Source organism: Balaenoptera borealis (assembly GCF_965194805.1).
Source record: "Balaenoptera borealis genome assembly, chromosome: 10".
Lineage (NCBI taxonomy): Eukaryota > Metazoa > Chordata > Mammalia > Artiodactyla > Balaenopteridae > Balaenoptera > Balaenoptera borealis.
The window spans coordinates 34,834,177-34,978,355 of record NC_138874.1 but is presented as its reverse complement, the minus strand read 5'-3'; positions in this window follow the sequence as shown (position 1 = coordinate 34,978,355).

Genomic DNA, 144,179 nt, shown 5'->3' with positions numbered 1-144,179 from the left:
TCCCAATTTATACGCCCATGAGTGGAAGTGCCCTATGCTCTCTAAGCTGAGTTTTTTAGATGTTTCAGGACACACCGTACACTTCTCCAGAGTGGCTGTTGGCAATTTACAGCCCGCCCATCAGCGTAGCAAGGCTCCCATTTCTCCATGGCCTGTCCTGCATTTCTGGTTTTGACACTTTATTCAGCATGGCCCTTTTGACCGATGGGAAGCGAGACTTCTTTGTAGCACTGATTTGCCTTTCCAGGTTGCTTGGTTGGCCAAAAAGGGCGTATGCGTTTTTTCCTGAATATATTCAGGAAAAAACGCATACGCCCTTTTTGGCCAAGGGCACCATTGTCGAGGTTTTGCCGCTTTTCCTGTGCTTTAAAGGCGATTCGAATCTACCCCCTGAAATCGGTTTCCTGCAATTCTGCCTTGCTTTCAAATCCTCTTCGTAGCCTTCCCTCCATATATTTGTGGACGAGAGTTATCATTTCTAACTCTGCAGGTTTGTGAATTGCAGTGCCCCTGAGCTCCATTTTTCAACTCGCTTTCTTGGGAGCTGGCCGCAAAAGCGCAGGATTGCTTCAGGCCCTATTCTGGCTCCGGGCGGCAGGCTGAGCCTGTGGTTAATTCTGCTACCTGATGGGAAAATAGAGTGACCTGTGCCTGTCCCAACACCTAGAGCTAGTCTCTCATTGGTTCCCCCTCTTCCCGTTCATCATCAGGACAAATTGCAACGTGTACGGAACAGGAGGTTAAAGGCGCTGATTCTCCAAAGAGGGAGATTGCTAGTAAAGCGGCTGGAATGGCGAACCAGAGCACAAGGAGATGAGAAATGAGGTGCGTTTTAGAAACCTTTCCCGGTCACACGGTGTACCATCTTCTGGGTTTCTCGTGCATGTTTTCGACGTAGGAAGATGCCCTTGACCCTGGAGATTTGGGACCCATGGGATGGGTACCACGCCGTATTACTTTACAGGGTCTGCGTTAGCTCACCCAACCTCACCAAACCTCTCAGCCCCAAGAGTGTCCACCCTTATGTCTCAATCAGCTGTGGGTCTAGATATGGTCAATCCAGGTGGCATCGCAGCCCCTGAACGAATTTTGTAAGAATTTCTCTCTCTTTCACTGTCTTTGTTTCACGGGTTTTTAAAAGTAATTGATTTTTATAATAGGGTTTAGCTGCTTTGCACTGCTGTGTTTATGCCGCTTTTCACCCACTTGACTCACTTACAGAGAGATATCAATACATAGGTTTTAAGATTCTTTCTAGTCAGATATATTCTTGGGCGGTGAATAGGGGGCGTTGAGTCCAGTTCACTGAGCAAGGAGTAGGTCTTGTCTATTACATATTGGGTTTATGGAACGGTATCTGAGCTAATTTGAAACCCTTGTTTTATGCATCACCCCACCTCACCTTTCCCGTTAAGCAGCCATAGTGTGTTTTCTAAACGTGCGACTCTGTTCTGTTTTGTAATTCAGTTCAAGGGTAGCGGTTTTTACATTCTCTCTGTAAGTGATATCTTATGATCAGTGTCTTTTTCTGTGTGACTTATTTCACTTAGAATCGTCGTACCTAAATCCACTCATCATGCTGCTCCTAGCCTTATGACGTTGATTTCATGGCTGAGTGATATTCCATTGTACCTAAGGACCACAACTTCTTTATCCATTCTTCTCTTTCCTGGGATGTTTAAGGTGTAACGAAGTGGAGGTTCTTGTCAACAGAGCAGCCCTAAACTTTGGGGTGCCTGTGTCTTGCTGATTTTTAGTTTTCCCAATTTATACGCCCATGAGTGGAAGTGCCCTATGCTCTCTAAGCTGAGTTTTTTAGATGTTTCAGGACACACCGTACACTTCTCCAGAGTGGCTGTTGGCAATTTACAGCCCGCCCATCAGCGTAGCAAGGCTCCCATTTCTCCATGGCCTGTCCTGCATTTCTGGTTTTGACACTTTATTCAGCATGGCCCTTTTGACCGATGGGAAGCGAGACTTCTTTGTAGCGCTGATTTGCCTTTCCAGGTTGCTTGGTTGGCCAAAAAGGGCGTATGCGTTTTTTCCTGAATATATTCAGGAAAAAACGCATACGCCCTTTTTGGCCAAGGGCATCATTGTGGAGGTTTTGCCGCTTTTCCTGTGCTTTAAAGGCGATTCGAATCTACCTCCTGAAATCTGTTTCCTGCAATTCTACCTTGCTTTCAAATCCTCTTCGTAGCCTTCCCTCCATATATTTGTGGACGAGAGTTATCATTTCTACCTCTGCAGGTTTGTGAATTGCAGTGCCCCTGAGCTCCATTTTTCAACTCGCTTTCTTGGGAGCTGGCTGCAAAAGCGCAGGATTGCTTCAGGCCCTATTCTGGCTCCGGGCGGCAGGCTGAGCCTGTGGTTCATTGTTCTTCCTGATGGGAAAATAGAGTGACCTGTGCCTGTCCCAACACCTAGAGCTAGTCTCTCATTGGTTCCCCCTCTTCCCGTTCATCCTCAGGAGAAATTGCAACCTGTACGGAACAGGAGGTTAAAGGTGCTGATTCTCCAAGGAGGGAGATTGCTAGTAAAGCGGCTGGAATGGCGAACCGGAGCACAAGGAGATGAGAAATGAGGTGCGTTTTAGAAACCTTTCCCGGTCACACGGTGTACCATCTTCTAGGTTGCTCGTGCATGTTTTCGACGTAGGAAGATGCCCTTGAACCTGGAGATTTGGGACCCATGGGATGGGTACCACGCCGTATTACTTTAAAGGGTCTGCGTTAGCTCACCCAACCTCACCAAACCTCTCAGCCCCAAGAGTGTCCACCCTTATGTCTCAATCAGCTGTGGGTCTAGATATGGTCAATCCAGGTGGCATCGCAGCCCCTGAACGAATTTTGTAAGAATTTCTCTCTCTTTCACTGTCTTTGTTTCACGGGTTTTTAAAAGTAATTTATTTTTATAATAGGGTTTAGCTGCTTTGCACTGCTGTGTTTATGCCGCTTTAAACCTACTTGACTCACTTACAGAGAGATATCAATACATAGATTTTAAGATTCTTACTAGTCAGATATATTCTTGGGCGGTGAATAGGGGGCGTTGAGTCCAGTTCACTGAGCAAGGAGTAGGTCTTGTCTATTACATATTGGGTTTATGGAACGGTATCTGAGCTAATTTGAAACCCTTGTTTTATGCATCACCCCACCTCACCTTTCCCGTTAAGCAGCCATAGTGTGTTTTCTAAACGTGCGACTCTGTTCTGTTTTGTAATTCAGTTCAAGGGTAGCGGTTTTTACATACCCTCTGTAAGTGATATCTTATGATAAGTGTCTTTTTCTGTGTGACTTATTTCACTTAGAATCGTCATACCTAAATCCACTCATCATGCTGCTCCTAGCCTTATGACGTTGATTTCATGGCTGAGTGATATTCCATTGTACATAAGGACCACAACTTCTTTATCCATTCTTCTCTTTCCTGGGATGTTTAAGGTGTAACGAAGTGGAGGTTCTTGTCAACAGAGCAGCCCTAAACTTTGGGGTGCCTGTGTCTTGCTGATTTTTAGTTTTCCCAATTTATACGCCCATGAGTGGAAGTGCCCTATGCTCTCTAAGCTGAGTTTTTTAGATGTTTCAGGACACACCGTACACTTCTCCAGAGTGGCTGTTGGCAATTTACAGCCCGCCCATCAGCGTAGCAAGGCTCCCATTTCTCCATGGCCTGTCCTGCATTTCTGGTTTTGACACTTTATTCAGCATGGCCCTTTTGACCGATGGGAAGCGAGACTTCTTTGTAGCACTGATTTGCCTTTCCAGGTTGCTTGGTTGGCCAAAAAGGGCGTATGCGTTTTTTCCTGAATATATTCAGGAAAAAACGCATACGCCCTTTTTGGCCAAGGGCACCATTGTCGAGGTTTTGCCGCTTTTCCTGTGCTTTAAAGGCGATTCGAATCTACCCCCTGAAATCGGTTTCCTGCAATTCTGCCTTGCTTTCAAATCCTCTTCGTAGCCTTCCCTCCATATATTTGTGGACGAGAGTTATCATTTCTAACTCTGCAGGTTTGTGAATTGCAGTGCCCCTGAGCTCCATTTTTCAACTCGCTTTCTTGGGAGCTGGCCGCAAAAGCGCAGGATTGCTTCAGGCCCTATTCTGGCTCCGGGCGGCAGGCTGAGCCTGTGGTTAATTCTGCTACCTGATGGGAAAATAGAGTGACCTGTGCCTGTCCCAACACCTAGAGCTAGTCTCTCATTGGTTCCCCCTCTTCCCGTTCATCATCAGGACAAATTGCAACGTGTACGGAACAGGAGGTTAAAGGCGCTGATTCTCCAAAGAGGGAGATTGCTAGTAAAGCGGCTGGAATGGCGAACCGGAGCACAAGGAGATGAGAAATGACGTGCGTTTTAGAAACCTTTCCCGGTCACACGGTGTACCATCTTCTGGGTTTCTCGTGCATGTTTTCGACGTAGGAAGATGCCCTTGACCCTGGAGATTTGGGACCCATGGGATGGGTACCACGCCCTATTACTTTACAGGGTCTGCGTTAGCTCACCCAACCTCACCAAACCTCTCAGCCCCAAGAGTGTCCACCCTTATGTCTCAATCAGCTGTGGGTCTAGATATGGTCAATCCAGGTGGCATCGCAGCCCCTGAACGAATTTTGTAAGAATTTCTCTCTCTTTCACTGTCTTTGTTTCACGCGTTTTTAAAAGTAATTGATTTTTATAATAGGGTTTAGCTGCTTTGCACTGCTGTGTTTATGCCGCTTTTCACCCACTTGACTCACTTACAGAGAGATATCAATACATAGATTTTAAGATTCTTTCTAGTCAGATATATTCTTGGGCGGTGAATAGGGGGCGTTGAGTCCAGTTCACTGAGCAAGGAGTAGGTCTTGTCTATTACATATTGGGTTTATGGAACGGTATCTGAGCTAATTTGAAACCCTTGTTTTATGCATCACCCCACCTCACCTTTCCCGTTAAGCAGCCATAGTGTGTTTTCTAAACGTGCGACTCTGTTCTGTTTTGTAATTCAGTTCAAGGGTAGCGGTTTTTACATACCCTCTGTAAGTGATATCTTATGATAAGTGTCTTTTTCTGTGTGACTTATTTCACTTAGAATCGTCGTACCTAAATCCACTCATCATGCTGCTCCTAGCCTTATGACGTTGATTTCATGGCTGAGTGATATTCCATTGTACATAAGGACCACAACTTCTTTATCCATTCTTCTCTTTCCTGGGATGTTTAAGGTGTAACGAAGTGGAGGTTCTTGTCAACAGAGCAGCCCTAAACTTTGGGGTGCCTGTGTCTTGCTGATTTTTAGTTTTCCCAATTTATACGCCCATGAGTGGAAGTGCCCTATGCTCTCTAAGCTGAGTTTTTTAGATGTTTCAGGACACACCGTACACTTCTCCAGAGTGGCTGTTGGCAATTTACAGCCCGCCCATCAGCGTAGCAAGGCTCCCATTTCTCCATGGCCTGTCCTGCATTTCTGGTTTTGACACTTTATTCAGCATGGCCCTTTTGACCGATGGGAAGCGAGACTTCTTTGTAGCACTGATTTGCCTTTCCAGGTTGCTTGGTTGGCCAAAAAGGGCGTATGCGTTTTTTCCTGAATATATTCAGGAAAAAACGCATACGCCCTTTTTGGCCAAGGGCACCATTGTCGAGGTTTTGCCGCTTTTCCTGTGCTTTAAAGGCGATTCGAATCTACCCCCTGAAATCGGTTTCCTGCAATTCTGCCTTGCTTTCAAATCCTCTTCGTAGCCTTCCCTCCATATATTTGTGGACGAGAGTTATCATTTCTAACTCTGCAGGTTTGTGAATTGCAGTGCCCCTGAGCTCCATTTTTCAACTCGCTTTCTTGGGAGCTGGCCGCAAAAGCGCAGGATTGCTTCAGGCCCTATTCTGGCTCCGGGCGGCAGGCTGAGCCTGTGGTTAATTCTGCTACCTGATGGGAAAATAGAGTGACCTGTGCCTGTCCCAACACCTAGAGCTAGTCTCTCATTGGTTCCCCCTCTTCCCGTTCATCATCAGGACAAATTGCAACGTGTACGGAACAGGAGGTTAAAGGCGCTGATTCTCCAAAGAGGGAGATTGCTAGTAAAGCGGCTGGAATGGCGAACCGGAGCACAAGGAGATGAGAAATGAGGTGCGTTTTAGAAACCTTTCCCGGTCACACGGTGTACCATCTTCTGGGTTTCTCGTGCATGTTTTCGACGTAGGAAGATGCCCTTGACCCTGGAGATTTGGGACCCATGGGATGGGTACCACGCCGTATTACTTTACAGGGTCTGCGTTAGCTCACCCAACCTCACCAAACCTCTCAGCCCCAAGAGTGTCCACCCTTATGTCTCAATCAGCTGTGGGTCTAGATATGGTCAATCCAGGTGGCATCGCAGCCCCTGAACGAATTTTGTAAGAATTTCTCTCTCTTTCACTGTCTTTGTTTCACGGGTTTTTAAAAGTAATTGATTTTTATAATAGGGTTTAGCTGCTTTGCACTGCTGTGTTTATGCCGCTTTTCACCCACTTGACTCACTTACAGAGAGATATCAATACATAGATTTTAAGATTCTTTCTAGTCAGATATATTCTTGGGCGGTGAATAGGGGGCGTTGAGTCCAGTTCACTGAGCAAGGAGTAGGTCTTGTCTATTACATATTGGGTTTATGGAACGGTATCTGAACTAATTTGAAACCCTTGTTTTATGCATCACCCCACCTCACCTTTCCCGTTAAGCAGCCATAGTGTGTTTTCTAAACGTGCGACTCTGTTCTGTTTTGTAATTCAGTTCAAGGGTAGCGGTTTTTACATACCCTCTGTAAGTGATATCTTATGATAAGTGTCTTTTTCTGTGTGACTTATTTCACTTAGAATCGTCGTACCTAAATCCACTCATCATGCTGCTCCTAGCCTTATGACGTTGATTTCATGGCTGAGTGATATTCCATTGTACATAAGGACCACAACTTCTTTATCCATTCTTCTCTTTCCTGGGATGTTTAAGGTGTAACGAAGTGGAGGTTCTTGTCAACAGAGCAGCCCTAAACTTTGGGGTGCCTGTGTCTTGCTGATTTTTAGTTTTCCCTATTTATACGCCCATGAGTGGAAGTGCCCTATGCTCTCTAAGCTGAGTTTTTTAGATGTTTCAGGACACACCGTACACTTCTCCAGAGTGGCTGTTGGCAATTTACAGCCCGCCCATCAGCGTAGCAAGGCTCCCATTTCTCCATGGCCTGTCCTGCATTTCTGGTTTTGACACTTTATTCAGCATGGCCCTTTTGACCGATGGGAAGCGAGACTTCTTTGTAGCACTGATTTGCCTTTCCAGGTTGCTTGGTTGGCCAAAAAGGGCGTATGCGTTTTTTCCTGAATATATTCAGGAAAAAACGCATACGCCCTTTTTGGCCAAGGGCACCATTGTCGAGGTTTTGCCGCTTTTCCTGTGCTTTAAAGGCGATTCGAATCTACCCCCTGAAATCGGTTTCCTGCAATTCTGCCTTGCTTTCAAATCCTCTTCGTAGCCTTCCCTCCATATATTTGTGGACGAGAGTTATCATTTCTAACTCTGCAGGTTTGTGAATTGCAGTGCCCCTGAGCTCCATTTTTCAACTCGCTTTCTTGGGAGCTGGCCGCAAAAGCGCAGGATTGCTTCAGGCCCTATTCTGGCTCCGGGCGGCAGGCTGAGCCTGTGGTTAATTCTGCTACCTGATGGGAAAATAGAGTGACCTGTGCCTGTCCCAACACCTAGAGCTAGTCTCTCATTGGTTCCCCCTCTTCCCGTTCATCATCAGGACAAATTGCAACGTGTACGGAACAGGAGGTTAAAGGCGCTGATTCTCCAAAGAGGGAGATTGCTAGTAAAGCGGCTGGAATGGCGAACCGGAGCACAAGGAGATGAGAAATGACGTGCGTTTTAGAAACCTTTCCCGGTCACACGGTGTACCATCTTCTGGGTTTCTCGTGCATGTTTTCGACGTAGGAAGATGCCCTTGACCCTGGAGATTTGGGACCCATGGGATGGGTACCACGCCCTATTACTTTACAGGGTCTGCGTTAGCTCACCCAACCTCACCAAACCTCTCAGCCCCAAGAGTGTCCACCCTTATGTCTCAATCAGCTGTGGGTCTAGATATGGTCAATCCAGGTGGCATCGCAGCCCCTGAACGAATTTTGTAAGAATTTCTCTCTCTTTCACTGTCTTTGTTTCACGCGTTTTTAAAAGTAATTGATTTTTATAATAGGGTTTAGCTGCTTTGCACTGCTGTGTTTATGCCGCTTTTCACCCACTTGACTCACTTACAGAGAGATATCAATACATAGATTTTAAGATTCTTTCTAGTCAGATATATTCTTGGGCGGTGAATAGGGGGCGTTGAGTCCAGTTCACTGAGCAAGGAGTAGGTCTTGTCTATTACATATTGGGTTTATGGAACGGTATCTGAGCTAATTTGAAACCCTTGTTTTATGCATCACCCCACCTCACCTTTCCCGTTAAGCAGCCATAGTGTGTTTTCTAAACGTGCGACTCTGTTCTGTTTTGTAATTCAGTTCAAGGGTAGCGGTTTTTACATTCTCTCTGTAAGTGATATCTTATGATCAGTGTCTTTTTCTGTGTGACTTATTTCACTTAGAATCGTCGTTCCTAAATCCACTCATCATGCTGCTCCTAGCCTTATGACATTGATTTCATGGCTGAGTGATATTCCATTGTACCTAAGGACCACAACTTCTTTATCCATTCTTCTCTTTCCTGGGATGTTTAAGGTGTAACGAAGTGGAGGTTCTTGTCAACAGAGCAGCCCTAAACTTTGGGGTGCCTGTGTCTTGCTGATTTTTAGTTTTCCCAATTTATACGCCCATGAGTGGAAGTGCCCTATGCTCTCTAAGCTGAGTTTTTTAGATGTTTCAGGACACACCGTACACTTCTCCAGAGTGGCTGTTGGCAATTTACAGCCCGCCCATCAGCGTAGCAAGGCTCCCATTTCTCCATGGCCTGTCCTGCATTTCTGGTTTTGACACTTTATTCAGCATGGCCCTTTTGACCGATGGGAAGCGAGACTTCTTTGTAGCGCTGATTTGCCTTTCCAGGTTGCTTGGTTGGCCAAAAAGGGCGTAGGCGTTTTTTCCTGAATCTATTCAGGAAAAAACGCCTACGCCCTTTTTGGCCAAGGGCATCATTGTCGAGGTTTTGCCGCTTTTCCTGTGCTTTAAAGGCGATTCGAATCTACCTCCTGAAATCGGTTTCCTGCAATTCTGCCTTGCTTTCAAATCCTCTTCGTAGCCTTCCCTCCATATATTTGTGGACGAGAGTTATCATTTCTAACTCTGCAGGTTTGTGAATTGCAGTGCCCCTGAGCTCCATTTTTCAACTCGCTTTCTTGGGAGCTGGCCGCAAAAGCGCAGGATTGCTTCAGGCCCTATTCTGGCTCCGGGCGGCAGGCTGAGCCTGTGGTTAATTCTGCTACCTGATGGGAAAATAGAGTGACCTGTGCCTGTCCCAACACCTAGAGCTAGTCTCTCAATGGTTCCCCCTCTTCCCGTTCATCCTCAGGAGAAATTACAACGTGTACGGAACAGGAGGTTAAAGGTGCTGATTCTCCAAGGAGGGAGATTGCTAGTAAAGCGGCTGGAATGGCGAACCGGAGCACAAGGAGATGAGAAATGAGGTGCGTTTTAGAAACCTTTCCCGGTCACACGGTGTACCATCTTCTGGGTTTCTCGTGCATGTTTTCGACGTAGGAAGATGCCCTTGACCCTGGAGATTTGGGACCCATGGGATGGGTACCACGCCGTATTACTTTAAAGGGTCTGCGTTTGCTCACCCAACCTCACCAAACCTCTCAGCCCCAAGAGTGTCCACCCTTATGTCTCAGTCATCTGTGGGTCTAGATATGGTCAATCCAGCTGGCATCGCAGCCGCTGAACGAATTTTGTAAGAATTTCTCTCTCTTTCACTGTCTTTGTTTCACGGGTTTTTAAAAGTAATTGATTTTTATAATGGGGTTTAGCTGCTTTGCACTGCTGTGTTTATGCCGCTTTAAACCTACTTGACTCACTTACAGAGAGATATCAATACATAGGTTTTAAGATTCTTACTAGTCAGATATATTCTTGGGCGGTGAATAGGGGTTGTTGAGTCCAGTTCACTGAGCAAGGAGTAGGTCTTGTCTATTACATATTGGGTTTATGGAACGGTATCTGAACTAATTTGAAACCCTTGTTTTATGCATCACCCCACCTCACCTTTCCCGTTAAGCAGCCATAGTGTGTTTTCTAAACGTGCGACTCTGTTCTGTTTTGTAATTCAGTTCAAGGGTAGCGGTTTTTACATTCCCTCTGTAAGTGATATCTTATGATAAGTGTCTTTTTCTGTGTGACTTATTTCACTTAGAATCGTCGTACCTAAATCCACTCATCATGCTGCTCCTAGCCTTATGACGTTGATTTCATGGCTGAGTGATATTCCATTGTACATAAGGACCACAACTTCTTTATCCATTCTTCTCTTTCCTGGGATGTTTCAGGTGTAACGAAGTGGAGGTTCTTGTCAACAGAGCAGCCCTAAACTTTGGGGTGCCTGTGTCTTGCTGATTTTTAGTTTTCCCAATTTATACGCCCATGAGTGGAAGTGCCCTATGCTCTCTAAGCTGAGTTTTTTAGATGTTTCAGGACACACCGTACACTTCTCCAGAGTGGCTGTTGGCAATTTACAGCCCGCCCATCAGCGTAGCAAGGCTCCCATTTCTCCATGGCCTGTCCTGCATTTCTGGTTTTGACACTTTATTCAGCATGGCCCTTTTGACCGATGGGAAGCGAGACTTCTTTGTAGCGCTGATTTGCCTTTCCAGGTTGCTTGGTTGGCCAAAAAGGGCGTATGCGTTTTTTCCTGAATATATTCAGGAAAAAACGCATACGCCCTTTTTGGCCAAGGGCATCATTGTCGAGGTTTTGCCGCTTTTCCTGTGCTTTAAAGGCGATTCGAATCTACCTCCTGAAATCTGTTTCCTGCAATTCTGCCTTGCTTTCAAATCCTCTTCGTAGCCTTCCCTCCATATATTTGTGGACGAGAGTTATCATTTCTAACTCTGCAGGTTTGTGAATTGCAGTGCCCCTGAGCTCCATTTTTCAACTCGCTTTCTTGGGAGCTGGCCGCAAAAGCGCAGGATTGCTTCAGGCCCTATTCTGGCTCCGGGCGGCAGGCTGAGCCTGTGGTTAATTCTTCTTCCTGATGGGAAAATAGAGTGACCTGTGCCTGTCCCAACACCTAGAGCTAGTCTCTCATTGGTTCCCCCTCTTCCCGTTCATCCTCAGGACAAATTGCAACGTGTACGGAACAGGAGGTTAAAGGTGCTGATTCTCCAAGGAGGGAGATTGCTAGTAAAGTGGCTGGAATGGCAAACCGGAGCACAAGGAGATGAGAAATGAGGTGCGTTTTAGAAACCTTTCCCGGTCACACGGTGTACCATCTTCTGGGTTGCTCGTGCATGTTTTCGACGTAGGAAGATGCCCTGGAACCTGGAGATTTGGGACCCATGGGATGGGTACCACGCCGTATTACTTTAAAGGGTCTGCGTTAGCTCAAACAACCTCACCAAACCTCTCAGCCCCAAGAGTGTCCACCCTTATGTCTCAATCAGCTGTGGTTCTAGATATGGTCATTCCAGGTGGCATCGCAGCCCCTGAACGAATTTTGTAAGAATTTATCTCTCTTTCACTGTCTTTGTTTGACGGGTTTTTAAAAGTAATTGATTTTTATAATGGGGTTTAGCTGCTTTGCACTGCTGTGTTTATGCCGCTTTACACCCACTTGACTCACTTACAGAGAGATATCAATACATAGATTTTAAGATTCTTACTAGTCAGATATATTCTTGGGCGGTGAATAGGGGGCGTTGAGTCCAGTTCACGGAGCAAGGAGTAGGTCTTGTCTATTACATATTGGGTTTATGGAACGGTATCTGAGCTAATTTGAAACCCTTGTTTTATGCATCACCCCACCTCACCTTTCCCGTTAAGCAGCCATAGTGTGTTTTCTAAACGTGCGACTCTGTTCTGTTTTGTAATTCAGTTCAAGGGTAGCGGTTTTTACATTCTCTCTGTAAGTGATATCTTATGATCAGTGTCTTTTTCTGTGTGACTTATTTCACTTAGAATCGTCGTACCTAAATCCACTCATCATGCTGCTCCTAGCCTTATGACGTTGATTTCATGGCTGAGTGATATTCCATTGTACATAAGGACCACAACTTCTTTATCCATTCTTCTCTTTCCTGGGATGTTTAAGGTGTAACGAAGTGGAGGTTCTTGTCAACAGAGCAGCCCTAAACTTTGGGGTGCCTGTGTCTTGCTGATTTTTAGTTTTCCCAATTTATACGCCCATGAGTGGAAGTGCCCTATGCTCTCTAAGCTGAGTTTTTTAGATGTTTCAGGACACACCGTACACTTCTCCAGAGTGGCTGTTGGCAATTTACAGCCCGCCCATCAGCGTAGCAAGGCTCCCATTTCTCCATGGCCTGTCCTGCATTTCTGGTTTTGACACTTTATTCAGCATGGCCCTTTTGACCGATGGGAAGCGAGACTTCTTTGTAGCGCTGATTTGCCTTTCCAGGTTGCTTGCTTGGCCAAAAAGGGCGTATGCGTTTTTTCCTGAATATATTCAGGAAAAAACGCATACGCCCTTTTTGGCCAAGGGCATCATTGTCGAGGTTTTGCCGCTTTTCCTGTGCTTTAAAGGCGATTCGAATCTACCTCCTGAAATTTGTTTCCTGCAATTCTGCCTTGCTTTCAAATCCTCATCGTTGCCTTCCTTCCATATATTTGTGGACGAGAGTTATCATTTCTACCTCTGCAGGTTTGTGAATTGCAGTGCCCCTGAGCTCCATTTTTTAACTAGCTTTCTTGGGAGCTGGCCGCAAAAGCACAGGATTGCTTCAGGCCCTATTCTGGCTCCGGGCGGCAGGCTGAGCCTGTGGTTAATTCTTCTTCCTGATGGGAAAATAGAGTGACCTGTGCCTGTCCCAACACCTAGAGCTAGTCTCTCATTGGTTCCCCCTCTTCCCGTTCATCCTCAGGACAAATTGCAACGTGTACGGAACAGGAGGTTAAAGGTGCTGATTCTCCAAGGAGGGAGATTGCTAGTAAAGCGGCTGGAATGGCGAACCGGAGCACAAGGAGATGAGAAATGAGGTGCGTTTTAGAAACCTTTCCCGGTAACACGGTGTACCATCTTCTGGGTTGCTCGTGCATGTTTTCGACGTAGGAAGATGCCCTGGAACCTGGAGATTTGGGACCCATGGGATGGGTACCACGCCGTATTACTTTAAAGGGTCTGCGTTAGCTCACCCAACCTCACCAAACCTCTCAGCCCCAAGAGTGTCCACCCTTATGTCTCAATCAGCTGTGGGTCTAGATATGGTCAATCCAGGTGGCATCGCAGCCCCTGAACGAATTTTGTAAGAATTTATCTCTCTTTCACTGTCTTTGTTTGACGGGTTTTTAAAAGTAATTGATTTTTATAATGGGGTTTAGCTGCTTTGCACTGCTGTGTTTATGCCGCTTTACACCCACTTGACTCACTTACAGAGAGATATCAATACATAGGTTTTAAGATTCTTACTAGTCAGATATATTCTTGGGCGGTGAATAGGGGGCGTTGAGTCCAGTTCACTGAGCAAGGAGTAGGTCTTGTCTATTACATATTGGGTTTATGGAACGGTATCTGAGCTAATTTGAAACCCTTGTTTTATGCATCACCCCACCTCACCTTTCCCGTTAAGCAGCCATAGTGTGTTTTCTAAACGTGCGACTCTGTTCTGTTTTGTAATTCAGTTCAAGGGTAGCGGTTTTTACATTCTCTCTGTAAGTGATATCTTATGATCAGTGTCTTTTTCTGTGTGACTTATTTCACTTAGAATCGTCGTACCTAAATCCACTCATCATGCTGCTCCTAGCCTTATGACGTTGATTTCATGGCTGAGTGATATTCCATTGTACATAAGGACCACAACTTCTTTATCCATTCTTCTCTTTCCTGGGATGTTTAAGGTGTAACGAAGTGGAGGTTCTTGTCAACAGAGCAGCCCTAAACTTTGGGGTGCCTGTGTCTTGCTGATTTTTAGTTTTCCCAATTTATACGCCCATGAGTGGAAGTGCCCTATGCTCTCTAAGCTGAGTTTTTTAGATGTTTCAGGACACACCGTACACTTCTCCAGAGTGGCTGTTGGCAATTTACAGCCCGCCCATCAGCGTAGCAAGGCTCCCATTTCTCCATGGCCTGTCCTGCATTTCTGGTTTTGACACTTTATTCAGCATGGCCCTTTTGACCGATGGGAAGCGAGACTTCTTTGTAGCGCTGATTTGCCTTTCCAGGTTGCTTGCTTGGCCAAAAAGGGCGTATGCGTTTTTTCCTGAATATATTCAGGAAAAAACGCATACGCCCTTTTTGGCCAAGGGCATCATTGTCGAGGTTTTGCCGCTTTTCCTGTGCTTTAAAGGCGATTCGAATCTACCTCCTGAAATTTGTTTCCTGCAATTCTGCCTTGCTTTCAAATCCTCATCGTTGCCTTCCTTCCATATATTTGTGGACGAGAGTTATCATTTCTACCTCTGCAGGTTTGTGAATTGCAGTGCCCCTGAGCTCCATTTTTTAACTCGCTTTCTTGGGAGCTGGCCGCAAAAGCGCAGGATTGCTTCAGGCCCTATTCTGGCTCCGGGCGGCAGGCTGAGCCTGTGGTTAATTCTTCTTCCTGATGGGAAAATAGAGTGACTTGTGCCTGTCCCAACACCTAGAGCTAGTCTCTCATTGGTTCCCCCTCTTCCCGTTCATCCTCAGGACAAATTGCAACGTGTACGGAACAGGAGGTTAAAGGTGTTGATTCTCCCAGGAGGGAGATTGCTAGTAAAGCGGCTGGAATGGCGAACCGGAGCACAAGGAGATGAGAAATGAGGTGCGTTTTAGAAACCTTTCCCGGTCACACGGTGTACCATCTTCTGGGTTTCTCGTGCATGTTTTCGATGTAGGAAGATGCCCTTGAACCTGGAGATTTGGGACCCATTGGATGGGTACCACGCCGTATTACTTTAAAGGGTCTGCGTTTGCTCACCCAACCTCACCAAACCTCTCAGCCCCAAGAGTGTCCACCCTTATGTCTCAGTCATCTGTGGGTCTAGATATGGTCAATCCAGGTGGCATCGCAGCCCCTGAACGAATTTTGTAAGAATTTCTCTCTCTTTCACTGTCTTTGTTTCACGGGTCTTTAAAAGTAATTGATTTTTATAATGGGGTTTAGCTGCTTTGCACTGCTGTGTTTATGCCGCTTTACACCCACTTGACTCACTTACAGAGAGATATCAATACATAGGTTTTAAGATTCTTACTAGTCAGATATATTCTTGGGCGGTGAATAGGGGGCGTTGAGTCCAGTTCACTGAGCAAGGAGTAGGTCTTGTCTATTACATATTGGGTTTATGGAACGGTATCTGAGCTAATTTGAAACCCTTGTTTTATGCATCACCCCACCTCACCTTTCCCGTTAAGCAGCCATAGTGTGTTTTCTAAACGTGCGACTCTGTTCTGTTTTGTAATTCAGTTCAAGGGTAGCGGTTTTTACATTCCCTCTGTAAGTGATATCTTATGATAAGTGTCTTTTTCTGTGTGACTTATTTCACTTAGAATCGTCGTACCTAAATCCACTCATCATGCTGCTCCTAGCCTTATGACGTTGATTTCATGGCTGAGTGATATTCCATTGTACATAAGGACCACAACTTCTTTATCCATTCTTCTCTTTCCTGGGATGTTTAAGGTGTAACGAAGTGGAGGTTCTTGTCAACAGAGCAGCCCTAAACTTTGGGGTGCCTGTGTCTTGCTGATTTTTAGTTTTCCCAATTTATACGCCCATGAGTGGAAGTGCCCTATGCTCTCTAAGCTGAGATTTTTAGATGTTTCAGGACACACCGTACACTTCTCCAGAGTGGCTGTTGGCAATTTACAGCCCGCCCATCAGCGTAGCAAGGCTCCCATTTCTCCATGGCCTGTCCTGCATTTCTGGTTTTGACACTTTATTCAGCATGGCCCTTTTGACCGATGGGAAGCGAGACTTCTTTGTAGCGCTGATTTGCCTTTCCAGGTTGCTTGGTTGGCCAAAAAGGGCGTATGCGTTTTTTCCTGAATATATTCAGGAAAAAACGCATACGCCCTTTTTGGCCAAGGGCATCATTGTCGAGGTTTTGCCGCTTTTCCTGTGCTTTAAAGGCGATTCGAATCTACCTCCTGAAATCGGTTTCCTGCAATTCTGCCTTGCTTTCAAATCGTCTTCGTTGCCTTCCCTCCATATATTTGTGGACGAGAGTTATCATTTCTAACTCTGCAGGTTTGTGAATTGCAGTGCCCCTGAGCTCCATTTTTCAACTCGCTTTCTTGGGAGCTGGCCGCAAAAGCGCAGGATTGCTTCAGGCCCTATTCTGGCTCCGGGTGGCAGGCTGAGCCTGTGGTTAATTCTGCTTCCTGATGGGAAAATAGAGTGACCTGTGCCTGTCCCAACACCTAGAGCTAGTCTCTCATTGGTTCCCCCTCTTCCCGTTCATCCTCAGGACAAATTGCAACGTGTTCGGAACAGGAGGTTAAAGGTGCTGATTCTCCAAGGAGGGAGATTGCTAGTAAAGCGGCTGGAATGGCGAACCGGAGCACAAGGAGATGAGAAATGAGGTGCGTTTTAGAAACCTTTCCCGGTCACACGGTGTACCATCTTCTGGGTTTCTCGTGCATGTTTTCGACGTAGGACGATGCCCTTGAACCTGGAGATTTGGGACCCATGGGATGGGTACCACGCCGTATTACTTTAAAGGGTCTGCGTTAGCTCACCCAACCTCACCAAACCTCTCAGCCCCAAGAGTGTCCTCCCTTATGTCTCAATCAGCTGTGGGTCTAGATATGGTCAATCCAGGTGGCATCGCAGCCCCTGAACGAATTTTGTAAGAATTTCTCTCTCTTTCACTGTCTTTGTTTCACGGGTTTTTAAAAGTAATTGATTTTTATAATAGGGTTTAGCTGCTTTGCACTGCTGTGTTTATGCCGCTTTACACCCACTTGACTCACTTACAGAGAGATATCAATACATAGGTTTTAAGATTCTTACTAGTCAGATATATTCTTGGGCGGTGAATAGGGGGCGTTGAGTCCAGTTCACTGAGCAAGGAGTAGGTCTTGTCTATTACATATTGGGTTTATGGAACGGTATCTGAGCTAATTTGAAACCCTTGTTTTATGCATCACCCCACCTCACCTTTCCCGTTAAGCAGCCATAGTGTGTTTTGTAAACGTGCGACTCTGTTCTGTTTTGTAATTCAGTTCAAGGGTAGCGGTTTTTACATTCCCTCTGTAAGTGATATCTTATGATAAGTGTCTTTTTCTGTGTGACTTATTTCACTTAGAATCGTCGTACCTAAATCCACTCATCATGATGCTCCTAGCCTTATGACGTTGATTTCATGGCTGAGTGATATTCCATTGTACATAAGGACCACAACTTCTTTATCCATTCTTCTCTTTCCTGGGATGTTTAAGGTGTAACGAAGTGGAGGTTCTTGTCAACAGAGCAGCCCTAAACTTTGGGGTGCCTGTGTCTTGCTGATTTTTAGTTTTCCCAATTTATACGCCCATGAGTGGAAGTGCCCTATGCTCTCTAAGCTGAGTTTTTTAGATGTTTCAGGACACACCGTACACTTCTCCAGAGTGGCTGTTGGCAATTTACAGCCCGCCCATCAGCGTAGCAAGGCTCCCATTTCTCCATGGCCTGTCCTGCATTTCTGGTTTTGACACTTTATTCAGCATGGCCCTTTTGACCGATGGGAAGCGAGACTTCTTTGTAGCGCTTATTTGCCTTTCCAGGTTGCTTGGTTGGCCAAAAAGGGCGTATGCGTTTTTTCCTGAATATATTCAGGAAAAAACGCATACGCCCTTTTTGGCCAAGGGCATCATTGTCGAGGTTTTGCCGCTTTTCCTGTGCTTTAAAGGCGATTCGAATCTACCTCCTGAAATCGGTTTCCTGCAATTCTGCCTTGCTTTCAAATCCTCTTCGTTGCCTTCCCTCCATATATTTGTGGACGAGAGTTATCATTTCTAACTCTGCAGGTTTGTGAATTGCAGTGCCCCTGAGCTCCATTTTTCAACTCGCTTTCTTGGGAGCTGGCCGCAAAAGCGCAGGATTGCTTCAGGCCCTATTCTGGCTCCGGGCGGAGGCTGAGCCTGTGGTTAATTCTGCTTCCTGATGGGAAAATAGAGTGACCTGTGCCTGTCCCAACACCTAGAGCTAGTCTCTCATTGGTTCCCCCTCTTCCCGTTCATCCTCAGGACAAATTGCAACGTGTTCGGAACAGGAGGTTAAAGGTGCTGATTCTCCAAGGAGGGAGATTGCTAGTAAAGCGGCTGGAATGGCGAACCGGAGCACAAGGAGATGAGAAATGAGGTGCGTTTTAGAAACCTTTCCCGGTCACACGGTGTACCATCTTCTGGGTTTCTCGTGCATGTTTTCGACGTAGGACGATGCCCTTGAACCTGGAGATTTGGGACCCATGGGATGGGTACCACGCCGTATTACTTTACAGGGTCTGCGTTAGCTCACCCAACCTCACCAAACCTCTCAGCCCCAAGAGTGTCCTCCCTTATGTCTCAATCAGCTGTGGGTCTAGATATGGTCAATCCAGGTGGCATCGCAGCCCCTGAACGAATTTTGTAAGAATTTCTCTCTCTTTCACTGTCTTTGTTTCACGGGTTTTTAAAAGTAATTGATTTTTATAATAGGGTTTAGCTGCTTTGCACTGCTGTGTTTATGCCGCTTTACACCCACTTGACTCACTTACAGAGAGATATCAATACATAGGTTTTAAGATTCTTACTAGTCAGATATATTCTTGGGCGGTGAATAGGGGTTGTTGAGTCCAGTTCACTGAGCAAGGAGTAGGTCTTGTCTATTACATATTGGGTTTATGGAACGGTATCTGAGCTAATTTGAAACCCTTGTTTTATGCATCACCCCACCTCACCTTTCCCGTTAAGCAGCCATAGTGTGTTTTCTAAACGTGCGACTCTGTTCTGTTTTGTAATTCAGTTCAAGGGTAGCGGTTTTTACATTCCCTCTGTCAGTGATATCTTATGATAAGTGTCTTTTTCTGTGTGACTTATTTCACTTAGAATCGTCGTACCTAAATCCACTCATCATGCTGCTCCTAGCCTTATGACGTTGATTTCATGGCTGAGTGATATTCCATTGTACATAAGGACCACAACTTCTTTATCCATTCTTCTCTTTCCTGGGATGTTTAAGGTGTAACGAAGTGGAGGTTCTTGTCAACAGAGCAGCCCTAAACTTTGGGGTGCCTGTGTCTTGCTGATTTTTAGTTTTCCCAATTTATACGCCCATGAGTGGAAGTGCCCTATGCTCTCTAAGCTGAGTTTTTTAGATGTTTCAGGACACACCGTACACTTCTCCAGAGTGGCTGTTGGCCATTTACAGCCCGCCCATCAGCGTAGCAAGGCTCCCATTTCTCCATGGCCTGTCCTGCATTTCTGGTTTTGACACTTTATTCAGCATGGCCCTTTTGACCGATGGGAAGCGAGACTTCTTTGTAGCGCTGATTTGCCTTTCCAGGTTGCTTGGTTGGCCAAAAAGGGCGTATGCGTTTTTTCCTGAATATATTCAGGAAAAAACGCATACGCCCTTTTTGGCCAAGGGCATCATTGTCGAGGTTTTGCCGCTTTTCCTGTGCTTTAAAGGCGATTCGAATCTACCTCCTGAAATCGGTTTCCTGCAATTCTGCCTTGCTTTCAAATCGTCTTCGTTGCCTTCCCTACATATATTTGTGGACGAGAGTTATCATTTCTAACTCTGCAGGTTTGTGAATTGCAGTGCCCCTGAGCTCCATTTTTCAACTCGCTTTCTTGGGAGCTGGCCGCAAAAGCGCAGGATTGCTTCAGGCCCTATTCTGGCTCCGGGCGGCAGGCTGAGCCTGTGGTTAATTCTTCTTCCTGATGGGAAAATAGAGTGACTTGTGCCTGTCCCAACACCTAGAGCTAGTCTCTCATTGGTTCCCCCTCTTCCCGTTCATCCTCAGGACAAATTGCAACGTGTACGGAACAGGAGGTTAAAGGTGTTGATTCTCCCAGGAGGGAGATTGCTAGTAAAGCGGCTGGAATGGCGAACCGGAGCACAAGGAGATGAGAAATGAGGTGCGTTTTAGAAACCTTTCCCGGTCACACGGTGTACCATCTTCTGGGTTTCTCGTGCATGTTTTCGATGTAGGAAGATGCCCTTGAACCTGGAGATTTGGGACCCATTGGATGGGTACCACGCCGTATTACTTTAAAGGGTCTGCGTTTGCTCACCCAACCTCACCAAACCTCTCAGCCCCAAGAGTGTCCACCCTTATGTCTCAGTCATCTGTGGGTCTAGATATGGTCAATCCAGGTGGCATCGCAGCCCCTGAACGAATTTTGTAAGAATTTCTCTCTCTTTCACTGTCTTTGTTTCACGGGTCTTTAAAAGTAATTGATTTTTATAATGGGGTTTAGCTGCTTTGCACTGCTGTGTTTATGCCGCTTTACACCCACTTGACTCACTTACAGAGAGATATCAATACATAGGTTTTAAGATTCTTACTAGTCAGATATATTCTTGGGCGGTGAATAGGGGGCGTTGAGTCCAGTTCACTGAGCAAGGAGTAGGTCTTGTCTATTACATATTGGGTTTATGGAACGGTATCTGAGCTAATTTGAAACCCTTGTTTTATGCATCACCCCACCTCACCTTTCCCGTTAAGCAGCCATAGTGTGTTTTCTAAACGTGCGACTCTGTTCTGTTTTGTAATTCAGTTCAAGGGTAGCGGTTTTTACATTCCCTCTGTAAGTGATATCTTATGATAAGTGTCTTTTTCTGTGTGACTTATTTCACTTAGAATCGTCGTACCTAAATCCACTCATCATGCTGCTCCTAGCCTTATGACGTTGATTTCATGGCTGAGTGATATTCCATTGTACATAAGGACCACAACTTCTTTATCCATTCTTCTCTTTCCTGGGATGTTTAAGGTGTAACGAAGTGGAGGTTCTTGTCAACAGAGCAGCCCTAAACTTTGGGGTGCCTGTGTCTTGCTGATTTTTAGTTTTCCCAATTTATACGCCCATGAGTGGAAGTGCCCTATGCTCTCTAAGCTGAGATTTTTAGATGTTTCAGGACACACCGTACACTTCTCCAGAGTGGCTGTTGGCAATTTACAGCCCGCCCATCAGCGTAGCAAGGCTCCCATTTCTCCATGGCCTGTCCTGCATTTCTGGTTTTGACACTTTATTCAGCATGGCCCTTTTGACCGATGGGAAGCGAGACTTCTTTGTAGCGCTGATTTGCCTTTCCAGGTTGCTTGGTTGGCCAAAAAGGGCGTATGCGTTTTTTCCTGAATATATTCAGGAAAAAACGCATACGCCCTTTTTGGCCAAGGGCATCATTGTCGAGGTTTTGCCGCTTTTCCTGTGCTTTAAAGGCGATTCGAATCTACCTCCTGAAATCGGTTTCCTGCAATTCTGCCTTGCTTTCAAATCCTCTTCGTTGCCTTCCCTCCATATATTTGTGGACGAGAGTTATCATTTCTAACTCTGCAGGTTTGTGAATTGCAGTGCCCCTGAGCTCCATTTTGCAACTCGCTTTCTTGGGAGCTGGCCGCAAAAGCGCAGGATTGCTTCAGGCCCTATTCTGGCTCCGGGTGGCAGGCTGAGCCTGTGGTTAATTCTGCTTCCTGATGGGAAAATAGAGTGACCTGTGCCTGTCCCAACACCTAGAGCTAGTCTCTCATTGGTTCCCCCTCTTCCCGTTCATCCTCAGGACAAATTGCAACGTGTTCGGAACAGGAGGTTAAAGGTGCTGATTCTCCAAGGAGGGAGATTGCTAGTAAAGCGGCTGGAATGGCGAACCGGAGCACAAGGAGATGAGAAATGAGGTGCGTTTTAGAAACCTTTCCCGGTCACACGGTGTACCATCTTCTGGGTTTCTCGTGCATGTTTTCGACGTAGGACGATGCCCTTGAACCTGGAGATTTGGGACCCATGGGATGGGTACCACGCCGTATTACTTTAAAGGGTCTGCGTTAGCTCACCCAACCTCACCAAACCTCTCAGCCCCAAGAGTGTCCACCCTTATGTCTCAATCAGCTGTGGTTCTAGATATGGTCATTCCAGGTGGCATCGCAGCCCCTGAACGAATTTTGTAAGAATTTATCTCTCTTTCACTGTCTTTGTTTGACGGGTTTTTAAAAGTAATTGATTTTTATAATGGGGTTTAGCTGCTTTGCACTGCTGTGTTTATGCCGCTTTACACCCACTTGACTCACTTACAGAGAGATATCAATACATAGGTTTTAAGATTCTTACTAGTCAGATATATTCTTGGGCGGTGAATAGGGGGCGTTGAGTCCAGTTCACGGAGCAAGGAGTAGGTCTTGTCTATTACATATTGGGTTTATGGAACGGTATCTGAGCTAATTTGAAACCCTTGTTTTATGCATCACCCCACCTCACCTTTCCCGTTAAGCAGCCATAGTGTGTTTTCTAAACGTGCGACTCTGTTCTGTTTTGTAATTCAGTTCAAGGGTAGCGGTTTTTACATTCTCTCTGTAAGTGATATCTTATGATCAGTGTCTTTTTCTGTGTGACTTATTTCACTTAGAATCGTCGTACCTAAATCCACTCATCATGCTGCTCCTAGCCTTATGACGTTGATTTCATGGCTGAGTGATATTCCATTGTACATAAGGACCACAACTTCTTTATCCATTCTTCTCTTTCCTGGGATGTTTAAGGTGTAACGAAGTGGAGGTTCTTGTCAACAGAGCAGCCCTAAACTTTGGGGTGCCTGTGTCTTGCTGATTTTTAGTTTTCCCAATTTATACGCCCATGAGTGGAAGTGCCCTATGCTCTCTAAGCTGAGTTTTTTAGATGTTTCAGGACACACCGTACACTTCTCCAGAGTGGCTGTTGGCAATTTACAGCCCGCCCATCAGCGTAGCAAGGCTCCCATTTCTCCATGGCCTGTCCTGCATTTCTGGTTTTGACACTTTATTCAGCATGGCCCTTTTGACCGATGGGAAGCGAGACTTCTTTGTAGCGCTGATTTGCCTTTCCAGGTTGCTTGGTTGGCCAAAAAGGGCGTATGCGTTTTTTCCTGAATATATTCAGGAAAAAACGCATACGCCCTTTTTGGCCAAGGGCATCATTGTCGAGGTTTTGCCGCTTTTCCTGTGCTTTAAAGGCGATTCGAATCTACCTCCTGAAATTTGTTTCCTGCAATTCTGCCTTGCTTTCAAATCCTCATCGTTGCCTTCCTTCCATATATTTGTGGACGAGAGTTATCATTTCTACCTCTGCAGGTTTGTGAATTGCAGTGCCCCTGAGCTCCATTTTTTAACTCGCTTTCTTGGGAGCTGGCCGCAAAAGCGCAGGATTGCTTCAGGCCCTATTCTGGCTCCGGGCGGCAGGCTGAGCCTGTGGTTAATTCTTCTTCCTGATGGGAAAATAGAGTGACCTGTGCCTGTCCCAACACCTAGAGCTAGTCTCTCATTGGTTCCCCCTCTTCCCGTTCATCCTCAGGACAAATTGCAACGTGTACGGAACAGGAGGTTAAAGGTGCTGATTCTCCAAGGAGGGAGATTGCTAGTAAAGCGGCTGGAATGGCGAACCGGAGCACAAGGAGATGAGAAATGAGGTGCGTTTTAGAAACCTTTCCCGGTAACACGGTGTACCATCTTCTGGGTTGCTCGTGCATGTTTTCGACGTAGGAAGATGCCCTGGAACCTGGAGATTTGGGACCCATGGGATGGGTACCACGCCGTATTACTTTAAAGGGTCTGCGTTAGCTCACCCAACCTCACCAAACCTCTCAGCCCCAAGAGTGTCCACCCTTATGTCTCAATCAGCTGTGGGTCTAGATATGGTCAATCCAGGTGGCATCGCAGCCCCTGAACGAATTTTGTAAGAATTTATCTCTCTTTCACTGTCTTTGTTTGACGGGTTTTTAAAAGTAATTGATTTTTATAATGGGGTTTAGCTGCTTTGCACTGCTGTGTTTATGCCGCTTTACACCCACTTGACTCACTTACAGAGAGATATCAATACATAGGTTTTAAGATTCTTACTAGTCAGATATATTCTTGGGCGGTGAATAGGGGGCGTTGAGTCCAGTTCACTGAGCAAGGAGTAGGTCTTGTCTATTACATATTGGGTTTATGGAACGGTATCTGAGCTAATTTGAAACCCTTGTTTTATGCATCACCCCACCTCACCTTTCCCGTTAAGCAGCCATAGTGTGTTTTCTAAACGTGCGACTCTGTTCTGTTTTGTAATTCAGTTCAAGGGTAGCGGTTTTTACATTCTCTCTGTAAGTGATATCTTATGATCAGTGTCTTTTTCTGTGTGACTTATTTCACTTAGAATCGTCGTACCTAAATCCACTCATCATGCTGCTCCTAGCCTTATGACGTTGATTTCATGGCTGAGTGATATTCCATTGTACCTAAGGACCACAACTTCTTTATCCATTCTTCTCTTTCCTGGGATGTTTAAGGTGTAACGAAGTGGAGGTTCTTGTCAACAGAGCAGCCCTAAACTTTGGGGTGCCTGTGTCTTGCTGATTTTTAGTTTTCCCAATTTATACGCCCATGAGTGGAAGTGCCCTATGCTCTCTAAGCTGAGTTTTTTAGATGTTTCAGGACACACCGTACACTTCTCCAGAGTGGCTGTTGGCAATTTACAGCCCGCCCATCAGCGTAGCAAGGCTCCCATTTCTCCATGGCCTGTCCTGCATTTCTGGTTTTGACACTTTATTCAGCATGGCCCTTTTGACCGATGGGAAGCGAGACTTCTTTGTAGCGCTGATTTGCCTTTCCAGGTTGCTTGGTTGGCCAAAAAGGGCGTATGCGTTTTTTCCTGAATATATTCAGGAAAAAACGCATACGCCCTTTTTGGCCAAGGGCATCATTGTCGAGGTTTTGCCGCTTTTCCTGTGCTTTAAAGGCGATTCGAATCTACCTCCTGAAATTTGTTTCCTGCAATTCTGCCTTGCTTTCAAATCCTCATCGTTGCCTTCCTTCCATATATTTGTGGACGAGAGTTATCATTTCTACCTCTGCAGGTTTGTGAATTGCAGTGCCCCTGAGCTCCATTTTTTAACTCGCTTTCTTGGGAGCTGGCCGCAAAAGCGCAGGATTGCTTCAGGCCCTATTCTGGCTCCGGGCGGCAGGCTGAGCCTGTGGTTAATTCTTCTTCCTGATGGGAAAATAGAGTGACTTGTGCCTGTCCCAACACCTAGAGCTAGTCTCTCATTGGTTCCCCCTCTTCCCGTTCATCCTCAGGACAAATTGCAACGTGTACGGAACAGGAGGTTAAAGGTGTTGATTCTCCCAGGAGGGAGATTGCTAGTAAAGCGGCTGGAATGGCGAACCGGAGCACAAGGAGATGAGAAATGAGGTGCGTTTTAGAAACCTTTCCCGGTCACACGGTGTACCATCTTCTGGGTTTCTCGTGCATGTTTTCGATGTAGGAAGATGCCCTTGAACCTGGAGATTTGGGACCCATTGGATGGGTACCACGCCGTATTACTTTAAAGGGTCTGCGTTTGCTCACCCAACCTCACCAAACCTCTCAGCCCCAAGAGTGTCCACCCTTATGTCTCAGTCATCTGTGGGTCTAGATATGGTCAATCCAGGTGGCATCGCAGCCCCTGAACGAATTTTGTAAGAATTTCTCTCTCTTTCACTGTCTTTGTTTCACGGGTCTTTAAAAGTAATTGATTTTTATAATGGGGTTTAGCTGCTTTGCACTGCTGTGTTTATGCCGCTTTACACCCACTTGACTCACTTACAGAGAGATATCAATACATAGGTTTTAAGATTCTTACTAGTCAGATATATTCTTGGGCGGTGAATAGGGGGCGTTGAGTCCAGTTCACTGAGCAAGGAGTAGGTCTTGTCTATTACATATTGGGTTTATGGAACGGTATCTGAGCTAATTTGAAACCCTTGTTTTATGCATCACCCCACCTCACCTTTCCCGTTAAGCAGCCATAGTGTGTTTTCTAAACGTGCGACTCTGTTCTGTTTTGTAATTCAGTTCAAGGGTAGCGGTTTTTACATTCCCTCTGTAAGTGATATCTTATGATAAGTGTCTTTTTCTGTGTGACTTATTTCACTTAGAATCGTCGTACCTAAATCCACTCATCATGCTGCTCCTAGCCTTATGACGTTGATTTCATGGCTGAGTGATATTCCATTGTACATAAGGACCACAACTTCTTTATCCATTCTTCTCTTTCCTGGGATGTTTAAGGTGTAACGAAGTGGAGGTTCTTGTCAACAGAGCAGCCCTAAACTTTGGGGTGCCTGTGTCTTGCTGATTTTTAGTTTTCCCAATTTATACGCCCATGAGTGGAAGTGCCCTATGCTCTCTAAGCTGAGATTTTTAGATGTTTCAGGACACACCGTACACTTCTCCAGAGTGGCTGTTGGCAATTTACAGCCCGCCCATCAGCGTAGCAAGGCTCCCATTTCTCCATGGCCTGTCCTGCATTTCTGGTTTTGACACTTTATTCAGCATGGCCCTTTTGACCGATGGGAAGCGAGACTTCTTTGTAGCGCTGATTTGCCTTTCCAGGTTGCTTGGTTGGCCAAAAAGGGCGTATGCGTTTTTTCCTGAATATATTCAGGAAAAAACGCATACGCCCTTTTTGGCCAAGGGCATCATTGTCGAGGTTTTGCCGCTTTTCCTGTGCTTTAAAGGCGATTCGAATCTACCTCCTGAAATCGGTTTCCTGCAATTCTGCCTTGCTTTCAAATCCTCTTCGTAGCCTTCCCTCCATATATTTGTGGACGAGAGTTATCATTTCTAACTCTGCAGGTTTGTGAATTGCAGTGCCCCTGAGCTCCATTTTTCAACTCGCTTTCTTGGGAGCTGGCCGCAAAAGCGCAGGATTGCTTCAGGCCCTATTCTGGCTCCGGGCGGCAGGCTGAGCCTGTGGTTAATTCTGCTACCTGATGGGAAAATAGAGTGACCTGTGCCTGTCCCAACACCTAGAGCTTGTCTGTCAATGGTTCCCCCTCTTCCCGTTCATCCTCAGGACAAATTGCAACGTGTACGGAACAGGAGGTTAAAGGTGCTGATTCTCCAAGGAGGGAGATTGCTAGTAAAGCGGCTGGAATGGCGAAACGGAGCACAAGGAGATGAGAAATGAGGTGCGTTTTAGAAACCTTTCCCGGTCACACGGTGTACCATCTTCTGTGTTTCTCGTGCGTGTTTTCGACGTAGGAAGATGCCCTTGACCCTGGAGATTTGGGACCCATGGGATGGGTACCACGCCGTATTACTTTAAAGGGTCTGCGTTTGCTCACCCAACCTCACCAAACCTCTCAGCCCCAAGAGTGTCCGCCCTTATGTCTCAGTCATCTGTGGGTCTAGATATGGTCAATCCAGCTGGCATCGCAGCACCTGAACGAATTTTGTAAGAATTTCTCTCTCTTTCACTGTCTTTGTTTCACGGGTTTTTAAAAGTAATTGATATTTATAATGGGGTTTAGCTGCTTTGCACTGCTGTGTTTATGCCGCTTTACACCTACTTGACTCACTTACAGAGAGATATCACTACATAGGTTTTAAGATTCTTACTAGTCAGATATATTCTTGGGCGGTGAATAGGGGTTGTTGAGTCCAGTTCACTGAGCAAGGAGTAGGTCTTGTCTATTACATATTGGGTTTATGGAACGGTATCTGAGCTAATTTGAAACCCTTGTTTTATGCATCACCCCACCTCACCTTTCCCGTTAAGCAGCCATAGTGTGTTTTCTAAACGTGCGACTCTGTTCTGTTTTGTAATTCAGTTCAAGGGTAGCGGTTTTTACATTCTCTCTGTAAGTGATATCTTATGATAAGTGTCTTTTTCTGTGTGACTTATTTCACTTAGAATCATCGTACCTAAATCCACTCATCATGCTGCTCCTAGCCTTATGACGTTGATTTCATGGCTGAGTGATATTCCATTGTACATAAGGACCACAACTTCTTTATCCATTCTTCTCTTTCCTGGGATGTTTAAGGTGTAACGAAGTGGAGGTTCTTGTCAACAGAGCAGCCCTAAACTTTGGGGTGCCTGTGTCTTGCTGGTTTTTAGTTTTCCCAATTTATACGCCCATGAGTGGAAGTGCCCTATGCTCTCTAAGCTGAGTTTTTTAGATGTTTCAGGACACACCGTACACTTCTCCAGAGTGGCTGTTGGCAATTTACAGCCCGCCCATCAGCGTAGCAAGGCTCCCATTTCTCCATGGCCTGTCCTGCATTTCTGGTTTTGACACTTTATTCAGCATGGCCCTTTTGACCGATGGGAAGCGAGACTTCTTTGTAGCGCTGATTTGCCTTTCCAGGTTGCTTGGTTGGCCAAAAAGGGCGTAGGCGTTTTTTCCTGAATATATTCAGGAAAAAACGCATACGCCCTTTTTGGCCAAGGGCATCATTGTCGAGGTTTTGCCGCTTTTCCTGTGCTTTAAAGGCGATTCGAATCTACCTCCTGAAATTTGTTTCCTGCAATTCTGCCTTGCTTTCAAATCCTCATCGTTGCCTTCCTTCCATATATTTGTGGACGAGAGTTATCATTTCTACCTCTGCAGGTTTGTGAATTGCAGTGCCCCTGAGCTCCATTTTTTAACTCGCTTTCTTGGGAGCTGGCCGCAAAAGCGCAGGATTGCTTCAGGCCCTATTCTGGCTCCGGGCGGCAGGCTGAGCCTGTGGTTAATTCTTCTTCCTGATGGGAAAATAGAGTGACTTGTGCCTGTCCCAACACCTAGAGCTAGTCTCTCATTGGTTCCCCCTCTTCCCGTTCATCCTCAGGACAAATTGCAACGTGTACGGAACAGGAGGTTAAAGGTGTTGATTCTCCCAGGAGGGAGATTGCTAGTAAAGCGGCTGGAATGGCGAACCGGAGCACAAGGAGATGAGAAATGAGGTGCGTTTTAGAAACCTTTCCCGGTCACACGGTGTACCATCTTCTGGGTTTCTCGTGCATGTTTTCGATGTAGGAAGATGCCCTTGAACCTGGAGATTTGGGACCCATTGGATGGGTACCACGCCGTATTACTTTAAAGGGTCTGCGTTTGCTCACCCAACCTCACCAAACCTCTCAGCCCCAAGAGTGTCCACCCTTATGTCTCAGTCATCTGTGGGTCTAGATATGGTCAATCCAGGTGGCATCGCAGCCCCTGAACGAATTTTGTAAGAATTTCTCTCTCTTTCACTGTCTTTGTTTCACGGGTCTTTAAAAGTAATTGATTTTTATAATGGGGTTTAGCTGCTTTGCACTGCTGTGTTTATGCCGCTTTACACCCACTTGAATCACTTACAGAGAGATATCAATACATAGGTTTTAAGATTCTTACTAGTCAGATATATTCTTGGGCGGTGAATAGGGGGCGTTGAGTCCAGTTCACTGAGCAAGGAGTAGGTCTTGTCTATTACATATTGGGTTTATGGAACGGTATCTGAGCTAATTTGAAACCCTTGTTTTATGCATCACCCCACCTCACCTTTCCCGTTAAGCAGCCATAGTGTGTTTTCTAAACGTGCGACTCTGTTCTGTTTTGTAATTCAGTTCAAGGGTAGCGGTTTTTACATTCCCTCTGTAAGTGATATCTTATGATAAGTGTCTTTTTCTGTGTGACTTATTTCACTTAGAATCGTCGTACCTAAATCCACTCATCATGCTGCTCCTAGCCTTATGACGTTGATTTCATGGCTGAGTGATATTCCATTGTACATAAGGACCACAACTTCTTTATCCATTCTTCTCTTTCCTGGGATGTTTAAGGTGTAACGAAGTGGAGGTTCTTGTCAACAGAGCAGCCCTAAACTTTGGGGTGCCTGTGTCTTGCTGATTTTTAGTTTTCCCAATTTATACGCCCATGAGTGGAAGTGCCCTATGCTCTCTAAGCTGAGATTTTTAGATGTTTCAGGACACACCGTACACTTCTCCAGAGTGGCTGTTGGCAATTTACAGCCCGCCCATCAGCGTAGCAAGGCTCCCATTTCTCCATGGCCTGTCCTGCATTTCTGGTTTTGACACTTTATTCAGCATGGCCCTTTTGACCGATGGGAAGCGAGACTTCTTTGTAGCGCTGATTTGCCTTTCCAGGTTGCTTGGTTGGCCAAAAAGGGCGTATGCGTTTTTTCCTGAATATATTCAGGAAAAAACGCATACGCCCTTTTTGGCCAAGGGCATCATTGTCGAGGTTTTGCCGCTTTTCCTGTGCTTTAAAGGCGATTCGAATCTACCTCCTGAAATCGGTTTCCTGCAATTCTGCCTTGCTTTCAAATCCTCTTCGTAGCCTTCCCTCCATATATTTGTGGACGAGAGTTATCATTTCTAACTCTGCAGGTTTGTGAATTGCAGTGCCCCTGAGCTCCATTTTTCAACTCGCTTTCTTGGGAGCTGGCCGCAAAAGCGCAGGATTGCTTCAGGCCCTATTCTGGCTCCGGGCGGCAGGCTGAGCCTGTGGTTAATTCTGCTACCTGATGGGAAAATAGAGTGACCTGTGCCTGTCCCAACACCTAGAGCTTGTCTGTCAATGGTTCCCCCTCTTCCCGTTCATCCTCAGGACAAATTGCAACGTGTACGGAACAGGAGGTTAAAGGTGCTGATTCTCCAAGGAGGGAGATTGCTAGTAAAGCGGCTGGAATGGCGAAACGGAGCACAAGGAGATGAGAAATGAGGTGCGTTTTAGAAACCTTTCCCGGTCACACGGTGTACCATCTTCTGTGTTTCTCGTGCGTGTTTTCGACGTAGGAAGATGCCCTTGACCCTGGAGATTTGGGACCCATGGGATGGGTACCACGCCGTATTACTTTAAAGGGTCTGCGTTTGCTCACCCAACCTCACCAAACCTCTCAGCCCCAAGAGTGTCCGCCCTTATGTCTCAGTCATCTGTGGGTCTAGATATGGTCAATCCAGCTGGCATCGCAGCACCTGAACGAATTTTGTAAGAATTTCTCTCTCTTTCACTGTCTTTGTTTCACGGGTTTTTAAAAGTAATTGATATTTATAATGGGGTTTAGCTGCTTTGCACTGCTGTGTTTATGCCGCTTTACACCTACTTGACTCACTTACAGAGAGATATCACTACATAGGTTTTAAGATTCTTACTAGTCAGATATATTCTTGGGCGGTGAATAGGGGTTGTTGAGTCCAGTTCACTGAGCAAGGAGTAGGTCTTGTCTATTACATATTGGGTTTATGGAACGGTATCTGAGCTAATTTGAAACCCTTGTTTTATGCATCACCCCACCTCACCTTTCCCGTTAAGCAGCCATAGTGTGTTTTCTAAACGTGCGACTCTGTTCTGTTTTGTAATTCAGTTCAAGGGTAGCGGTTTTTACATTCTCTCTGTAAGTGATATCTTATGATAAGTGTCTTTTTCTGTGTGACTTATTTCACTTAGAATCGTCGTACCTAAATCCACTCATCATGCTGCTCCTAGCCTTATGACGTTGATTTCATGGCTGAGTGATATTCCATTGTACATAAGGACCACAACTTCTTTATCCATTCTTCTCTTTCCTGGGATGTTTAAGGTGTAACGAAGTGGAGGTTCTTGTCAACAGAGCAGCCCTAAACTTTGGGGTGCCTGTGTCTTGCTGGTTTTTAGTTTTCCCAATTTATACGCCCATGAGTGGAAGTGCCCTATGCTCTCTAAGCTGAGTTTTTTAGATGTTTCAGGACACACCGTACACTTCTCCAGAGTGGCTGTTGGCAATTTACAGCCCGCCCATCAGCGTAGCAAGGCTCCCATTTCTCCATGGCCTGTCCTGCATTTCTGGTTTTGACACTTTATTCAGCATGGCCCTTTTGACCGATGGGAAGCGAGACTTCTTTGTAGCGCTGATTTGCCTTTCCAGGTTGCTTGGTTGGCCAAAAAGGGCGTAGGCGTTTTTTCCTGAATATATTCAGGAAAAAACGCCTACGCCCTTTTTGGCCAAGGGCATCATTGTCGAGGTTTTGCCGCTTTTCCTGTGCTTTAAAGGCGATTCGAATCTACCTCCTGAAATCTGTTTCCTGCAATTCTGCTTTGCTTTCAAATCCTCATCGTTGCCTTCCTTCCATATATTTGTGGACGAGAGTTATCATTTCTACCTCTGCAGGTTTGTGAATTGCAGTGCCCCTAAGCTCCATTTTTTAACTCGCTTTCTTGGGAGCTGGCCGCAAAAGCGCAGGATTGCTTCAGGCCCTATTCTGGCTCCGGGCGGCAGGCTGAGCCTGTGGTTAATTCTTCTTCCTGATGGGAAAATAGAGTGACCTGTGCCTGTCCCAACACCTAGAGCTAGTCTCTCATTGGTTCCCCCTCTTCCCGTTCATCCTCAGGACAAATTGCAACGTGTACGGAACAGGAGGTTAAAGGTGCTGATTCTCCAAGGAGGGAGATTGCTAGTAAAGCGGCTGGAATGGCGAACCGGAGCACAAGGAGATGAGAAATGAGGTGCGTTTTAGAAACCTTTCCCGGTCACACGGTGTACCATCTTCTGGGTTTCTCGTGCATGTTTTCGACGTAGGAAGATGCCCTTGACCCTGGAGATTTGGGACCCATGGGATGGGTACCACGCCGTATTACTTTACAGGGTCTGCGTTAGCTCACCCAACCTCACCAAACCTCTCAGCCCCAAGAGTGTCCACCCTTATGTCTCAATCAGCTGTGGGTCTAGATATGGTCAATCCAGGTGGCATCGCAGCCCCTGAACGAATTTTGTAAGAATTTCTCTCTCTTTCACTGTCTTTGTTTCACGGGTTTTTAAAAGTAATTGATTTTTATAATAGGGTTTAGCTGCTTTGCACTGCTGTGTTTATGCCGCTTTTCACCCACTTGACTCACTTACAGAGAGATATCAATACATAGGTTTTAAGATTCTTACTAGTCAGATATATTCTTGGGTGGTGAATAGGGGGCGTTGAGTCCAGTTCACTGAGCAAGGAGTAGGTCTTGTCTATTACATATTGGCTTTATGGAACGGTATCTGAGCTAATTTGAAACCCTTGTTTTATGCATCACCCCACCTCACCTTTCCCGTTAAGCAGCCATAGTGTGTTTTCTAAACGTGCGACTCTGTTCTGTTTTGTAATTCAGTTCAAGGGTAGCGGTTTTTACATTCTCTCTGTAAGTGATATCTTATGATAAGTGTCTTTTTCTGTGTGACTTATTTCACTTAGAATCGTCGTACCTAAATCCACTCATCATGCTGCTCCTAGCCTTATGACGTTGATTTCATGGCTGAGTGATATTCCATTGTACATAAGGACCACAACTTCTTTATCCATTCTTCTCTTTCCTGGGATGTTTAAGGTGTAACGAAGTGGAGGTTCTTGTCAACAGAGCAGCCCTAAACTTTGGGGTGCCTGTGTCTTGCTGGTTTTTAGTTTTCCCAATTTATACGCCCATGAGTGGAAGTGCCCTATGCTCTCTAAGCTGAGTTTTTTAGATGTTTCAGGACACACCGTACACTTCTCCAGAGTGGCTGTTGGCAATTTACAGCCCGCCCATCAGCGTAGCAAGGCTCCCATTTCTCCATGGCCTGTCCTGCATTTCTGGTTTTGACACTTTATTCAGCATGGCCCTTTTGACCGATGGGAAGCGAGACTTCTTTGTAGCGCTGATTTGCCTTTCCAGGTTGCTTGGTTGGCCAAAAAGGGCGTAGGCGTTTTTTCCTGAATATATTCAGGAAAAAACGCCTACGCCCTTTTTGGCCAAGGGCATCATTGTCGAGGTTTTGCCGCTTTTCCTGTGCTTTAAAGGCGATTCGAATCTACCTCCTGAAATCTGTTTCCTGCAATTCTGCTTTGCTTTCAAATCCTCATCGTTGCCTTCCTTCCATATATTTGTGGACGAGAGTTATCATTTCTACCTCTGCAGGTTTGTGAATTGCAGTGCCCCTAAGCTCCATTTTTTAACTCGCTTTCTTGGGAGCTGGCCGCAAAAGCGCAGGATTGCTTCAGGCCCTATTCTGGCTCCGGGCGGCAGGCTGAGCCTGTGGTTAATTCTTCTTCCTGATGGGAAAATAGAGTGACCTGTGCCTGTCCCAACACCTAGAGCTAGTCTCTCATTGGTTCCCCCTCTTCCCGTTCATCCTCAGGACAAATTGCAACGTGTACGGAACAGGAGGTTAAAGGTGCTGATTCTCCAAGGAGGGAGATTGCTAGTAAAGCGGCTGGAATGGCGAACCGGAGCACAAGGAGATGAGAAATGAGGTGCGTTTTAGAAACCTTTCCCGGTCACACGGTGTACCATCTTCTGGGTTTCTCGTGCATGTTTTCGACGTAGGAAGATGCCCTTGACCCTGGAGATTTGGGACCCATGGGATGGGTACCACGCCGTATTACTTTACAGGGTCTGCGTTAGCTCACCCAACCTCACCAAACCTCTCAGCCCCAAGAGTGTCCACCCTTATGTCTCAATCAGCTGTGGGTCTAGATATGGTCAATCCAGGTGGCATCGCAGCCCCTGAACGAATTTTGTAAGAATTTCTCTCTCTTTCACTGTCTTTGTTTCACGGGTTTTTAAAAGTAATTGATTTTTATAATAGGGTTTAGCTGCTTTGCACTGCTGTGTTTATGCCGCTTTTCACCCACTTGACTCACTTACAGAGAGATATCAATACATAGGTTTTAAGATTCTTACTAGTCAGATATATTCTTGGGTGGTGAATAGGGGGCGTTGAGTCCAGTTCACTGAGCAAGGAGTAGGTCTTGTCTATTACATATTGGCTTTATGGAACGGTATCTGAGCTAATTTGAAACCCTTGTTTTATGCATCACCCCACCTCACCTTTCCCGTTAAGCAGCCATAGTGTGTTTTCTAAACGTGCGACTCTGTTCTGTTTTGTAATTCAGTTCAAGGGTAGCGGTTTTTACATTCCCTCTGTAAGTGATATCTTATGATAAGTGTCTTTTTCTGTGTGACTTATTTCACTTAGAATCGTCGTACCTAAATCCACTCATCATGCTGCTCCTAGCCTTATGACGTTGATTTCATGGCTGAGTGATATTCCATTGTACATAAGGACCACAACTTCTTTATCCATTCTTCTCTTTCCTGGGATGTTTCAGGTGTAACGAAGTGGAGGTTCTTGTCAACAGAGCAGCCCTAAACTTTGGGGTGCCTGTGTCTTGCTGATTTTTAGTTTTCCCAATTTATACGCCCATGAGTGGAAGTGCCCTATGCTCTCTAAGCTGAGTTTTTTAGATGTTTCAGGACACACCGTACACTTCTCCAGAGTGGCTGTTGGCAATTTACAGCCCGCCCATCAGCGTAGCAAGGCTCCCATTTCTCCATGGCCTGTCCTGCATTTCTGGTTTTGACACTTTATTCAGCATGGCCCTTTTGACCGATGGGAAGCGAGACTTCTTTGTAGCGCTGATTTGCCTTTCCAGGTTGCTTGGTTGGCCAAAAAGGGCGTATGCGTTTTTTCCTGAATATATTCAGGAAAAAACGCCTACGCCCTTTTTGGCCAAGGGCATCATTGTCGAGGTTTTGCCGCTTTTCCTGTGCTTTAAAGGCGATTCGAATCTACCTCCTGAAATCTGTTTCCTGCAATTCTGCCTTGCTTTCAAATCCTCATCATTGCCTTCCTTCCATATATTTGTGGACGAGAGTTATCATTTCTAACTCTGCAGGTTTGTGAATTGCAGTGCCCCTGAGCTCCATTTTTTAACTCGCTTTCTTGGGAGCTGGCCGCAAAAGCGCAGGATTGCTTCAGGCCCTATTCTGGCTCCGGGCGGCAGGCTGAGCCTGTGGTTAATTCTTCTTCCTGATGGGAAAATAGAGTGACTTGTGCCTGTCCCAACACCTAGAGCTAGTCTCTCATTGGTTCCCCCTCTTCCCGTTCATCCTCAGGACAAATTGCAACGTGTACGGAACAGGAGGTTAAAGGTGCTGATTCTCCCAGGAGGGAGATTGCTAGTAAAGCGGCTGGAATGGCGAACCGGAGCACAAGGAGAGGAGAAATGAGGTGCGTTTTAGAAACCTTTCCCGGTCACACGGTGTACCATCTTCTGGGATTCTCGTGCATGTTTTCGATGTAGGAAGATGCCCTTGAACCTGGAGATTTGGGACCCATGGGATGGGTACCACGCCGTATTACTTTAAAGGGTCTGCGTTTGCTCACCCAACCTCACCAAACCTCTCAGCCCCAAGAGTGTCCACCCTTATGTCTCAGTCATCTGTGGGTCTAGATATAGTCAATCCAGGTGGCATCGCAGCCCCTGAACGAATTTTGTAAGAATTTCTCTCTCTTTCACTGTCTTTGTTTCACGGGTTTTTAAAAGTAATTGATTTTTATAATGGGGTTTAGCTGCTTTGCACTGCTGTGTTTATGCCGCTTTACACCTACTTGACTCACTTACAGAGAGATATCAATACATAGGTTTTAAGATTCTTACTAGTCAGATATATTCTTGGGCGGTGAATAGGGGTTGTTGAGTCCAGTTCACTGAGCAAGGAGTAGGTCTTGTCTATTACATATTGGGTATATGGAACGGTATCTGAGCTAATTTGAAACCCTTGTTTTATGCATCACCCCACCTCACCTTTCCCGTTAAGCAGCCATAGTGTGTTTTCTAAACGTTCGACTCTGTTCTGTTTTGTAATTCAGTTCAAGGGTAGCGGTTTTTACATTCCCTGTGTAAGTGATATCTTATGATAAGTGTCTTTTTTTGTGTGACTTATTTCACTTAGAATCGTCGTACCTAAATCCACTCATCATGCTGCTCCTAGCCTTATGACGTTGATTTCATGGCTGAGTGATATTCCATTGTACATAAGGACCACAACTTCTTTATCCATTCTTCTCTTTCCTGGGATGTTTAAGGTGTAACGAAGTGGAGGTTCTTGTCAACAGAGCAGCCCTAAACTTTGGGGTGCCTGTGTCTTGCTGATTTTTAGTTTTCCCAATTTATACGCCCATGAGTGGAAGTGCCCTATGCTCTCTAAGCTGAGTTTTTTAGATGTTTCAGGACACACCGTACACTTCTCCAGAGTGGCTGTTGGCAATTTACAGCCCACCCATCAGCGTAGCAAGGCTCCCATTTCTCCATGGCCTGTCCTGCATTTCTGGTTTTGACACTTTATTCAGCATGGCCCTTTTGACCGATGGGAAGCGAGACTTCTTTGTAGCGCTGATTTGCCTTTCCAGGTTGCTTGGTTGGCCAAAAAGGGCGTATGCCTTTTTTCCTGAATCTATTCAGGAAAAAACGCATACGCCCTTTTTGGCCAAGGGCATCATTGTCGAGGTTTTGCCGCTTTTCCTGTGCTTTAAAGGCGATTCGAATCTACCTCCTGAAATCGGTTTCCTGCAATTCTGCCTTGCTTTCAAATCCTCTTCGTAGCCTTCCCTCCATATATTTGTGGACGAGAGTTATCATTTCTAACTCTGCAGGTTTGTGAATTGCAGTGCCCCTGAGCTCCATTTTTCAACTCGCTTTCTTGGGAGCTGGCCGCAAAAGCGCAGGATTGCTTCAGGCCCTATTCTGGCTCCGGGCGGCAGGCTGAGCCTGTGGTTAATTCTTCTTCCTGATGGGAAAATAGAGTGACTTGTGCCTGTCCCAACACCTAGAGCTAGTCTCTCATTGGTTCCCCCTCTTCCCGTTCATCCTCAGGACAAATTGCAACGTGTACGGAACAGGAGGTTAAAGGTGTTGATTCTCCCAGGAGGGAGATTGCTAGTAAAGCGGCTGGAATGGCGAACCGGAGCACAAGGAGATGAGAAATGAGGTGCGTTTTAGAAACCTTTCCCGGTCACACGGTGTACCATCTTCTGGGTTTCTCGTGCATGTTTTCGATGTAGGAAGATGCCCTTGAACCTGGAGATTTGGGACCCATTGGATGGGTACCACGCCGTATTACTTTAAAGGGTCTGCGTTTGCTCACCCAACCTCACCAAACCTCTCAGCCCCAAGAGTGTCCACCCTTATGTCTCAGTCATCTGTGGGTCTAGATATGGTCAATCCAGGTGGCATCGCAGCCCCTGAACGAATTTTGTAAGAATTTCTCTCTCTTTCACTGTCTTTGTTTCACGGGTCTTTAAAAGTAATTGATTTTTATAATGGGGTTTAGCTGCTTTGCACTGCTGTGTTTATGCCGCTTTACACCCACTTGACTCACTTACAGAGAGATATCAATACATAGGTTTTAAGATTCTTACTAGTCAGATATATTCTTGGGCGGTGAATAGGGGGCGTTGAGTCCAGTTCACTGAGCAAGGAGTAGGTCTTGTCTATTACATATTGGGTTTATGGAACGGTATCTGAGCTAATTTGAAACCCTTGTTTTATGCATCACCCCACCTCACCTTTCCCGTTAAGCAGCCATAGTGTGTTTTCTAAACGTGCGACTCTGTTCTGTTTTGTAATTCAGTTCAAGGGTAGCGGTTTTTACATTCCCTCTGTAAGTGATATCTTATGATAAGTGTCTTTTTCTGTGTGACTTATTTCACTTAGAATCGTCGTACCTAAATCCACTCATCATGCTGCTCCTAGCCTTATGACGTTGATTTCATGGCTGAGTGATATTCCATTGTACATAAGGACCACAACTTCTTTATCCATTCTTCTCTTTCCTGGGATGTTTAAGGTGTAACGAAGTGGAGGTTCTTGTCAACAGAGCAGCCCTAAACTTTGGGGTGCCTGTGTCTTGCTGATTTTTAGTTTTCCCAATTTATACGCCCATGAGTGGAAGTGCCCTATGCTCTCTAAGCTGAGATTTTTAGATGTTTCAGGACACACCGTACACTTCTCCAGAGTGGCTGTTGGCAATTTACAGCCCGCCCATCAGCGTAGCAAGGCTCCCATTTCTCCATGGCCTGTCCTGCATTTCTGGTTTTGACACTTTATTCAGCATGGCCCTTTTGACCGATGGGAAGCGAGACTTCTTTGTAGCGCTGATTTGCCTTTCCAGGTTGCTTGGTTGGCCAAAAAGGGCGTATGCGTTTTTTCCTGAATATATTCAGGAAAAAACGCATACGCCCTTTTTGGCCAAGGGCATCATTGTCGAGGTTTTGCCGCTTTTCCTGTGCTTTAAAGGCGATTCGAATCTACCTCCTGAAATCGGTTTCCTGCAATTCTGCCTTGCTTTCAAATCCTCTTCGTTGCCTTCCCTCCATATATTTGTGGACGAGAGTTATCATTTCTAACTCTGCAGGTTTGTGAATTGCAGTGCCCCTGAGCTCCATTTTTCAACTCGCTTTCTTGGGAGCTGGCCGCAAAAGCGCAGGATTGCTTCAGGCCCTATTCTGGCTCCGGGTGGCAGGCTGAGCCTGTGGTTAATTCTGCTTCCTGATGGGAAAATAGAGTGACCTGTGCCTGTCCCAACACCTAGAGCTAGTCTCTCATTGGTTCCCCCTCTTCCCGTTCATCCTCAGGACAAATTGCAACGTGTTCGGAACAGGAGGTTAAAGGTGCTGATTCTCCAAGGAGGGAGATTGCTAGTAAAGCGGCTGGAATGGCGAACCGGAGCACAAGGAGATGAGAAATGAGGTGCGTTTTAGAAACCTTTCCCGGTCACACGGTGTACCATCTTCTGGGTTTCTCGTGCATGTTTTCGACGTAGGACGATGCCCTTGAACCTGGAGATTTGGGACCCATGGGATGGGTACCACGCCGTATTACTTTACAGGGTCTGCGTTAGCTCACCCAACCTCACCAAACCTCTCAGCCCCAAGAGTGTCCTCCCTTATGTCTCAATCAGCTGTGGGTCTAGATATGGTCAATCCAGGTGGCATCGCAGCCCCTGAACGAATTTTGTAAGAATTTCTCTCTCTTTCACTGTCTTTGTTTCACGGGTTTTTAAAAGTAATTGATTTTTATAATAGGGTTTAGCTGCTTTGCACTGCTGTGTTTATGCCGCTTTACACCCACTTGACTCACTTACAGAGAGATATCAATACATAGGTTTTAAGATTCTTACTAGTCAGATATATTCTTGGGCGGTGAATAGGGGGCGTTGAGTCCAGTTCACTGAGCAAGGAGTAGGTCTTGTCTATTACATATTGGGTTTATGGAACGGTATCTGAGCTAATTTGAAACCCTTGTTTTATGCATCACCCCACCTCACCTTTCCCGTTAAGCAGCCATAGTGTGTTTTGTAAACGTGCGACTCTGTTCTGTTTTGTAATTCAGTTCAAGGGTAGCGGTTTTTACATTCCCTCTGTAAGTGATATCTTATGATAAGTGTCTTTTTCTGTGTGACTTATTTCACTTAGAATCGTCGTACCTAAATCCACTCATCATGATGCTCCTAGCCTTATGACGTTGATTTCATGGCTGAGTGATATTCCATTGTACATAAGGACCACAACTTCTTTATCCATTCTTCTCTTTCCTGGGATGTTTAAGGTGTAACGAAGTGGAGGTTCTTGTCAACAGAGCAGCCCTAAACTTTGGGGTGCCTGTGTCTTGCTGATTTTTAGTTTTCCCAATTTATACGCCCATGAGTGGAAGTGCCCTATGCTCTCTAAGCTGAGTTTTTTAGATGTTTCAGGACACACCGTACACTTCTCCAGAGTGGCTGTTGGCAATTTACAGCCCGCCCATCAGCGTAGCAAGGCTCCCATTTCTCCATGGCCTGTCCTGCATTTCTGGTTTTGACACTTTATTCAGCATGGCCCTTTTGACCGATGGGAAGCGAGACTTCTTTGTAGCGCTGATTTGCCTTTCCAGGTTGCTTGGTTGGCCAAAAAGGGCGTATGCGTTTTTTCCTGAATATATTCAGGAAAAAACGCATACGCCCTTTTTGGCCAAGGGCATCATTGTCAACATTTTGCCGCTTTTCATGTGCTTTAAATGCGATTCGAATCTACCTCCTGAAATCTGTTTCCTGCAATTCTGCCTTGATTTCATATCCTCTTCTTTGCCTTCCCTCAATATATTTGTGGACGAGAGTTATCATTTCTAACTCTGCAGGTTTGTGAATTGCAGTGCCCCTGAGCTCCATTTTTCAACTCGCTTTCTTGGGAGCTGGCCGCAAAAGCGCAGGATTGCTTCAGGCCCTATTCTGGCTCCGGGCGGAGGCTGAGCCTGTGGTTAATTCTGCTTCCTGATGGGAAAATAGAGTGACCTGTGCCTGTCCCAACACCTAGAGCTAGTCTCTCATTGGTTCCCCCTCTTCCCGTTCATCCTCAGGACAAATTGCAACGTGTTCGGAACAGGAGGTTAAAGGTGCTGATTCTCCAAGGAGGGAGATTGCTAGTAAAGCGGCTGGAATGGCGAACCGGAGCACAAGGAGATGAGAAATGAGGTGCGTTTTAGAAACCTTTCCCGGTCACACGGTGTACCATCTTCTGGGTTTCTCGTGCATGTTTTCGACGTAGGACGATGCCCTTGAACCTGGAGATTTGGGACCCATGGGATGGGTACCACGCCGTATTACTTTACAGGGTCTGCGTTAGCTCACCCAACCTCACCAAACCTCTCAGCCCCAAGAGTGTCCTCCCTTATGTCTCAATCAGCTGTGGGTCTAGATATGGTCAATCCAGGTGGCATCGCAGCCCCTGAACGAATTTTGTAAGAATTTCTCTCTCTTTCACTGTCTTTGTTTCACGGGTTTTTAAAAGTAATTGATTTTTATAATAGGGTTTAGCTGCTTTGCACTGCTGTGTTTATGCCGCTTTACACCCACTTGACTCACTTACAGAGAGATATCAATACATAGGTTTTAAGATTCTTACTAGTCAGATATATTCTTGGGCGGTGAATAGGGGTTGTTGAGTCCAGTTCACTGAGCAAGGAGTAGGTCTTGTCTATTACATATTGGGTTTATGGAACGGTATCTGAGCTAATTTGAAACCCTTGTTTTATGCATCACCCCACCTCACCTTTCCCGTTAAGCAGCCATAGTGTGTTTTCTAAACGTGCGACTCTGTTCTGTTTTGTAATTCAGTTCAAGGGTAGCGGTTTTTACATTCCCTCTGTCAGTGATATCTTATGATAAGTGTCTTTTTCTGTGTGACTTATTTCACTTAGAATCGTCGTACCTAAATCCACTCATCATGCTGCTCCTAGCCTTATGACGTTGATTTCATGGCTGAGTGATATTCCATTGTACATAAGGACCACAACTTCTTTATCCATTCTTCTCTTTCCTGGGATGTTTAAGGTGTAACGAAGTGGAGGTTCTTGTCAACAGAGCAGCCCTAAACTTTGGGGTGCCTGTGTCTTGCTGATTTTTAGTTTTCCCAATTTATACGCCCATGAGTGGAAGTGCCCTATGCTCTCTAAGCTGAGTTTTTTAGATGTTTCAGGACACACCGTACACTTCTCCAGAGTGGCTGTTGGCCATTTACAGCCCGCCCATCAGCGTAGCAAGGCTCCCATTTCTCCATGGCCTGTCCTGCATTTCTGGTTTTGACACTTTATTCAGCATGGCCCTTTTGACCGATGGGAAGCGAGACTTCTTTGTAGCGCTGATTTGCCTTTCCAGGTTGCTTGGTTGGCCAAAAAGGGCGTATGCGTTTTTTCCTGAATATATTCAGGAAAAAACGCATACGCCCTTTTTGGCCAAGGGCATCATTGTCGAGGTTTTGCCGCTTTTCCTGTGCTTTAAAGGCGATTCGAATCTACCTCCTGAAATCGGTTTCCTGCAATTCTGCCTTGCTTTCAAATCGTCTTCGTTGCCTTCCCTCCATATATTTGTGGACGAGAGTTATCATTTCTAACTCTGCAGGTTTGTGAATTGCAGTGCCCCTGAGCTCCATTTTTCAACTCGCTTTCTTGGGAGCTGGCCGCAAAAGCGCAGGATTGCTTCAGGCCCTATTCTGGCTCCGGGCGGCAGGCTGAGCCTGTGGTTAATTCTTCTTCCTGATGGGAAAATAGAGTGACTTGTGCCTGTCCCAACACCTAGAGCTAGTCTCTCATTGGTTCCCCCTCTTCCCGTTCATCCTCAGGACAAATTGCAACGTGTACGGAACAGGAGGTTAAAGGTGTTGATTCTCCCAGGAGGGAGATTGCTAGTAAAGCGGCTGGAATGGCGAACCGGAGCACAAGGAGATGAGAAATGAGGTGCGTTTTAGAAACCTTTCCCGGTCACACGGTGTATCATCTTCTGGGTTTCTCGTGCATGTTTTCGACGTAGGACGATGCCCTTGAACCTGGAGATTTGGGACCCATGGGATGGGTACCACGCCGTATTACTTTAAAGGGTCTGCGTTAGCTCACCCAACCTCACCAAACCTCTCAGCCCCAAGAGTGTCCACCCTTATGTCTCAATCAGCTGTGGTTCTAGATATGGTCATTCCAGGTGGCATCGCAGCCCCTGAACGAATTTTGTAAGAATTTATCTCTCTTTCACTGTCTTTGTTTGACGGGTTTTTAAAAGTAATTGATTTTTATAATGGGGTTTAGCTGCTTTGCACTGCTGTGTTTATGCCGCTTTACATCCACTTGACTCACTTACAGAGAGATATCAATACATAGGTTTTAAGATTCTTACTAGTCAGATATATTCTTGGGCGGTGAATAGGGGGCGTTGAGTCCAGTTCACGGAGCAAGGAGTAGGTCTTGTCTATTACATATTGGGTTTATGGAACGGTATCTGAGCTAATTTGAAACCCTTGTTTTATGCATCACCCCACCTCACCTTTCCCGTTAAGCAGCCATAGTGTGTTTTCTAAACGTGCGACTCTGTTCTGTTTTGTAATTCAGTTCAAGGGTAGCGGTTTTTACATTCTCTCTGTAAGTGATATCTTATGATCAGTGTCTTTTTCTGTGTGACTTATTTCACTTAGAATCGTCGTACCTAAATCCACTCATCATGCTGCTCCTAGCCTTATGACGTTGATTTCATGGCTGAGTGATATTCCATTGTACATAAGGACCACAACTTCTTTATCCATTCTTCTCTTTCCTGGGATGTTTAAGGTGTAACGAAGTGGAGGTTCTTGTCAACAGAGCAGCCCTAAACTTTGGGGTGCCTGTGTCTTGCTGATTTTTAGTTTTCCCAATTTATACGCCCATGAGTGGAAGTGCCCTATGCTCTCTAAGCTGAGTTTTTTAGATGTTTCAGGACACACCGTACACTTCTCCAGAGTGGCTGTTGGCAATTTACAGCCCGCCCATCAGCGTAGCAAGGCTCCCATTTCTCCATGGCCTGTCCTGCATTTCTGGTTTTGACACTTTATTCAGCATGGCCCTTTTGACCGATGGGAAGCGAGACTTCTTTGTAGCGCTGATTTGCCTTTCCAGGTTGCTTGGTTGGCCAAAAAGGGCGTATGCGTTTTTTCCTGAATATATTCAGGAAAAAACGCATACGCCCTTTTTGGCCAAGGGCATCATTGTCGAGGTTTTGCCGCTTTTCCTGTGCTTTAAAGGCGATTCGAATCTACCTCCTGAAATTTGTTTCCTGCAATTCTGCCTTGCTTTCAAATCCTCATCGTTGCCTTCCTTCCATATATTTGTGGACGAGAGTTATCATTTCTACCTCTGCAGGTTTGTGAATTGCAGTGCCCCTGAGCTCCATTTTTTAACTCGCTTTCTTGGGAGCTGGCCGCAAAAGCGCAGGATTGCTTCAGGCCCTATTCTGGCTCCGGGCGGCAGGCTGAGCCTGTGGTTAATTCTTCTTCCTGATGGGAAAATAGAGTGACCTGTGCCTGTCCCAACACCTAGAGCTAGTCTCTCATTGGTTCCCCCTCTTCCCGTTCATCCTCAGGACAAATTGCAACGTGTACGGAACAGGAGGTTAAAGGTGCTGATTCTCCAAGGAGGGAGATTGCTAGTAAAGCGGCTGGAATGGCGAACCGGAGCACAAGGAGATGAGAAATGAGGTGCGTTTTAGAAACCTTTCCCGGTAACACGGTGTACCATCTTCTGGGTTGCTCGTGCATGTTTTCGACGTAGGAAGATGCCCTGGAACCTGGAGATTTGGGACCCATGGGATGGGTACCACGCCGTATTACTTTAAAGGGTCTGCGTTAGCTCACCCAACCTCACCAAACCTCTCAGCCCCAAGAGTGTCCACCCTTATGTCTCAATCAGCTGTGGTTCTAGATATGGTCATTCCAGGTGGCATCGCAGCCCCTGAACGAATTTTGTAAGAATTTATCTCTCTTTCACTGTCTTTGTTTGACGGGTTTTTAAAAGTAATTGATTTTTATAATGGGGTTTAGCTGCTTTGCACTGCTGTGTTTATGCCGCTTTACATCCACTTGACTCACTTACAGAGAGATATCAATACATAGGTTTTAAGATTCTTACTAGTCAGATATATTCTTGGGCGGTGAATAGGGGGCGTTGAGTCCAGTTCACGGAGCAAGGAGTAGGTCTTGTCTATTACATATTGGGTTTATGGAACGGTATCTGAGCTAATTTGAAACCCTTGTTTTATGCATCACCCCACCTCACCTTTCCCGTTAAGCAGCCATAGTGTGTTTTCTAAACGTGCGACTCTGTTCTGTTTTGTAATTCAGTTCAAGGGTAGCGGTTTTTACATTCTCTCTGTAAGTGATATCTTATGATCAGTGTCTTTTTCTGTGTGACTTATTTCACTTAGAATCGTCGTACCTAAATCCACTCATCATGCTGCTCCTAGCCTTATGACGTTGATTTCATGGCTGAGTGATATTCCATTGTACATAAGGACCACAACTTCTTTATCCATTCTTCTCTTTCCTGGGATGTTTAAGGTGTAACGAAGTGGAGGTTCTTGTCAACAGAGCAGCCCTAAACTTTGGGGTGCCTGTGTCTTGCTGATTTTTAGTTTTCCCAATTTATACGCCCATGAGTGGAAGTGCCCTATGCTCTCTAAGCTGAGTTTTTTTAGATGTTTCAGGACACACCGTACACTTCTCCAGAGTGGCTGTTGGCAATTTACAGCCCGCCCATCAGCGTAGCAAGGCTCCCATTTCTCCATGGCCTGTCCTGCATTTCTGGTTTTGACACTTTATTCAGCATGGCCCTTTTGACCGATGGGAAGCGAGACTTCTTTGTAGCGCTGATTTGCCTTTCCAGGTTGCTTGGTTGGCCAAAAAGGGCGTATGCGTTTTTTCCTGAATATATTCAGGAAAAAACGCATACGCCCTTTTTGGCCAAGGGCATCATTGTCGAGGTTTTGCCGCTTTTCCTGTGCTTTAAAGGCGATTCGAATCTACCTCCTGAAATTTGTTTCCTGCAATTCTGCCTTGCTTTCAAATCCTCATCGTTGCCTTCCTTCCATATATTTGTGGACGAGAGTTATCATTTCTACCTCTGCAGGTTTGTGAATTGCAGTGCCCCTGAGCTCCATTTTTTAACTCGCTTTCTTGGGAGCTGGCCGCAAAAGCGCAGGATTGCTTCAGGCCCTATTCTGGCTCCGGGCGGCAGGCTGAGCCTGTGGTTAATTCTTCTTCCTGATGGGAAAATAGAGTGACCTGTGCCTGTCCCAACACCTAGAGCTAGTCTCTCATTGGTTCCCCCTCTTCCCGTTCATCCTCAGGACAAATTGCAACGTGTACGGAACAGGAGGTTAAAGGTGCTGATTCTCCAAGGAGGGAGATTGCTAGTAAAGCGGCTGGAATGGCGAACCGGAGCACAAGGAGATGAGAAATGAGGTGCGTTTTAGAAACCTTTCCCGGTAACACGGTGTACCATCTTCTGGGTTGCTCGTGCATGTTTTCGACGTAGGAAGATGCCCTGGAACCTGGAGATTTGGGACCCATGGGATGGGTACCACGCCGTATTACTTTAAAGGGTCTGCGTTAGCTCACCCAACCTCACCAAACCTCTCAGCCCCAAGAGTGTCCACCCTTATGTCTCAATCAGCTGTGGGTCTAGATATGGTCAATCCAGGTGGCATCGCAGCCCCTGAACGAATTTTGTAAGAATTTATCTCTCTTTCACTGTCTTTGTTTGACGGGTTTTTAAAAGTAATTGATTTTTATAATGGGGTTTAGCTGCTTTGCACTGCTGTGTTTATGCCGCTTTACACCCACTTGACTCACTTACAGAGAGATATCAATACATAGGTTTTAAGATTCTTACTAGTCAGATATATTCTTGGGCGGTGAATAGGGGGCGTTGAGTCCAGTTCACTGAGCAAGGAGTAGGTCTTGTCTATTACATATTGGGTTTATGGAACGGTATCTGAGCTAATTTGAAACCCTTGTTTTATGCATCACCCCACCTCACCTTTCCCGTTAAGCAGCCATAGTGTGTTTTCTAAACGTGCGACTCTGTTCTGTTTTGTAATTCAGTTCAAGGGTAGCGGTTTTTACATTCTCTCTGTAAGTGATATCTTATGATCAGTGTCTTTTTCTGTGTGACTTATTTCACTTAGAATCGTCGTACCTAAATCCACTCATCATGCTGCTCCTAGCCTTATGACGTTGATTTCATGGCTGAGTGATATTCCATTGTACATAAGGACCACAACTTCTTTATCCATTCTTCTCTTTCCTGGGATGTTTAAGGTGTAACGAAGTGGAGGTTCTTGTCAACAGAGCAGCCCTAAACTTTGGGGTGCCTGTGTCTTGCTGATTTTTAGTTTTCCCAATTTATACGCCCATGAGTGGAAGTGCCCTATGCTCTCTAAGCTGAGTTTTTTAGATGTTTCAGGACACACCGTACACTTCTCCAGAGTGGCTGTTGGCAATTTACAGCCCGCCCATCAGCGTAGCAAGGCTCCCATTTCTCCATGGCCTGTCCTGCATTTCTGGTTTTGACACTTTATTCAGCATGGCCCTTTTGACCGATGGGAAGCGAGACTTCTTTGTAGCGCTGATTTGCCTTTCCAGGTTGCTTGGTTGGCCAAAAAGGGCGTATGCGTTTTTTCCTGAATATATTCAGGAAAAAACGCATACGCCCTTTTTGGCCAAGGGCATCATTGTCGAGGTTTTGCCGCTTTTCCTGTGCTTTAAAGGCGATTCGAATCTACCTCCTGAAATTTGTTTCCTGCAATTCTGCCTTGCTTTCAAATCCTCATCGTTGCCTTCCTTCCATATATTTGTGGACGAGAGTTATCATTTCTACCTCTGCAGGTTTGTGAATTGCAGTGCCCCTGAGCTCCATTTTTTAACTCGCTTTCTTGGGAGCTGGCCGCAAAAGCGCAGGATTGCTTCAGGCCCTATTCTGGCTCCGGGCGGCAGGCTGAGCCTGTGGTTAATTCTTCTTCCTGATGGGAAAATAGAGTGACTTGTGCCTGTCCCAACACCTAGAGCTAGTCTCTCATTGGTTCCCCCTCTTCCCGTTCATCCTCAGGACAAATTGCAACGTGTACGGAACAGGAGGTTAAAGGTGTTGATTCTCCCAGGAGGGAGATTGCTAGTAAAGCGGCTGGAATGGCGAACCGGAGCACAAGGAGATGAGAAATGAGGTGCGTTTTAGAAACCTTTCCCGGTCACACGGTGTACCATCTTCTGGGTTTCTCGTGCATGTTTTCGATGTAGGAAGATGCCCTTGAACCTGGAGATTTGGGACCCATTGGATGGGTACCACGCCGTATTACTTTAAAGGGTCTGCGTTTGCTCACCCAACCTCACCAAACCTCTCAGCCCCAAGAGTGTCCACCCTTATGTCTCAGTCATCTGTGGGTCTAGATATGGTCAATCCAGGTGGCATCGCAGCCCCTGAACGAATTTTGTAAGAATTTCTCTCTCTTTCACTGTCTTTGTTTCACGGGTCTTTAAAAGTAATTGATTTTTATAATGGGGTTTAGCTGCTTTGCACTGCTGTGTTTATGCCGCTTTACACCCACTTGACTCACTTACAGAGAGATATCAATACATAGGTTTTAAGATTCTTACTAGTCAGATATATTCTTGGGCGGTGAATAGGGGGCGTTGAGTCCAGTTCACTGAGCAAGGAGTAGGTCTTGTCTATTACATATTGGGTTTATGGAACGGTATCTGAGCTAATTTGAAACCCTTGTTTTATGCATCACCCCACCTCACCTTTCCCGTTAAGCAGCCATAGTGTGTTTTCTAAACGTGCGACTCTGTTCTGTTTTGTAATTCAGTTCAAGGGTAGCGGTTTTTACATTCCCTCTGTAAGTGATATCTTATGATAAGTGTCTTTTTCTGTGTGACTTATTTCACTTAGAATCGTCGTACCTAAATCCACTCATCATGCTGCTCCTAGCCTTATGACGTTGATTTCATGGCTGAGTGATATTCCATTGTACATAAGGACCACAACTTCTTTATCCATTCTTCTCTTTCCTGGGATGTTTAAGGTGTAACGAAGTGGAGGTTCTTGTCAACAGAGCAGCCCTAAACTTTGGGGTGCCTGTGTCTTGCTGATTTTTAGTTTTCCCAATTTATACGCCCATGAGTGGAAGTGCCCTATGCTCTCTAAGCTGAGATTTTTAGATGTTTCAGGACACACCGTACACTTCTCCAGAGTGGCTGTTGGCAATTTACAGCCCGCCCATCAGCGTAGCAAGGCTCCCATTTCTCCATGGCCTGTCCTGCATTTCTGGTTTTGACACTTTATTCAGCATGGCCCTTTTGACCGATGGGAAGCGAGACTTCTTTGTAGCGCTGATTTGCCTTTCCAGGTTGCTTGGTTGGCCAAAAAGGGCGTATGCGTTTTTTCCTGAATATATTCAGGAAAAAACGCATACGCCCTTTTTGGCCAAGGGCATCATTGTCGAGGTTTTGCCGCTTTTCCTGTGCTTTAAAGGCGATTCGAATCTACCTCCTGAAATCGGTTTCCTGCAATTCTGCCTTGCTTTCAAATCCTCTTCGTAGCCTTCCCTCCATATATTTGTGGACGAGAGTTATCATTTCTAACTCTGCAGGTTTGTGAATTGCAGTGCCCCTGAGCTCCATTTTTCAACTCGCTTTCTTGGGAGCTGGCCGCAAAAGCGCAGGATTGCTTCAGGCCCTATTCTGGCTCCGGGCGGCAGGCTGAGCCTGTGGTTAATTCTGCTACCTGATGGGAAAATAGAGTGACCTGTGCCTGTCCCAACACCTAGAGCTTGTCTGTCAATGGTTCCCCCTCTTCCCGTTCATCCTCAGGACAAATTGCAACGTGTACGGAACAGGAGGTTAAAGGTGCTGATTCTCCAAGGAGGGAGATTGCTAGTAAAGCGGCTGGAATGGCGAAACGGAGCACAAGGAGATGAGAAATGAGGTGCGTTTTAGAAACCTTTCCCGGTCACACGGTGTACCATCTTCTGTGTTTCTCGTGCGTGTTTTCGACGTAGGAAGATGCCCTTGACCCTGGAGATTTGGGACCCATGGGATGGGTACCACGCCGTATTACTTTAAAGGGTCTGCGTTTGCTCACCCAACCTCACCAAACCTCTCAGCCCCAAGAGTGTCCGCCCTTATGTCTCAGTCATCTGTGGGTCTAGATATGGTCAATCCAGCTGGCATCGCAGCACCTGAACGAATTTTGTAAGAATTTCTCTCTCTTTCACTGTCTTTGTTTCACGGGTTTTTAAAAGTAATTGATATTTATAATGGGGTTTAGCTGCTTTGCACTGCTGTGTTTATGCCGCTTTACACCTACTTGACTCACTTACAGAGAGATATCACTACATAGGTTTTAAGATTCTTACTAGTCAGATATATTCTTGGGCGGTGAATAGGGGTTGTTGAGTCCAGTTCACTGAGCAAGGAGTAGGTCTTGTCTATTACATATTGGGTTTATGGAACGGTATCTGAGCTAATTTGAAACCCTTGTTTTATGCATCACCCCACCTCACCTTTCCCGTTAAGCAGCCATAGTGTGTTTTCTAAACGTGCGACTCTGTTCTGTTTTGTAATTCAGTTCAAGGGTAGCGGTTTTTACATTCTCTCTGTAAGTGATATCTTATGATAAGTGTCTTTTTCTGTGTGACTTATTTCACTTAGAATCATCGTACCTAAATCCACTCATCATGCTGCTCCTAGCCTTATGACGTTGATTTCATGGCTGAGTGATATTCCATTGTACATAAGGACCACAACTTCTTTATCCATTCTTCTCTTTCCTGGGATGTTTAAGGTGTAACGAAGTGGAGGTTCTTGTCAACAGAGCAGCCCTAAACTTTGGGGTGCCTGTGTCTTGCTGGTTTTTAGTTTTCCCAATTTATACGCCCATGAGTGGAAGTGCCCTATGCTCTCTAAGCTGAGTTTTTTAGATGTTTCAGGACACACCGTACACTTCTCCAGAGTGGCTGTTGGCAATTTACAGCCCGCCCATCAGCGTAGCAAGGCTCCCATTTCTCCATGGCCTGTCCTGCATTTCTGGTTTTGACACTTTATTCAGCATGGCCCTTTTGACCGATGGGAAGCGAGACTTCTTTGTAGCGCTGATTTGCCTTTCCAGGTTGCTTGGTTGGCCAAAAAGGGCGTAGGCGTTTTTTCCTGAATATATTCAGGAAAAAACGCATACGCCCTTTTTGGCCAAGGGCATCATTGTCGAGGTTTTGCCGCTTTTCCTGTGCTTTAAAGGCGATTCGAATCTACCTCCTGAAATTTGTTTCCTGCAATTCTGCCTTGCTTTCAAATCCTCATCGTTGCCTTCCTTCCATATATTTGTGGACGAGAGTTATCATTTCTACCTCTGCAGGTTTGTGAATTGCAGTGCCCCTGAGCTCCATTTTTTAACTCGCTTTCTTGGGAGCTGGCCGCAAAAGCGCAGGATTGCTTCAGGCCCTATTCTGGCTCCGGGCGGCAGGCTGAGCCTGTGGTTAATTCTTCTTCCTGATGGGAAAATAGAGTGACTTGTGCCTGTCCCAACACCTAGAGCTAGTCTCTCATTGGTTCCCCCTCTTCCCGTTCATCCTCAGGACAAATTGCAACGTGTACGGAACAGGAGGTTAAAGGTGTTGATTCTCCCAGGAGGGAGATTGCTAGTAAAGCGGCTGGAATGGCGAACCGGAGCACAAGGAGATGAGAAATGAGGTGCGTTTTAGAAACCTTTCCCGGTCACACGGTGTACCATCTTCTGGGTTTCTCGTGCATGTTTTCGATGTAGGAAGATGCCCTTGAACCTGGAGATTTGGGACCCATTGGATGGGTACCACGCCGTATTACTTTAAAGGGTCTGCGTTTGCTCACCCAACCTCACCAAACCTCTCAGCCCCAAGAGTGTCCACCCTTATGTCTCAGTCATCTGTGGGTCTAGATATGGTCAATCCAGGTGGCATCGCAGCCCCTGAACGAATTTTGTAAGAATTTCTCTCTCTTTCACTGTCTTTGTTTCACGGGTCTTTAAAAGTAATTGATTTTTATAATGGGGTTTAGCTGCTTTGCACTGCTGTGTTTATGCCGCTTTACACCCACTTGACTCACTTACAGAGAGATATCAATACATAGGTTTTAAGATTCTTACTAGTCAGATATATTCTTGGGCGGTGAATAGGGGGCGTTGAGTCCAGTTCACTGAGCAAGGAGTAGGTCTTGTCTATTACATATTGGGTTTATGGAACGGTATCTGAGCTAATTTGAAACCCTTGTTTTATGCATCACCCCACCTCACCTTTCCCGTTAAGCAGCCATAGTGTGTTTTCTAAACGTGCGACTCTGTTCTGTTTTGTAATTCAGTTCAAGGGTAGCGGTTTTTACATTCCCTCTGTAAGTGATATCTTATGATAAGTGTCTTTTTCTGTGTGACTTATTTCACTTAGAATCGTCGTACCTAAATCCACTCATCATGCTGCTCCTAGCCTTATGACGTTGATTTCATGGCTGAGTGATATTCCATTGTACATAAGGACCACAACTTCTTTATCCATTCTTCTCTTTCCTGGGATGTTTAAGGTGTAACGAAGTGGAGGTTCTTGTCAACAGAGCAGCCCTAAACTTTGGGGTGCCTGTGTCTTGCTGATTTTTAGTTTTCCCAATTTATACGCCCATGAGTGGAAGTGCCCTATGCTCTCTAAGCTGAGATTTTTAGATGTTTCAGGACACACCGTACACTTCTCCAGAGTGGCTGTTGGCAATTTACAGCCCGCCCATCAGCGTAGCAAGGCTCCCATTTCTCCATGGCCTGTCCTGCATTTCTGGTTTTGACACTTTATTCAGCATGGCCCTTTTGACCGATGGGAAGCGAGACTTCTTTGTAGCGCTGATTTGCCTTTCCAGGTTGCTTGGTTGGCCAAAAAGGGCGTATGCGTTTTTTCCTGAATATATTCAGGAAAAAACGCATACGCCCTTTTTGGCCAAGGGCATCATTGTCGAGGTTTTGCCGCTTTTCCTGTGCTTTAAAGGCGATTCGAATCTACCTCCTGAAATCGGTTTCCTGCAATTCTGCCTTGCTTTCAAATCGTCTTCGTTGCCTTCCCTCCATATATTTGTGGACGAGAGTTATCATTTCTAACTCTGCAGGTTTGTGAATTGCAGTGCCCCTGAGCTCCATTTTTCAACTCGCTTTCTTGGGAGCTGGCCGCAAAAGCGCAGGATTGCTTCAGGCCCTATTCTGGCTCCGGGTGGCAGGCTGAGCCTGTGGTTAATTCTGCTTCCTGATGGGAAAATAGAGTGACCTGTGCCTGTCCCAACACCTAGAGCTAGTCTCTCATTGGTTCCCCCTCTTCCCGTTCATCCTCAGGACAAATTGCAACGTGTTCGGAACAGGAGGTTAAAGGTGCTGATTCTCCAAGGAGGGAGATTGCTAGTAAAGCGGCTGGAATGGCGAACCGGAGCACAAGGAGATGAGAAATGAGGTGCGTTTTAGAAACCTTTCCCGGTCACACGGTGTACCATCTTCTGGGTTTCTCGTGCATGTTTTCGACGTAGGACGATGCCCTTGAACCTGGAGATTTGGGACCCATGGGATGGGTACCACGCCGTATTACTTTAAAGGGTCTGCGTTAGCTCACCCAACCTCACCAAACCTCTCAGCCCCAAGAGTGTCCTCCCTTATGTCTCAATCAGCTGTGGGTCTAGATATGGTCAATCCAGGTGGCATCGCAGCCCCTGAACGAATTTTGTAAGAATTTCTCTCTCTTTCACTGTCTTTGTTTCACGGGTTTTTAAAAGTAATTGATTTTTATAATAGGGTTTAGCTGCTTTGCACTGCTGTGTTTATGCCGCTTTACACCCACTTGACTCACTTACAGAGAGATATCAATACATAGGTTTTAAGATTCTTACTAGTCAGATATATTCTTGGGCGGTGAATAGGGGGCGTTGAGTCCAGTTCACTGAGCAAGGAGTAGGTCTTGTCTATTACATATTGGGTTTATGGAACGGTATCTGAGCTAATTTGAAACCCTTGTTTTATGCATCACCCCACCTCACCTTTCCCGTTAAGCAGCCATAGTGTGTTTTGTAAACGTGCGACTCTGTTCTGTTTTGTAATTCAGTTCAAGGGTAGCGGTTTTTACATTCCCTCTGTAAGTGATATCTTATGATAAGTGTCTTTTTCTGTGTGACTTATTTCACTTAGAATCGTCGTACCTAAATCCACTCATCATGATGCTCCTAGCCTTATGACGTTGATTTCATGGCTGAGTGATATTCCATTGTACATAAGGACCACAACTTCTTTATCCATTCTTCTCTTTCCTGGGATGTTTAAGGTGTAACGAAGTGGAGGTTCTTGTCAACAGAGCAGCCCTAAACTTTGGGGTGCCTGTGTCTTGCTGATTTTTAGTTTTCCCAATTTATACGCCCATGAGTGGAAGTGCCCTATGCTCTCTAAGCTGAGTTTTTTAGATGTTTCAGGACACACCGTACACTTCTCCAGAGTGGCTGTTGGCAATTTACAGCCCGCCCATCAGCGTAGCAAGGCTCCCATTTCTCCATGGCCTGTCCTGCATTTCTGGTTTTGACACTTTATTCAGCATGGCCCTTTTGACCGATGGGAAGCGAGACTTCTTTGTAGCGCTTATTTGCCTTTCCAGGTTGCTTGGTTGGCCAAAAAGGGCGTATGCGTTTTTTCCTGAATATATTCAGGAAAAAACGCATACGCCCTTTTTGGCCAAGGGCATCATTGTCGAGGTTTTGCCGCTTTTCCTGTGCTTTAAAGGCGATTCGAATCTACCTCCTGAAATCGGTTTCCTGCAATTCTGCCTTGCTTTCAAATCCTCTTCGTTGCCTTCCCTCCATATATTTGTGGACGAGAGTTATCATTTCTAACTCTGCAGGTTTGTGAATTGCAGTGCCCCTGAGCTCCATTTTTCAACTCGCTTTCTTGGGAGCTGGCCGCAAAAGCGCAGGATTGCTTCAGGCCCTATTCTGGCTCCGGGCGGAGGCTGAGCCTGTGGTTAATTCTGCTTCCTGATGGGAAAATAGAGTGACCTGTGCCTGTCCCAACACCTAGAGCTAGTCTCTCATTGGTTCCCCCTCTTCCCGTTCATCCTCAGGACAAATTGCAACGTGTTCGGAACAGGAGGTTAAAGGTGCTGATTCTCCAAGGAGGGAGATTGCTAGTAAAGCGGCTGGAATGGCGAACCGGAGCACAAGGAGATGAGAAATGAGGTGCGTTTTAGAAACCTTTCCCGGTCACACGGTGTACCATCTTCTGGGTTGCTCGTGCATGTTTTCGACGTAGGAAGATGCCCTGGAACCTGGAGATTTGGGACCCATGGGATGGGTACCACGCCGTATTACTTTAAAGGGTCTGCGTTAGCTCACCCAACCTCACCAAACCTCTCAGCCCCAAGAGTGTCCACCCTTATGTCTCAATCAGCTGTGGTTCTAGATATGGTCATTCCAGGTGGCATCGCAGCCCCTGAACGAATTTTGTAAGAATTTATCTCTCTTTCACTGTCTTTGTTTGACGGGTTTTTAAAAGTAATTGATTTTTATAATGGGGTTTAGCTGCTTTGCACTGCTGTGTTTATGCCGCTTTACATCCACTTGACTCACTTACAGAGAGATATCAATACATAGGTTTTAAGATTCTTACTAGTCAGATATATTCTTGGGCGGTGAATAGGGGGCGTTGAGTCCAGTTCACGGAGCAAGGAGTAGGTCTTGTCTATTACATATTGGGTTTATGGAACGGTATCTGAGCTAATTTGAAACCCTTGTTTTATGCATCACCCCACCTCACCTTTCCCGTTAAGCAGCCATAGTGTGTTTTCTAAACGTGCGACTCTGTTCTGTTTTGTAATTCAGTTCAAGGGTAGCGGTTTTTACATTCTCTCTGTAAGTGATATCTTATGATCAGTGTCTTTTTCTGTGTGACTTATTTCACTTAGAATCGTCGTACCTAAATCCACTCATCATGCTGCTCCTAGCCTTATGACGTTGATTTCATGGCTGAGTGATATTCCATTGTACATAAGGACCACAACTTCTTTATCCATTCTTCTCTTTCCTGGGATGTTTAAGGTGTAACGAAGTGGAGGTTCTTGTCAACAGAGCAGCCCTAAACTTTGGGGTGCCTGTGTCTTGCTGATTTTTAGTTTTCCCAATTTATACGCCCATGAGTGGAAGTGCCCTATGCTCTCTAAGCTGAGTTTTTTTAGATGTTTCAGGACACACCGTACACTTCTCCAGAGTGGCTGTTGGCAATTTACAGCCCGCCCATCAGCGTAGCAAGGCTCCCATTTCTCCATGGCCTGTCCTGCATTTCTGGTTTTGACACTTTATTCAGCATGGCCCTTTTGACCGATGGGAAGCGAGACTTCTTTGTAGCGCTGATTTGCCTTTCCAGGTTGCTTGGTTGGCCAAAAAGGGCGTATGCGTTTTTTCCTGAATATATTCAGGAAAAAACGCATACGCCCTTTTTGGCCAAGGGCATCATTGTCGAGGTTTTGCCGCTTTTCCTGTGCTTTAAAGGCGATTCGAATCTACCTCCTGAAATTTGTTTCCTGCAATTCTGCCTTGCTTTCAAATCCTCATCGTTGCCTTCCTTCCATATATTTGTGGACGAGAGTTATCATTTCTACCTCTGCAGGTTTGTGAATTGCAGTGCCCCTGAGCTCCATTTTTTAACTCGCTTTCTTGGGAGCTGGCCGCAAAAGCGCAGGATTGCTTCAGGCCCTATTCTGGCTCCGGGCGGCAGGCTGAGCCTGTGGTTAATTCTTCTTCCTGATGGGAAAATAGAGTGACCTGTGCCTGTCCCAACACCTAGAGCTAGTCTCTCATTGGTTCCCCCTCTTCCCGTTCATCCTCAGGACAAATTGCAACGTGTACGGAACAGGAGGTTAAAGGTGCTGATTCTCCAAGGAGGGAGATTGCTAGTAAAGCGGCTGGAATGGCGAACCGGAGCACAAGGAGATGAGAAATGACGTGCGTTTTAGAAACCTTTCCCGGTAACACGGTGTACCATCTTCTGGGTTGCTCGTGCATGTTTTCGACGTAGGAAGATGCCCTGGAACCTGGAGATTTGGGACCCATGGGATGGGTACCACGCCGTATTACTTTAAAGGGTCTGCGTTAGCTCACCCAACCTCACCAAACCTCTCAGCCCCAAGAGTGTCCACCCTTATGTCTCAATCAGCTGTGGGTCTAGATATGGTCAATCCAGGTGGCATCGCAGCCCCTGAACGAATTTTGTAAGAATTTATCTCTCTTTCACTGTCTTTGTTTGACGGGTTTTTAAAAGTAATTGATTTTTATAATGGGGTTTAGCTGCTTTGCACTGCTGTGTTTATGCCGCTTTACACCCACTTGACTCACTTACAGAGAGATATCAATACATAGGTTTTAAGATTCTTACTAGTCAGATATATTCTTGGGCGGTGAATAGGGGGCGTTGAGTCCAGTTCACTGAGCAAGGAGTAGGTCTTGTCTATTACATATTGGGTTTATGGAACGGTATCTGAGCTAATTTGAAACCCTTGTTTTATGCATCACCCCACCTCACCTTTCCCGTTAAGCAGCCATAGTGTGTTTTCTAAACGTGCGACTCTGTTCTGTTTTGTAATTCAGTTCAAGGGTAGCGGTTTTTACATTCTCTCTGTAAGTGATATCTTATGATCAGTGTCTTTTTCTGTGTGACTTATTTCACTTAGAATCGTCGTACCTAAATCCACTCATCATGCTGCTCCTAGCCTTATGACGTTGATTTCATGGCTGAGTGATATTCCATTGTACATAAGGACCACAACTTCTTTATCCATTCTTCTCTTTCCTGGGATGTTTAAGGTGTAACGAAGTGGAGGTTCTTGTCAACAGAGCAGCCCTAAACTTTGGGGTGCCTGTGTCTTGCTGATTTTTAGTTTTCCCAATTTATACGCCCATGAGTGGAAGTGCCCTATGCTCTCTAAGCTGAGTTTTTTAGATGTTTCAGGACACACCGTACACTTCTCCAGAGTGGCTGTTGGCAATTTACAGCCCGCCCATCAGCGTAGCAAGGCTCCCATTTCTCCATGGCCTGTCCTGCATTTCTGGTTTTGACACTTTATTCAGCATGGCCCTTTTGACCGATGGGAAGCGAGACTTCTTTGTAGCGCTGATTTGCCTTTCCAGGTTGCTTGGTTGGCCAAAAAGGGCGTATGCGTTTTTTCCTGAATATATTCAGGAAAAAACGCATACGCCCTTTTTGGCCAAGGGCATCATTGTCGAGGTTTTGCCGCTTTTCCTGTGCTTTAAAGGCGATTCGAATCTACCTCCTGAAATTTGTTTCCTGCAATTCTGCCTTGCTTTCAAATCCTCATCGTTGCCTTCCTTCCATATATTTGTGGACGAGAGTTATCATTTCTACCTCTGCAGGTTTGTGAATTGCAGTGCCCCTGAGCTCCATTTTTTAACTCGCTTTCTTGGGAGCTGGCCGCAAAAGCGCAGGATTGCTTCAGGCCCTATTCTGGCTCCGGGCGGCAGGCTGAGCCTGTGGTTAATTCTTCTTCCTGATGGGAAAATAGAGTGACTTGTGCCTGTCCCAACACCTAGAGCTAGTCTCTCATTGGTTCCCCCTCTTCCCGTTCATCCTCAGGACAAATTGCAACGTGTACGGAACAGGAGGTTAAAGGTGTTGATTCTCCCAGGAGGGAGATTGCTAGTAAAGCGGCTGGAATGGCGAACCGGAGCACAAGGAGATGAGAAATGAGGTGCGTTTTAGAAACCTTTCCCGGTCACACGGTGTACCATCTTCTGGGTTTCTCGTGCATGTTTTCGATGTAGGAAGATGCCCTTGAACCTGGAGATTTGGGACCCATTGGATGGGTACCACGCCGTATTACTTTAAAGGGTCTGCGTTTGCTCACCCAACCTCACCAAACCTCTCAGCCCCAAGAGTGTCCACCCTTATGTCTCAGTCATCTGTGGGTCTAGATATGGTCAATCCAGGTGGCATCGCAGCCCCTGAACGAATTTTGTAAGAATTTCTCTCTCTTTCACTGTCTTTGTTTCACGGGTCTTTAAAAGTAATTGATTTTTATAATGGGGTTTAGCTGCTTTGCACTGCTGTGTTTATGCCGCTTTACACCCACTTGACTCACTTACAGAGAGATATCAATACATAGGTTTTAAGATTCTTACTAGTCAGATATATTCTTGGGCGGTGAATAGGGGGCGTTGAGTCCAGTTCACTGAGCAAGGAGTAGGTCTTGTCTATTACATATTGGGTTTATGGAACGGTATCTGAGCTAATTTGAAACCCTTGTTTTATGCATCACCCCACCTCACCTTTCCCGTTAAGCAGCCATAGTGTGTTTTCTAAACGTGCGACTCTGTTCTGTTTTGTAATTCAGTTCAAGGGTAGCGGTTTTTACATTCCCTCTGTAAGTGATATCTTATGATAAGTGTCTTTTTCTGTGTGACTTATTTCACTTAGAATCGTCGTACCTAAATCCACTCATCATGCTGCTCCTAGCCTTATGACGTTGATTTCATGGCTGAGTGATATTCCATTGTACATAAGGACCACAACTTCTTTATCCATTCTTCTCTTTCCTGGGATGTTTAAGGTGTAACGAAGTGGAGGTTCTTGTCAACAGAGCAGCCCTAAACTTTGGGGTGCCTGTGTCTTGCTGATTTTTAGTTTTCCCAATTTATACGCCCATGAGTGGAAGTGCCCTATGCTCTCTAAGCTGAGATTTTTAGATGTTTCAGGACACACCGTACACTTCTCCAGAGTGGCTGTTGGCAATTTACAGCCCGCCCATCAGCGTAGCAAGGCTCCCATTTCTCCATGGCCTGTCCTGCATTTCTGGTTTTGACACTTTATTCAGCATGGCCCTTTTGACCGATGGGAAGCGAGACTTCTTTGTAGCGCTGATTTGCCTTTCCAGGTTGCTTGGTTGGCCAAAAAGGGCGTATGCGTTTTTTCCTGAATATATTCAGGAAAAAACGCATACGCCCTTTTTGGCCAAGGGCATCATTGTCGAGGTTTTGCCGCTTTTCCTGTGCTTTAAAGGCGATTCGAATCTACCTCCTGAAATCGGTTTCCTGCAATTCTGCCTTGCTTTCAAATCCTCTTCGTAGCCTTCCCTCCATATATTTGTGGACGAGAGTTATCATTTCTAACTCTGCAGGTTTGTGAATTGCAGTGCCCCTGAGCTCCATTTTTCAACTCGCTTTCTTGGGAGCTGGCCGCAAAAGCGCAGGATTGCTTCAGGCCCTATTCTGGCTCCGGGCGGCAGGCTGAGCCTGTGGTTAATTCTGCTACCTGATGGGAAAATAGAGTGACCTGTGCCTGTCCCAACACCTAGAGCTTGTCTGTCAATGGTTCCCCCTCTTCCCGTTCATCCTCAGGACAAATTGCAACGTGTACGGAACAGGAGGTTAAAGGTGCTGATTCTCCAAGGAGGGAGATTGCTAGTAAAGCGGCTGGAATGGCGAAACGGAGCACAAGGAGATGAGAAATGAGGTGCGTTTTAGAAACCTTTCCCGGTCACACGGTGTACCATCTTCTGTGTTTCTCGTGCGTGTTTTCGACGTAGGAAGATGCCCTTGACCCTGGAGATTTGGGACCCATGGGATGGGTACCACGCCGTATTACTTTAAAGGGTCTGCGTTTGCTCACCCAACCTCACCAAACCTCTCAGCCCCAAGAGTGTCCGCCCTTATGTCTCAGTCATCTGTGGGTCTAGATATGGTCAATCCAGCTGGCATCGCAGCACCTGAACGAATTTTGTAAGAATTTCTCTCTCTTTCACTGTCTTTGTTTCACGGGTTTTTAAAAGTAATTGATATTTATAATGGGGTTTAGCTGCTTTGCACTGCTGTGTTTATGCCGCTTTACACCTACTTGACTCACTTACAGAGAGATATCACTACATAGGTTTTAAGATTCTTACTAGTCAGATATATTCTTGGGCGGTGAATAGGGGTTGTTGAGTCCAGTTCACTGAGCAAGGAGTAGGTCTTGTCTATTACATATTGGGTTTATGGAACGGTATCTGAGCTAATTTGAAACCCTTGTTTTATGCATCACCCCACCTCACCTTTCCCGTTAAGCAGCCATAGTGTGTTTTCTAAACGTGCGACTCTGTTCTGTTTTGTAATTCAGTTCAAGGGTAGCGGTTTTTACATTCTCTCTGTAAGTGATATCTTATGATAAGTGTCTTTTTCTGTGTGACTTATTTCACTTAGAATCGTCGTACCTAAATCCACTCATCATGCTGCTCCTAGCCTTATGACGTTGATTTCATGGCTGAGTGATATTCCATTGTACATAAGGACCACAACTTCTTTATCCATTCTTCTCTTTCCTGGGATGTTTAAGGTGTAACGAAGTGGAGGTTCTTGTCAACAGAGCAGCCCTAAACTTTGGGGTGCCTGTGTCTTGCTGGTTTTTAGTTTTCCCAATTTATACGCCCATGAGTGGAAGTGCCCTATGCTCTCTAAGCTGAGTTTTTTAGATGTTTCAGGACACACCGTACACTTCTCCAGAGTGGCTGTTGGCAATTTACAGCCCGCCCATCAGCGTAGCAAGGCTCCCATTTCTCCATGGCCTGTCCTGCATTTCTGGTTTTGACACTTTATTCAGCATGGCCCTTTTGACCGATGGGAAGCGAGACTTCTTTGTAGCGCTGATTTGCCTTTCCAGGTTGCTTGGTTGGCCAAAAAGGGCGTAGGCGTTTTTTCCTGAATATATTCAGGAAAAAACGCATACGCCCTTTTTGGCCAAGGGCATCATTGTCGAGGTTTTGCCGCTTTTCCTGTGCTTTAAAGGCGATTCGAATCTACCTCCTGAAATTTGTTTCCTGCAATTCTGCCTTGCTTTCAAATCCTCATCGTTGCCTTCCTTCCATATATTTGTGGACGAGAGTTATCATTTCTACCTCTGCAGGTTTGTGAATTGCAGTGCCCCTGAGCTCCATTTTTTAACTCGCTTTCTTGGGAGCTGGCCGCAAAAGCGCAGGATTGCTTCAGGCCCTATTCTGGCTCCGGGCGGCAGGCTGAGCCTGTGGTTAATTCTTCTTCCTGATGGGAAAATAGAGTGACTTGTGCCTGTCCCAACACCTAGAGCTAGTCTCTCATTGGTTCCCCCTCTTCCCGTTCATCCTCAGGACAAATTGCAACGTGTACGGAACAGGAGGTTAAAGGTGTTGATTCTCCCAGGAGGGAGATTGCTAGTAAAGCGGCTGGAATGGCGAACCGGAGCACAAGGAGATGAGAAATGAGGTGCGTTTTAGAAACCTTTCCCGGTCACACGGTGTACCATCTTCTGGGTTTCTCGTGCATGTTTTCGATGTAGGAAGATGCCCTTGAACCTGGAGATTTGGGACCCATTGGATGGGTACCACGCCGTATTACTTTAAAGGGTCTGCGTTTGCTCACCCAACCTCACCAAACCTCTCAGCCCCAAGAGTGTCCACCCTTATGTCTCAGTCATCTGTGTGTCTAGATATGGTCAATCCAGGTGGCATCGCAGCCCCTGAACGAATTTTGTAAGAATTTCTCTCTCTTTCACTGTCTTTGTTTCACGGGTCTTTAAAAGTAATTGATTTTTATAATGGGGTTTAGCTGCTTTGCACTGCTGTGTTTATGCCGCTTTACACCCACTTGACTCACTTACAGAGAGATATCAATACATAGGTTTTAAGATTCTTACTAGTCAGATATATTCTTGGGCGGTGAATAGGGGGCGTTGAGTCCAGTTCACTGAGCAAGGAGTAGGTCTTGTCTATTACATATTGGGTTTATGGAACGGTATCTGAGCTAATTTGAAACCCTTGTTTTATGCATCACCCCACCTCACCTTTCCCGTTAAGCAGCCATAGTGTGTTTTCTAAACGTGCGACTCTGTTCTGTTTTGTAATTCAGTTCAAGGGTAGCGGTTTTTACATTCCCTCTGTAAGTGATATCTTATGATAAGTGTCTTTTTCTGTGTGACTTATTTCACTTAGAATCGTCGTACCTAAATCCACTCATCATGCTGCTCCTAGCCTTATGACGTTGATTTCATGGCTGAGTGATATTCCATTGTACATAAGGACCACAACTTCTTTATCCATTCTTCTCTTTCCTGGGATGTTTAAGGTGTAACGAAGTGGAGGTTCTTGTCAACAGAGCAGCCCTAAACTTTGGGGTGCCTGTGTCTTGCTGATTTTTAGTTTTCCCAATTTATACGCCCATGAGTGGAAGTGCCCTATGCTCTCTAAGCTGAGATTTTTAGATGTTTCAGGACACACCGTACACTTCTCCAGAGTGGCTGTTGGCAATTTACAGCCCGCCCATCAGCGTAGCAAGGCTCCCATTTCTCCATGGCCTGTCCTGCATTTCTGGTTTTGACACTTTATTCAGCATGGCCCTTTTGACCGATGGGAAGCGAGACTTCTTTGTAGCGCTGATTTGCCTTTCCAGGTTGCTTGGTTGGCCAAAAAGGGCGTATGCGTTTTTTCCTGAATATATTCAGGAAAAAACGCATACGCCCTTTTTGGCCAAGGGCATCATTGTCGAGGTTTTGCCGCTTTTCCTGTGCTTTAAAGGCGATTCGAATCTACCTCCTGAAATCGGTTTCCTGCAATTCTGCCTTGCTTTCAAATCCTCTTCGTAGCCTTCCCTCCATATATTTGTGGACGAGAGTTATCATTTCTAACTCTGCAGGTTTGTGAATTGCAGTGCCCCTGAGCTCCATTTTTCAACTCGCTTTCTTGGGAGCTGGCCGCAAAAGCGCAGGATTGCTTCAGGCCCTATTCTGGCTCCGGGCGGCAGGCTGAGCCTGTGGTTAATTCTGCTACCTGATGGGAAAATAGAGTGACCTGTGCCTGTCCCAACACCTAGAGCTTGTCTGTCAATGGTTCCCCCTCTTCCCGTTCATCCTCAGGACAAATTGCAACGTGTACGGAACAGGAGGTTAAAGGTGCTGATTCTCCAAGGAGGGAGATTGCTAGTAAAGCGGCTGGAATGGCGAAACGGAGCACAAGGAGATGAGAAATGAGGTGCGTTTTAGAAACCTTTCCCGGTCACACGGTGTACCATCTTCTGTGTTTCTCGTGCGTGTTTTCGACGTAGGAAGATGCCCTTGACCCTGGAGATTTGGGACCCATGGGATGGGTACCACGCCGTATTACTTTAAAGGGTCTGCGTTTGCTCACCCAACCTCACCAAACCTCTCAGCCCCAAGAGTGTCCGCCCTTATGTCTCAGTCATCTGTGGGTCTAGATATGGTCAATCCAGCTGGCATCGCAGCACCTGAACGAATTTTGTAAGAATTTCTCTCTCTTTCACTGTCTTTGTTTCACGGGTTTTTAAAAGTAATTGATATTTATAATGGGGTTTAGCTGCTTTGCACTGCTGTGTTTATGCCGCTTTACACCTACTTGACTCACTTACAGAGAGATATCACTACATAGGTTTTAAGATTCTTACTAGTCAGATATATTCTTGGGCGGTGAATAGGGGTTGTTGAGTCCAGTTCACTGAGCAAGGAGTAGGTCTTGTCTATTACATATTGGGTTTATGGAACGGTATCTGAGCTAATTTGAAACCCTTGTTTTATGCATCACCCCACCTCACCTTTCCCGTTAAGCAGCCATAGTGTGTTTTCTAAACGTGCGACTCTGTTCTGTTTTGTAATTCAGTTCAAGGGTAGCGGTTTTTACATTCTCTCTGTAAGTGATATCTTATGATAAGTGTCTTTTTCTGTGTGACTTATTTCACTTAGAATCGTCGTACCTAAATCCACTCATCATGCTGCTCCTAGCCTTATGACGTTGATTTCATGGCTGAGTGATATTCCATTGTACATAAGGACCACAACTTCTTTATCCATTCTTCTCTTTCCTGGGATGTTTAAGGTGTAACGAAGTGGAGGTTCTTGTCAACAGAGCAGCCCTAAACTTTGGGGTGCCTGTGTCTTGCTGGTTTTTAGTTTTCCCAATTTATACGCCCATGAGTGGAAGTGCCCTATGCTCTCTAAGCTGAGTTTTTTAGATGTTTCAGGACACACCGTACACTTCTCCAGAGTGGCTGTTGGCAATTTACAGCCCGCCCATCAGCGTAGCAAGGCTCCCATTTCTCCATGGCCTGTCCTGCATTTCTGGTTTTGACACTTTATTCAGCATGGCCCTTTTGACCGATGGGAAGCGAGACTTCTTTGTAGCGCTGATTTGCCTTTCCAGGTTGCTTGGTTGGCCAAAAAGGGCGTAGGCGTTTTTTCCTGAATATATTCAGGAAAAAACGCCTACGCCCTTTTTGGCCAAGGGCATCATTGTCGAGGTTTTGCCGCTTTTCCTGTGCTTTAAAGGCGATTCGAATCTACCTCCTGAAATCTGTTTCCTGCAATTCTGCTTTGCTTTCAAATCCTCATCGTTGCCTTCCTTCCATATATTTGTGGACGAGAGTTATCATTTCTACCTCTGCAGGTTTGTGAATTGCAGTGCCCCTAAGCTCCATTTTTTAACTCGCTTTCTTGGGAGCTGGCCGCAAAAGCGCAGGATTGCTTCAGGCCCTATTCTGGCTCCGGGCGGCAGGCTGAGCCTGTGGTTAATTCTTCTTCCTGATGGGAAAATAGAGTGACCTGTGCCTGTCCCAACACCTAGAGCTAGTCTCTCATTGGTTCCCCCTCTTCCCGTTCATCCTCAGGACAAATTGCAACGTGTACGGAACAGGAGGTTAAAGGCGCTGATTCTCCAAGGAGGGAGATTGCTAGTAAAGCGGCTGGAATGGCGAACCGGAGCACAAGGAGATGAGAAATGAGGTGCGTTTTAGAAACCTTTCCCGGTCACACGGTGTACCATCTTCTGGGTTTCTCGTGCATGTTTTCGACGTAGGAAGATGCCCTGGAACCTGGAGATTTGGGACCCATGGGATGGGTACCACGCCGTATTACTTTACAGGGTCTGCGTTAGCTCACCCAACCTCACCAAACCTCTCAGCCCCAAGAGTGTCCACCCTTATGTCTCAATCAGCTGTGGGTCTAGATATGGTCAATCCAGGTGGCATCGCAGCCCCTGAACGAATTTTGTAAGAATTTCTCTCTCTTTCACTGTCTTTGTTTCACGGGTTTTTAAAAGTAATTGATTTTTATAATAGGGTTTAGCTGCTTTGCACTGCTGTGTTTATGCCGCTTTTCACCCACTTGACTCACTTACAGAGAGATATCAATACATAGGTTTTAAGATTCTTACTAGTCAGATATATTCTTGGGTGGTGAATAGGGGGCGTTGAGTCCAGTTCACTGAGCAAGGAGTAGGTCTTGTCTATTACATATTGGCTTTATGGAACGGTATCTGAGCTAATTTGAAACCCTTGTTTTATGCATCACCCCACCTCACCTTTCCCGTTAAGCAGCCATAGTGTGTTTTCTAAACGTGCGACTCTGTTCTGTTTTGTAATTCAGTTCAAGGGTAGCGGTTTTTACATTCCCTCTGTAAGTGATATCTTATGATAAGTGTCTTTTTCTGTGTGACTTATTTCACTTAGAATCGTCGTACCTAAATCCACTCATCATGCTGCTCCTAGCCTTATGACGTTGATTTCATGGCTGAGTGATATTCCATTGTACATAAGGACCACAACTTCTTTATCCATTCTTCTCTTTCCTGGGATGTTTCAGGTGTAACGAAGTGGAGGTTCTTGTCAACAGAGCAGCCCTAAACTTTGGGGTGCCTGTGTCTTGCTGATTTTTAGTTTTCCCAATTTATACGCCCATGAGTGGAAGTGCCCTATGCTCTCTAAGCTGAGTTTTTTAGATGTTTCAGGACACACCGTACACTTCTCCAGAGTGGCTGTTGGCAATTTACAGCCCGCCCATCAGCGTAGCAAGGCTCCCATTTCTCCATGGCCTGTCCTGCATTTCTGGTTTTGACACTTTATTCAGCATGGCCCTTTTGACCGATGGGAAGCGAGACTTCTTTGTAGCGCTGATTTGCCTTTCCAGGTTGCTTGGTTGGCCAAAAAGGGCGTATGCGTTTTTTCCTGAATATATTCAGGAAAAAACGCCTACGCCCTTTTTGGCCACGGGCATCATTGTCGAGGTTTTGCCGCTTTTCCTGTGCTTTAAAGGCGATTCGAATCTACCTCCTGAAATCTGTTTCCTGCAATTCTGCCTTGCTTTCAAATCCTCATCATTGCCTTCCTTCCATATATTTGTGGACGAGAGTTATCATTTCTAACTCTGCAGGTTTGTGAATTGCAGTGCCCCTGAGCTCCATTTTTTAACTCGCTTTCTTGGGAGCTGGCCGCAAAAGCGCAGGATTGCTTCAGGCCCTATTCTGGCTCCGGGCGGCAGGCTGAGCCTGTCGTTAATTCTTCTTCCTGATGGGAAAATAGAGTGACTTGTGCCTGTCCCAACACCTAGAGCTAGTCTCTCATTGGTTCCCCCTCTTCCCGTTCATCCTCAGGACAAATTGCAACCTGTACGGAACAGGAGGTTAAAGGTGCTGATTCTCCCAGGAGGGAGATTGCTAGTAAAGCGGCTGGAATGGCGAACCGGAGCACAAGGAGAGGAGAAATGAGGTGCGTTTTAGAAACCTTTCCCGGTCACACGGTGTACCATCTTCTGGGATTCTCGTGCATGTTTTCGATGTAGGAAGATGCCCTTGAACCTGGAGATTTGGGACCCATGGGATGGGTACCACGCCGTATTACTTTAAAGGGTCTGCGTTTGCTCACCCAACCTCACCAAACCTCTCAGCCCCAAGAGTGTCCACCCTTATGTCTCAGTCATCTGTGGGTCTAGATATAGTCAATCCAGGTGGCATCGCAGCCCCTGAACGAATTTTGTAAGAATTTCTCTCTCTTTCACTGTCTTTGTTTCACGGGTTTTTAAAAGTAATTGATTTTTATAATGGGGTTTAGCTGCTTTGCACTGCTGTGTTTATGCCGCTTTACACCTACTTGACTCACTTACAGAGAGATATCAATACATAGGTTTTAAGATTCTTACTAGTCAGATATATTCTTGGGCGGTGAATAGGGGTTGTTGAGTCCAGTTCACTGAGCAAGGAGTAGGTCTTGTCTATTACATATTGGGTATATGGAACGGTATCTGAGCTAATTTGAAACCCTTGTTTTATGCATCACCCCACCTCACCTTTCCCGTTAAGCAGCCATAGTGTGTTTTCTAAACGTTCGACTCTGTTCTGTTTTGTAATTCAGTTCAAGGGTAGCGGTTTTTACATTCCCTGTGTAAGTGATATCTTATGATAAGTGTCTTTTTTTGTGTGACTTATTTCACTTAGAATCGTCGTACCTAAATCCACTCATCATGCTGCTCCTAGCCTTATGACGTTGATTTCATGGCTGAGTGATATTCCATTGTACATAAGGACCACAACTTCTTTATCCATTCTTCTCTTTCCTGGGATGTTTAAGGTGTAACGAAGTGGAGGTTCTTGTCAACAGAGCAGCCCTAAACTTTGGGGTGCCTGTGTCTTGCTGATTTTTAGTTTTCCCAATTTATACGCCCATGAGTGGAAGTGCCCTATGCTCTCTAAGCTGAGTTTTTTAGATGTTTCAGGACACACCGTACACTTCTCCAGAGTGGCTGTTGGCCATTTACAGCCCGCCCATCAGCGTAGCAAGGCTCCCATTTCTCCATGGCCTGTCCTGCATTTCTGGTTTTGACACTTTATTCAGCATGGCCCTTTTGACCGATGGGAAGCGAGACTTCTTTGTAGCGCTGATTTGCCTTTCCAGGTTGCTTGGTTGGCCAAAAAGGGCGTATGCGTTTTTTCCTGAATCTATTCAGGAAAAAACGCATACGCCCTTTTTGGCCAAGGGCATCATTGTCGAGGTTTTGCCGCTTTTCCTGTGCTTTAAAGGCGATTCGAATCTACCTCCTGAAATCGGTTTCCTGCAATTCTGCCTTGCTTTCAAATCCTCTTCGTAGCCTTCCCTCCATATATTTGTGGACGAGAGTTATCATTTCTAACTCTGCAGGTTTGTGAATTGCAGTGCCCCTGAGCTCCATTTTTCAACTCGCTTTCTTGGGAGCTGGCCGCAAAAGCGCAGGATTGCTTCAGGCCCTATTCTGGCTCCGGGCGGCAGGCTGAGCCTGTGGTTAATTCTGCTACCTGATGGGAAAATAGAGTGACCTCTGCCTGTCCCAACACCTAGAGCTAGTCTCTCAATGGTTCCCCCTCTTACCGTTCATCCTCAGGAGAAATTACAACGTGTACGGAACAGGAGGTTAAAGGTGCTGATTCTCCAAGGAGGGAGATTGCTAGTAAAGCGGCTGGAATGGCGAACCGGAGCACAAGGAGATGAGAAATGAGGTGCGTTTTAGAAACCTTTCCCGGTCACACGGTGCACCATCTTCTGGGTTGCTCGTGCATGTTTTCGACGTAGGAAGATGCCCTGGAACCTGGAGATTTGGGACCCATGGGATGGGTACCACGCCGTATTACTTTAAAGGGTCTGCGTTAGCTCACCCAACCTCACCAAACCTCTCAGCCCCAAGAGTGTCCACCCTTATGTCTCAGTCATCTGTGGGTCTAGATATGGTCAATCCAGGTGGCATCGCAGCCCCTGAACGAATTTTGTAAGAATTTATCTCTCTTTCACTGTCTTTGTTTGACGGGTTTTTAAAAGTAATTGATTTTTATAATGGGGTTTAGCTGCTTTGCACTGCTGTGTTTATGCCGCTTTACACCCACTTGACTCACTTACAGAGAGATATCAATACATAGGTTTTAAGATTCTTACTAGTCAGATATATTCTTGGGCGGTGAATAGGGGGCGTTGAGTCCAGTTCACTGAGCAAGGAGTAGGTCTTGTCTATTACATATTGGGTTTATGGAACGGTATCTGAGCTAATTTGAAACCCTTGTTTTATGCATCACCCCACCTCACCTTTCCCGTTAAGCAGCCATAGTGTGTTTTCTAAACGTGCGACTCTGTTCTGTTTTGTAATTCAGTTCAAGGGTAGCGGTTTTTACATTCTCTCTGTAAGTGATATCTTATGATCAGTGTCTTTTTCTGTGTGACTTATTTCACTTAGAATCGTCGTACCTAAATCCACTCATCACGCTGCTCCTAGCCTTATGACGTTGATTTCATGGCTGAGTGATATTCCATTGTACATAAGGACCACAACTTCTTTATCCATTCTTCTCTTTCCTGGGATGTTTAAGGTGTAACGAAGTGGAGGTTCTTGTCAACAGAGCAGCCCTAAACTTTGGGGTGCCTGTGTCTTGCTGATTTTTAGTTTTCCCAATTTATACGCCCATGAGTGGAAGTGCCCTATGCTCTCTAAGCTGAGTTTTTTAGATGTTTCAGGACACACCGTACACTTCTCCAGAGTGGCTGTTGGCAATTTACAGCCCGCCCATCAGCGTAGCAAGGCTCCCATTTCTCCATGGCCTGTCCTGCATTTCTGGTTTTGACACTTTATTCAGCATGGCCCTTTTGACCGATGGGAAGCGAGACTTCTTTGTAGCGCTGATTTGCCTTTCCAGGTTGCTTGGTTGGCCAAAAAGGGCGTATGCGTTTTTTCCTGAATATATTCAGGAAAAAACGCATACGCCCTTTTTGGCCAAGGGCATCATTGTCGAGGTTTTGCCGCTTTTCCTGTGCTTTAAAGGCGATTCGAATCTACCTCCTGAAATTTGTTTCCTGCAATTCTGCCTTGCTTTCAAATCCTCATCGTTGCCTTCCTTCCATATATTTGTGGACGAGAGTTATCATTTCTACCTCTGCAGGTTTGTGAATTGCAGTGCCCCTGAGCTCCATTTTTTAACTCGCTTTCTTGGGAGCTGGCCGCAAAAGCGCAGGATTGCTTCAGGCCCTATTCTGGCTCCGGGCGGCAGGCTGAGCCTGTCGTTAATTCTTCTTCCTGATGGGAAAATAGAGTGACTTGTGCCTGTCCCAACACCTAGAGCTAGTCTCTCATTGGTTCCCCCTCTTCCCGTTCATCCTCAGGACAAATTGCAACGTGTACGGAACAGGAGGTTAAAGGTGCTGATTCTCCCAGGAGGGAGATTGCTAGTAAAGCGGCTGGAATGGCGAACCGGAGCACAAGGAGATGAGAAATGAGGTGCGTTTTAGAAACCTTTCCCGGTCACACGGTGTACCATCTTCTGGGTTTCTCGTGCATGTTTTCGATGTAGGAAGATGCCCTTGAACCTGGAGATTTGGGACCCATGGGATGGGTACCACGCCGTATTACTTTAAAGGGTCTGCGTTTGCTCACCCAACCTCACCAAACCTCTCAGCCCCAAGAGTGTCCACCCTTATGTCTCAGTCATCTGTGGGTCTAGATATGGTCAATCCAGGTGGCATCGCAGCCCCTGAACGAATTTTGTAAGAATTTCTCTCTCTTTCACTGTCTTTGTTTCACGGGTCTTTAAAAGTAATTGATTTTTATAATGGGGTTTAGCTGCTTTGCACTGCTGTGTTTATGCCGCTGTACACCCACTTGACTCACTTACAGAGAGATATCAATACATAGGTTTTAAGATTCTTACTAGTCAGATATATTCTTGGGCTGTGAATAGGGGGCGTTGAGTCCAGTTCACTGAGCAAGGAGTAGGTCTTGTCTATTACATATTGGGTTTATGGAACGGTATCTGAGCTAATTTGAAACCCTTGTTTTATGCATCACCCCACCTCACCTTTCCCGTTAAGCAGCCATAGTGTGTTTTCTAAACGTGCGACTCTGTTCTGTTTTGTAATTCAGTTCAAGGGTAGCGGTTTTTACATTCCCTCTGTAAGTGATATCTTATGATAAGTGTCTTTTTCTGTGTGACTTATTTCACTTAGAATCGTCGTACCTAAATCCACTCATCATGCTGCTCCTAGCCTTATGACGTTGATTTCATGGCTGAGTGATATTCCATTGTACATAAGGACCACAACTTCTTTATCCATTCTTCTCTTTCCTGGGATGTTTAAGGTGTAACGAAGTGGAGGTTCTTGTCAACAGAGCAGCCCTAAACTTTGGGGTGCCTGTGTCTTGCTGATTTTTAGTTTTCCCAATTTATACGCCCATGAGTGGAAGTGCCCTATGCTCTCTAAGCTGAGGTTTTTAGATGTTTCAGGACACACCGTACACTTCTCCAGAGTGGCTGTTGGCAATTTACAGCCCGCCCATCAGCGTAGCAAGGCTCCCATTTCTCCATGGCCTGTCCTGCATTTCTGGTTTTGACACTTTATTCAGCATGGCCCTTTTGACCGATGGGAAGCGAGACTTCTTTGTAGCGCTGATTTGCCTTTCCAGGTTGCTTGGTTGGCCAAAAAGGGCGTATGCGTTTTTTCCTGAATATATTCAGGAAAAAACGCATACGCCCTTTTTGGCCAAAGGCATCATTGTCGAGGTTTTGCCGCTTTTCCTGTGCTTTAAAGGCGATTCGAATCTACCTCCTGAAATCGGTTTCCTGCAATTCTGCCTTGCTTTCAAATCCTCTTCGTAGCCTTCCCTCCATATATTTGTGGACGAGAGTTATCATTTCTAACTCTGCAGGTTTGTGAATTGCAGTGCCCCTGAGCTCCATTTTTCAACTCGCTTTCTTGGGAGCTGGCCGCAAAAGCGCAGGATTGCTTCAGGCCCTATTCTGGCTCCGGGCGGCAGGCTGAGCCTGTGGTTAATTCTGCTTCCTGATGGGAAAATAGAGTGACCTGTGCCTGTCCCAACACCTAGAGCTAGTCTCTCATTGGTTCCCCCTCTTCCCGTTCATCCTCAGGACAAATTGCAACGTGTACGGAACAGGAGGTTAAAGGTGCTGATTCTCCCAGGAGGGAGATTGCTAGTAAAGCGGCTGGAATGGCGAACCGGAGCACAAGGAGATGAGAAATGAGGTGCGTTTTAGAAACCTTTCCCGGTAACACGGTGTACCATCTTCTGGGTTGCTCGTGCATGTTTTCGACGTAGGAAGATGCCCTGGAACCTGGAGATTTGGGACCCATGGGATGGGTACCACGCCGTATTACTTTAAAGGGTCTGCGTTTGCTCACCCAACCTCACCAAACCTCTCAGCCCCAAGAGTGTCCACCCTTATGTCTCAGTCATCTGTGGGTCTAGATATGGTCAATCCAGGTGGCATCGCAGCCCCTGAACGAATTTTGTAAGAATTTCTCTCTCTTTCACTGTCTTTGTTTCACGGGTCTTTAAAAGTAATTGATTTTTATAATGGGGTTTAGCTGCTTTGCACTGCTGTGTTTATGCCGCTTTACACCCACTTGACTCACTTACAGAGAGATATCAATACATAGGTTTTAAGATTCTTACTAGTCAGATATATTCTTGGGCGGTGAATAGGGGGCGTTGAGTCCAGTTCACTGAGCAAGGAGTAGGTCTTGTCTATTACATATTGGGTTTATGGAACGGTATCTGAGCTAATTTGAAACCCTTGTTTTATGCATCACCCCACCTCACCTTTCCCGTTAAGCAGCCATAGTGTGTTTTCTAAACGTGCGACTCTGTTCTGTTTTGTAATTCAGTTCAAGGGTAGCGGTTTTTACATACCCTCTGTAAGTGATATCTTATGATAAGTGTCTTTTTCTGTGTGACTTATTTCACTTAGAATCGTCGTACCTAAATCCACTCATCATGCTGCTCCTAGCCTTATGACGTTGATTTCATGGCTGAGTGATATTCCATTGTACATAAGGACCACAACTTCTTTATCCATTCTTCTCTTTCCTGGGATGTTTAAGGTGTAACGAAGTGGAGGTTCTTGTCAACAGAGCAGCCCTAAACTTTGGGGTGCCTGTGTCTTGCTGATTTTTAGTTTTCCCAATTTATACGCCCATGAGTGGAAGTGCCCTATGCTCTCTAAGCTGAGTTTTTTAGATGTTTCAGGACACACCGTACACTTCTCCAGAGTGGCTGTTGGCAATTTACAGCCCGCCCATCAGCGTAGCAAGGCTCCCATTTCTCCATGGCCTGTCCTGCATTTCTGGTTTTGACACTTTATTCAGCATGGCCCTTTTGACCGATGGGAAGCGAGACTTCTTTGTAGCGCTGATTTGCCTTTCCAGGTTGCTTGGTTGGCCAAAAAGGGCGTATGCGTTTTTTCCTGAATATATTCAGGAAAAAACGCATACGCCCTTTTTGGCCAAGGGCATCATTGTCGAGGTTTTGCCGCTTTTCCTGTGCTTTAAAGGCGATTCGAATCTACCTCCTGAAATCGGTTTCCTGCAATTCTGCCTTGCTTTCAAATCCTCTTCGTAGCCTTCCCTCCATATATTTGTGGACGAGAGTTATCATTTCTAACTCTGCAGGTTTGTGAATTGCAGTGCCCCTGAGCTCCATTTTTCAACTCGCTTTCTTGGGAGCTGGCCGCAAAAGCTCAGGATTGCTTCAGGCCCTATTCTGGCTCCGGGCGGCAGGCTGAGCCTGTGGTTAATTCTGCTACGTAATGGGAAAATAGAGTGACCTGTGCCTGTCCCAACACCTAGAGCTAGTCTGTCAATGGTTCCCCCTCTTCCCGTTCATCCTCAGGACAAATTGCAACGTGTACGGAACAGGAGGTTAAAGGTGCTGATTCTCCAAGGAGGGAGATTGCTAGTAAAGCGGCTGGAATGGCGAAACGGAGCACAAGGAGATGAGAAATGAGGTGCGTTTTATAAACCTTTCCCGGTCACACGGTGTACCATCTTCTGGGTTTCTCGTGCGTGTTTTCGACGTAGGAAGATGCCCTTGACCCTGGAGATTTGGGACCCATGGGATGGGTACCACGCCGTATTACTTTAAAGGGTCTGCGTTTGCTCACCCAACCTCACCAAACCTCTCAGCCCCAAGAGTGTCCACCCTTATGTCTCAGTCATCTGTGGGTCTAGATATGGTCAATCCAGCTGGCATCGCAGCACCTGAACGAATTTTGTAAGAATTTCTCTCTCTTTCACTGTCTTTGTTTCACGGGTTTTTAAAAGTAATTGATTTTTATAATGGGGTTTAGCTGCTTTGCACTGCTGTGTTTATGCCGCTTTACACCTACTTGACTCACTTACAGAGAGATATCACTACATAGGTTTTAAGATTCTTACTAGTCAGATATATTCTTGGGCGGTGAATAGGGGTTGTTGAGTCCAGTTCACTGAGCAAGGAGTAGGTCTTGTCTATTACATATTGGGTTTATGGAACGGTATCTGAGCTAATTTGAAACCCTTGTTTTATGCATCACCCCACCTCACCTTTCCCGTTAAGCAGCCATAGTGTGTTTTCTAAACGTGCGACTCTGTTCTGTTTTGTAATTCAGTTCAAGGGTAGCGGTTTTTACATTCTCTCTGTAAGTGATATCTTATGATCAGTGTCTTTTTCTGTGTGACTTATTTCACTTAGAATCGTCGTACCTAAATCCACTCATCATGCTGCTCCTAGCCTTATGACGTTGATTTCATGGCTGAGTGATATTCCATTGTACATAAGGACCACAACTTCTTTATCCATTCTTCTCTTTCCTGGGATGTTTAAGGTGTAACGAAGTGGAGGTTCTTGTCAACAGAGCAGCCCTAAACTTTGGGGTGCCTGTGTCTTGCTGATTTTTAGTTTTCCCAATTTATACGCCCATGAGTGGAAGTGCCCTATGCTCTCTAAGCTGAGTTTTTTAGATGTTTCAGGACACACCGTACACTTCTCCAGAGTGGCTGTTGGCAATTTACAGCCCGCCCATCAGCGTAGCAAGGCTCCCATTTCTCCATGGCCTGTCCTGCATTTCTGGTTTTGACACTTTATTCAGCATGGCCCTTTTGACCGATGGGAAGCGAGACTTCTTTGTAGCGCTGATTTGCCTTTCCAGGTTGCTTGGTTGGCCAAAAAGGGCGTATGCGTTTTTTCCTGAATATATTCAGGAAAAAACGCATACGCCCTTTTTGGCCAAGGGCATCATTGTCGAGGTTTTGCCGCTTTTCCTGTGCTTTAAAGGCGATTCGAATCTACCTCCTGAAATTTGTTTCCTGCAATTCTGCCTTGCTTTCAAATCCTCATCGTTGCCTTCCTTCCATATATTTGTGGACGAGAGTTATCATTTCTACCTCTGCAGGTTTGTGAATTGCAGTGCCCCTGAGCTCCATTTTTTAACTCGCTTTCTTGGGAGCTGGCCGCAAAAGCGCAGGATTGCTTCAGGCCCTATTCTGGCTCCGGGCGGCAGGCTGAGCCTGTCGTTAATTCTTCTTCCTGATGGGAAAATAGAGTGACTTGTGCCTGTCCCAACACCTAGAGCTAGTCTCTCATTGGTTCCCCCTCTTCCCGTTCATCCTCAGGACAAATTGCAACGTGTACGGAACAGGAGGTTAAAGGTGCTGATTCTCCCAGGAGGGAGATTGCTAGTAAAGCGGCTGGAATGGCGAACCGGAGCACAAGGAGATGAGAAATGAGGTGCGTTTTAGAAACCTTTCCCGGTCACACGGTGTACCATCTTCTGGGTTTCTCGTGCATGTTTTCGATGTAGGAAGATGCCCTTGAACCTGGAGATTTGGGACCCATGGGATGGGTACCACGCCGTATTACTTTAAAGGGTCTGCGTTTGCTCACCCAACCTCACCAAACCTCTCAGCCCCAAGAGTGTCCACCCTTATGTCTCAGTCATCTGTGGGTCTAGATATGGTCAATCCAGGTGGCATCGCAGCCCCTGAACGAATTTTGTAAGAATTTCTCTCTCTTTCACTGTCTTTGTTTCACGGGTCTTTAAAAGTAATTGATTTTTATAATGGGGTTTAGCTGCTTTGCACTGCTGTGTTTATGCCGCTGTACACCCACTTGACTCACTTACAGAGAGATATCAATACATAGGTTTTAAGATTCTTACTAGTCAGATATATTCTTGGGCTGTGAATAGGGGGCGTTGAGTCCAGTTCACTGAGCAAGGAGTAGGTCTTGTCTATTACATATTGGGTTTATGGAACGGTATCTGAGCTAATTTGAAACCCTTGTTTTATGCATCACCCCACCTCACCTTTCCCGTTAAGCAGCCATAGTGTGTTTTCTAAACGTGCGACTCTGTTCTGTTTTGTAATTCAGTTCAAGGGTAGCGGTTTTTACATTCCCTCTGTAAGTGATATCTTATGATAAGTGTCTTTTTCTGTGTGACTTATTTCACTTAGAATCGTCGTACCTAAATCCACTCATCATGCTGCTCCTAGCCTTATGACGTTGATTTCATGGCTGAGTGATATTCCATTGTACATAAGGACCACAACTTCTTTATCCATTCTTCTCTTTCCTGGGATGTTTAAGGTGTAACGAAGTGGAGGTTCTTGTCAACAGAGCAGCCCTAAACTTTGGGGTGCCTGTGTCTTGCTGATTTTTAGTTTTCCCAATTTATACGCCCATGAGTGGAAGTGCCCTATGCTCTCTAAGCTGAGGTTTTTAGATGTTTCAGGACACACCGTACACTTCTCCAGAGTGGCTGTTGGCAATTTACAGCCCGCCCATCAGCGTAGCAAGGCTCCCATTTCTCCATGGCCTGTCCTGCATTTCTGGTTTTGACACTTTATTCAGCATGGCCCTTTTGACCGATGGGAAGCGAGACTTCTTTGTAGCGCTGATTTGCCTTTCCAGGTTGCTTGGTTGGCCAAAAAGGGCGTATGCGTTTTTTCCTGAATATATTCAGGAAAAAACGCATACGCCCTTTTTGGCCAAAGGCATCATTGTCGAGGTTTTGCCGCTTTTCCTGTGCTTTAAAGGCGATTCGAATCTACCTCCTGAAATCGGTTTCCTGCAATTCTGCCTTGCTTTCAAATCCTCTTCGTAGCCTTCCCTCCATATATTTGTGGACGAGAGTTATCATTTCTAACTCTGCAGGTTTGTGAATTGCAGTGCCCCTGAGCTCCATTTTTCAACTCGCTTTCTTGGGAGCTGGCCGCAAAAGCGCAGGATTGCTTCAGGCCCTATTCTGGCTCCGGGCGGCAGGCTGAGCCTGTGGTTAATTCTGCTTCCTGATGGGAAAATAGAGTGACCTGTGCCTGTCCCAACACCTAGAGCTAGTCTCTCATTGGTTCCCCCTCTTCCCGTTCATCCTCAGGACAAATTGCAACGTGTACGGAACAGGAGGTTAAAGGTGCTGATTCTCCCAGGAGGGAGATTGCTAGTAAAGCGGCTGGAATGGCGAACCGGAGCACAAGGAGATGAGAAATGAGGTGCGTTTTAGAAACCTTTCCCGGTAACACGGTGTACCATCTTCTGGGTTGCTCGTGCATGTTTTCGACGTAGGAAGATGCCCTGGAACCTGGAGATTTGGGACCCATGGGATGGGTACCACGCCGTATTACTTTAAAGGGTCTGCGTTTGCTCACCCAACCTCACCAAACCTCTCAGCCCCAAGAGTGTCCACCCTTATGTCTCAGTCATCTGTGGGTCTAGATATGGTCAATCCAGGTGGCATCGCAGCCCCTGAACGAATTTTGTAAGAATTTCTCTCTCTTTCACTGTCTTTGTTTCACGGGTCTTTAAAAGTAATTGATTTTTATAATGGGGTTTAGCTGCTTTGCACTGCTGTGTTTATGCCGCTTTACACCCACTTGACTCACTTACAGAGAGATATCAATACATAGGTTTTAAGATTCTTACTAGTCAGATATATTCTTGGGCGGTGAATAGGGGGCGTTGAGTCCAGTTCACTGAGCAAGGAGTAGGTCTTGTCTATTACATATTGGGTTTATGGAACGGTATCTGAGCTAATTTGAAACCCTTGTTTTATGCATCACCCCACCTCACCTTTCCCGTTAAGCAGCCATAGTGTGTTTTCTAAACGTGCGACTCTGTTCTGTTTTGTAATTCAGTTCAAGGGTAGCGGTTTTTACATTCCCTCTGTAAGTGATATCTTATGATAAGTGTCTTTTTCTGTGTGACTTATTTCACTTAGAATCGTCGTACCTAAATCCACTCATCATGCTGCTCCTAGCCTTATGACGTTGATTTCATGGCTGAGTGATATTCCATTGTACATAAGGACCACAACTTCTTTATCCATTCTTCTCTTTCCTGGGATGTTTAAGGTGTAACGAAGTGGAGGTTCTTGTCAACAGAGCAGCCCTAAACTTTGGGGTGCCTGTGTCTTGCTGATTTTTAGTTTTCCCAATTTATACGCCCATGAGTGGAAGTGCCCTATGCTCTCTAAGCTGAGTTTTTTAGATGTTTCAGGACACACCGTACACTTCTCCAGAGTGGCTGTTGGCAATTTACAGCCCGCCCATCAGCGTAGCAAGGCTCCCATTTCTCCATGGCCTGTCCTGCATTTCTGGTTTTGACACTTTATTCAGCATGGCCCTTTTGACCGATGGGAAGCGAGACTTCTTTGTAGCGCTGATTTGCCTTTCCAGGTTGCTTGGTTGGCCAAAAAGGGCGTATGCGTTTTTTCCTGAATCTATTCAGGAAAAAACGCATACGCCCTTTTTGGCCAAGGGCATCATTGTCGAGGTTTTGCCGCTTTTCCTGTGCTTTAAAGGCGATTCGAATCTACCTCCTGAAATCGGTTTCCTGCAATTCTGCCTTGCTTTCAAATCCTCTTCGTAGCCTTCCCTCCATATATTTGTGGACGAGAGTTATCATTTCTAACTCTGCAGGTTTGTGAATTGCAGTGCCCCTGAGCTCCATTTTTCAACTCGCTTTCTTGGGAGCTGGCCGCAAAAGCGCAGGATTGCTTCAGGCCCTATTCTGGCTCCGGGCGGCAGGCTGAGCCTGTGGTTAATTCTGCTACGTAATGGGAAAATAGAGTGACCTGTGCCTGTCCCAACACCTAGAGCTAGTCTGTCAATGGTTCCCCCTCTTCCCGTTCATCCTCAGGACAAATTGCAACGTGTACGGAACAGGAGGTTAAAGGTGCTGATTCTCCAAGGAGGGAGATTGCTAGTAAAGCGGCTGGAATGGCGAAACGGAGCACAAGGAGATGAGAAATGAGGTGCGTTTTATAAACCTTTCCCGGTCACACGGTGTACCATCTTCTGGGTTTCTCGTGCGTGTTTTCGACGTAGGAAGATGCCCTTGACCCTGGAGATTTGGGACCCATGGGATGGGTACCACGCCGTATTACTTTAAAGGGTCTGCGTTTGCTCACCCAACCTCACCAAACCTCTCAGCCCCAAGAGTGTCCACCCTTATGTCTCAGTCATCTGTGGGTCTAGATATGGTCAATCCAGCTGGCATCGCAGCACCTGAACGAATTTTGTAAGAATTTCTCTCTCTTTCACTGTCTTTGTTTCACGGGTTTTTAAAAGTAATTGATTTTTATAATGGGGTTTAGCTGCTTTGCACTGCTGTGTTTATGCCGCTTTACACCTACTTGACTCACTTACAGAGAGATATCACTACATAGGTTTTAAGATTCTTACTAGTCAGATATATTCTTGGGCGGTGAATAGGGGTTGTTGAGTCCAGTTCACTGAGCAAGGAGTAGGTCTTGTCTATTACATATTGGGTTTATGGAACGGTATCTGAGCTAATTTGAAACCCTTGTTTTATGCATCACCCCACCTCACCTTTCCCGTTAAGCAGCCATAGTGTGTTTTCTAAACGTGCGACTCTGTTCTGTTTTGTAATTCAGTTCAAGGGTAGCGGTTTTTACATTCTCTCTGTAAGTGATATCTTATGATCAGTGTCTTTTTCTGTGTGACTTATTTCACTTAGAATCGTCGTACCTAAATCCACTCATCATGCTGCTCCTAGCCTTATGACGTTGATTTCATGGCTGAGTGATATTCCATTGTACATAAGGACCACAACTTCTTTATCCATTCTTCTCTTTCCTGGGATGTTTAAGGTGTAACGAAGTGGAGGTTCTTGTCAACAGAGCAGCCCTAAACTTTGGGGTGCCTGTGTCTTGCTGATTTTTAGTTTTCCCAATTTATACGCCCATGAGTGGAAGTGCCCTATGCTCTCTAAGCTGAGTTTTTTTAGATGTTTCAGGACACACCGTACACTTCTCCAGAGTGGCTGTTGGCAATTTACAGCCCGCCCATCAGCGTAGCAAGGCTCCCATTTCTCCATGGCCTGTCCTGCATTTCTGGTTTTGACACTTTATTCAGCATGGCCCTTTTGACCGATGGGAAGCGAGACTTCTTTGTAGCGCTGATTTGCCTTTCCAGGTTGCTTGGTTGGCCAAAAAGGGCGTATGCGTTTTTTCCTGAATCTATTCAGGAAAAAACGCATACGCCCTTTTTGGCCAAGGGCATCATTGTCGAGGTTTTGCCGCTTTTCCTGTGCTTTAAAGGCGATTCGAATCTACCTCCTGAAATCGGTTTCCTGCAATTCTGCCTTGCTTTCAAATCCTCTTCGTAGCCTTCCCTCCATATATTTGTGGACGAGAGTTATCATTTCTAACTCTGCAGGTTTGTGAATTGCAGTGCCCCTGAGCTCCATTTTTCAACTCGCTTTCTTGGGAGCTGGCCGCAAAAGCGCAGGATTGTTTCAGGCCCTATTCTGGCTCCGGGCGGCAGGCTGAGCCTGTGGTTAATTCTGCTACCTGATGGGAAAATAGAGTGACCTGTGCCTGTCCCAACACCTAGAGCTAGTCTCTCATTGGTTCCCCCTCTTCCCGTTCATCCTCAGGACAAATTGCAACGTGTACGGAACAGGAGGTTAAAGGCGCTGATTCTCCAGGAGGGAGATTGCTAGTAAAGCGGCTGGAATGGCGAACCGGAGCACAAGGAGATGAGAAATGAGGTGCGTTTTAGAAACCTTTCCCGGTCACACGGTGTACCATCTTCTGGGTTTCTCGTGCATGTTTTCGACGTAGGAAGATGCCCTTGACCCTGGAGATTTGGGACCCATTGGATGGGTACCACGCCGTATTACTTTAAAGGGTCTGCGTTTGCTCACCCAACCTCACCAAAACTCTCAGCCCCAAGAGTGTCCACCCTTATGTCTCAGTCATCTGTGGGTCTAGATATCGTCAATCCAGCTGGAATCGCAGCCCCTGAACGAATTTTGTAAGAATTTCTCTCTCTTTCACTGTCTTTGTTTCACGGGTTTTTAAAAGTAATTGATTTTTATAATAGGGTTTAGCTGCTTTGCACTGCTGTGTTTATGCCGCTTTACACCCACTTGACTCACTTACAGAGAGATATCAATACATAGGTTTTAAGATTCTTACTAGTCAGATATATTCTTGGGCGGTGAATAGGGGGCGTTGAGTCCAGTTCACTGAGCAAGGAGTAGGTCTTGTCTATTACATATTGGGTTTATGGAACGGTATCTGAGCTAATTTGAAACCCTTGTTTTATGCATCACCCCACCTCACCTTTCCCGTTAAGCAGCCATAATGTGTTTTCTAAACGTGCGACTCTGTTCTGTTTTGTAATTCAGTTCAAGGGTAGCGGTTTTTACATTCCCTCTGTAAGTGATATCTTATGATAAGTGTCTTTTTCTGTGTGACTTATTTCACTTAGAATCGTCGTACCTAAATCCACTCATCATGCTGCTCCTAGCCTTATGACGTTGATTTCATGGCTGAGTGATATTCCATTGTACATAAGGACCACAACTTCTTTATCCATTCTTCTCTTTCCTGGGATGTTTAAGGTGTAACGAAGTGGAGGTTCTTGTCAACAGAGCAGCCCTAAACTTTGGGGTGCCTGTGTCTTGCTGATTTTTAGTTTTCCCAATTTATACGCCCATGAGTGGAAGTGCCCTATGCTCTCTAAGCTGAGTTTTTTAGATGTTTCAGGACACACCGTACACTTCTCCAGAGTGGCTGTTGGCAATTTACAGCCCGCCCATCAGCGTAGCAAGGCTCCCATTTCTCCATGGCCTGTCCTGCATTTCTGGTTTTGACACTTTATTCAGCATGGCCCTTTTGACCGATGGGAAGCGAGACTTCTTTGTAGCGCTGATTTGCCTTTCCAGGTTGCTTGGTTGGCCAAAAAGGGCGTATGCGTTTTTTCCTGAATATATTCAGGAAAAAACGCATACGCCCTTTTTGGCCAAGGGCATCATTGTCGAGGTTCTGCCGCTTTTCCTGTGCTTTAAAGGCGATTCGAATCTACCTCCTGAAATTTGTTTCCTGCAATTCTGCCTTGCTTTCAAATCCTCATCGTTGCCTTCCTTCCATATATTTGTGGACGAGAGTTATCATTTCTACCTCTGCAGGTTTGTGAATTGCAGTGCCCCTGAGCTCCATTTTTTAACTCGCTTTCTTGGGAGCTGGCCGCAAAAGCGCAGGATTGCTTCAGGCCCTATTCTGGCTCCGGGCGGCAGGCTGAGCCTGTCGTTAATTCTTCTTCCTGATGGGAAAATAGAGTGACTTGTGCCTGTCCCAACACCTAGAGCTAGTCTCTCATTGGTTCCCCCTCTTCCCGTTCATCCTCAGGACAAATTGCAACGTGTACGGAACAGGAGGTTAAAGGTGCTGATTCTCCCAGGAGGGAGATTGCTAGTAAAGCGGCTGGAATGGCGAACCGGAGCACAAGGAGATGAGAAATAAGGTGCGTTTTAGAAACCTTTCCCGGTCACACGGTGTACCATCTTCTGGGTTTCTCGTGCATGTTTTCGATGTAGGAAGATGCCCTTGAACCTGGAGATTTGGGACCCATGGGATGGGTACCACGCCGTATTACTTTAAAGGGTCTGCGTTTGCTCACCCAACCTCACCAAACCTCTCAGCCCCAAGAGTGTCCACCCTTATGTCTCAGTCATCTGTGGGTCTAGATATGGTCAATCCAGGTGGCATCGCAGCCCCTGAACGAATTTTGTAAGAATTTCTCTCTCTTTCACTGTCTTTGTTTCACGGGTCTTTAAAAGTAATTGATTTTTATAATGGGGTTTAGCTGCTTTGCACTGCTGTGTTTATGCCGCTGTACACCCACTTGACTCACTTACAGAGAGATATCAATACATAGGTTTTAAGATTCTTACTAGTCAGATATATTCTTGGGCTGTGAATAGGGGGCGTTGAGTCCAGTTCACTGAGCAAGGAGTAGGTCTTGTCTATTACATATTGGGTTTATGGAACGGTATCTGAGCTAATTTGAAACCCTTGTTTTATGCATCACCCCACCTCACCTTTCCCGTTAAGCAGCCATAGTGTGTTTTCTAAACGTGCGACTCTGTTCTGTTTTGTAATTCAGTTCAAGGGTAGCGGTTTTTACATTCCCTCTGTAAGTGATATCTTATGATAAGTGTCTTTTTCTGTGTGACTTATTTCACTTAGAATCGTCGTACCTAAATCCACTCATCATGCTGCTCCTAGCCTTATGACGTTGATTTCATGGCTGAGTGATATTCCATTGTACATAAGGACCACAACTTCTTTATCCATTCTTCTCTTTCCTGGGATGTTTAAGGTGTAACGAAGTGGAGGTTCTTGTCAACAGAGCAGCCCTAAACTTTGGGGTGCCTGTGTCTTGCTGATTTTTAGTTTTCCCAATTTATACGCCCATGAGTGGAAGTGCCCTATGCTCTCTAAGCTGAGGTTTTTAGATGTTTCAGGACACACCGTACACTTCTCCAGAGTGGCTGTTGGCAATTTACAGCCCGCCCATCAGCGTAGCAAGGCTCCCATTTCTCCATGGCCTGTCCTGCATTTCTGGTTTTGACACTTTATTCAGCATGGCCCTTTTGACCGATGGGAAGCGAGACTTCTTTGTAGCGCTGATTTGCCTTTCCAGGTTGCTTGGTTGGCCAAAAAGGGCGTATGCGTTTTTTCCTGAATATATTCAGGAAAAAACGCATACGCCCTTTTTGGCCAAAGGCATCATTGTCGAGGTTTTGCCGCTTTTCCTGTGCTTTAAAGGCGATTCGAATCTACCTCCTGAAATCGGTTTCCTGCAATTCTGCCTTGCTTTCAAATCCTCTTCGTAGCCTTCCCTCCATATATTTGTGGACGAGAGTTATCATTTCTAACTCTGCAGGTTTGTGAATTGCAGTGCCCCTGAGCTCCATTTTTCAACTCGCTTTCTTGGGAGCTGGCCGCAAAAGCGCAGGATTGCTTCAGGCCCTATTCTGGCTCCGGGCGGCAGGCTGAGCCTGTGGTTAATTCTGCTTCCTGATGGGAAAATAGAGTGACCTGTGCCTGTCCCAACACCTAGAGCTAGTCTCTCATTGGTTCCCCCTCTTCCCGTTCATCCTCAGGACAAATTGCAACGTGTACGGAACAGGAGGTTAAAGGTGCTGATTCTCCCAGGAGGGAGATTGCTAGTAAAGCGGCTGGAATGGCGAACCGGAGCACAAGGAGATGAGAAATGAGGTGCGTTTTAGAAACCTTTCCCGGTAACACGGTGTACCATCTTCTGGGTTGCTCGTGCATGTTTTCGACGTAGGAAGATGCCCTGGAACCTGGAGATTTGGGACCCATGGGATGGGTACCACGCCGTATTACTTTAAAGGGTCTGCGTTTGCTCACCCAACCTCACCAAACCTCTCAGCCCCAAGAGTGTCCACCCTTATGTCTCAGTCATCTGTGGGTCTAGATATGGTCAATCCAGGTGGCATCGCAGCCCCTGAACGAATTTTGTAAGAATTTCTCTCTCTTTCACTGTCTTTGTTTCACGGGTCTTTAAAAGTAATTGATTTTTATAATGGGGTTTAGCTGCTTTGCACTGCTGTGTTTATGCCGCTTTACACCCACTTGACTCACTTACAGAGAGATATCAATACATAGGTTTTAAGATTCTTACTAGTCAGATATATTCTTGGGCGGTGAATAGGGGGCGTTGAGTCCAGTTCACTGAGCAAGGAGTAGGTCTTGTCTATTACATATTGGGTTTATGGAACGGTATCTGAGCTAATTTGAAACCCTTGTTTTATGCATCACCCCACCTCACCTTTCCCGTTAAGCAGCCATAGTGTGTTTTCTAAACGTGCGACTCTGTTCTGTTTTGTAATTCAGTTCAAGGGTAGCGGTTTTTACATTCCCTCTGTAAGTGATATCTTATGATAAGTGTCTTTTTCTGTGTGACTTATTTCACTTAGAATCGTCGTACCTAAATCCACTCATCATGCTGCTCCTAGCCTTATGACGTTGATTTCATGGCTGAGTGATATTCCATTGTACATAAGGACCACAACTTCTTTATCCATTCTTCTCTTTCCTGGGATGTTTAAGGTGTAACGAAGTGGAGGTTCTTGTCAACAGAGCAGCCCTAAACTTTGGGGTGCCTGTGTCTTGCTGATTTTTAGTTTTCCCAATTTATACGCCCATGAGTGGAAGTGCCCTATGCTCTCTAAGCTGAGTTTTTTAGATGTTTCAGGACACACCGTACACTTCTCCAGAGTGGCTGTTGGCAATTTACAGCCCGCCCATCAGCGTAGCAAGGCTCCCATTTCTCCATGGCCTGTCCTGCATTTCTGGTTTTGACACTTTATTCAGCATGGCCCTTTTGACCGATGGGAAGCGAGACTTCTTTGTAGCGCTGATTTGCCTTTCCAGGTTGCTTGGTTGGCCAAAAAGGGCGTATGCGTTTTTTCCTGAATCTATTCAGGAAAAAACGCATACGCCCTTTTTGGCCAAGGGCATCATTGTCGAGGTTTTGCCGCTTTTCCTGTGCTTTAAAGGCGATTCGAATCTACCTCCTGAAATCGGTTTCCTGCAATTCTGCCTTGCTTTCAAATCCTCTTCGTAGCCTTCCCTCCATATATTTGTGGACGAGAGTTATCATTTCTAACTCTGCAGGTTTGTGAATTGCAGTGCCCCTGAGCTCCATTTTTCAACTCGCTTTCTTGGGAGCTGGCCGCAAAAGCGCAGGATTGCTTCAGGCCCTATTCTGGCTCCGGGCGGCAGGCTGAGCCTGTGGTTAATTCTGCTACGTAATGGGAAAATAGAGTGACCTGTGCCTGTCCCAACACCTAGAGCTAGTCTGTCAATGGTTCCCCCTCTTCCCGTTCATCCTCAGGACAAATTGCAACGTGTACGGAACAGGAGGTTAAAGGTGCTGATTCTCCAAGGAGGGAGATTGCTAGTAAAGCGGCTGGAATGGCGAAACGGAGCACAAGGAGATGAGAAATGAGGTGCGTTTTATAAACCTTTCCCGGTCACACGGTGTACCATCTTCTGGGTTTCTCGTGCGTGTTTTCGACGTAGGAAGATGCCCTTGACCCTGGAGATTTGGGACCCATGGGATGGGTACCACGCCGTATTACTTTAAAGGGTCTGCGTTTGCTCACCCAACCTCACCAAACCTCTCAGCCCCAAGAGTGTCCACCCTTATGTCTCAGTCATCTGTGGGTCTAGATATGGTCAATCCAGCTGGCATCGCAGCACCTGAACGAATTTTGTAAGAATTTCTCTCTCTTTCACTGTCTTTGTTTCACGGGTTTTTAAAAGTAATTGATTTTTATAATGGGGTTTAGCTGCTTTGCACTGCTGTGTTTATGCCGCTTTACACCTACTTGACTCACTTACAGAGAGATATCACTACATAGGTTTTAAGATTCTTACTAGTCAGATATATTCTTGGGCGGTGAATAGGGGTTGTTGAGTCCAGTTCACTGAGCAAGGAGTAGGTCTTGTCTATTACATATTGGGTTTATGGAACGGTATCTGAGCTAATTTGAAACCCTTGTTTTATGCATCACCCCACCTCACCTTTCCCGTTAAGCAGCCATAGTGTGTTTTCTAAACGTGCGACTCTGTTCTGTTTTGTAATTCAGTTCAAGGGTAGCGGTTTTTACATTCTCTCTGTAAGTGATATCTTATGATCAGTGTCTTTTTCTGTGTGACTTATTTCACTTAGAATCGTCGTACCTAAATCCACTCATCATGCTGCTCCTAGCCTTATGACGTTGATTTCATGGCTGAGTGATATTCCATTGTACATAAGGACCACAACTTCTTTATCCATTCTTCTCTTTCCTGGGATGTTTAAGGTGTAACGAAGTGGAGGTTCTTGTCAACAGAGCAGCCCTAAACTTTGGGGTGCCTGTGTCTTGCTGATTTTTAGTTTTCCCAATTTATACGCCCATGAGTGGAAGTGCCCTATGCTCTCTAAGCTGAGTTTTTTTAGATGTTTCAGGACACACCGTACACTTCTCCAGAGTGGCTGTTGGCAATTTACAGCCCGCCCATCAGCGTAGCAAGGCTCCCATTTCTCCATGGCCTGTCCTGCATTTCTGGTTTTGACACTTTATTCAGCATGGCCCTTTTGACCGATGGGAAGCGAGACTTCTTTGTAGCGCTGATTTGCCTTTCCAGGTTGCTTGGTTGGCCAAAAAGGGCGTATGCGTTTTTTCCTGAATCTATTCAGGAAAAAACGCATACGCCCTTTTTGGCCAAGGGCATCATTGTCGAGGTTTTGCCGCTTTTCCTGTGCTTTAAAGGCGATTCGAATCTACCTCCTGAAATCGGTTTCCTGCAATTCTGCCTTGCTTTCAAATCCTCTTCGTAGCCTTCCCTCCATATATTTGTGGACGAGAGTTATCATTTCTAACTCTGCAGGTTTGTGAATTGCAGTGCCCCTGAGCTCCATTTTTCAACTCGCTTTCTTGGGAGCTGGCCGCAAAAGCGCAGGATTGTTTCAGGCCCTATTCTGGCTCCGGGCGGCAGGCTGAGCCTGTGGTTAATTCTGCTACCTGATGGGAAAATAGAGTGACCTGTGCCTGTCCCAACACCTAGAGCTAGTCTCTCATTGGTTCCCCCTCTTCCCGTTCATCCTCAGGACAAATTGCAACGTGTACGGAACAGGAGGTTAAAGGCGCTGATTCTCCAGGAGGGAGATTGCTAGTAAAGCGGCTGGAATGGCGAACCGGAGCACAAGGAGATGAGAAATGAGGTGCGTTTTAGAAACCTTTCCCGGTCACACGGTGTACCATCTTCTGGGTTTCTCGTGCATGTTTTCGACGTAGGAAGATGCCCTTGACCCTGGAGATTTGGGACCCATTGGATGGGTACCACGCCGTATTACTTTAAAGGGTCTGCGTTTGCTCACCCAACCTCACCAAAACTCTCAGCCCCAAGAGTGTCCACCCTTATGTCTCAGTCATCTGTGGGTCTAGATATGGTCAATCCAGCTGGAATCGCAGCCCCTGAACGAATTTTGTAAGAATTTCTCTCTCTTTCACTGTCTTTGTTTCACGGGTTTTTAAAAGTAATTGATTTTTATAATAGGGTTTAGCTGCTTTGCACTGCTGTGTTTATGCCGCTTTACACCCACTTGACTCACTTACAGAGAGATATCAATACATAGGTTTTAAGATTCTTACTAGTCAGATATATTCTTGGGCGGTGAATAGGGGGCGTTGAGTCCAGTTCACTGAGCAAGGAGTAGGTCTTGTCTATTACATATTGGGTTTATGGAACGGTATCTGAGCTAATTTGAAACCCTTGTTTTATGCATCACCCCACCTCACCTTTCCCGTTAAGCAGCCATAGTGTGTTTTCTAAACGTGCGACTCTGTTCTGTTTTGTAATTCAGTTCAAGGGTAGCGGTTTTTACATTCCCTCTGTAAGTGATATCTTATGATAAGTGTCTTTTTCTGTGTGACTTATTTCACTTAGAATCGTCGTACCTAAATCCACTCATCATGCTGCTCCTAGCCTTATGACGTTGATTTCATGGCTGAGTGATATTCCATTGTACATAAGGACCACAACTTCTTTATCCATTCTTCTCTTTCCTGGGATGTTTAAGGTGTAACGAAGTGGAGGTTCTTGTCAACAGAGCAGCCCTAAACTTTGGGGTGCCTGTGTCTTGCTGATTTTTAGTTTTCCCAATTTATACGCCCATGAGTGGAAGTGCCCTATGCTCTCTAAGCTGAGTTTTTTAGATGTTTCAGGACACACCGTACACTTCTCCAGAGTGGCTGTTGGCAATTTACAGCCCGCCCATCAGCGTAGCAAGGCTCCCATTTCTCCATGGCCTGTCCTGCATTTCTGGTTTTGACACTTTATTCAGCATGGCCCTTTTGACCGATGGGAAGCGAGACTTCTTTGTAGCGCTGATTTGCCTTTCCAGGTTGCTTGGTTGGCCAAAAAGGGCGTATGCGTTTTTTCCTGAATCTATTCAGGAAAAAACGCATACGCCCTTTTTGGCCAAGGGCATCATTGTCGAGGTTTTGCCGCTTTTCCTGTGCTTTAAAGGCGATTCGAATCTACCTCCTGAAATCGGTTTCCTGCAATTCTGCCTTGCTTTCAAATCCTCTTCGTAGCCTTCCCTCCATATATTTGTGGACGAGAGTTATCATTTCTAACTCTGCAGGTTTGTGAATTGCAGTGCCCCTGAGCTCCATTTTTCAACTCGCTTTCTTGGGAGCTGGCCGCAAAAGCGCAGGATTGTTTCAGGCCCTATTCTGGCTCCGGGCGGCAGGCTGAGCCTGTGGTTAATTCTGCTACGTAATGGGAAAATAGAGTGACCTGTGCCTGTCCCAACACCTAGAGCTAGTCTGTCAATGGTTCCCCCTCTTCCCGTTCATCCTCAGGACAAATTGCAACGTGTACGGAACAGGAGGTTAAAGGTGCTGATTCTCCAAGGAGGGAGATTGCTAGTAAAGTGGCTGGAATGGCGAAACGGAGCACAAGGAGATGAGAAATGAGGTGCGTTTTATAAACCTTTCCCGGTCACACGGTGTACCATCTTCTGGGTTTCTCGTGCGTGTTTTCGACGTAGGAAGATGCCCTTGACCCTGGAGATTTGGGACCCATGGGATGGGTACCACGCCGTATTACTTTAAAGGGTCTGCGTTTGCTCACCCAACCTCACCAAACCTCTCAGCCCCAAGAGTGTCCACCCTTATGTCTCAGTCATCTGTGGGTCTAGATATGGTCAATCCAGCTGGCATCGCAGCACCTGAACGAATTTTGTAAGAATTTCTCTCTCTTTCACTGTCTTTGTTTCACGGGTTTTTAAAAGTAATTGATTTTTATAATGGGGTTTAGCTGCTTTGCACTGCTGTGTTTATGCCGCTTTACACCTACTTGACTCACTTACAGAGAGATATCACTACATAGGTTTTAAGATTCTTACTAGTCAGATATATTCTTGGGCGGTGAATAGGGGTTGTTGAGTCCAGTTCACTGAGCAAGGAGTAGGTCTTGTCTATTACATATTGGGTTTATGGAACGGTATCTGAGCTAATTTGAAACCCTTGTTTTATGCATCACCCCACCTCACCTTTCCCGTTAAGCAGCCATAGTGTGTTTTCTAAACGTGCGACTCTGTTCTGTTTTGTAATTCAGTTCAAGGGTAGCGGTTTTTACATTCTCTCTGTAAGTGATATCTTATGATCAGTGTCTTTTTCTGTGTGACTTATTTCACTTAGAATCGTCGTACCTAAATCCACTCATCATGCTGCTCCTAGCCTTATGACGTTGATTTCATGGCTGAGTGATATTCCATTGTACATAAGGACCACAACTTCTTTATCCATTCTTCTCTTTCCTGGGATGTTTAAGGTGTAACGAAGTGGAGGTTCTTGTCAACAGAGCAGCCCTAAACTTTGGGGTGCCTGTGTCTTGCTGATTTTTAGTTTTCCCAATTTATACGCCCATGAGTGGAAGTGCCCTATGCTCTCTAAGCTGAGTTTTTTTAGATGTTTCAGGACACACCGTACACTTCTCCAGAGTGGCTGTTGGCAATTTACAGCCCGCCCATCAGCGTAGCAAGGCTCCCATTTCTCCATGGCCTGTCCTGCATTTCTGGTTTTGACACTTTATTCAGCATGGCCCTTTTGACCGATGGGAAGCGAGACTTCTTTGTAGCGCTGATTTGCCTTTCCAGGTTGCTTGGTTGGCCAAAAAGGGCGTATGCGTTTTTTCCTGAATCTATTCAGGAAAAAACGCATACGCCCTTTTTGGCCAAGGGCATCATTGTCGAGGTTTTGCCGCTTTTCCTGTGCTTTAAAGGCGATTCGAATCTACCTCCTGAAATCGGTTTCCTGCAATTCTGCCTTGCTTTCAAATCCTCTTCGTAGCCTTCCCTCCATATATTTGTGGACGAGAGTTATCATTTCTAACTCTGCAGGTTTGTGAATTGCAGTGCCCCTGAGCTCCATTTTTCAACTCGCTTTCTTGGGAGCTGGCCGCAAAAGCGCAGGATTGTTTCAGGCCCTATTCTGGCTCCGGGCGGCAGGCTGAGCCTGTGGTTAATTCTGCTACCTGATGGGAAAATAGAGTGACCTGTGCCTGTCCCAACACCTAGAGCTAGTCTCTCATTGGTTCCCCCTCTTCCCGTTCATCCTCAGGACAAATTGCAACGTGTACGGAACAGGAGGTTAAAGGCGCTGATTCTCCAGGAGGGAGATTGCTAGTAAAGCGGCTGGAATGGCGAACCGGAGCACAAGGAGATGAGAAATGAGGTGCGTTTTAGAAACCTTTCCCGGTCACACGGTGTACCATCTTCTGGGTTTCTCGTGCATGTTTTCGACGTAGGAAGATGCCCTTGACCCTGGAGATTTGGGACCCATTGGATGGGTACCACGCCGTATTACTTTAAAGGGTCTGCGTTTGCTCACCCAACCTCACCAAAACTCTCAGCCCCAAGAGTGTCCACCCTTATGTCTCAGTCATCTGTGGGTCTAGATATGGTCAATCCAGCTGGAATCGCAGCCCCTGAACGAATTTTGTAAGAATTTCTCTCTCTTTCACTGTCTTTGTTTCACGGGTTTTTAAAAGTAATTGATTTTTATAATAGGGTTTAGCTGCTTTGCACTGCTGTGTTTATGCCGCTTTTCACCCACTTGACTCACTTACAGAGAGATATCAATACATAGGTTTTAAGATTCTTACTAGTCAGATATATTCTTGGGCGGTGAATAGGGGTTGTTGAGTCCAGTTCACTGAGCAAGGAGTAGGTCTTGTCTATTACATATTGGGTTTATGGAACGGTATCTGAGCTAATTTGAAACCCTTGTTTTATGCATCACCCCACCTCACCTTTCCCGTTAAGCAGCCATAGTGTGTTTTCTAAACGTGCTACTCTGTTCTGTTTTGTAATTCAGTTCAAGGGTAGCGGTTTTTACATTCCCTCTGTAAGTGATATCTTATGATAAGTGTCTTTTTCTGTGTGACTTATTTCACTTAGAATCGTCGTACCTAAATCCACTCATCATGCTGCTCCTAGCCTTATGACGTTGATTTCATGGCTGAGTGATATTCCATTGTACATAAGGACCACAACTTCTTTATCCATTCTTCTCTTTCCTGGGATGTTTAAGGTGTAACGAAGTGGAGGTTCTTGTCAACAGAGCAGCCCTAAACTTTGGGGTGCCTGTGTCTTGCTGATTTTTAGTTTTCCCAATTTATACGCCCATGAGTGGAAGTGCCCTATGCTCTCTAAGCTGAGTTTTTTAGATGTTTCAGGACACACCGTACACTTCTCCAGAGTGGCTGTTGGCAATTTACAGCCCGCCCATCAGCGTAGCAAGGCTCCCATTTCTCCATGGCCTGTCCTGCATTTCTGGTTTTGACACTTTATTCAGCATGGCCCTTTTGACCGATGGGAAGCGAGACTTCTTTGTAGCGCTGATTTGCCTTTCCAGGTTGCTTGGTTGGCCAAAAAGGGCGTATGCGTTTTTTCCTGAATATATTCAGGAAAAAACGCATACGCCCTTTTTGGCCAAGGGCATCATTGTCGAGGTTTTGCCGCTTTTCCTGTGCTTTAAAGGCGATTCGAATCTACCTCCTGAAATCGGTTTCCTGCAATTCTGCCTTGCTTTCAAATCCTCTTCGTAGCCTTCCCTCCATATATTTGTGGACGAGAGTTATCATTTCTAACTCTGCAGGTTTGTGAATTGCAGTGCCCCTGAGCTCCATTTTTCAACTCGCTTTCTTGGGAGCTGGCCGCAAAAGCGCAGGATTGCTTCAGGCCCTATTCTGGCTCCGGGCGGCAGGCTGAGCCTGTGGTTAATTCTGCTTCCTGATGGGAAAATAGAGTGACCTGTGCCTGTCCCAACACCTAGAGCTAGTCTCTCATTGGTTCCCCCTCTTCCCGTTCATCCTCAGGACAAATTGCAACGTGTACGGAACAGGAGGTTAAAGGTGCTGATTCTCCCAGGAGGGAGATTGCTAGTAAAGCGGCTGGAATGGCGAACCGGAGCCCAAGGAGATGAGAAATGAGGTGCGTTTTAGAAACCTTTCCCGGTCACACGGTGTACCATCTTCTGGGTTGCTCGTGCATGTTTTCGACGTAGGAAGATGCCCTGGAACCTGGAGATTTGGGACCCATGGGATGGGTACCACGCCGTATTACTTTAAAGGGTCTGCATTAGCTCACCCAACCTCACCAAACCTCTCAGCCCCAAGAGTGTCCACCCTTATGTCTCAATCAGCTGTGGGTCTAGATATGGTCAATCCAGGTGGCATCGCAGCCCCTGAACGAATTTTGTAAGAATTTATCTCTCTTTCACTGTCTTTGTTTGACGGGTTTTTAAAAGTAATTGATTTTTATAATGGGGTTTAGCTGCTTTGCACTGCTGTGTTTATGCCGCTTTACACCCACTTGACTCACTTACAGAGAGATATCAATACATAGGTTTTAAGATTCTTACTAGTCAGATATATTCTTGGGCGGTGAATAGGGGTTGTTGAGTCCAGTTCACTGAGCAAGGAGTAGGTCTTGTCTATTACATATTGGGTTTATGGAACGGTATCTGAGCTAATTTGAAACCCTTGTTTTATGCATCACCCCACCTCACCTTTCCCGTTAAGCAGCCATAGTGTGTTTTCTAAACGTGTGACTCTGTTCTGTTTTGTAATTCAGTTCAAGGGTAGCGGTTTTTACATTCTCTCTGTAAGTGATATCTTATGATCAGTGTCTTTTTCTGTGTGACTTATTTCACTTAGAATCGTCGTACCTAAATCCACTCATCATGCTGCTCCTAGCCTTATGACGTTGATTTCATGGCTGAGTGATATTCCATTGTACATAAGGACCACAACTTCTTTATCCATTCTTCTCTTTCCTGGGATGTTTAAGGTGTAACGAAGTGGAGGTTCTTGTCAACAGAGCAGCCCTAAACTTTGGGGTGCCTGTGTCTTGCTGATTTTTAGTTTTCCCAATTTATACGCCCATGAGTGGAAGTGCCCTATGCTCTCTAAGCTGAGTTTTTTAGATGTTTCAGGACACACCGTACACTTCTCCAGAGTGGCTGTTGGCAATTTACAGCCCGCCCATCAGCGTAGCAAGGCTCCCATTTCTCCATGGCCTGTCCTGCATTTCTGGTTTTGACACTTTATTCAGCATGGCCCTTTTGACCGATGGGAAGCGAGACTTCTTTGTAGCGCTGATTTGCCTTTCCAGGTTGCTTGGTTGGCCAAAAAGGGCGTATGCGTTTTTTCCTGAATATATTCAGGAAAAAACGCATACGCCCTTTTTGGCCAAGGGCATCATTATCGAGGATTTGCCGCTTTTCCTGTGCTTTAAAGGCGATTCGAATCTACCTCCTGAAATCGGTTTCCTGCAATTCTGCCTTGCTTTCAAATCCTCTTCGTTGCCTTCCCTCCATATATTTGTGGACGAGAGTTATCATTTCTAACTCTGCAGGTTTGTGAATTGCAGTGCCCCTGAGCTCCATTTTTCAACTCGCTTTCTTGGGAGCTGGCCGCAAAAGCGCAGGATTGCTTCAGGCCCTATTCTGGCTCCGGGCGGCAGGCTGAGCCTGTCATTAAATCTTCTTCCTGATGGGAAAATAGAGTGACTTGTGCCTGTCCCAACACCTAGAGCTAGTCTCTCATTGGTTCCCCCTCTTCCCGTTCATCCTCAGGACAAATTGCAACGTGTACGGAACAGGAGGTTAAAGGTGCTGATTCTCCCAGGAGGGAGATTGCTAGTAAAGCGGCTGGAATGGCGAACCGGAGCACAAGGAGATGAGAAATGAGGTGCGTTTTAGAAACCTTTCCCGGTTCACATGGTGTACCATCTTCTGGGTTTCTCGTGCATGTTTTCGATGTAGGAAGATGCCCTTGAACCTGGAGATTTGGGACCCATGGGATGGGTACCACGCCGTATTACTTTAAAGGGTCTGCGTTTGCTCACCCAAACTCACCAAACCTATCAGCCCTAAGAGTGTCCACCCTTATGTCTCAGTCATCTGTGGGTCTAGATATGGTCAATCCAGGTGGCATCGCAGCCCCTGAACGAATTTTGTAAGCATTTCTCTCTCTTTCACTGTCTTTGTTTCACGGGTCTTTAAAAGTAATTGATTTTTATAATGGGGTTTAGCTGCTTTGCACTGCTGTGTTTATGCCGCTTTACACCCACTTGACTCACTTACAGAGAGATATCAATACATAGGTTTTAAGATTCTTACTAGTCAGATATATTCTTGGGCGGTGAATAGGGGTTGTTGAGTCCAGTTCACTGAGCAAGGAGTAGGTCTTGTCTATTACATATTGGGTTTATGGAACGGTATCTGAGCTAATTTGAAACCCTTGTTTTATGCATCACCCCACCTCACCTTTCCCGTTAAGCAGCCATAGTGTGTTTTCTAAACGTGCTACTCTGTTCTGTTTTGTAATTCAGTTCAAGGGTAGCGGTTTTTACATTCCCTCTGTAAGTGATATCTTATGATAAGTGTCTTTTTCTGTGTGACTTATTTCACTTAGAATCGTCGTACCTAAATCCACTCATCATGCTGCTCCTAGCCTTATGACGTTGATTTCATGGCTGAGTGATATTCCATTGTACATAAGGACCACAACTTCTTTATCCATTCTTCTCTTTCCTGGGATGTTTAAGGTGTAACGAAGTGGAGGTTCTTGTCAACAGAGCAGCCCTAAACTTTGGGGTGCCTGTGTCTTGCTGATTTTTAGTTTTCCCAATTTATACGCCCATGAGTGGAAGTGCCCTATGCTCTCTAAGCTGAGTTTTTTAGATGTTTCAGGACACACCGTACACTTCTCCAGAGTGGCTGTTGGCAATTTACAGCCCGCCCATCAGCGTAGCAAGGCTCCCATTTCTCCATGGCCTGTCCTGCATTTCTGGTTTTGACACTTTATTCAGCATGGCCCTTTTGACCGATGGGAAGCGAGACTTCTTTGTAGCGCTGATTTGCCTTTCCAGGTTGCTTGGTTGGCCAAAAAGGGCGTATGCGTTTTTTCCTGAATCTATTCAGGAAAAAACGCATACGCCCTTTTTGGCCAAGGGCATCATTGTCGAGGTTTTGCCGCTTTTCCTGTGCTTTAAAGGCGATTCGAATCTACCTCCTGAAATCGGTTTCCTGCAATTCTGCCTTGCTTTCAAATCCTCTTCGTAGCCTTCCCTCCATATATTTGTGGACGAGAGTTATCATTTCTAACTCTGCAGGTTTGTGAATTGCAGTGCCCCTGAGCTCCATTTTTCAACTCGCTTTCTTGGGAGCTGGCCGCAAAAGCGCAGGATTGCTTCAGGCCCTATTCTGGCTCCGGGCGGCAGGCTGAGCCTGTGGTTAATTCTTCTTTCTGATGGGAAAATAGAGTGACCTGTGCCTGTCCCAACACCTAGAGCTAGTCTCTCATTGGTTCCCCCTCTTCCCGTTCATCCTCAGGACAAATTGCAACGTGTACGGAACAGGAGGTTAAAGGTGCTGATTCTCCCAGGAGGGAGATTGCTAGTAAAGCGGCTGGAATGGCGAACCGGAGCCCAAGGAGATGAGAAATGAGGTGCGTTTTAGAAACCTTTCCCGGTCACACGGTGTACCATCTTCTGGGTTGCTCGTGCATGTTTTCGACGTAGGAAGATGCCCTGGAACCTGAAGATTTGGGACCCATGGGATGGGTACCACGCCGTATTACTTTAAAGGGTCTGCGTTAGCTCACCCAACCTCACCAAACCTCTCAGCCCCAAGAGTGTCCACCCTTATGTCTCAATCAGCTGTGGGTCTAGATATGGTCAATCCATGTGGCATCGCAGCCCCTGAACGAATTTTGTAAGAATTTATCTCTCTTTCACTGTCTTTGTTTGACGGGTTTTTAAAAGTAATTGATTTTTATAATGGGGTTTAGCTGCTTTGCACTGCTGTGTTTATGCCGCTTTACACCCACTTGACTCACTTACAGAGAGATATCAATACATAGGTTTTAAGATTCTTACTAGTCAGATATATTCTTGGGCGGTGAATAGGGGTTGTTGAGTCCAGTTCACTGAGCAAGGAGTAGGTCTTGTCTATTACATATTGGGTTTATGGAACGGTATCTGAGCTAATTTGAAACCCTTGTTTTATGCATCACCCCACCTCACCTTTCCCGTTAAGCAGCCATAGTGTGTTTTCTAAACGTGCGACTCTGTTCTGTTTTGTAATTCAGTTCAAGGGTAGCGGTTTTTACATTCTCTCTGTAAGTGATATCTTATGATCAGTGTCTTTTTCTGTGTGACTTATTTCACTTAGAATCGTCGTACCTAAATCCACTCATCATGCTGCTCCTAGCCTTATGACGTTGATTTCATGGCTGAGTGATATTCCATTGTACATAAGGACCACAACTTCTTATCCATTCTTCTCTTTCCTGGGATGTTTAAGGTGTAACGAAGTGGAGGTTCTTGTCAACAGAGCAGCCCTAAACTTTGGGGTGCCTGTGTCTTGCTGATTTTTAGTTTTCCCAATTTATACGCCCATGAGTGGAAGTGCCCTATGCTCTCTAAGCTGAGTTTTTTAGATGTTTCAGGACACACCGTACACTTCTCCAGAGTGGCTGTTGGCAATTTACAGCCCGCCCATCAGCGTAGCAAGGCTCCCATTTCTCCATGGCCTGTCCTGCATTTCTGGTTTTGACACTTTATTCAGCATGGCCCTTTTGACCGATGGGAAGCGAGACTTCTTTGTAGCGCTGATTTGCCTTTCCAGGTTGCTTGGTTGGCCAAAAAGGGCGTATGCGTTTTTTCCTGAATATATTCAGGAAAAAACGCATACGCCCTTTTTGGCCAAGGGCATCATTATCGAGGATTTGCCGCTTTTCCTGTGCTTTAAAGGCGATTCGAATCTACCTCCTGAAATCGGTTTCCTGCAATTCTGCCTTGCTTTCAAATCCTCTTCGTTGCCTTCCCTCCATATATTTGTGGACGAGAGTTATCATTTCTAACTCTGCAGGTTTGTGAATTGCAGTGCCCCTGAGCTCCATTTTTCAACTCGCTTTCTTGGGAGCTGGCCGCAAAAGCGCAGGATTGCTTCAGGCCCTATTCTGGCTCCGGGCGGCAGGCTGAGCCTGTCGTTAATTCTTCTTCCTGATGGGAAAATAGAGTGACTTGTGCCTGTCCCAACACCTAGAGCTAGTCTCTCATTGGTTCCCCCTCTTCCCGTTCATCCTCAGGACAAATTGCAACGTGTACGGAACAGGAGGTTAAAGGTGCTGATTCTCCCAGGAGGGAGATTGCTAGTAAAGCGGCTGGAATGGCGAACCGGAGCACAAGGAGATGAGAAATGAGGTGCGTTTTAGAAACCTTTCCCGGTTCACATGGTGTACCATCTTCTGGGTTTCTCGTGCATGTTTTCGATGTAGGAAGATGCCCTTGAACCTGGAGATTTGGGACCCATGGGATGGGTACCACGCCGTATTACTTTAAAGGGTCTGCGTTTGCTCACCCAAACTCACCAAACCTATCAGCCCTAAGAGTGTCCACCCTTATGTCTCAGTCATCTGTGGGTCTAGATATGGTCAATCCAGGTGGCATCGCAGCCCCTGAACGAATTTTGTAAGCATTTCTCTCTCTTTCACTGTCTTTGTTTCACGGGTCTTTAAAAGTAATTGATTTTTATAATGGGGTTTAGCTGCTTTGCACTGCTGTGTTTATGCCGCTTTACACCCACTTGACTCACTTACAGAGAGATATCAATACATAGGTTTTAAGATTCTTACTAGTCAGATATATTCTTGGGCGGTGAATAGGGGTTGTTGAGTCCAGTTCACTGAGAAAGGAGTAGGTCTTGTCTATTACATATTGGGTTTATGGAACGGTATCTGAGCTAATTTGAAACCCTTGTTTTATGCATCACCCCACCTCACCTTTCCCGTTAAGCAGCCATAGTGTGTTTTCTAAACGTGCGACTCTGTTCTATTTTGTAATTCAGTTCAAGGGTAGCGGTTTTTACATTCCCTCTGTAAGTGATATCTTATGATAAGTGTCTTTTTCTGTGTGACTTATTTCACTTAGAATCGTCGTACCTAAATCCACTCATCATGCTGCTCCTAGCCTTATGACGTTGATTTCATGGCTGAGTGATATTCCATTGTACATAAGGACCACAACTTCTTTATCCATTCTTCTCTTTCCTGGGATGTTTAAGGTGTAACGAAGTGGAGGTTCTTGTCAACAGAGCAGCCCTAAACTTTGGGGTGCCTGTGTCTTGCTGATTTTTAGTTTTCCCAATTTATACGCCCATGAGTGGAAGTGCCCTATGCTCTCTAAGCTGAGTTTTTTAGATGTTTCAGGACACACCGTACACTTCTCCAGAGTGGCTGTTGGCAATTAATAGCCCGCCCATCAGCGTAGCAAGGCTCCCATTTCTCCATGGCCTGTCCTGCATTTCTGGTTTTGACACTTTATTCAGCATGGCCCTTTTGACCGATGGGAAGCGAGACTTCTTTGTAGCGCTGATTTGCCTTTCCAGGTTGCTTGGTTGGCCAAAAAGGGCGTATGCGTTTTTTCCTGAATATATTCAGGAAAAAACGCATACGCCCTTTTTGGCCAAGGGCATCATTGTCGAGGTTTTGCCGCTTTTCCTGTGCTTTAAAGGCGATTCGAATCTACCTCCTGAAATCGGTTTCCTGCAATTCTGCCTTGCTTTCAAATCCTCTTCGTAGCCTTCCCTCCATATATTTGTGGACGAGAGTTATCATTTCTAACTCTGCAGGTTTGTGAATTGCAGTGCCCCTGAGCTCCATTTTTCAACTCGCTTTCTTGGGAGCTGGCCGCAAAAGCGCAGGATTGCTTCAGGCCCTATTCTGGCTCCGGGCGGCAGGCTGAGCCTGTGGTTAATTCTGCTTCCTGATGGGAAAATAGAGTGACCTCTGCCTGTCCCAACACCTAGAGCTAGTCTCTCATTGGTTCCTCCTCTTCCCGTTCATCCTCAGGACAAATTGCAACGTGTACGGAACAGGAGGTTAAAGGTGCTGATTCTCCCAGGAGGGAGATTGCTAGTAAAGCGGCTGGAATGGCGAACCGGAGCACAAGGAGATGAGAAATGAGGTGCGTTTTAGAAACCTTTCCCGGTCACACGGTGTACCATCTTCTGGGTTTCTCGTGCATGTTTTCGACGTAGGAAGATGCCCTTGAACCTGGAGATTTGGGACCCATGGGATGGGTACCACGCCGTATTACTTTAAAGGGTCTGCGTTAGCTCACCCAACCTCACCAAACCTCTCAGCCCCAAGAGTGTCCACCCTTATGTCTCAATCAGCTGTGGGTCTAGATATGGTCAATCCAGGTGGCATCGCAGCCCCTGAACGAATTTTGTAAGAATTTCTCTCTCTTTCACTGTCTTTGTTTCACGGGTTTTTAAAAGTAATTGATTTTTATAATAGGGTTTAGCTGCTTTGCACTGCTGTGTTTATGCCGCTTTACACCCACTTGACTCACTTACAGAGAGATATCAATACATAGGTTTTAAGATTCTTACTAGTCAGATATATTCTTGGGCGGTGAATAGGGGGCGTTGAGTCCAGTTCACTGAGCAAGGAGTAGGTCTTGTCTATTACATATTGGGTTTATGGAACGGTATCTGAGCTAATTTGAAACCCTTGTTTTATGCATCACCCCACCTCACCTTTCCCGTTAAGCAGCCATAGTGTGTTTTCTAAACGTGCGACTCTGTTCTGTTTTGTAATTCAGTTCAAGGGTAGCGGTTTTTACATTCCCTCTGTAAGTGATATCTTATGATAAGTGTCTTTTTCTGTGTGACTTATTTCACTTAGAATCGTCGTACCTAAATCCACTCATCATGCTGCTCCTAGCCTTATGACGTTGATTTCATGGCTGAGTGATATTCCATTGTACATAAGGACCACAACTTCTTTATCCATTCTTCTCTTTCCTGGGATGTTTAAGGTGTAACGAAGTGGAGGTTCTTGTCAACAGAGCAGCCCTAAACTTTGGGGTGCCTGTGTCTTGCTGATTTTTAGTTTTCCCAATTTATACGCCCATGAGTGGAAGTGCCCTATGCTCTCTAAGCTGAGTTTTTTAGATGTTTCAGGACACACCGTACACTTCTCCAGAGTGGCTGTTGGCAATTTACAGCCCGCCCATCAGCGTAGCAAGGCTCCCATTTCTCCATGGCCTGTCCTGCATTTCTGGTTTTGACACTTTATTCAGCATGGCCCTTTTGACCGATGGGAAGCGAGACTTCTTTGTAGCGCTGATTTGCCTTTCCAGGTTGCTTGGTTGGCCAAAAAGGGCGTATGCGTTTTTTCCTGAATCTATTCAGGAAAAAACGCATACGCCCTTTTTGGCCAAGGGCATCATTGTCGAGGTTTTGCCGCTTTTCCTGTGCTTTAAAGGCGATTCGAATCTACCTCCTGAAATCGGTTTCCTGCAATTCTGCCTTGCTTTCAAATCCTCTTCGTAGCCTTCCCTCCATATATTTGTGGACGAGAGTTATCATTTCTAACTCTGCAGGTTTGTGAATTGCAGTGCCCCTGAGCTCCATTTTTCAACTCGCTTTCTTGGGAGCTGGCCGCAAAAGCGCAGGATTGCTTCAGGCCCTATTCTGGCTCCGGGCGGCAGGCTGAGCCTGTGGTTAATTCTTCTTTCTGATGGGAAAATAGAGTGACCTGTGCCTGTCCCAACACCTAGAGCTAGTCTCTCATTGGTTCCCCCTCTTCCCGTTCATCCTCAGGACAAATTGCAACGTGTACGGAACAGGAGGTTAAAGGTGCTGATTCTCCCAGGAGGGAGATTGCTAGTAAAGCGGCTGGAATGGCGAACCGGAGCCCAAGGAGATGAGAAATGAGGTGCGTTTTAGAAACCTTTCCCGGTCACACGGTGTACCATCTTCTGGGTTGCTCGTGCATGTTTTCGACGTAGGAAGATGCCCTGGAACCTGGAGATTTGGGACCCATGGGATGGGTACCACGCCGTATTACTTTAAAGGGTCTGCGTTAGCTCACCCAACCTCACCAAACCTCTCAGCCCCAAGAGTGTCCACCCTTATGTCTCAATCAGCTGTGGGTCTAGATATGGTCAATCCAGGTGGCATCGCAGCCCCTGAACGAATTTTGTAAGAATTTATCTCTCTTTCACTGTCTTTGTTTGACGGGTTTTTAAAAGTAATTGATTTTTATAATGGGGTTTAGCTGCTTTGCACTGCTGTGTTTATGCCGCTTTACACCCACTTGACTCACTTACAGAGAGATATCAATACATAGGTTTTAAGATTCTTACTAGTCAGATATATTCTTGGGCGGTGAATAGGGGTTGTTGAGTCCAGTTCACTGAGCAAGGAGTAGGTCTTGTCTATTACATATTGGGTTTATGGAACGGTATCTGAGCTAATTTGAAACCCTTGTTTTATGCATCACCCCACCTCACCTTTCCCGTTAAGCAGCCATAGTGTGTTTTCTAAACGTGCGACTCTGTTCTGTTTTGTAATTCAGTTCAAGGGTAGCGGTTTTTACATTCTCTCTGTAAGTGATATCTTATGATCAGTGTCTTTTTCTGTGTGACTTATTTCACTTAGAATCGTCGTACCTAAATCCACTCATCATGCTGCTCCTAGCCTTATGACGTTGATTTCATGGCTGAGTGATATTCCATTGTACATAAGGACCACAACTTCTTATCCATTCTTCTCTTTCCTGGGATGTTTAAGGTGTAACGAAGTGGAGGTTCTTGTCAACAGAGCAGCCCTAAACTTTGGGGTGCCTGTGTCTTGCTGATTTTTAGTTTTCCCAATTTATACGCCCATGAGTGGAAGTGCCCTATGCTCTCTAAGCTGAGTTTTTTAGATGTTTCAGGACACACCGTACACTTCTCCAGAGTGGCTGTTGGCAATTTACAGCCCGCCCATCAGCGTAGCAAGGCTCCCATTTCTCCATGGCCTGTCCTGCATTTCTGGTTTTGACACTTTATTCAGCATGGCCCTTTTGACCGATGGGAAGCGAGACTTCTTTGTAGCGCTGATTTGCCTTTCCAGGTTGCTTGGTTGGCCAAAAAGGGCGTATGCGTTTTTTCCTGAATATATTCAGGAAAAAACGCATACGCCCTTTTTGGCCAAGGGCATCATTATCGAGGATTTGCCGCTTTTCCTGTGCTTTAAAGGCGATTCGAATCTACCTCCTGAAATCGGTTTCCTGCAATTCTGCCTTGCTTTCAAATCCTCTTCGTTGCCTTCCCTCCATATATTTGTGGACGAGAGTTATCATTTCTAACTCTGCAGGTTTGTGAATTGCAGTGCCCCTGAGCTCCATTTTTCAACTCGCTTTCTTGGGAGCTGGCCGCAAAAGCGCAGGATTGCTTCAGGCCCTATTCTGGCTCCGGGCGGCAGGCTGAGCCTGTCGTTAATTCTTCTTCCTGATGGGAAAATAGAGTGACTTGTGCCTGTCCCAACACCTAGAGCTAGTCTCTCATTGGTTCCCCCTCTTCCCGTTCATCCTCAGGACAAATTGCAACGTGTACGGAACAGGAGGTTAAAGGTGCTGATTCTCCCAGGAGGGAGATTGCTAGTAAAGCGGCTGGAATGGCGAACCGGAGCACAAGGAGATGAGAAATGAGGTGCGTTTTAGAAACCTTTCCCGGTTCACATGGTGTACCATCTTCTGGGTTTCTCGTGCATGTTTTCGATGTAGGAAGATGCCCTTGAACCTGGAGATTTGGGACCCATGGGATGGGTACCACGCCATATTACTTTAAAGGGTCTGCGTTTGCTCACCCAAACTCACCAAACCTATCAGCCCTAAGATTGTCCACCCTTATGTCTCAGTCATCTGTGGGTCTAGATATGGTCAATCCAGGTGGCATCGCAGCCCCTGAACGAATTTTGTAAGCATTTCTCTCTCTTTCACTGTCTTTGTTTCACGGGTCTTTAAAAGTAATTGATTTTTATAATGGGGTTTAGCTGCTTTGCACTGCTGTGTTTATGCCGCTTTACACCCACTTGACTCACTTACAGAGAGATATCAATACATAGGTTTTAAGATTCTTACTAGTCAGATATATTCTTGGGCGGTGAATAGGGGTTGTTGAGTCCAGTTCACTGAGCAAGGAGTAGGTCTTGTCTATTACATATTGGGTTTATGGAACGGTATCTGAGCTAATTTGAAACCCTTGTTTTATGCATCACCCCACCTCACCTTTCCCGTTAAGCAGCCATAGTGTGTTTTCTAAACGTGCGACTCTGTTCTGTTTTGTAATTCAGTTCAAGGGTAGCGGTTTTTACATTCTCTCTGTAAGTGATATCTTATGATCAGTGTCTTTTTCTGTGTGACTTATTTCACTTAGAATCGTCGTACCTAAATCCACTCATCATGCTGCTCCTAGCCTTATGACGTTGATTTCATGGCTGAGTGATATTCCATTGTACATAAGGACCACAACTTCTTTATCCATTCTTCTCTTTCCTGGGATGTTTAAGGTGTAACGAAGTGGAGGTTCTTGTCAACAGAGCAGCCCTAAACTTTGGGGTGCCTGTGTCTTGCTGATTTTTAGTTTTCCCAATTTATACGCCCATGAGTGGAAGTGCCCTATGCTCTCTAAGCTGAGTTTTTTAGATGTTTCAGGACACACCGTACACTTCTCCAGAGTGGCTGTTGGCAATTTACAGCCCGCCCATCAGCGTAGCAAGGCTCCCATTTCTCCATGGCCTGTCCTGCATTTCTGGTTTTGACACTTTATTCAGCATGGCCCTTTTGACCGATGGGAAGCGAGACTTCTTTGTAGCGCTGATTTGCCTTTCCAGGTTGCTTGGTTGGCCAAAAAGGGCGTATGCGTTTTTTCCTGAATCTATTCAGGAAAAAACGCATACGCCCTTTTTGGCCAAGGGCATCATTGTCGAGGTTTTGCCGCTTTTCCTGTGCTTTAAAGGCGATTCGAATCTACCTCCTGAAATCGGTTTCCTGCAATTCTGCCTTGCTTTCAAATCCTCTTCGTAGCCTTCCCTCCATATATTTGTGGACGAGAGTTATCATTTCTAACTCTGCAGGTTTGTGAATTGCAGTGCCCCTGAGCTCCATTTTTCAACTCGCTTTCTTGGGAGCTGGCCGCAAAAGCGCAGGATTGCTTCAGGCCCTATTCTGGCTCCGGGCGGCAGGCTGAGCCTGTGGTTAATTCTTCTTTCTGATGGGAAAATAGAGTGACCTGTGCCTGTCCCAACACCTAGAGCTAGTCTCTCATTGGTTCCCCCTCTTCCCGTTCATCCTCAGGACAAATTGCAACGTGTACGGAACAGGAGGTTAAAGGTGCTGATTCTCCCAGGAGGGAGATTGCTAGTAAAGCGGCTGGAATGGCGAACCGGAGCACAAGGAGATGAGAAATGAGGTGCGTTTTAGAAACCTTTCCCGGTCACACGGTGTACCATCTTCTGGGTTTCTCGTGCATGTTTTCGATGTAGGAAGATGCCCTTGAACCTGGAGATTTGGGACCCATGGGATGGGTACCACGCCGTATTACTTTAAAGGGTCTGCGTTTGCTCACCCAACCTCACCAAACCTCTCAGCCCCAAGAGTGTCCACCCTTATGTCTCAGTCATCTGTGGGTCTAGATATGGTCAATCCAGGTGGCATCGCAGCCCCTGAACGAATTTTGTAAGAATTTATCTCTCTTTCACTGTCTTTGTTTGACGGGTTTTTAAAAGTAATTGATTTTTATAATGGGGTTTAGCTGCTTTGCACTGCTGTGTTTATGCCGCTTTACACCCACTTGACTCACTTACAGAGAGATATCAATACATAGGTTTTAAGATTCTTACTAGTCAGATATATTCTTGGGCGGTGAATAGGGGTTGTTGAGTCCAGTTCACTGAGCAAGGAGTAGGTCTTGTCTATTACATATTGGGTTTATGGAACGGTATCTGAGCTAATTTGAAACCCTTGTTTTATGCATCACCCCACCTCACCTTTCCCGTTAAGCAGCCATAGTGTGTTTTCTAAACGTGTGACTCTGTTCTGTTTTGTAATTCAGTTCAAGGGTAGCGGTTTTTACATTCTCTCTGTAAGTGATATCTTATGATCAGTGTCTTTTTCTGTGTGACTTATTTCACTTAGAATCGTCGTACCTAAATCCACTCATCATGCTGCTCCTAGCCTTATGACGTTGATTTCATGGCTGAGTGATATTCCATTGTACATAAGGACCACAACTTCTTTATCCATTCTTCTCTTTCCTGGGATGTTTAAGGTGTAACGAAGTGGAGGTTCTTGTCAACAGAGCAGCCCTAAACTTTGGGGTGCCTGTGTCTTGCTGATTTTTAGTTTTCCCAATTTATACGCCCATGAGTGGAAGTGCCCTATGCTCTCTAAGCTGAGTTTTTTAGATGTTTCAGGACACACCGTACACTTCTCCAGAGTGGCTGTTGGCAATTTACAGCCCGCCCATCAGCGTAGCAAGGCTCCCATTTCTCCATGGCCTGTCCTGCATTTCTGGTTTTGACACTTTATTCAGCATGGCCCTTTTGACCGATGGGAAGCGAGACTTCTTTGTAGCGCTGATTTGCCTTTCCAGGTTGCTTGGTTGGCCAAAAAGGGCGTATGCGTTTTTTCCTGAATATATTCAGGAAAAAACGCATACGCCCTTTTTGGCCAAGGGCATCATTATCGAGGATTTGCCGCTTTTCCTGTGCTTTAAAGGCGATTCGAATCTACCTCCTGAAATCGGTTTCCTGCAATTCTGCCTTGCTTTCAAATCCTCTTCGTTGCCTTCCCTCCATATATTTGTGGACGAGAGTTATCATTTCTAACTCTGCAGGTTTGTGAATTGCAGTGCCCCTGAGCTCCATTTTTCAACTCGCTTTCTTGGGAGCTGGCCGCAAAAGCGCAGGATTGCTTCAGGCCCTATTCTGGCTCCGGGCGGCAGGCTGAGCCTGTCGTTAATTCTTCTTCCTGATGGGAAAATAGAGTGACTTGTGCCTGTCCCAACACCTAGAGCTAGTCTCTCATTGGTTCCCCCTCTTCCCGTTCATCCTCAGGACAAATTGCAACGTGTACGGAACAGGAGGTTAAAGGTGCTGATTCTCCCAGGAGGGAGATTGCTAGTAAAGCGGCTGGAATGGCGAACCGGAGCACAAGGAGATGAGAAATGAGGTGCGTTTTAGAAACCTTTCCCGGTTCACATGGTGTACCATCTTCTGGGTTTCTCGTGCATGTTTTCGATGTAGGAAGATGCCCTTGAACCTGGAGATTTGGGACCCATGGGATGGGTACCACGCCGTATTACTTTAAAGGGTCTGCGTTTGCTCACCCAAACTCACCAAACCTATCAGCCCTAAGAGTGTCCACCCTTATGTCTCAGTCATCTGTGGGTCTAGATATGGTCAATCCAGGTGGCATCGCAGCCCCTGAACGAATTTTGTAAGCATTTCTCTCTCTTTCACTGTCTTTGTTTCACGGGTCTTTAAAAGTAATTGATTTTTATAATGGGGTTTAGCTGCTTTGCACTGCTGTGTTTATGCCGCTTTACACCCACTTGACTCACTTACAGAGAGATATCAATACATAGGTTTTAAGATTCTTACTAGTCAGATATATTCTTGGGCGGTGAATAGGGGTTGTTGAGTCCAGTTCACTGAGCAAGGAGTAGGTCTTGTCTATTACATATTGGGTTTATGGAACGGTATCTGAGCTAATTTGAAACCCTTGTTTTATGCATCACCCCACCTCACCTTTCCCGTTAAGCAGCCATAGTGTGTTTTCTAAACGTGCGACTCTGTTCTATTTTGTAATTCAGTTCAAGGGTAGCGGTTTTTACATTCCCTCTGTAAGTGATATCTTATGATAAGTGTCTTTTTCTGTGTGACTTATTTCACTTAGAATCGTCGTACCTAAATCCACTCATCATGCTGCTCCTAGCCTTATGACGTTGATTTCATGGCTGAGTGATATTCCATTGTACATAAGGACCACAACTTCTTTATCCATTCTTCTCTTTCCTGGGATGTTTAAGGTGTAACGAAGTGGAGGTTCTTGTCAACAGAGCAGCCCTAAACTTTGGGGTGCCTGTGTCTTGCTGATTTTTAGTTTTCCCAATTTATACGCCCATGAGTGGAAGTGCCCTATGCTCTCTAAGCTGAGTTTTTTAGATGTTTCAGGACACACCGTACACTTCTCCAGAGTGGCTGTTGGCAATTAATAGCCCGCCCATCAGCGTAGCAAGGCTCCCATTTCTCCATGGCCTGTCCTGCATTTCTGGTTTTGACACTTTATTCAGCATGGCCCTTTTGACCGATGGGAAGCGAGACTTCTTTGTAGCGCTGATTTGCCTTTCCAGGTTGCTTGGTTGGCCAAAAAGGGCGTATGCGTTTTTTCCTGAATATATTCAGGAAAAAACGCATACGCCCTTTTTGGCCAAGGGCATCATTGTCGAGGTTTTGCCGCTTTTCCTGTGCTTTAAAGGCGATTCGAATCTACCTCCTGAAATCGGTTTCCTGCAATTCTGCCTTGCTTTCAAATCCTCTTCGTAGCCTTCCCTCCATATATTTGTGGACGAGAGTTATCATTTCTAACTCTGCAGGTTTGTGAATTGCAGTGCCCCTGAGCTCCATTTTTCAACTCGCTTTCTTGGGAGCTGGCCGCAAAAGCGCAGGATTGCTTCAGGCCCTATTCTGGCTCCGGGCGGCAGGCTGAGCCTGTGGTTAATTCTGCTTCCTGATGGGAAAATAGAGTGACCTCTGCCTGTCCCAACACCTAGAGCTAGTCTCTCATTGGTTCCCCCTCTTCCCGTTCATCCTCAGGACAAATTGCAACGTGTACGGAACAGGAGGTTAAAGGTGCTGATTCTCCAAGGAGGGAGATTGCTAGTAAAGCGGCTGGAATGGCGAACCGGAGCACAAGGAGATGAGAAATGAGGTGCGTTTTAGAAACCTTTCCCGGTCACACGGTGTACCATCTTCTGGGTTTCTCGTGCATGTTTTCGACGTAGGAAGATGCCCTTGAACCTGGAGATTTGGGACCCATGGGATGGGTACCACGCCGTATTACTTTAAAGGGTCTGCGTTAGCTCACCCAACCTCACCAAACCTCTCAGCCCCAAGAGTGTCCACCCTTATGTCTCAATCAGCTGTGGGTCTAGATATGGTCAATCCAGGTGGCATCGCAGCCCCTGAACGAATTTTGTAAGAATTTCTCTCTCTTTCACTGTCTTTGTTTCACGGGTTTTTAAAAGTAATTGATTTTTATAATAGGGTTTAGCTGCTTTGCACTGCTGTGTTTATGCCGCTTTACACCCACTTGACTCACTTACAGAGAGATATCAATACATAGGTTTTAAGATTCTTACTAGTCAGATATATTCTTGGGCGGTGAATAGGGGGCGTTGAGTCCAGTTCACTGAGCAAGGAGTAGGTCTTGTCTATTACATATTGGGTTTATGGAACGGTATCTGAGCTAATTTGAAACCCTTGTTTTATGCATCACCCCACCTCACCTTTCCCGTTAAGCAGCCATAGTGTGTTTTCTAAACGTGCGACTCTGTTCTGTTTTGTAATTCAGTTCAAGGGTAGCGGTTTTTACATTCTCTCTGTAAGTGATATCTTATGATCAGTGTCTTTTTCTGTGTGACTTATTTCACTTAGAATCGTCGTACCTAAATCCACTCATCATGCTGCTCCTAGCCTTATGACGTTGATTTCATGGCTGAGTGATATTCCATTGTACATAAGGACCACAACTTCTTATCCATTCTTCTCTTTCCTGGGATGTTTAAGGTGTAACGAAGTGGAGGTTCTTGTCAACAGAGCAGCCCTAAACTTTGGGGTGCCTGTGTCTTGCTGATTTTTAGTTTTCCCAATTTATACGCCCATGAGTGGAAGTGCCCTATGCTCTCTAAGCTGAGTTTTTTAGATGTTTCAGGACACACCGTACACTTCTCCAGAGTGGCTGTTGGCAATTTACAGCCCGCCCATCAGCGTAGCAAGGCTCCCATTTCTCCATGGCCTGTCCTGCATTTCTGGTTTTGACACTTTATTCAGCATGGCCCTTTTGACCGATGGGAAGCGAGACTTCTTTGTAGCGCTGATTTGCCTTTCCAGGTTGCTTGGTTGGCCAAAAAGGGCGTATGCGTTTTTTCCTGAATATATTCAGGAAAAAACGCATACGCCCTTTTTGGCCAAGGGCATCATTATCGAGGATTTGCCGCTTTTCCTGTGCTTTAAAGGCGATTCGAATCTACCTCCTGAAATCGGTTTCCTGCAATTCTGCCTTGCTTTCAAATCCTCTTCGTTGCCTTCCCTCCATATATTTGTGGACGAGAGTTATCATTTCTAACTCTGCAGGTTTGTGAATTGCAGTGCCCCTGAGCTCCATTTTTCAACTCGCTTTCTTGGGAGCTGGCCGCAAAAGCGCAGGATTGCTTCAGGCCCTATTCTGGCTCCGGGCGGCAGGCTGAGCCTGTCGTTAATTCTTCTTCCTGATGGGAAAATAGAGTGACTTGTGCCTGTCCCAACACCTAGAGCTAGTCTCTCATTGGTTCCCCCTCTTCCCGTTCATCCTCAGGACAAATTGCAACGTGTACGGAACAGGAGGTTAAAGGTGCTGATTCTCCCAGGAGGGAGATTGCTAGTAAAGCGGCTGGAATGGCGAACCGGAGCACAAGGAGATGAGAAATGAGGTGCGTTTTAGAAACCTTTCCCGGTTCACATGGTGTACCATCTTCTGGGTTTCTCGTGCATGTTTTCGATGTAGGAAGATGCCCTTGAACCTGGAGATTTGGGACCCATGGGATGGGTACCACGCCATATTACTTTAAAGGGTCTGCGTTTGCTCACCCAAACTCACCAAACCTATCAGCCCTAAGATTGTCCACCCTTATGTCTCAGTCATCTGTGGGTCTAGATATGGTCAATCCAGGTGGCATCGCAGCCCCTGAACGAATTTTGTAAGCATTTCTCTCTCTTTCACTGTCTTTGTTTCACGGGTCTTTAAAAGTAATTGATTTTTATAATGGGGTTTAGCTGCTTTGCACTGCTGTGTTTATGCCGCTTTACACCCACTTGACTCACTTACAGAGAGATATCAATACATAGGTTTTAAGATTCTTACTAGTCAGATATATTCTTGGGCGGTGAATAGGGGTTGTTGAGTCCAGTTCACTGAGCAAGGAGTAGGTCTTGTCTATTACATATTGGGTTTATGGAACGGTATCTGAGCTAATTTGAAACCCTTGTTTTATGCATCACCCCACCTCACCTTTCCCGTTAAGCAGCCATAGTGTGTTTTCTAAACGTGCGACTCTGTTCTGTTTTGTAATTCAGTTCAAGGGTAGCGGTTTTTACATTCTCTCTGTAAGTGATATCTTATGATCAGTGTCTTTTTCTGTGTGACTTATTTCACTTAGAATCGTCGTACCTAAATCCACTCATCATGCTGCTCCTAGCCTTATGACGTTGATTTCATGGCTGAGTGATATTCCATTGTACATAAGGACCACAACTTCTTTATCCATTCTTCTCTTTCCTGGGATGTTTAAGGTGTAACGAAGTGGAGGTTCTTGTCAACAGAGCAGCCCTAAACTTTGGGGTGCCTGTGTCTTGCTGATTTTTAGTTTTCCCAATTTATACGCCCATGAGTGGAAGTGCCCTATGCTCTCTAAGCTGAGTTTTTTAGATGTTTCAGGACACACCGTACACTTCTCCAGAGTGGCTGTTGGCAATTTACAGCCCGCCCATCAGCGTAGCAAGGCTCCCATTTCTCCATGGCCTGTCCTGCATTTCTGGTTTTGACACTTTATTCAGCATGGCCCTTTTGACCGATGGGAAGCGAGACTTCTTTGTAGCGCTGATTTGCCTTTCCAGGTTGCTTGGTTGGCCAAAAAGGGCGTATGCGTTTTTTCCTGAATCTATTCAGGAAAAAACGCATACGCCCTTTTTGGCCAAGGGCATCATTGTCGAGGTTTTGCCGCTTTTCCTGTGCTTTAAAGGCGATTCGAATCTACCTCCTGAAATCGGTTTCCTGCAATTCTGCCTTGCTTTCAAATCCTCTTCGTAGCCTTCCCTCCATATATTTGTGGACGAGAGTTATCATTTCTAACTCTGCAGGTTTGTGAATTGCAGTGCCCCTGAGCTCCATTTTTCAACTCGCTTTCTTGGGAGCTGGCCGCAAAAGCGCAGGATTGCTTCAGGCCCTATTCTGGCTCCGGGCGGCAGGCTGAGCCTGTGGTTAATTCTTCTTTCTGATGGGAAAATAGAGTGACCTGTGCCTGTCCCAACACCTAGAGCTAGTCTCTCATTGGTTCCCCCTCTTCCCGTTCATCCTCAGGACAAATTGCAACGTGTACGGAACAGGAGGTTAAAGGTGCTGATTCTCCCAGGAGGGAGATTGCTAGTAAAGCGGCTGGAATGGCGAACCGGAGCACAAGGAGATGAGAAATGAGGTGCGTTTTAGAAACCTTTCCCGGTCACACGGTGTACCATCTTCTGGGTTTCTCGTGCATGTTTTCGATGTAGGAAGATGCCCTTGAACCTGGAGATTTGGGACCCATGGGATGGGTACCACGCCGTATTACTTTAAAGGGTCTGCGTTTGCTCACCCAACCTCACCAAACCTCTCAGCCCCAAGAGTGTCCACCCTTATGTCTCAGTCATCTGTGGGTCTAGATATGGTCAATCCAGGTGGCATCGCAGCCCCTGAACGAATTTTGTAAGAATTTATCTCTCTTTCACTGTCTTTGTTTGACGGGTTTTTAAAAGTAATTGATTTTTATAATGGGGTTTAGCTGCTTTGCACTGCTGTGTTTATGCCGCTTTACACCCACTTGACTCACTTACAGAGAGATATCAATACATAGGTTTTAAGATTCTTACTAGTCAGATATATTCTTGGGCGGTGAATAGGGGTTGTTGAGTCCAGTTCACTGAGCAAGGAGTAGGTCTTGTCTATTACATATTGGGTTTATGGAACGGTATCTGAGCTAATTTGAAACCCTTGTTTTATGCATCACCCCACCTCACCTTTCCCGTTAAGCAGCCATAGTGTGTTTTCTAAACGTGTGACTCTGTTCTGTTTTGTAATTCAGTTCAAGGGTAGCGGTTTTTACATTCTCTCTGTAAGTGATATCTTATGATCAGTGTCTTTTTCTGTGTGACTTATTTCACTTAGAATCGTCGTACCTAAATCCACTCATCATGCTGCTCCTAGCCTTATGACGTTGATTTCATGGCTGAGTGATATTCCATTGTACATAAGGACCACAACTTCTTTATCCATTCTTCTCTTTCCTGGGATGTTTAAGGTGTAACGAAGTGGAGGTTCTTGTCAACAGAGCAGCCCTAAACTTTGGGGTGCCTGTGTCTTGCTGATTTTTAGTTTTCCCAATTTATACGCCCATGAGTGGAAGTGCCCTATGCTCTCTAAGCTGAGTTTTTTAGATGTTTCAGGACACACCGTACACTTCTCCAGAGTGGCTGTTGGCAATTTACAGCCCGCCCATCAGCGTAGCAAGGCTCCCATTTCTCCATGGCCTGTCCTGCATTTCTGGTTTTGACACTTTATTCAGCATGGCCCTTTTGACCGATGGGAAGCGAGACTTCTTTGTAGCGCTGATTTGCCTTTCCAGGTTGCTTGGTTGGCCAAAAAGGGCGTATGCGTTTTTTCCTGAATATATTCAGGAAAAAACGCATACGCCCTTTTTGGCCAAGGGCATCATTATCGAGGATTTGCCGCTTTTCCTGTGCTTTAAAGGCGATTCGAATCTACCTCCTGAAATCGGTTTCCTGCAATTCTGCCTTGCTTTCAAATCCTCTTCGTTGCCTTCCCTCCATATATTTGTGGACGAGAGTTATCATTTCTAACTCTGCAGGTTTGTGAATTGCAGTGCCCCTGAGCTCCATTTTTCAACTCGCTTTCTTGGGAGCTGGCCGCAAAAGCGCAGGATTGCTTCAGGCCCTATTCTGGCTCCGGGCGGCAGGCTGAGCCTGTCGTTAATTCTTCTTCCTGATGGGAAAATAGAGTGACTTGTGCCTGTCCCAACACCTAGAGCTAGTCTCTCATTGGTTCCCCCTCTTCCCGTTCATCCTCAGGACAAATTGCAACGTGTACGGAACAGGAGGTTAAAGGTGCTGATTCTCCCAGGAGGGAGATTGCTAGTAAAGCGGCTGGAATGGCGAACCGGAGCACAAGGAGATGAGAAATGAGGTGCGTTTTAGAAACCTTTCCCGGTTCACATGGTGTACCATCTTCTGGGTTTCTCGTGCATGTTTTCGATGTAGGAAGATGCCCTTGAACCTGGAGATTTGGGACCCATGGGATGGGTACCACGCCGTATTACTTTAAAGGGTCTGCGTTTGCTCACCCAAACTCACCAAACCTATCAGCCCTAAGAGTGTCCACCCTTATGTCTCAGTCATCTGTGGGTCTAGATATGGTCAATCCAGGTGGCATCGCAGCCCCTGAACGAATTTTGTAAGCATTTCTCTCTCTTTCACTGTCTTTGTTTCACGGGTCTTTAAAAGTAATTGATTTTTATAATGGGGTTTAGCTGCTTTGCACTGCTGTGTTTATGCCGCTTTACACCCACTTGACTCACTTACAGAGAGATATCAATACATAGGTTTTAAGATTCTTACTAGTCAGATATATTCTTGGGCGGTGAATAGGGGTTGTTGAGTCCAGTTCACTGAGCAAGGAGTAGGTCTTGTCTATTACATATTGGGTTTATGGAACGGTATCTGAGCTAATTTGAAACCCTTGTTTTATGCATCACCCCACCTCACCTTTCCCGTTAAGCAGCCATAGTGTGTTTTCTAAACGTGCGACTCTGTTCTATTTTGTAATTCAGTTCAAGGGTAGCGGTTTTTACATTCCCTCTGTAAGTGATATCTTATGATAAGTGTCTTTTTCTGTGTGACTTATTTCACTTAGAATCGTCGTACCTAAATCCACTCATCATGCTGCTCCTAGCCTTATGACGTTGATTTCATGGCTGAGTGATATTCCATTGTACATAAGGACCACAACTTCTTTATCCATTCTTCTCTTTCCTGGGATGTTTAAGGTGTAACGAAGTGGAGGTTCTTGTCAACAGAGCAGCCCTAAACTTTGGGGTGCCTGTGTCTTGCTGATTTTTAGTTTTCCCAATTTATACGCCCATGAGTGGAAGTGCCCTATGCTCTCTAAGCTGAGTTTTTTAGATGTTTCAGGACACACCGTACACTTCTCCAGAGTGGCTGTTGGCAATTAATAGCCCGCCCATCAGCGTAGCAAGGCTCCCATTTCTCCATGGCCTGTCCTGCATTTCTGGTTTTGACACTTTATTCAGCATGGCCCTTTTGACCGATGGGAAGCGAGACTTCTTTGTAGCGCTGATTTGCCTTTCCAGGTTGCTTGGTTGGCCAAAAAGGGCGTATGCGTTTTTTCCTGAATATATTCAGGAAAAAACGCATACGCCCTTTTTGGCCAAGGGCATCATTGTCGAGGTTTTGCCGCTTTTCCTGTGCTTTAAAGGCGATTCGAATCTACCTCCTGAAATCGGTTTCCTGCAATTCTGCCTTGCTTTCAAATCCTCTTCGTAGCCTTCCCTCCATATATTTGTGGACGAGAGTTATCATTTCTAACTCTGCAGGTTTGTGAATTGCAGTGCCCCTGAGCTCCATTTTTCAACTCGCTTTCTTGGGAGCTGGCCGCAAAAGCGCAGGATTGCTTCAGGCCCTATTCTGGCTCCGGGCGGCAGGCTGAGCCTGTGGTTAATTCTGCTTCCTGATGGGAAAATAGAGTGACCTCTGCCTGTCCCAACACCTAGAGCTAGTCTCTCATTGGTTCCCCCTCTTCCCGTTCATCCTCAGGACAAATTGCAACGTGTACGGAACAGGAGGTTAAAGGTGCTGATTCTCCAAGGAGGGAGATTGCTAGTAAAGCGGCTGGAATGGCGAACCGGAGCACAAGGAGATGAGAAATGAGGTGCGTTTTAGAAACCTTTCCCGGTCACACGGTGTACCATCTTCTGGGTTTCTCGTGCATGTTTTCGACGTAGGAAGATGCCCTTGAACCTGGAGATTTGGGACCCATGGGATGGGTACCACGCCGTATTACTTTAAAGGGTCTGCGTTAGCTCACCCAACCTCACCAAACCTCTCAGCCCCAAGAGTGTCCACCCTTATGTCTCAATCAGCTGTGGGTCTAGATATGGTCAATCCAGGTGGCATCGCAGCCCCTGAACGAATTTTGTAAGAATTTCTCTCTCTTTCACTGTCTTTGTTTCACGGGTTTTTAAAAGTAATTGATTTTTATAATAGGGTTTAGCTGCTTTGCACTGCTGTGTTTATGCCGCTTTACACCCACTTGACTCACTTACAGAGAGATATCAATACATAGGTTTTAAGATTCTTACTAGTCAGATATATTCTTGGGCGGTGAATAGGGGGCGTTGAGTCCAGTTCACTGAGCAAGGAGTAGGTCTTGTCTATTACATATTGGGTTTATGGAACGGTATCTGAGCTAATTTGAAACCCTTGTTTTATGCATCACCCCACCTCACCTTTCCCGTTAAGCAGCCATAGTGTGTTTTCTAAACGTGCGACTCTGTTCTGTTTTGTAATTCAGTTCAAGGGTAGCGGTTTTTACATTCTCTCTGTAAGTGATATCTTATGATCAGTGTCTTTTTCTGTGTGACTTATTTCACTTAGAATCGTCGTACCTAAATCCACTCATCATGCTGCTCCTAGCCTTATGACGTTGATTTCATGGCTGAGTGATATTCCATTGTACATAAGGACCACAACTTCTTATCCATTCTTCTCTTTCCTGGGATGTTTAAGGTGTAACGAAGTGGAGGTTCTTGTCAACAGAGCAGCCCTAAACTTTGGGGTGCCTGTGTCTTGCTGATTTTTAGTTTTCCCAATTTATACGCCCATGAGTGGAAGTGCCCTATGCTCTCTAAGCTGAGTTTTTTAGATGTTTCAGGACACACCGTACACTTCTCCAGAGTGGCTGTTGGCAATTTACAGCCCGCCCATCAGCGTAGCAAGGCTCCCATTTCTCCATGGCCTGTCCTGCATTTCTGGTTTTGACACTTTATTCAGCATGGCCCTTTTGACCGATGGGAAGCGAGACTTCTTTGTAGCGCTGATTTGCCTTTCCAGGTTGCTTGGTTGGCCAAAAAGGGCGTATGCGTTTTTTCCTGAATATATTCAGGAAAAAACGCATACGCCCTTTTTGGCCAAGGGCATCATTATCGAGGATTTGCCGCTTTTCCTGTGCTTTAAAGGCGATTCGAATCTACCTCCTGAAATCGGTTTCCTGCAATTCTGCCTTGCTTTCAAATCCTCTTCGTTGCCTTCCCTCCATATATTTGTGGACGAGAGTTATCATTTCTAACTCTGCAGGTTTGTGAATTGCAGTGCCCCTGAGCTCCATTTTTCAACTCGCTTTCTTGGGAGCTGGCCGCAAAAGCGCAGGATTGCTTCAGGCCCTATTCTGGCTCCGGGCGGCAGGCTGAGCCTGTCGTTAATTCTTCTTCCTGATGGGAAAATAGAGTGACTTGTGCCTGTCCCAACACCTAGAGCTAGTCTCTCATTGGTTCCCCCTCTTCCCGTTCATCCTCAGGACAAATTGCAACGTGTACGGAACAGGAGGTTAAAGGTGCTGATTCTCCCAGGAGGGAGATTGCTAGTAAAGCGGCTGGAATGGCGAACCGGAGCACAAGGAGATGAGAAATGAGGTGCGTTTTAGAAACCTTTCCCGGTTCACATGGTGTACCATCTTCTGGGTTTCTCGTGCATGTTTTCGATGTAGGAAGATGCCCTTGAACCTGGAGATTTGGGACCCATGGGATGGGTACCACGCCGTATTACTTTAAAGGGTCTGCGTTTGCTCACCCAAACTCACCAAACCTATCAGCCCTAAGAGTGTCCACCCTTATGTCTCAGTCATCTGTGGGTCTAGATATGGTCAATCCAGGTGGCATCGCAGCCCCTGAACGAATTTTGTAAGCATTTCTCTCTCTTTCACTGTCTTTGTTTCACGGGTCTTTAAAAGTAATTGATTTTTATAATGGGGTTTAGCTGCTTTGCACTGCTGTGTTTATGCCGCTTTACACCCACTTGACTCACTTACAGAGAGATATCAATACATAGGTTTTAAGATTCTTACTAGTCAGATATATTCTTGGGCGGTGAATAGGGGTTGTTGAGTCCAGTTCACTGAGCAAGGAGTAGGTCTTGTCTATTACATATTGGGTTTATGGAACGGTATCTGAGCTAATTTGAAACCCTTGTTTTATGCATCACCCCACCTCACCTTTCCCGTTAAGCAGCCATAGTGTGTTTTCTAAACGTGCGACTCTGTTCTGTTTTGTAATTCAGTTCAAGGGTAGCGGTTTTTACATTCTCTCTGTAAGTGATATCTTATGATCAGTGTCTTTTTCTGTGTGACTTATTTCACTTAGAATCGTCGTACCTAAATCCACTCATCATGCTGCTCCTAGCCTTATGACGTTGATTTCATGGCTGAGTGATATTCCATTGTACATAAGGACCACAACTTCTTTATCCATTCTTCTCTTTCCTGGGATGTTTAAGGTGTAACGAAGTGGAGGTTCTTGTCAACAGAGCAGCCCTAAACTTTGGGGTGCCTGTGTCTTGCTGATTTTTAGTTTTCCCAATTTATACGCCCATGAGTGGAAGTGCCCTATGCTCTCTAAGCTGAGTTTTTTAGATGTTTCAGGACACACCGTACACTTCTCCAGAGTGGCTGTTGGCAATTTACAGCCCGCCCATCAGCGTAGCAAGGCTCCCATTTCTCCATGGCCTGTCCTGCATTTCTGGTTTTGACACTTTATTCAGCATGGCCCTTTTGACCGATGGGAAGCGAGACTTCTTTGTAGCGCTGATTTGCCTTTCCAGGTTGCTTGGTTGGCCAAAAAGGGCGTATGCGTTTTTTCCTGAATATATTCAGGAAAAAACGCATACGCCCTTTTTGGCCAAGGGCATCATTATCGAGGATTTGCCGCTTTTCCTGTGCTTTAAAGGCGATTCGAATCTACCTCCTGAAATCGGTTTCCTGCAATTCTGCCTTGCTTTCAAATCCTCTTCGTTGCCTTCCCTCCATATATTTGTGGACGAGAGTTATCATTTCTAACTCTGCAGGTTTGTGAATTGCAGTGCCCCTGAGCTCCATTTTTCAACTCGCTTTCTTGGGAGCTGGCCGCAAAAGCGCAGGATTGCTTCAGGCCCTATTCTGGCTCCGGGCGGCAGGCTGAGCCTGTCATTAAATCTTCTTCCTGATGGGAAAATAGAGTGACTTGTGCCTGTCCCAACACCTAGAGCTAGTCTCTCATTGGTTCCCCCTCTTCCCGTTCATCCTCAGGACAAATTGCAACGTGTACGGAACAGGAGGTTAAAGGTGCTGATTCTCCCAGGAGGGAGATTGCTAGTAAAGCGGCTGGAATGGCGAACCGGAGCACAAGGAGATGAGAAATGAGGTGCGTTTTAGAAACCTTTCCCGGTTCACATGGTGTACCATCTTCTGGGTTTCTCGTGCATGTTTTCGATGTAGGAAGATGCCCTTGAACCTGGAGATTTGGGACCCATGGGATGGGTACCACGCCGTATTACTTTAAAGGGTCTGCGTTTGCTCACCCAAACTCACCAAACCTATCAGCCCTAAGAGTGTCCACCCTTATGTCTCAGTCATCTGTGGGTCTAGATATGGTCAATCCAGGTGGCATCGCAGCCCCTGAACGAATTTTGTAAGCATTTCTCTCTCTTTCACTGTCTTTGTTTCACGGGTCTTTAAAAGTAATTGATTTTTATAATGGGGTTTAGCTGCTTTGCACTGCTGTGTTTATGCCGCTTTACACCCACTTGACTCACTTACAGAGAGATATCAATACATAGGTTTTAAGATTCTTACTAGTCAGATATATTCTTGGGCGGTGAATAGGGGTTGTTGAGTCCAGTTCACTGAGCAAGGAGTAGGTCTTGTCTATTACATATTGGGTTTATGGAACGGTATCTGAGCTAATTTGAAACCCTTGTTTTATGCATCACCCCACCTCACCTTTCCCGTTAAGCAGCCATAGTGTGTTTTCTAAACGTGCTACTCTGTTCTGTTTTGTAATTCAGTTCAAGGGTAGCGGTTTTTACATTCCCTCTGTAAGTGATATCTTATGATAAGTGTCTTTTTCTGTGTGACTTATTTCACTTAGAATCGTCGTACCTAAATCCACTCATCATGCTGCTCCTAGCCTTATGACGTTGATTTCATGGCTGAGTGATATTCCATTGTACATAAGGACCACAACTTCTTTATCCATTCTTCTCTTTCCTGGGATGTTTAAGGTGTAACGAAGTGGAGGTTCTTGTCAACAGAGCAGCCCTAAACTTTGGGGTGCCTGTGTCTTGCTGATTTTTAGTTTTCCCAATTTATACGCCCATGAGTGGAAGTGCCCTATGCTCTCTAAGCTGAGTTTTTTAGATGTTTCAGGACACACCGTACACTTCTCCAGAGTGGCTGTTGGCAATTTACAGCCCGCCCATCAGCGTAGCAAGGCTCCCATTTCTCCATGGCCTGTCCTGCATTTCTGGTTTTGACACTTTATTCAGCATGGCCCTTTTGACCGATGGGAAGCGAGACTTCTTTGTAGCGCTGATTTGCCTTTCCAGGTTGCTTGGTTGGCCAAAAAGGGCGTATGCGTTTTTTCCTGAATCTATTCAGGAAAAAACGCATACGCCCTTTTTGGCCAAGGGCATCATTGTCGAGGTTTTGCCGCTTTTCCTGTGCTTTAAAGGCGATTCGAATCTACCTCCTGAAATCAGTTTCCTGCAATTCTGCCTTGCTTTCAAATCCTCTTCGTAGCCTTCCCTCCATATATTTGTGGACGAGAGTTATCATTTCTAACTCTGCAGGTTTGTGAATTGCAGTGCCCCTGAGCTCCATTTTTCAACTCGCTTTCTTGGGAGCTGGCCGCAAAAGCGCAGGATTGCTTCAGGCCCTATTCTGGCTCCGGGCGGCAGGCTGAGCCTGTGGTTAATTCTTCTTTCTGATGGGAAAATAGAGTGACCTGTGCCTGTCCCAACACCTAGAGCTAGTCTCTCATTGGTTCCCCCTCTTCCCGTTCATCCTCAGGACAAATTGCAACGTGTACGGAACAGGAGGTTAAAGGTGCTGATTCTCCCAGGAGGGAGATTGCTAGTAAAGCGGCTGGAATGGCGAACCGGAGCCCAAGGAGATGAGAAATGAGGTGCGTTTTAGAAACCTTTCCCGGTCACACGGTGTACCATCTTCTGGGTTGCTCGTGCATGTTTTCGACGTAGGAAGATGCCCTGGAACCTGGAGATTTGGGACCCATGGGATGGGTACCACGCCGTATTACTTTAAAGGGTCTGCGTTAGCTCACCCAACCTCACCAAACCTCTCAGCCCCAAGAGTGTCCACCCTTATGTCTCAATCAGCTGTGGGTCTAGATATGGTCAATCCAGGTGGCATCGCAGCCCCTGAACGAATTTTGTAAGAATTTATCTCTCTTTCACTGTCTTTGTTTGACGGGTTTTTAAAAGTAATTGATTTTTATAATGGGGTTTAGCTGCTTTGCACTGCTGTGTTTATGCCGCTTTACACCCACTTGACTCACTTACAGAGAGATATCAATACATAGGTTTTAAGATTCTTACTAGTCAGATATATTCTTGGGCGGTGAATAGGGGTTGTTGAGTCCAGTTCACTGAGCAAGGAGTAGGTCTTGTCTATTACATATTGGGTTTATGGAACGGTATCTGAGCTAATTTGAAACCCTTGTTTTATGCATCACCCCACCTCACCTTTCCCGTTAAGCAGCCATAGTGTGTTTTCTAAACGTGTGACTCTGTTCTGTTTTGTAATTCAGTTCAAGGGTAGCGGTTTTTACATTCTCTCTGTAAGTGATATCTTATGATCAGTGTCTTTTTCTGTGTGACTTATTTCACTTAGAATCGTCGTACCTAAATCCACTCATCATGCTGCTCCTAGCCTTATGACGTTGATTTCATGGCTGAGTGATATTCCATTGTACATAAGGACCACAACTTCTTTATCCATTCTTCTCTTTCCTGGGATGTTTAAGGTGTAACGAAGTGGAGGTTCTTGTCAACAGAGCAGCCCTAAACTTTGGGGTGCCTGTGTCTTGCTGATTTTTAGTTTTCCCAATTTATACGCCCATGAGTGGAAGTGCCCTATGCTCTCTAAGCTGAGTTTTTTAGATGTTTCAGGACACACCGTACACTTCTCCAGAGTGGCTGTTGGCAATTTACAGCCCGCCCATCAGCGTAGCAAGGCTCCCATTTCTCCATGGCCTGTCCTGCATTTCTGGTTTTGACACTTTATTCAGCATGGCCCTTTTGACCGATGGGAAGCGAGACTTCTTTGTAGCGCTGATTTGCCTTTCCAGGTTGCTTGGTTGGCCAAAAAGGGCGTATGCGTTTTTTCCTGAATATATTCAGGAAAAAACGCATACGCCCTTTTTGGCCAAGGGCATCATTATCGAGGATTTGCCGCTTTTCCTGTGCTTTAAAGGCGATTCGAATCTACCTCCTGAAATCGGTTTCCTGCAATTCTGCCTTGCTTTCAAATCCTCTTCGTTGCCTTCCCTCCATATATTTGTGGACGAGAGTTATCATTTCTAACTCTGCAGGTTTGTGAATTGCAGTGCCCCTGAGCTCCATTTTTCAACTCGCTTTCTTGGGAGCTGGCCGCAAAAGCGCAGGATTGCTTCAGGCCCTATTCTGGCTCCGGGCGGCAGGCTGAGCCTGTCGTTAATTCTTCTTCCTGATGGGAAAATAGAGTGACTTGTGCCTGTCCCAACACCTAGAGCTAGTCTCTCATTGGTTCCCCCTCTTCCCGTTCATCCTCAGGACAAATTGCAACGTGTACGGAACAGGAGGTTAAAGGTGCTGATTCTCCCAGGAGGGAGATTGCTAGTAAAGCGGCTGGAATGGCGAACCGGAGCACAAGGAGATGAGAAATGAGGTGCGTTTTAGAAACCTTTCCCGGTTCACATGGTGTACCATCTTCTGGGTTTCTCGTGCATGTTTTCGATGTAGGAAGATGCCCTTGAACCTGGAGATTTGGGACCCATGGGATGGGTACCACGCCGTATTACTTTAAAGGGTCTGCGTTTGCTCACCCAAACTCACCAAACCTATCAGCCCTAAGAGTGTCCACCCTTATGTCTCAGTCATCTGTGGGTCTAGATATGGTCAATCCAGGTGGCATCGCAGCCCCTGAACGAATTTTGTAAGCATTTCTCTCTCTTTCACTGTCTTTGTTTCACGGGTCTTTAAAAGTAATTGATTTTTATAATGGGGTTTAGCTGCTTTGCACTGCTGTGTTTATGCCGCTTTACACCCACTTGACTCACTTACAGAGAGATATCAATACATAGGTTTTAAGATTCTTACTAGTCAGATATATTCTTGGGCGGTGAATAGGGGTTGTTGAGTCCAGTTCACTGAGCAAGGAGTAGGTCTTGTCTATTACATATTGGGTTTATGGAACGGTATCTGAGCTAATTTGAAACCCTTGTTTTATGCATCACCCCACCTCACCTTTCCCGTTAAGCAGCCATAGTGTGTTTTCTAAACGTGCGACTCTGTTCTATTTTGTAATTCAGTTCAAGGGTAGCGGTTTTTACATTCCCTCTGTAAGTGATATCTTATGATAAGTGTCTTTTTCTGTGTGACTTATTTCACTTAGAATCGTCGTACCTAAATCCACTCATCATGCTGCTCCTAGCCTTATGACGTTGATTTCATGGCTGAGTGATATTCCATTGTACATAAGGACCACAACTTCTTTATCCATTCTTCTCTTTCCTGGGATGTTTAAGGTGTAACGAAGTGGAGGTTCTTGTCAACAGAGCAGCCCTAAACTTTGGGGTGCCTGTGTCTTGCTGATTTTTAGTTTTCCCAATTTATACGCCCATGAGTGGAAGTGCCCTATGCTCTCTAAGCTGAGTTTTTTAGATGTTTCAGGACACACCGTACACTTCTCCAGAGTGGCTGTTGGCAATTTACAGCCCGCCCATCAGCGTAGCAAGGCTCCCATTTCTCCATGGCCTGTCCTGCATTTCTGGTTTTGACACTTTATTCAGCATGGCCCTTTTGACCGATGGGAAGCGAGACTTCTTTGTAGCGCTGATTTGCCTTTCCAGGTTGCTTGGTTGGCCAAAAAGGGCGTATGCGTTTTTTCCTGAATATATTCAGGAAAAAACGCATACGCCCTTTTTGGCCAAGGGCATCATTGTCGAGGTTTTGCCGCTTTTCCTGTGCTTTAAAGGCGATTCGAATCTACCTCCTGAAATCGGTTTCCTGCAATTCTGCCTTGCTTTCAAATCCTCTTCGTAGCCTTCCCTCCATATATTTGTGGACGAGAGTTATCATTTCTAACTCTGCAGGTTTGTGAATTGCAGTGCCCCTGAGCTCCATTTTTCAACTCGCTTTCTTGGGAGCTGGCCGCAAAAGCGCAGGATTGCTTCAGGCCCTATTCTGGCTCCGGGCGGCAGGCTGAGCCTGTGGTTAATTCTGCTTCCTGATGGGAAAATAGAGTGACCTCTGCCTGTCCCAACACCTAGAGCTAGTCTCTCATTGGTTCCCCCTCTTCCCGTTCATCCTCAGGACAAATTGCAACGTGTACGGAACAGGAGGTTAAAGGTGCTGATTCTCCAAGGAGGGAGATTGCTAGTAAAACGGCTGGAATGGCGAACCGGAGCCCAAGGAGATGAGAAATGAGGTGCGTTTTAGAAACCTTTCCCGGTCACACGGTGTACCATCTTCTGGGTTGCTCGTGCATGTTTTCGACGTAGGAAGATGCCCTGGAACCTGGAGATTTGGGACCCATGGGATGGGTACCACGCCGTATTACTTTAAAGGGTCTGCGTTAGCTCACCCAACCTCACCAAACCTCTCAGCCCCAAGAGTGTCCACCCTTATGTCTCAATCAGCTGTGGGTCTAGATATGGTCAATCCAGGTGGCATCGCAGCCCCTGAACGAATTTTGTAAGAATTTATCTCTCTTTCACTGTCTTTGTTTGACGGGTTTTTAAAAGTAATTGATTTTTATAATGGGGTTTAGCTGCTTTGCACTGCTGTGTTTATGCCGCTTTACACCCACTTGACTCACTTACAGAGAGATATCAATACATAGGTTTTAAGATTCTTACTAGTCAGATATATTCTTGGGCGGTGAATAGGGGTTGTTGAGTCCAGTTCACTGAGCAAGGAGTAGGTCTTGTCTATTACATATTGGGTTTATGGAACGGTATCTGAGCTAATTTGAAACCCTTGTTTTATGCATCACCCCACCTCACCTTTCCCGTTAAGCAGCCATAGTGTGTTTTCTAAACGTGCGACTCTGTTCTGTTTTGTAATTCAGTTCAAGGGTAGCGGTTTTTACATTCTCTCTGTAAGTGATATCTTATGATCAGTGTCTTTTTCTGTGTGACTTATTTCACTTAGAATCGTCGTACCTAAATCCACTCATCATGCTGCTCCTAGCCTTATGACGTTGATTTCATGGCTGAGTGATATTCCATTGTACATAAGGACCACAACTTCTTATCCATTCTTCTCTTTCCTGGGATGTTTAAGGTGTAACGAAGTGGAGGTTCTTGTCAACAGAGCAGCCCTAAACTTTGGGGTGCCTGTGTCTTGCTGATTTTTAGTTTTCCCAATTTATACGCCCATGAGTGGAAGTGCCCTATGCTCTCTAAGCTGAGTTTTTTAGATGTTTCAGGACACACCGTACACTTCTCCAGAGTGGCTGTTGGCAATTTACAGCCCGCCCATCAGCGTTGCAAGGCTCCCATTTCTCCATGGCCTGTCCTGCATTTCTGGTTTTGACACTTTATTCAGCATGGCCCTTTTGACCGATGGGAAGCGAGACTTCTTTGTAGCGCTGATTTGCCTTTCCAGGTTGCTTGGTTGGCCAAAAAGGGCGTATGCGTTTTTTCCTGAATATATTCAGGAAAAAACGCATACGCCCTTTTTGGCCAAGGGCATCATTATCGAGGATTTGCCGCTTTTCCTGTGCTTTAAAGGCGATTCGAATCTACCTCCTGAAATCGGTTTCCTGCAATTCTGCCTTGCTTTCAAATCCTCTTCGTTGCCTTCCCTCCATATATTTGTGGACGAGAGTTATCATTTCTAACTCTGCAGGTTTGTGAATTGCAGTGCCCCTGAGCTCCATTTTTCAACTCGCTTTCTTGGGAGCTGGCCGCAAAAGCGCAGGATTGCTTCAGGCCCTATTCTGGCTCCGGGCGGCAGGCTGAGCCTGTCGTTAATTCTTCTTCCTGATGGGAAAATAGAGTGACTTGTGCCTGTCCCAACACCTAGAGCTAGTCTCTCATTGGTTCCCCCTCTTCCCGTTCATCCTCAGGACAAATTGCAACGTGTACGGAACAGGAGGTTAAAGGTGCTGATTCTCCCAGGAGGGAGATTGCTAGTAAAGCGGCTGGAATGGCGAACCGGAGCACAAGGAGATGAGAAATGAGGTGCGTTTTAGAAACCTTTCCCGGTTCACATGGTGTACCATCTTCTGGGTTTCTCGTGCATGTTTTCGATGTAGGAAGATGCCCTTGAACCTGGAGATTTGGGACCCATGGGATGGGTACCACGCCGTATTACTTTAAAGGGTCTGCGTTTGCTCACCCAAACTCACCAAACCTATCAGCCCTAAGATTGTCCACCCTTATGTCTCAGTCATCTGTGGGTCTAGATATGGTCAATCCAGGTGGCATCGCAGCCCCTGAACGAATTTTGTAAGCATTTCTCTCTCTTTCACTGTCTTTGTTTCACGGGTCTTTAAAAGTAATTGATTTTTATAATGGGGTTTAGCTGCTTTGCACTGCTGTGTTTATGCCGCTTTACACCCACTTGACTCACTTACAGAGAGATATCAATACATAGGTTTTAAGATTCTTACTAGTCAGATATATTCTTGGGCGGTGAATAGGGGTTGTTGAGTCCAGTTCACTGAGCAAGGAGTAGGTCTGGTCTATTACATATTGGGTTTATGGAACGGTATCTGAGCTAATTTGAAACCCTTGTTTTATGCATCACCCCACCTCACCTTTCCCGTTAAGCAGCCATAGTGTGTTTTCTAAACGTGCGACTCTGTTCTATTTTGTAATTCAGTTCAAGGGTAGCGGTTTTTACATTCCCTCTGTAAGTGATATCTTATGATAAGTGTCTTTTTCTGTGTGACTTATTTCACTTAGAATCGTCGTACCTAAATCCACTCATCATGCTGCTCCTAGCCTTATGACGTTGATTTCATGGCTGAGTGATATTCCATTGTACATAAGGACCACAACTTCTTTATCCATTCTTCTCTTTCCTGGGATGTTTAAGGTGTAACGAAGTGGAGGTTCTTGTCAACAGAGCAGCCCTAAACTTTGGGGTGCCTGTGTCTTGCTGATTTTTAGTTTTCCCAATTTATACGCCCATGAGTGGAAGTGCCCTATGCTCTCTAAGCTGAGTTTTTTAGATGTTTCAGGACACACCGTACACTTCTCCAGAGTGGCTGTTGGCAATTAATAGCCCGCCCATCAGCGTAGCAAGGCTCCCATTTCTCCATGGCCTGTCCTGCATTTCTGGTTTTGACACTTTATTCAGCATGGCCCTTTTGACCGATGGGAAGCGAGACTTCTTTGTAGCGCTGATTTGCCTTTCCAGGTTGCTTGGTTGGCCAAAAAGGGCGTATGCGTTTTTTCCTGAATATATTCAGGAAAAAACGCATACGCCCTTTTTGGCCAAGGGCATCATTGTCGAGGTTTTGCCGCTTTTCCTGTGCTTTAAAGGCGATTCGAATCTACCTCCTGAAATCGGTTTCCTGCAATTCTGCCTTGCTTTCAAATCCTCTTCGTAGCCTTCCCTCCATATATTTGTGGACGAGAGTTATCATTTCTAACTCTGCAGGTTTGTGAATTGCAGTGCCCCTGAGCTCCATTTTTCAACTCGCTTTCTTGGGAGCTGGCCGCAAAAGCGCAGGATTGCTTCAGGCCCTATTCTGGCTCCGGGCGGCAGGCTGAGCCTGTGGTTAATTCTGCTTCCTGATGGGAAAATAGAGTGACCTCTGCCTGTCCCAACACCTAGAGCTAGTCTCTCATTGGTTCCCCCTCTTCCCGTTCATCCTCAGGACAAATTGCAACGTGTACGGAACAGGAGGTTAAAGGTGCTGATTCTCCAAGGAGGGAGATTGCTAGTAAAGCGGCTGGAATGGCGAACCGGAGCACAAGGAGATGAGAAATGAGGTGCGTTTTAGAAACCTTTCCCGGTCACACGGTGTACCATCTTCTGGGTTTCTCGTGCATGTTTTCGACGTAGGAAGATGCCCTTGAACCTGGAGATTTGGGACCCATGGGATGGGTACCACGCCGTATTACTTTAAAGGGTCTGCGTTAGCTCACCCAACCTCACCAAACCTCTCAGCCCCAAGAGTGTCCACCCTTATGTCTCAATCAGCTGTGGGTCTAGATATGGTCAATCCAGGTGGCATCGCAGCCCCTGAACGAATTTTGTAAGAATTTCTCTCTCTTTCACTGTCTTTGTTTCACGGGTTTTTAAAAGTAATTGATTTTTATAATAGGGTTTAGCTGCTTTGCACTGCTGTGTTTATGCCGCTTTACACCCACTTGACTCACTTACAGAGAGATATCAATACATAGGTTTTAAGATTCTTACTAGTCAGATATATTCTTGGGCGGTGAATAGGGGGCGTTGAGTCCAGTTCACTGAGCAAGGAGTAGGTCTTGTCTATTACATATTGGGTTTATGGAACGGTATCTGAGCTAATTTGAAACCCTTGTTTTATGCATCACCCCACCTCACCTTTCCCGTTAAGCAGCCATAGTGTGTTTTCTAAACGTGCGACTCTGTTCTGTTTTGTAATTCAGTTCAAGGGTAGCGGTTTTTACATTCCCTCTGTAAGTGATATCTTATGATAAGTGTCTTTTTCTGTGTGACTTATTTCACTTAGAATCGTCGTACCTAAATCCACTCATCATGCTGCTCCTAGCCTTATGACGTTGATTTCATGGCTGAGTGATATTCCATTGTACATAAGGACCACAACTTCTTTATCCATTCTTCTCTTTCCTGGGATGTTTAAGGTGTAACGAAGTGGAGGTTCTTGTCAACAGAGCAGCCCTAAACTTTGGGGTGCCTGTGTCTTGCTGATTTTTAGTTTTCCCAATTTATACGCCCATGAGTGGAAGTGCCCTATGCTCTCTAAGCTGAGTTTTTTAGATGTTTCAGGACACACCGTACACTTCTCCAGAGTGGCTGTTGGCAATTTACAGCCCGCCCATCAGCGTAGCAAGGCTCCCATTTCTCCATGGCCTGTCCTGCATTTCTGGTTTTGACACTTTATTCAGCATGGCCCTTTTGACCGATGGGAAGCGAGACTTCTTTGTAGCGCTGATTTGCCTTTCCAGGTTGCTTGGTTGGCCAAAAAGGGCGTATGCGTTTTTTCCTGAATCTATTCAGGAAAAAACGCATACGCCCTTTTTGGCCAAGGGCATCATTGTCGAGGTTTTGCCGCTTTTCCTGTGCTTTAAAGGCGATTCGAATCTACCTCCTGAAATCGGTTTCCTGCAATTCTGCCTTGCTTTCAAATCCTCTTCGTAGCCTTCCCTCCATATATTTGTGGACGAGAGTTATCATTTCTAACTCTGCAGGTTTGTGAATTGCAGTGCCCCTGAGCTCCATTTTTCAACTCGCTTTCTTGGGAGCTGGCCGCAAAAGCGCAGGATTGCTTCAGGCCCTATTCTGGCTCCGGGCGGCAGGCTGAGCCTGTCGTTAATTCTTCTTCCTGATGGGAAAATAGAGTGACTTGTGCCTGTCCCAACACCTAGAGCTAGTCTCTCATTGGTTCCCCCTCTTCCCGTTCATCCTCAGGACAAATTGCAACGTGTACGGAACTGGAGGTTAAAGGTGCTGATTCTCCCAGGAGGGAGATTGCTAGTAAAGCGGCTGGAATGGCGAACCGGAGCACAAGGAGATGAGAAATGAGGTGCGTTTTAGAAACCTTTCCCGGTTCACATGGTGTACCATCTTCTGGGTTTCTCGTGCATGTTTTCGATGTAGGAAGATGCCCTTGAACCTGGAGATTTGGGACCCATGGGATGGGTACCACGCCGTATTACTTTAAAGGGTCTGCGTTTGCTCACCCAAACTCACCAAACCTATCAGCCCTAAGAGTGTCCACCCTTATGTCTCAGTCATCTGTGGGTCTAGATATGGTCAATCCAGGTGGCATCGCAGCCCCTGAACGAATTTTGTAAGCATTTCTCTCTCTTTCACTGTCTTTGTTTCACGGGTCTTTAAAAGTAATTGATTTTTATAATGGGGTTTAGCTGCTTTGCACTGCTGTGTTTATGCCGCTTTACACCCACTTGACTCACTTACAGAGAGATATCAATACATAGGTTTTAAGATTCTTACTAGTCAGATATATTCTTGGGCGGTGAATAGGGGTTGTTGAGTCCAGTTCACTGAGCAAGGAGTAGGTCTTGTCTATTACATATTGGGTTTATGGAACGGTATCTGAGCTAATTTGAAACCCTTGTTTTATGCATCACCCCACCTCACCTTTCCCGTTAAGCAGCCATAGTGTGTTTTCTAAACGTGCGACTCTGTTCTATTTTGTAATTCAGTTCAAGGGTAGCGGTTTTTACATTCCCTCTGTAAGTGATATCTTATGATAAGTGTCTTTTTCTGTGTGACTTATTTCACTTAGAATCGTCGTACCTAAATCCACTCATCATGCTGCTCCTAGCCTTATGACGTTGATTTCATGGCTGAGTGATATTCCATTGTACATAAGGACCACAACTTCTTTATCCATTCTTCTCTTTCCTGGGATGTTTAAGGTGTAACGAAGTGGAGGTTCTTGTCAACAGAGCAGCCCTAAACTTTGGGGTGCCTGTGTCTTGCTGATTTTTAGTTTTCCCAATTTATACGCCCATGAGTGGAAGTGCCCTATGCTCTCTAAGCTGAGTTTTTTAGATGTTTCAGGACACACCGTACACTTCTCCAGAGTGGCTGTTGGCAATTAATAGCCCGCCCATCAGCGTAGCAAGGCTCCCATTTCTCCATGGCCTGTCCTGCATTTCTGGTTTTGACACTTTATTCAGCATGGCCCTTTTGACCGATGGGAAGCGAGACTTCTTTGTAGTGCTGATTTGCCTTTCCAGGTTGCTTGGTTGGCCAAAAAGGGCGTATGCGTTTTTTCCTGAATATATTCAGGAAAAAACGCATACGCCCTTTTTGGCCAAGGGCATCATTGTCGAGGTTTTGCCGCTTTTCCTGTGCTTTAAAGGCGATTCGAATCTACCTCCTGAAATCGGTTTCCTGCAATTCTGCCTTGCTTTCAAATCCTCTTCGTAGCCTTCCCTCCATATATTTGTGGACGAGAGTTATCATTTCTAACTCTGCAGGTTTGTGAATTGCAGTGCCCCTGAGCTCCATTTTTCAACTCGCTTTCTTGGGAGCTGGCCGCAAAAGCGCAGGATTGCTTCAGGCCCTATTCTGGCTCCGGGCGGCAGGCTGAGCCTGTGGTTAATTCTTCTTCCTGATGGGAAAATAGAGTGACTTGTGCCTGTCCCAAAACCTAGAGCTAGTCTCTCATTGGTTCCCCCTCTTCCCGTTCATCCTCAGGACAAATTGCAACGTGTACGGAACAGGAGGTTAAAGGTGCTGATTCTCCAAGGAGGGAGATTGCTAGTAAAGCGGCTGGAATGGCGAACCGGAGCACAAGGAGATGAGAAATGAGGTGCGTTTTAGAAACCTTTCCCGGTCACACGGTGTACCATCTTCTGGGTTTCTCGTGCATGTTTTCGACGTAGGAAGATGCCCTTGAACCTGGAGATTTGGGACCCATGGGATGGGTACCACGCCGTATTACTTTAAAGGGTCTGCGTTAGCTCACCCAACCTCACCAAACCTCTCAGCCCCAAGAGTGTCCACCCTTATGTCTCAATCAGCTGTGGGTCTAGATATGGTCAATCCAGGTGGCATCGCAGCCCCTGAACGAATTTTGTAAGAATTTCTCTCTCTTTCACTGTCTTTGTTTCACGGGTTTTTAAAAGTAATTGATTTTTATAATAGGGTTTAGCTGCTTTGCACTGCTGTGTTTATGCCGCTTTACACCCACTTGACTCACTTACAGAGAGATATCAATACATAGGTTTTAAGATTCTTACTAGTCAGATATATTCTTGGGCGGTGAATAGGGGGCGTTGAGTCCAGTTCACTGAGCAAGGAGTAGGTCTTGTCTATTACATATTGGGTTTATGGAACAGTATCTGAGCTAATTTGAAACCCTTGTTTTATGCATCACCCCACCTCACCTTTCCCGTTAAGCAGCCATAGTGTGTTTTCTAAACGTGCGACTCTGTTCTGTTTTGTAATTCAGTTCAAGGGTAGCGGTTTTTACATTCCCTCTGTAAGTGATATCTTATGATAAGTGTCTTTTTCTGTGAGACTTATTTCACTTAGAATCGTCGTACCTAAATCCACTCATCATGCTGCTCCTAGCCTTATGACGTTGATTTCATGGCTGAGTGATATTCCATTGTACATAAGGACCACAACTTCTTTATCCATTCTTCTCTTTCCTGGGATGTTTAAGGTGTAACGAAGTGGAGGTTCTTGTCAACAGAGCAGCCCTAAACTTTGGGGTGCCTGTGTCTTGCTGATTTTTAGTTTTCCCAATTTATACGCCCATGAGTGGAAGTGCCCTATGCTCTCTAAGCTGAGTTTTTTAGATGTTTCAGGACACACCGTACACTTCTCCAGAGTGGCTGTTGGCAATTTACAGCCCGCCCATCAGCGTAGCAAGGCTCCCATTTCTCCATGGCCTGTCCTGCATTTCTGGTTTTGACACTTTATTCAGCATGGCCCTTTTGACCGATGGGAAGCGAGACTTCTTTGTAGCGCTGATTTGCCTTTCCAGGTTGCTTGGTTGGCCAAAAAGGGCGTATGCGTTTTTTCCTGAATCTATTCAGGAAAAAACGCATACGCCCTTTTTGGCCAAGGGCATCATTGTCGAGGTTTTGCCGCTTTTCCTGTGCTTTAAAGGCGATTCGAATCTACCTCCTGAAATCGGTTTCCTGCAATTCTGCCTTGCTTTCAAATCCTCTTCGTAGCCTTCCCTCCATATATTTGTGGACGAGAGTTATCATTTCTAACTCTGCAGGTTTGTGAATTGCAGTGCCCCTGAGCTCCATTTTTCAACTCGCTTTCTTGGGAGCTGGCCGCAAAAGTGCAGGATTGCTTCAGGCCCTATTCTGGCTCCGGGCGGCAGGCTGAGCCTGTGGTTAATTCTTCTTTCTGATGGGAAAATAGAGTGACCTGTGCCTGTCCCAACACCTAGAGCTAGTCTCTCATTGGTTCCCCCTCTTCCCGTTCATCCTCAGGACAAATTGCAACGTGTACGGAACAGGAGGTTAAAGGTGCTGATTCTCCCAGGAGGGAGATTGCTAGTAAAGCGGCTGGAATGGCGAACCGGAGCACAAGGAGATGAGAAATGAGGTGCGTTTTAGAAACCTTTCCCGGTCACACGGTGTACCATCTTCTGGGTTGCTCGTGCATGTTTTCGACGTAGGAAGATGCCCTTGAACCTGGAGATTTGGGACCCATGGGATGGGTACCACGCCGTATTACTTTAAAGGGTCTGCGTTAGCTCACCCAACCTCACCAAACCTCTCAGCCCCAAGAGTGTCCACCCTTATGTCTCAATCAGCTGTGGGTCTAGATATGGTCAATCCAGGTGGCATCGCAGCCCCTGAACGAATTTTGTAAGAATTTATCTCTCTTTCACTGTCTTTGTTTGACGGGTTTTTAAAAGTAATTGATTTTTATAATGGGGTTTAGCTGCTTTGCACTGCTGTGTTTATGCCGCTTTACACCCACTTGACTCACTTACAGAGAGATATCAATACATAGGTTTTAAGATTCTTACTAGTCAGATATATTCTTGGGCGGTGAATAGGGGGCGTTGAGTCCAGTTCACTGAGCAAGGAGTAGGTCTTGTCTATTACATATTGGGTTTATGGAACGGTATCTGAGCTAATTTGAAACCCTTGTTTTATGCATCACCCCACCTCACCTTTCCCGTTAAGCAGCCATAGTGTGTTTTCTAAACGTGTGACTCTGTTCTGTTTTGTAATTCAGTTCAAGGGTAGCGGTTTTTACATTCTCTCTGTAAGTGATATCTTATGATCAGTGTCTTTTTCTGTGTGACTTATTTCACTTAGAATCGTCGTACCTAAATCCACTCATCATGCTGCTCCTAGCCTTATGACGTTGATTTCATGGCTGAGTGATATTCCATTGTACATAAGGACCACAACTTCTTTATCCATTCTTCTCTTTCCTGGGATGTTTAAGGTGTAACGAAGTGGAGGTTCTTGTCAACAGAGCAGCCCTAAACTTTGGGGTGCCTGTGTCTTGCTGATTTTTAGTTTTCCCAATTTATACGCCCATGAGTGGAAGTGCCCTATGCTCTCTAAGCTGAGTTTTTTAGATGTTTCAGGACACACCGTACACTTCTCCAGAGTGGCTGTTGGCAATTTACAGCCCGCCCATCAGCGTAGCAAGGCTCCCATTTCTCCATGGCCTGTCCTGCATTTCTGGTTTTGACACTTTATTCAGCATGGCCCTTTTGACCGATGGGAAGCGAGACTTCTTTGTAGCGCTGATTTGCCTTTCCAGGTTGCTTGGTTGGCCAAAAAGGGCGTATGCGTTTTTTCCTGAATATATTCAGGAAAAAACGCATACGCCCTTTTTGGCCAAGGGCTTCATTGTCGAGGTTTTGCCGCTTTTCCTGTGCTTTAAAGGCGATTCGAATCTACCTCCTGAAATCGGTTTCCTGCAATTCTGCCTTGCTTTCAAATCCTCTTCGTAGCCTTCCCTCCATATATTTGTGGACGAGAGTTATCATTTCTAACTCTGCAGGTTTGTGAATTGCAGTGCCCCTGAGCTCCATTTTTCAACTCGCTTTCTTGGGAGCTGGCCGCAAAAGCGCAGGATTGCTTCAGGCCCTATTCTGGCTCCGGGCGGCAGGCTGAGCCTGTGGTTAATTCTGCTTCCTGATGGGAAAATAGAGTGACCTGTGCCTGTCCCAACACCTAGAGCTAGTCTCTCATTGGTTCCCCCTCTTCCCGTTCATCCTCAGGACAAATTGCAACGTGTTCGGAACAGGAGGTTAAAGGTGCTGATTCTCCAAGGAGGGAGATTGCTAGTAAAGCGGCTGGAATGGCGAACCGGAGCACAAGGAGATGAGAAATGAGGTGCGTTTTAGAAACCTTTCCCGGTCACACGGTGTACCATCTTCTGGGTTTCTCGTGCATGTTTTCGACGTAGGACGATGCCCTTGAACCTGGAGATTTGGGACCCATGGGATGGGTACCACGCCGTATTACTTTACAGGGTCTGCGTTAGCTCACCCAACCTCACCAAACCTCTCAGCCCCAAGAGTGTCCTCCCTTATGTCTCAATCAGCTGTGGGTCTAGATATGGTCAATCCAGGTGGCATCGCAGCCCCTGAACGAATTTTGTAAGAATTTCTCTCTCTTTCACTGTCTTTGTTTGACGGGTTTTTAAAAGTAATTGATTTTTATAATAGGGTTTAGCTGCTTTGCACTGCTGTGTTTATGCCGCTTTACACCCACTTGACTCACTTACAGAGAGATATCAATACATAGGTTTTAAGATTCTTACTAGTCAGATATATTCTTGGGCGGTGAATAGGGGGCGTTGAGTCCAGTTCACTGAGCAAGGAGTAGGTCTGGTCTATTACATATTGGGTTTATGGAACGGTATCTGAGCTAATTTGAAACCCTTGTTTTATGCATCACCCCACCTCACCTTTCCCGTTAAGCAGCCATAGTGTGTTTTCTAAACGTGCGACTCTGTTCTGTTTTGTAATTCAGTTCAAAGGTAGCGGTTTTTACATTCTCTCTGTAAGTGATATCTTATGATAAGTGTCTTTTTCTGTGTGACTTATTTCACTTAGAATCGTCGTACCTAAATCCACTCATCATGCTGCTCCTAGCCTTATGACGTTGATTTCATGGCTCAGTGATATTCCATTGTACATAAGGACCACAACTTCTTTATCCATTCTTCTCTTTCCTGGGATGTTTAAGGTGTAACGAAGTGGAGGTTCTTGTCAACAGAGCAGCCCTAAACTTTGGGGTGCCTGTGTCTTGCTGATTTTTAGTTTTCCCAATTTATACGCCCATGAGTGGAAGTGCCCTATGCTCTCTAAGCTGAGTTTTTTAGATGTTTCAGGACACACCGTACACTTCTCCAGAGTGGCTGTTGGCAATTAATAGCCCGCCCATCAGCGTAGCAAGGCTCCCATTTCTCCATGGCCTGTCCTGCATTTCTGGTTTTGACACTTTATTCAGCATGGCCCTTTTGACCGATGGGAAGCGAGACTTCTTTGTAGCGCTGATTTGCCTTTCCAGGTTGCTTGGTTGGCCAAAAAGGGCGTATGCGTTTTTTCCTGAATATATTCAGGAAAAAACGCATACGCCCTTTTTGGCCAAGGGCATCATTGTCGAGGTTTTGCCGCTTTTCCTGTGCTTTAAAGGCGATTCGAATCTACCTCCTGAAATCGGTTTCCTGCAATTCTGCCTTGCTTTCAAATCCTCTTCGTAGCCTTCCCTCCATATATTTGTGGACGAGAGTTATCATTTCTAACTCTGCAGGTTTGTGAATTGCAGTGCCCCTGAGCTCCATTTTTCAACTCGCTTTCTTGGGAGCTGGCCGCAAAAGCGCAGGATTGCTTCAGGCCCTATTCTGGCTCCGGGCGGCAGGCTGAGCCTGTGGTTAATTCTGCTTCCTGATGGGAAAATAGAGTGACCTCTGCCTGTCCCAACACCTAGAGCTAGTCTCTCATTGGTTCCCCCTCTTCCCGTTCATCCTCAGGACAAATTGCAACGTGTACGGAACAGGAGGTTAAAGGTGCTGATTCTCCAAGGAGGGAGATTGCTAGTAAAGCGGCTGGAATGGCGAACCGGAGCACAAGGAGATGAGAAATGAGGTGCGTTTTAGAAACCTTTCCCGGTCACACGGTGTACCATCTTCTGGGTTTCTCGTGCATGTTTTCGACGTAGGAAGATGCCCTTGAACCTGGAGATTTGGGACCCATGGGATGGGTACCACGCCGTATTACTTTAAAGGGTCTGCGTTAGCTCACCCAACCTCACCAAACCTCTCAGCCCCAAGAGTGTCCACCCTTATGTCTCAATCAGCTGTGGGTCTAGATATGGTCAATCCAGGTGGCATCGCAGCCCCTGAACGAATTTTGTAAGAATTTATCTCTCTTTCACTGTCTTTGTTTCACGGGTTTTTAAAAGTAATTGATTTTTATAATAGGGTTTAGCTGCTTTGCACTGCTGTGTTTATGCCGCTTTACACCCACTTGACTCACTTACAGAGAGATATCAATACATAGGTTTTAAGATTCTTACTAGTCAGATATATTCTTGGGCGGTGAATAGGGGGCGTTGAGTCCAGTTCACTGAGCAAGGAGTAGGTCTTGTCTATTACATATTGGGTTTATGGAACGGTATCTGAGCTAATTTGAAACCCTTGTTTTATGCATCACCCCACCTCACCTTTCCCGTTAAGCAGCCATAGTGTGTTTTCTAAACGTGCGACTCTGTTCTGTTTTGTAATTCAGTTCAAGGGTAGCGGTTTTTACATTCCCTCTGTAAGTGATATCTTATGATAAGTGTCTTTTTCTGTGTGACTTATTTCACTTAGAATCGTCGTACCTAAATCCACTCATCATGCTGCTCCTAGCCTTATGACGTTGATTTCATGGCTGAGTGATATTCCATTGTACATAAGGACCACAACTTCTTTATCCATTCTTCTCTTTCCTGGGATGTTTAAGGTGTAACGAAGTGGAGGTTCTTGTCAACAGAGCAGCCCTAAACTTTGGGGTGCCTGTGTCTTGCTGATTTTTAGTTTTCCCAATTTATACGCCCATGAGTGGAAGTGCCCTATGCTCTCTAAGCTGAGTTTTTTAGATGTTTCAGGACACACCGTACACTTCTCCAGAGTGGCTGTTGGCAATTTACAGCCCGCCCATCAGCGTAGCAAGGCTCCCATTTCTCCATGGCCTGTCCTGCATTTCTGGTTTTGACACTTTATTCAGCATGGCCCTTTTGACCGATGGGAAGCGAGACTTCTTTGTAGCGCTGATTTGCCTTTCCAGGTTGCTTGGTTGGCCAAAAAGGGCGTATGCGTTTTTTCCTGAATCTATTCAGGAAAAAACGCATACGCCCTTTTTGGCCAAGGGCATCATTGTCGAGGTTTTGCCGCTTTTCCTGTGCTTTAAAGGCGATTCGAATCTACCTCCTGAAATCGGTTTCCTGCAATTCTGCCTTGCTTTCAAATCCTCTTCGTAGCCTTCCCTCCATATATTTGTGGACGAGAGTTATCATTTCTAACTCTGCAGGTTTGTGAATTGCAGTGCCCCTGAGCTCCATTTTTCAACTCGCTTTCTTGGGAGCTGGCCGCAAAAGCGCAGGATTGCTTCAGGCCCTATTCTGGCTCCGGGCGGCAGGCTGAGCCTGTGGTTAATTCTTCTTTCTGATGGGAAAATAGAGTGACCTGTGCCTGTCCCAACACCTAGAGCTAGTCTCTCATTGGTTCCCCCTCTTCCCGTTCATCCTCAGGACAAATTGCAACGTGTACGGAACAGGAGGTTAAAGGTGCTGATTCTCCCAGGAGGGAGATTGCTAGTAAAACGGCTGGAATGGCGAACCGGAGCCCAAGGAGATGAGAAATGAGGTGCGTTTTAGAAACCTTTCCCGGTCACACGGTGTACCATCTTCTGGGTTGCTCGTGCATGTTTTCGACGTAGGAAGATGCCCTGGAACCTGGAGATTTGGGACCCATGGGATGGGTACCACGCCGTATTACTTTAAAGGGTCTGCGTTAGCTCACCCAACCTCACCAAACCTCTCAGCCCCAAGAGTGTCCACCCTTATGTCTCAATCAGCTGTGGGTCTAGATATGGTCAATCCAGGTGGCATCGCAGCCCCTGAACGAATTTTGTAAGAATTTATCTCTCTTTCACTGTCTTTGTTTGACGGGTTTTTAAAAGTAATTGATTTTTATAATGGGGTTTAGCTGCTTTGCACTGCTGTGTTTATGCCGCTTTACACCCACTTGACTCACTTACAGAGAGATATCAATACATAGGTTTTAAGATTCTTACTAGTCAGATATATTCTTGGGCGGTGAATAGGGGTTGTTGAGTCCAGTTCACTGAGCAAGGAGTAGGTCTTGTCTATTACATATTGGGTTTATGGAACGGTATCTGAGCTAATTTGAAACCCTTGTTTTATGCATCACCCCACCTCACCTTTCCCGTTAAGCAGCCATAGTGTGTTTTCTAAACGTGCGACTCTGTTCTGTTTTGTAATTCAGTTCAAGGGTAGCGGTTTTTACATTCTCTCTGTAAGTGATATCTTATGATCAGTGTCTTTTTCTGTGTGACTTATTTCACTTAGAATCGTCGTACCTAAATCCACTCATCATGCTGCTCCTAGCCTTATGACGTTGATTTCATGGCTGAGTGATATTCCATTGTACATAAGGACCACAACTTCTTATCCATTCTTCTCTTTCCTGGGATGTTTAAGGTGTAACGAAGTGGAGGTTCTTGTCAACAGAGCAGCCCTAAACTTTGGGGTGCCTGTGTCTTGCTGATTTTTAGTTTTCCCAATTTATACGCCCATGAGTGGAAGTGCCCTATGCTCTCTAAGCTGAGTTTTTTAGATGTTTCAGGACACACCGTACACTTCTCCAGAGTGGCTGTTGGCAATTTACAGCCCGCCCATCAGCGTTGCAAGGCTCCCATTTCTCCATGGCCTGTCCTGCATTTCTGGTTTTGACACTTTATTCAGCATGGCCCTTTTGACCGATGGGAAGCGAGACTTCTTTGTAGCGCTGATTTGCCTTTCCAGGTTGCTTGGTTGGCCAAAAAGGGCGTATGCGTTTTTTCCTGAATATATTCAGGAAAAAACGCATACGCCCTTTTTGGCCAAGGGCATCATTATCGAGGATTTGCCGCTTTTCCTGTGCTTTAAAGGCGATTCGAATCTACCTCCTGAAATCGGTTTCCTGCAATTCTGCCTTGCTTTCAAATCCTCTTCGTTGCCTTCCCTCCATATATTTGTGGACGAGAGTTATCATTTCTAACTCTGCAGGTTTGTGAATTGCAGTGCCCCTGAGCTCCATTTTTCAACTCGCTTTCTTGGGAGCTGGCCGCAAAAGCGCAGGATTGCTTCAGGCCCTATTCTGGCTCCGGGCGGCAGGCTGAGCCTGTCGTTAATTCTTCTTCCTGATGGGAAAATAGAGTGACTTGTGCCTGTCCCAACACCTAGAGCTAGTCTCTCATTGGTTCCCCCTCTTCCCGTTCATCCTCAGGACAAATTGCAACGTGTACGGAACAGGAGGTTAAAGGTGCTGATTCTCCCAGGAGGGAGATTGCTAGTAAAGCGGCTGGAATGGCGAACCGGAGCACAAGGAGATGAGAAATGAGGTGCGTTTTAGAAACCTTTCCCGGTTCACATGGTGTACCATCTTCTGGGTTTCTCGTGCATGTTTTCGATGTAGGAAGATGCCCTTGAACCTGGAGATTTGGGACCCATGGGATGGGTACCACGCCGTATTACTTTAAAGGGTCTGCGTTTGCTCACCCAAACTCACCAAACCTATCAGCCCTAAGATTGTCCACCCTTATGTCTCAGTCATCTGTGGGTCTAGATATGGTCAATCCAGGTGGCATCGCAGCCCCTGAACGAATTTTGTAAGCATTTCTCTCTCTTTCACTGTCTTTGTTTCACGGGTCTTTAAAAGTAATTGATTTTTATAATGGGGTTTAGCTGCTTTGCACTGCTGTGTTTATGCCGCTTTACACCCACTTGACTCACTTACAGAGAGATATCAATACATAGGTTTTAAGATTCTTACTAGTCAGATATATTCTTGGGCGGTGAATAGGGGTTGTTGAGTCCAGTTCACTGAGCAAGGAGTAGGTCTGGTCTATTACATATTGGGTTTATGGAACGGTATCTGAGCTAATTTGAAACCCTTGTTTTATGCATCACCCCACCTCACCTTTCCCGTTAAGCAGCCATAGTGTGTTTTCTAAACGTGCGACTCTGTTCTATTTTGTAATTCAGTTCAAGGGTAGCGGTTTTTACATTCCCTCTGTAAGTGATATCTTATGATAAGTGTCTTTTTCTGTGTGACTTATTTCACTTAGAATCGTCGTACCTAAATCCACTCATCATGCTGCTCCTAGCCTTATGACGTTGATTTCATGGCTGAGTGATATTCCATTGTACATAAGGACCACAACTTCTTTATCCATTCTTCTCTTTCCTGGGATGTTTAAGGTGTAACGAAGTGGAGGTTCTTGTCAACAGAGCAGCCCTAAACTTTGGGGTGCCTGTGTCTTGCTGATTTTTAGTTTTCCCAATTTATACGCCCATGAGTGGAAGTGCCCTATGCTCTCTAAGCTGAGTTTTTTAGATGTTTCAGGACACACCGTACACTTCTCCAGAGTGGCTGTTGGCAATTAATAGCCCGCCCATCAGCGTAGCAAGGCTCCCATTTCTCCATGGCCTGTCCTGCATTTCTGGTTTTGACACTTTATTCAGCATGGCCCTTTTGACCGATGGGAAGCGAGACTTCTTTGTAGCGCTGATTTGCCTTTCCAGGTTGCTTGGTTGGCCAAAAAGGGCGTATGCGTTTTTTCCTGAATATATTCAGGAAAAAACGCATACGCCCTTTTTGGCCAAGGGCATCATTGTCGAGGTTTTGCCGCTTTTCCTGTGCTTTAAAGGCGATTCGAATCTACCTCCTGAAATCGGTTTCCTGCAATTCTGCCTTGCTTTCAAATCCTCTTCGTAGCCTTCCCTCCATATATTTGTGGACGAGAGTTATCATTTCTAACTCTGCAGGTTTGTGAATTGCAGTGCCCCTGAGCTCCATTTTTCAACTCGCTTTCTTGGGAGCTGGCCGCAAAAGCGCAGGATTGCTTCAGGCCCTATTCTGGCTCCGGGCGGCAGGCTGAGCCTGTGGTTAATTCTGCTTCCTGATGGGAAAATAGAGTGACCTCTGCCTGTCCCAACACCTAGAGCTAGTCTCTCATTGGTTCCCCCTCTTCCCGTTCATCCTCAGGACAAATTGCAACGTGTACGGAACAGGAGGTTAAAGGTGCTGATTCTCCAAGGAGGGAGATTGCTAGTAAAGCGGCTGGAATGGCGAACCGGAGCACAAGGAGATGAGAAATGAGGTGCGTTTTAGAAACCTTTCCCGGTCACACGGTGTACCATCTTCTGGGTTTCTCGTGCATGTTTTCGACGTAGGAAGATGCCCTTGAACCTGGAGATTTGGGACCCATGGGATGGGTACCACGCCGTATTACTTTAAAGGGTCTGCGTTAGCTCACCCAACCTCACCAAACCTCTCAGCCCCAAGAGTGTCCACCCTTATGTCTCAATCAGCTGTGGGTCTAGATATGGTCAATCCAGGTGGCATCGCAGCCCCTGAACGAATTTTGTAAGAATTTCTCTCTCTTTCACTGTCTTTGTTTCACGGGTTTTTAAAAGTAATTGATTTTTATAATAGGGTTTAGCTGCTTTGCACTGCTGTGTTTATGCCGCTTTACACCCACTTGACTCACTTACAGAGAGATATCAATACATAGGTTTTAAGATTCTTACTAGTCAGATATATTCTTGGGCGGTGAATAGGGGGCGTTGAGTCCAGTTCACTGAGCAAGGAGTAGGTCTTGTCTATTACATATTGGGTTTATGGAACGGTATCTGAGCTAATTTGAAACCCTTGTTTTATGCATCACCCCACCTCACCTTTCCCGTTAAGCAGCCATAGTGTGTTTTCTAAACGTGCGACTCTGTTCTGTTTTGTAATTCAGTTCAAGGGTAGCGGTTTTTACATTCCCTCTGTAAGTGATATCTTATGATAAGTGTCTTTTTCTGTGTGACTTATTTCACTTAGAATCGTCGTACCTAAATCCACTCATCATGCTGCTCCTAGCCTTATGACGTTGATTTCATGGCTG